Genomic DNA, 139992 nt, shown 5'->3' on the forward strand with positions numbered 1-139992 from the left:
AAGTAGTGTAGAACAGTGTTTGATTTTGCCATTAGAAATATGAATAGTCAAACCACTTTAAAAAAAACTAATAATGTATCTATCATACCTATGCACACAAATAAATAGAATTTACTTACATATGTAATCATTGATTGTCAATATATCTTAAGCAATGGAAAATAAAATACTAAAATATTTGAATCAGCATTATTTTCATGATTAGTTAGTATATTTAGATGTCTAGCTGGCTTAGTTAATGATATGTGTCCTGTCAATAAGTGAACTATTAATTTGGAAAATTTATCTAAAGTATATATATAATCATAGCTTCAAACAAAACCTAGGTAATAAATGCATGCATTTACACACATTCCATAAGAAAAGCAACATAAGCATATTTAATTTAGCATATGTATAATTTGGTTAAACTAATTTTGGTCCAAATTAACATGTACATATTTTCGTGTAATTATAAATTGTATTAAGCACCAATGGGATCTTAGTTCAATTATAATTGTAATTTCACAAGGAATGCATTTCGTGGAAAATAAAAGTACTTGGGTATTTCCAATTTTTTTTTTATACTTTCGGTTTCAGATAACTTTCGAAACGCCATTAATGGGGTAAGTTTGATCTTTATTACAAGTAGATTATACTAAAACAAAAGACTTGCTCGTTTATATATACTTGTTCATTCCTTTAGTGTCCATTACGCAGGACATATATAATCCATATATGATTTGGCAAATGCAAGAGGTTGAAAAAAACGTTTAATATTATGTGACGTGCCATTTTGTTTTCTTCGGTATTGGCACTGTTTTCATTCATGTTATGCTCTATTCTATCAACTGAAGCGACCTTCAGTTATGAAAATTATAATTTTTAAATGTATTACCGAAGCTTGCATGTGGCCTTCATCTTTAATTAAACTGGTACAAAACAATGTTATTTAGGGGCAAACACTTGATGCGGGTATTACTGTCAAATGACAGCATCTAGCTTCACACAAGTTTCAGCTTTCCTGGCTGATTAGTTTCTGAGAAGAAGATTTTTAAAGATTTGCTCTATATATTCATATGTTAAATTTCGATCCCCCATTGTAGCCCCACCCTACCCCCGGGTGTCATGATTTTCACAACGTTGTATCTACACTACCTGAAGATGCCTTCACACAAGTTTTAGATTTCCTGGCTGATTGGTTTCTTAGAAGAAGATTTTTAAAAATTTACTCTATATATTCCTATGTAAAACTTCGACCCCCCATTGTGGCCCCACCCTACCCGCGGGGGTCATGATTTTCACAACTTCGAATCTACACTACCTGAGAATGCTTCCACACAAGTTGTGAAAATCATGACCCCTGGGGGGTAGGGTGGTGCCAAAATGGGGGTCGAAATTTAACATATGAATATATAGAGCAAGTCTTTAAAAATCTTTTTCTCAGAAACTAATCAGCCAGCAAAGCTGAAACTTGTGTGAAGGCATCCTCAGGTAGTGTAGATACAACGTTGTGAAAATCATGACCCCCGGCGGCAGGGTAGGGATACAATGGGGGGTCGAAGTTTTACATAGGAATATATAGAGTAAATCTTTAAAAATCTTCTTCTCAGAAACTAATCAGCCAGCAAAGCTGAAACTTGTGTGAAAGCATCCTCAGGTAGTGTAGATTCAAAGTTGTGAAAATCATGACCTCCGCGGGTAGGGTGGGGCCACAATGGGGGGGGGGGGTCGAAGTTTTACATAGGAATATAAAGAGTAACCCTTTAAAAATCTTCTTATCAGAAACCAATCAGCCAGGAAATCTGAAACTTGTGTGAAGGCATCCTCAGGTAGTGTAGATACAACGTTGTGAAAATCATGACACCCGGGGGTAGGGTGGGGCTACAATGGGGGTCGAAATTTAACAAATGAATATATAGAGCAAGTCTTTAAAAATCTTCTTCTCAGAAACTCATCAGCCAGCAAAGCTGAAACTTGTGTGAAGGCATCCTCGGGTAGTGTAGATACAACGTTGTGAAAATCATAACCCCCGGGGGTAGGGTGGGGCTACAAGGGGGATAGAAGTTTTACATGTGAATATATAGAGCAAATCTTTAAAAATCTTTTTCTCAGAAACTTATCAGCCAGCAAAGCTGAAACTTGTGTGGAAGCATCCTCAGTTAGTGTAGATTCAAAGTTGTGAAAATCATGACCCACGCGGGTAGGCTGGGGCCACAATGGGGGATTCAAGTTTTACATAGGAATATATAGAGTAAATCTTTAAAAACCTTCTTCTTAGAAACTTATCAGCCAGGAGAGCTGAAACTTGTGTGAAAGCATCCTCAGGTAGTGTAGATTCAAAGTTGTGAAAATCATGACCCCCGCGGGTAGGGTGGGGCCACAATGGGGGATTCAAGTTTTACATAGGAATATATAGAGTAAATGTTTTAAAATCTTCTTCTCAGAAACCAATCAGCCAGGAAATCTAAAACTTGTGTGAAGGCATCTTCAGGTAGTGTATATACAACGTTGTGAAAATCATGACACCCGGGGGTAGGGTGGGGCTACAATGGTGGATCGAAATTTAACATATGAATATATAGAGCAAATCTTTAAAAATCTTCTTATCAGAAACTAATCAGCCAGGAAATCTGAAACTTGTGTGAAGGCATCCTCAGGTAGTGTTAATTCAAAGTTGTGAAAATCATGACCTCCGGGGGTAGGGTGGGGCCACAATGGGGGTCAAAATTTTACATATGAATATATACAGCAAGTCTTTAAAAATCTTCTTCTCAGAAACTAATCAGCCAGGAAATCTGAAACTTCTGTGAAGGCATCCTCAGGTAGTGTAGATACAACGTTGTGTAAATCATGACCCCCGGGGGTAGGGTGGGGCTACAATGGGGGATCGAAGTTTTACATAGGAATATATAGAGTAAATCTTTAAAAAAATCTTTTTCTCAGAAACTAATCAGCCAGCAAAGCTGAAACTTGTGTGGAAGCATCCTCAGGTAGTGTAGATTCAAAGTTGTGAAAATCATGACCCCCGCGGGTAGGGTGGGGCCACAATGAGGGATTCAATTTTTACATAGGAATATATAGAGTAAATCTTCTAAAATCTTCTTCTCAGAAACTAATCAGCCAGGAAAGCTGAAACTTGTGTGGAAACATCCTCAGATAGTGTTAATTCAAAGTTGTGCAATTAAAGTGATTGATTTACACTTTTCAGCTTAAGGAGCCTGTCAAATATGGAGTTCGCTTTGTTACTCTTGCTTTTCGTCATGAACGCTATTAACATGACAACAGAAAATCCTGTAAGTACGATGATTGAAAACTTATTTATTATATTGGTATTGTTTTTAAGTAAGTTTGTAATTACTAGTAAATCTAGCATAAAAAATCCATTCATCTTAGATTGGTGTACATTTAATGCAATTGTTAGATAACTATGTGTGTATTCTAATAAGTAAATAAGCTAAGAGAGTGGTTTAATTGAGTTGTTATATGTAGTTCTCTTCTGAACATTTTGTTTAGTTAAGATTAATGTTTTCTGTTAAATGTATAAGCATGATATAAAGCCAGCTATATTTGATTTATATCTGTTTCACTTTAATAAACTACGAATATATAGTGGTTTACAATTTATTCCCTGTCTACATCCTTCAGAACACACAAACCCCTATTTCTCCCGATCAATTTTGTCTTAAGAAGATATCATTAATAAATTTTTCTTCTGAAAATTTCAATGTAAATTGATTTAGTTCTTTAGAAAATATAAGAAGTCTTATTCTGTAAGAGATAATTTTTTGATCAAGTTAGTCTATTGTAAAATTTTCTGAAGCCATTTTGTGTCACGTAAGGAAATCATTTTATCTCGCAAGCGCCACATAATTAAAAAATATATATACATTGGTCGGCTGCATGATAAGTGTCAAGAGAGCGTCGGATAAAATTAGTGCAATCGATTGGTATGTGTAGACGCTTGATACTAAAGTTGATATTGAGAACTTTTATAATAGAAGGCATTTTCAATTATCATCTTTTAAGAAAGGGGAATTGAAAAGTCAAAACTCTTAATAACATTCAGAATTGAAAAAGGACCCATATGAGGTGTCCAGTATGAAATGTGGGTATTGAAAGGTTACATGCTCAATTGAATTCAAGCGTGTAACGTTTTATCAAATTGCTGTCAATTATAAGGTTAATATGAGACAATATAAGCACCCCGAAAAATGTTAAGAGGATAATCTACATTTAAACAAAAAGGGATTTCGAAAGGTCAAATTTGTAAACAGTGAGTTAGTAAGTTGTTACTCTTTTATTTTCCACCTTTTTGTGTTCATAGTTAAGAATAGAGGGTATGATTTTAAAAACAATGTTTATCACTGCAAATCTTGCAAGGGGTTCAAAGGCCTGAAATGTTTTTTAATTTATAAACAACAATCTAAATTATTGCTTTTGTTCCAAAAGGGATGATAATCATTTAAAAGTTAAGCCTCTATTATATTCAAATAATGTGTTCTTTCTGTTATTGAAATTTGTAATTTATCTCAAAGAAACTAAATATTATTTCTTAAAGTTATGTTTAAGCTGGTATCTAAAGTTTTTCAAGTTGTTTTATACAATTGGGTGCCAAAAGAATCTCAATTTTTGTTGTTGTATTTTTACTTTATACTTCATATAAGCCCAGCAATTTCTAAAAATGTTCAAAAACCATCTCTTGAGCGATTTAAAAGAATCTAGATTAATAATGTCTGAATTTATCATGCCTTGTTAAAAATAGTAGAATATTTCTGAAAATTCTTATTTCTGAGTCAACCTCTGCATTTTGCGATTTGATGTTAAGATTTGCTAGTTTGAACATTGCAAATGACATTATGTAGATCTTAATCAATCGTAATGTTTTGATTTAAATACTTATTATTTAAACTAAGTAGTCAAAAACCCCTACAAAAAGAAAATTACATACCAAGGCCAACAATCTGACACAAAGGACAGCAGAAACTTTTAAAAATTAGTTTTGCTATAAATGAAAAAAATGTACGTTGAGAAAAAAGAATGAGTTCATAAACATTTGGCCGGTGAATGTACCAAAGCGTTAAAGATTAAAATAATTCTCGGATACAATTTTTTTTGATGATTTATTTACCAATTGAAAATGAAGGGGAGTTGTAAATGAATAAATTACCCATTGGTAAGACAAAAAGGTCCCGTTTAACAATGATTTTTAAATCTAGTCATTGATATGAAGAATAGTAGGCTGACTTCGATCAAATTGCGGTTAACAGAAGTATTGTTATCTTAAAGTAGAAGATATCATTTCTTTTACAAGTAGCTTGTGATTCTTATTTCGTCCATATATAACTGGTCAATTGACATGCATATCCAGAGTCCAGATAGGCAAAATATGGTTTTTTTTCGGATTTTTTAGAAGATACATTACAATATTTACATGTACATTACCGAAATGGGTTTTGATTGGAAAAAGTCATAATTTTTGTTTTTAAATTTCATAATTTAATTTGGAAAAGTTACAATGATTGATCAATATACAATCATTTTATGCATATCATTTACATGTTTATACTATGGTTTAATTTGCAATATTAATAATATACTATTGGATTTGTATAAATGTTATGATATATTTGTATGCTGAGCTATGATAAATTGAAATGAAAGACTTAATGATATAGTGTGATAGTATATGCTATGCTATAAGATTTTAAGAAAACTGCCTCCACATACAGAAATATTCCAAATATTTCGAATTAAAATATAGAAAAGCTAAAGTTTACCACTAATCATTAAAATCGAGTTTAAATTATGGTTTATGATATGTTTTGGTATGCTATGACGAATGATAATCAAATAATGTGTCATGAGATTGTCTACAACGCTATGAGCTTTCAATGCTTATATGGGAGTTTAAATAATATCCTATGTAATAGTGTATAGTTTAAAAAATTATGGTTAAGGTGACTGTATGTAAATGGTCAATCAAGATTTGCTAACGTCAGATGACAAGTCAAAACCTAGATATAGAGCTCAAAATTCTTTTTATTGTAATTAAGCTGTTACCATGATTTTTGTTAACATCTTGCTTGCTAGAAAAACAATGCAAGGAAATAAAAGTGATTACACTATCAACTATAAAATTATGTACGTAACCTGTTTTGCAGACAGAAAAAATAAGGTAAATTGACACTTTTTAAAGTAAACACAACACATGTAACATAAACATTGCTCGACCTTTGTTTACAAAATATCTTTATTAAGTATTGTGAGATATGAATATTGTATTATCTTTACAACTGGCGTTAAAATGTTGACTGACTATTAAAAATATCTTAGATAAGTATGGTAAAAACCCTAACAAATACAGTCGTAACCTTGCCCCTGCATGTACTTTAAAGGATAAAATAAATTGCTCATGAAGAAGTATTGAAGACCTTAATTCCTTGATATTTGTATACTTTACTTATTTTTTATGATTTTTTTAAAAATAGATTTCACATTACCGATTTGACGTGAATCCGGTTGAAATATGTCCAAAAAACGCAACTGAGTTCGGAACAGCAGCGAGAACAAGAAACTGTAGTGGAAACGGCCGATACTTGTGTGCTCCAGATAGAAACCTTTCAAATCTGATTGAATTCTGCACGGACACAAAAAGATCCCTTTTTGAGAAAGGCATTAAACTATAAGTTTTTAAGATTTATTTCATTATTTCTATGATAGATGATTTATCTGTAAAGATGAATAAATGAAATAAGTAAAAGGATAACACGTTGTTTCCAAGATGTATAACATCTAACATTTTTCAAAAGGTCAACCAATCTTTGTTTCTTTAAATCAATTTTGAAAAGTGTGAATAGTATTAATTTCAAATACTTAATGATAATTTTATTCACACCTCACAGCCTTATTAGCATAATAGCAGCCTTATTGATTTTTATAGTAATGAAAAACTAAAACGCTTAAATACGTCATTCACGGGATTTTAACGAGACCAGTTCGAGACTCTTGCAAATCGAGAGAGGAGTTAAGATCGAAAAAGTAAGTAAAAGTTTATGTTTATTCTAACGGCAAGCTTTTTAAATTATTCAAAGTTGCAGAACAATTGTTTATTAATGTTAATTCGAAGTTTGGGCCGATTAGTCTTATCTCGTTAAATATTGTTCAACATGAAACCACATAAATATCAGTTTTCGATTCTGTCAACAATCTGAAACATGCTAGGGGTAGTCATGTATCGGTAAGAACATACTCACTTACAATGTTCAACTAGATAAATACCTTTTTAAAAACCTGCAGTGCAATAATTCCACTGCATGTGTTACCGAAATGGAAATAAATAATGGTCGTTGTGAAACGTGACTTGAAAGACATGTTTAGCATGAAATGTGTATGTAGGTGTATTATAGTCAGTTTTTACACATATTGGTGCGTAGCATACGTTAAGAAATATTATACAAATATTGACTAGGGAAGCGGAGGGCAATATTTTCGTCCCAAGGGGGCTAATATATAGACAATGTTGCCCGAAAACACAGTCAACATTTGTTTTGTTATATGAAGAAACAAACCAAAATTTAAGAAAGTAATTAAAAACAGATCGTCGTGATTTTCTCAGCTCAACAAAGAATTCACGAATTCAATTTTGTGCAAATTTCATCTCCAAAATATCCTCAGCATCAAACTGGTGATTTTCCGCCGCCCGTAAGAATTAACATACAGATGTTCTACCTGATTTTACTTCAAAGTTATTCGCAAATCCTTATATCCGTAATGATAGCAAACCGTCGCATTGCGCATCTGTTGTTTGCTTGCCTTGCCTGACTGTCTATTATGACAATTTGATATTATATAAATAGTGCCTGTTTGGGAGGGTAATAGTTGAAATTGACACCCCGAGAAAACCATTGTCAACCGACGCGAAGCGGAGGTTGACAATGGTTTTCGAGGGGTGTCAATTTCAACTGTTATCCTCCCAAACAGGCACTATTTATTTTATTATACTGAATGTCTTTTTTAAAATTTTTAAGAAAATTTTACTGCTTTTATATAGGAATAAAGTGAATACTACAGCGAACCGTACGCGCATAATTTTCGCGCATGTAACATTTTTTAATGTTACCCGCTGCCAAGTGCGTTGCTAACGCTGAGGGTAATAGTAAATATTATTAACTGCGTCTTAACCAATCAGATTTCAGTATTTAACATGAAAGTATAACAATTAAAAAATATTGACCGGTCAATATTTTTCGGACGAGCTAATGTTATAATTATTGACTATTCGTCTATATAGAGTTATATACTGAGAATTTACTACTGAATATAACAATGTATGTTATTCATAGAATATTGTGTTTGTGTCAGTCATGTCTTCACTGGCTTCTATCATTTCCATACAAAATTTCCTCGATACGTACATGTAGTTTTGATACATGTAACTCTTTTAAACTGTTAACTTTTAACGATGAGAGTGTTTATGAATCAAGGGTCTGCATTTGTTTAGTAAATATAACATTTTAAAATTGAGAGCATGAGAGATAGATAGAGAGATAGACTCAGAGAGAGAGAGAGAGAGAGAGAGAAAGAGAGAGAGAGAGAGAGAGAGAGAGAGAGAGAGAGACTGTAATTACAGTGTACATTATTGATTGCATTGCTTCCATGAACCATATATATATTTCAATAATGCCATAATGCATGCAATATCATTGCTGACAAAGATGTAGAGAGAGAGAGAGAGAGAGAGAGAGAGAGAGAGAGAGAGAGAGAGAGAGAGAGAGAGAGAGAGAGAGAGTATGAAAAGCCATGACAAATTTTATAGTTATATGTCATTTCCCACTCAATGAGTTGTTATGGCTGTTATCATAGTAATGCTTCGACCCATGTCTCAGATACTGCATGTGCCCATAAAAAAGTGTAATCTGGGACACACCGTTTGTTTTGATAATGACAGCATTTAGTTTTGTAATGATAGTATATCTATTTCCCTCGGCCTCCAGATGATCTGAAGATCAGGAATATAGGAGATATTGTCAATATAATATAGCTAATGATCCAGTCAAGTGTGCTGAAACCCAGACGGTACTTCTTTGTCATTTAATAAACTTACAACTTGTCCTCCATATGTAGATAAATGATTGAAAGCCAAGCAAGGTCATCTAAATAGCCACATTGTCCTGTGTAAAAGAGAAAGGTTTGTATGAGCATCTTGTTTCAACACTGCATGATAATCGGTATTTGAAGTGGTGGGAACCTCTGAAAGGAATACAATGAGTTTGAAAATGTTATAAACTTAAAGAAATATCTTTTACACTCTCTGAGAGAATGGGATTTGCAGAAATACAATGAATTTCTTATGATGTAAATATGTTTTACAGATAAGGTTTTGTTGTTGATGCAATCTTAGAAGCATTTTAACAAGGCCTTGGACTTTCAGTTGGACAAACGATCTATTTCTTGCGTCAAAACAAGTTAAAAATGACGCTGGTTTCAAATAAAATATACACCGACTGGGTAGTCTTAGCTCAAAAGCCAGACAAATCTTGTTGATTTCAAAAAGGAATGGCTAGTGGCCAAAAATGAAATAGACTTACCTTTGTCACATTGCTGTTTGACACAACTAACCAAAGTCCAAGCTCTTGTTAAAATGATTTTATTTTGATGGACATATAATGTTGATAGTTGCAACTCTGACATACAATCATTCATTTGTTAGACATTAAAGTGTTTATGACTTTGATCTTTGTTCAATATATTTAATATCTTTCTGTCCACTGGAAATCTAAATATCTTTGAAATTACACCAGTTGGTAGAAAAAGCAGATGGTTTCCGGTGATTCTGTTTTAACTACATGTATTTGATTCATTACATTTTTCACGTGTGTGCAGACTTGATTGACCCGGGTTTCCTGATTTTGCCGTATAAGTGATATTGCTTTAAAAAGTAAATCACTTGTGACTTTGATACTGGTATACAAGAACATATTTCATTTGTATAAGCATTTGTGTTAAAGTGTGTTGTAGGACTAAATTGTTTATTATGGCTTTTAAAATAACTGAAAGTACATGCACATGATGCAACTATTTTTTGACATTTTTTTATTGTATATATATATATATATATATATATATATATATATATATATATATATATATATATATATATATATAAATCCAAGAAAAACCTCAGTGGTCGGTGAAATATATATAAAACTTAAATAAATGAAAACACAAAGATCGAGTAAAACATTTTACTCGATCTTTGTGTTTTCATTTATTTAAGTTTTATATATATATATATATATATATATATATATATATATATATATATATATATATATATATATATATATATATATATATTCAAATTAGTGGCAAAATGATGTAATACATTATTCACAATATTACATTGTCTGTATCACTTTATAGCACATTCTTAAAATAACTTCATTGACTATATAAGTATTTGATGAGTGCACAATGTTTGCAAAAATGAATTCTCTTAACACTTTATGTTTTATTCTATTTAAGTTTCCATACCATGACATTAATGAATATTTCTAGAATGGAATGGATGAGAATTAGGATGGAACCTTATTCTGCCTTTTTACTAACTCAAGCCATCTTTTCAAGATTTATGGAGCCAACCACAGAAGAATTTGTTCTAATCACATCATTCATAACATTCTCATTTATGTTACATAAAAGAGACGTGGGCACTTTAAATGTTACTGAATAAATTGTTTCAACAATAAGTGTTCACATAATGAATACCGGCATACTTTGTATCGAGTGCACTTATTTTGTATCTTTCCTATCCATCTATAATTTGTTTTTATATAACATATTCATATATTGGAAACAGCTATCTTTATTTAATTGAAATTTAGCATTACTATTTTATATAAGTTTTTTAATATACTTTTTTGTATACAAATCGAACAAAAATACCCAGTTACAATGGGAAATGACATAATATATATAAAAGTGTCTGATAAATGTATAGGTCTTGTTCATGAACAGAAAAAATTGACAAACTTTTTTTCAGTTTTAGCCATCAAATAGAAATATTCATATTTTTCTTAGAATATTATTTAATCTAAGGCGAAAAAGGAATTAAAATATAAAAGTGTTTTCCCTTTAATCAAATGTTTGGAAACAAAGCCTTTGAAATTTGTACCGTTTATATCTAAAATTGCTGCACATTATATCCTATTGATCTCTGTAACATATCATTTTAGTTTCTTGAACAGCATGTCAATTCCCTTTTTTACCGAATGATGTATACAGGGTCATTAATTTATTTTCATTATATTAAACTAGATACAAATAGGCCTTCTGCAACCTTTTCATTGTTTAATTGTTTGTTGGTATGGAGTTTTTGAAACGAATATAGTGATTGATTTTTAATTACCTTTCATGTGAAAAATGACATCTAAATCTTAAATTGCTGTACAGTATATCCTATCCATTTATATATCACTTTATTTATGTTGAACTGCAAGTCTATTAGTTTTATGATTTTTTAAAGAATGACATATGCAATTTCATCTTTCATTTTAGGAGAATTCATTTAAAGAAGATCTCTTGCAACCTGTGTATTTTGTTTTTCAATTTACATAATACAGTGTATTAATTGTATGCAATTGTGTAGATTTATACATGTACCTACAGGCAATATACATCTAATATAATATTCACCAAGTATATGTACCAGCCTACTATATTTGATAGTGTACTTCTTTCATGCATTTTTCAGGCCTTATACTCATTGTGATACGAATTATGTATAATTAAAATACTTTGAAAACTTTTCTCAATTTATTTATTTTAATAAGATTAAGAAACAGAGTATAGTTAATGCACGTTTTCAAGAGTTGTATCCCTTGGGAACAATAATGAATGCTTCCCAGGGTTCATGACCCTGAATATTGAGTAGGCTGTAAGGTGTGTTACATTGTATTGTGTTATTGCGTAGTTGCGTTATTATGTTATTATGTTATTTATAAACATATATTTATGACCCATTTCTGTTAAATGTAAGACGAATGAGAAATTGAAAACAATGACAATTGTATTGGTGACTTTAAGATCACAATCAACATTGATAATTATCTTTTGACAGGTAATTGTGTACGACTAGAGGGTACAGGTGATCTGAACCATTATCCTTGTGTTGAGAGTTTTGTCAGCGGCTGTCCTACGGAGCCATACACCGACGATGAGATCTATAAATGTAGGTGTACTTCTTTTTCAAAAGGTTTTAAAAAAATACATTTTTTAGAATATGATAATGAAATACACATGAAATTAAATACAATTATTATGTTGTTAATCTTAATGATAATTTTTGACAATATAAACTTGAAATATATAAATAAAAAGATAAAATAAATACAACACTTGATTATTTATTTTCTATATGTAGTAAGAGCTATGCATACATGTAATCCGGACCGTGGCATCAGATGATGCAATGATCAGTAATCATGGCATTCGAGAACCCCCAAAATAATGAAAGCTCTTTCATGGAATTTAATATACAGTACCGATCAGACCCAATCTAACGCCAGAGTACACCCCAACTAAACCCCGGGTTTACTTTTTGGTTTACTTGTGGTTTACTCTGGATTTACCTATTGAAAATTTGGGTCCACTCGGGGTTTACTTTAGGTTTACTTTGAAATTGCTTTTGAGGTCAACTGTATGCACTGAAGTGTGAAGCAGACTTGTATTTTATCTTACTATCATACTGCCTGTAATTCCTACCCTTTGTATATTCCGAATACACAGTTAGCGTCTGCTTTCAGGGGTATACTTCTGACTGGGTTTACTCTCTGTGTCCACTCTGGGTTTACTTTGGGTTTACTCTGGGTCCACTCTTGTAAACCCGAAGTAAACCCAGAGTAAACCAAGAAAGTAAACCCAGGGTTTAGTTGGGGTTTACTTTCTGTTAGGTTGGGTCTGATCAGTACTGTATCAATACCCTTTTTAAATGCACAAGCGGAGATATGCAAATATCTATATTATAATATATAGAATAAAACGACGCCCAGAAAACACATAACATGAGATACCCTTACTGATTAATGAAACGCTGATCCAATAAGTATACATATGCACAAGTACATGTTTTATGTTTGTTTACATCAAAAACCATTATTAAGAAGATGATAATGTCACAAAACAAGAATTCCGAAAAAAAAACAGAAAAAAAACTAAAAAAAGAAACATGGCGCCCTTGTAAACACCGCAAGAGTAACGTAAAATTCAAGTTATTTCTAGCTGTGTTGGCTCGTTCATTTCAATATTGATTTCGTAAATTATTGTATTTACAATTTTTATCAGAAAGCATTCATTAAAATTTTGTATGTGACATATGTGAGTAATATAATATCGCAATTTCCCTTCAACGTATTGAAAAAAAAATTACTCTGCTAGTGAAAACCCTATCAAGACTCATGCATCAACGGCTCAAAGTCACTATTCAAACAATTTATTTGCTATTAAGGTCTTTTAAGGGAACATCCGTCAGTTTTGGCGGTTGTTAAACCTACACAATTTTATATTTATCGTTTATTTAATGATATGCTAAATAAATAATTAAATCCAATTAATATCTTTTGTTTGGTTTTCAGTTTCAAACAAAACGGGTTCATTTTACAAACGACCTTTAATGCAATCTTTATTTCTCTTGACAAATAAAATTATATTTATTGAAATGTATAAGTTACAAATATTGGGAAAAATTGAAATAAGCAATAACGCAAAGCAAAAGCAATGCATATTACAATACATTGGTGTTAAAAGATTGATGATGTGGAAAAATGGAGTTGACAAAAAATACATATTTCCTCGTTTCCAAAATATTTCCAACTATTCCAGAATATTTTCATTTTATGTCCTTTGTATATGTTAAACATTAATCATATCAACATAAACCCATAGTTTGGTGCATGTTAGTCATAGTTTAAAAAAGAAACTCGTTGCAACCAACACAGCAAAACCAACACAATTAAAAACATTGTTTGTAACGTTGTCAATGACGTCGTCATTGACAACGTTACAAACAACGTTTTTAATTTTGTATAACTGTCTGAAGAGCCGACATGGCTGAAAGCGCTAACAGTAAACAATTTATTTAATTTGGACTGTTGCATTCTGTTTTATTTATTTTATATATATATATATATATATATATATATATATATATATATATATATATATATATATATATATATATATATATATATATATATAATCGCAATTGGAGGAGGCAATCCGATCGTTAAAAAGTTATGTACAAGACACTACGGATTTTTTAAGAAAACTTTCTACCGTAAATCAACCATTATCCAATTCCTCAATATTATTTTGTATGGACGTGAAAGCGCTGTATCCCAGTATACCCAGACAAGAAGCGCGGAAAGTAATAGCAAAAGTTTTAAAACAACGACAGAAAAAAGAAGTTGACACAAATACCATTTTACAGATGATGGATGCTGGCCTGGAAAATAACAATTTTAGTTTTAACAACAAACAATATATTCAAACAGAAGGAACTGCTATTGGATCCAAACTTGGCAGAAACTATGCGTGTATATATATATTGGATTGGGACTGTATTCTTTTGGAACAGTGTAACGTACAACCTCTGTTTTATGTTAGATATATCGATGACATATTTGGAATCTGGTCAGGGACAGAAGCCGATCTCCTACACTTCCATAAAATGGCAAATGGTAAACATCCAAATATTCAGCTTGATCTACGCTTTTCTAAATCTAGCATAGAGTTCCTAGATGTAAATATTTCTATTGAAAAAGGATTTCTTTCTACCGACCTGTACAGTAAACCCACTGACAAACACATGTACCTAAATAAAAAATCCAACCATCCTGAATCTACAAAAAAATCTATACCATTTGGACTGGGTATCCGTGCGCGCCGAATCTGCTCAACAGATGAGGGATATTTCAAACAACGGGAGAAAATTAAAACTAATTTACGCAAATGTGGATATTCCAACAAGGAGGTCGAGGATCAGCTGGCGAAGGTAGATAAACTCAACCGCTCGGATTTATCGAACTACAGAAAAAATAACAAAAAGTGTAACCGTGTTCTGTTTGTGTTAAACTATTCCAGAGGACAACCAAATATTCATCAAATATTAAAGAAACGTCAAAAAATTCTCGAAAATTCCGACCGCCTTAAACTTGCGTTTCATAACACACCTATAGTGGCATTCAGGAGAGACAAAACTTGGAAGACATATTGGTCCATAAGAAATATAATAACCTCTTTTTTAAAAAACAAAACTTATGCGAACCGTGTGGTGCAAAAAAATGTGTTATGTGTAAATATATTATTTGTTCTGGCCAATTTCAAGATTCTAAGGGCAAAACGTTTCAAGTTAAAAATCATATCGATTGCAAGTCAAGTAATGTTGTTTATAGGGTGTTTTGTAAAAAGTGTAACAAAATTGTATATGTTGGGGAAACGATGGTGACTTTATATCAAAGACATGTTTTAAATTTGTCACTGATCAGGAGAGAAACTAACGACCCTGTAGCAATGCATTTTTATACTGACGAACACACAGTTGAGGATTATTCTGTAATAGGTATTGAAAAATTGTACAAAGATGAAACTTACAGAAAATTCAGAGAAAATTTGTGGAAGAAAAAATTAAATACTTATATGCCTTTTGGTATAAACAAAAGGGAACATTATTGTCTTTAGACTACATTATCACTAGTTTGTATAGACATTTCCTTTATTTTATGTCCCGTTATCTATACATTTTTCATATATTACTTGTTTATGTACTAATTACGGCTATCAATGTGCTTTCTATAGACTCTCACCTATATTTCATATGTTTTTGGCGCAATATTGTTGTATGACGTCACTTGCCAGGTTGTATTCATATTGTGACGTCAAAGTATATGTTCTACGTTGTGTTGCTATAGACAATAAACACCGACTGATGAAGACCGGTAACACGGTCGAAATATTTTGAAAGTGTTTTTAAAAGTTTTATATATATATATATATATATATATATATATATATATATATATATATATATATATATATATATATATATATATATATATATATATTGACCATGAATAATTCAAATGATACAATTAAACCGATTTAATGGAGAAAGGACTGTGTGCGGTAATATGCATTTTTTGCACCCAGAATTAAAGTTTTATAAAGGTTTTTTTAAAAAAAGATGTGTATAAGTTTTTCACCATGGTGACGTCAGAATGTAGGAATGACGTCATAAAGATTGCCTTTTTTGATAAATTGATTTTTTTTAGCAAAATATGGGTGTTTTCTGATGGTTTTCCGGCTGGGAAACATCGAGCGCAGGCTAGCTCAAGTACCATTTTTAGCATGACATGTATATTGATAGGAAAAAAACGTTAACATACGTTAAAATCGTACTTGAGCAGACATTCGCTCTATACTTCCGAATGCGAAATACAAGGAAAAATGACAATAGTTTGATTTTGTGCAAAATTGCGGGAATTAGGTCATTCAGGTGACGTCATGGATAAAAAGCGAATGAACAATGATGACACTTAAGTCAAGATTACAGTGATAGGCGTCTTCTGTACAATGATTTATGAAGATTTGAATTTTATACAATACTTTTCAAAAATTCGATAAAATTGGGTGTAGATATTTGACCATACCAAATTTAGTCCTTTTTTATTTTCTGAAAGTTTATAGATTTTTGAGCAGTACAAAATACTGAACCCGATCGGAATTTTGTTTCAAGTTGTTTTTTTTTTATAAGATGCACCGTACCGTCTGTTTAAGTACTATTTAGTTATTTATTTTGAAAATATTGAAGTGTGTAAAGCCAGGGTATGACATCAAATTTTACTACCTTGTAATGGTAACATAGGATTTAGTACATTAGCGTCTCAAATATTTAAAAAAAACTGACAGAGAATTTTAAACGAATGGTAAAGGCTTCACCAATATTACATCCGCCGAAATTAATGATATACCTTGTAGGCCCAAATCCGCCAATTTGTTTCTCGCCAAGAAAAAAAAAATACGGTAATCTCCTTCGAAAAAGTTCCAATAGATTTGCTCAAGCAGTAGAAGCCCTTCCTTTATTAGCCAGAAATTAAGGTTGTGTGAAATTGACCTCCTATCGATACCTTGCAGACCCTGACGTGTGTAAGGAAAAAGGGGGTGATTTTAATCAGACTGAAGCATCCCCATGTAGTGTTGATTCCAGGTTGTTCAAATCATGATCCCTGGGAGTAGGATGGGGCAACAACTGGAGGTTAACTTTGTACGGAATAGATGGAGGAATTTTTACGGAACGGATTACAAACTGCGTCTAAACCAATAAGATTTCATTATTTGTTATGAAAGTATAGTTATAACTTTAACTGATACCTCCCCAAACACGCACTATTTATATGATTAATATGCAGAGCAAATTTAAAATATCCTTTTTAAACATGAATTACAATACCAAACTGTCTAGATATTTTGTATTTGATTAGACAAAACTGATTTGATAAAAGTTATGGCTATTTTTGCTAAATTGAGCGATGTGGCCCTTTGGTCGCTGTTAGTATTACAATTTTTTTCAATTCATATATTTACTACTTTACATTTTAAAATTGTGAGGTAAAATAAATATAATATTTTTTATCTTTTTAAATAGATCCTGCATGCCTGCAACTCAACCTGGACTTTAATTGCTTTGTTGCTAATACGAATTGCCAAAAGAGGTGCATGTAAACATATTTTGTTCACTAATAATGGGATTTTATGATGTTAATCCAGCTTGTATATTTGCGTATTTTTTTGCAGACTTTTGACTACAACGGAAACTTATTTTAATGATTCTAAAGATGACGATGTCTTAAGAAATTCAGAACCAGAGACATTCGATGGATCTATCAAACTACAAATTGTCATTTTCATCGTGAATGGGTTCCTTTACGTAGCAGTTATAACAGGATTAGTTGCGATTTATCTTTACAAAAGAGAAAAATACAAAAAAGGTAAAAAAAAAAATGGTATTTAGAAAAGAGAAAAGAGAGGGACAATCATTAAAATAGAATCTGAGGAAAGAGTCATCCGTTTGTTATTGAAGATCAAGGACGTAATTTATGAAACAGCTTTTATTAATCCTCGTATTTTTCTCGGCTAAATTCGAAAAAAAAAATCCTTATAAGGGATTCATTTTTTTTCATTGAACCCCCCCCCCCCACTAGTTTTACTTAGGTCTGACAAAATCGTTAACGAGAATAATCAACTGTTTTTCCGAGGTCTGCCAAAAAGGCCCGATATCTGCAATTGATATCAATACAACAAATAATCATTATTCAAATAAAACTAATTTTATTGTAAATAAAAACATATTTTGGCAACAAATTTTGTGGTAACATACTTGTATGTGTTTTATTAATATCTCATTGTAAGTCAAACTTGTGAAATAATGATTGTACATGTGTGCATATGTAATAATTCCGGATATTTTAGGTTCGGCCCAGACCGGGTTTTTCTTTTAGTTTCTTTGTTTATGTCACGTGATACAAGGGAATAAATACGACAGTGAATCAGCTGTCGGCTGCTTACTTAGAAATCAGCTGAAGAGAGAAGAAGACAGTTAGATAATAAAAGGTATTGTGTCAATACAGAGCTTGCCCGTTCGTAACGGTGATAAGTGTTTTTGATAGGCCATAGAGAGGTTGTCCTCTTGGTACTGTAGGTTGCAGTCATTTTGGCTTGTCAGTGTGTCACAGTAGCCTCTCCTCGGAGAGGCTAGCCATTGTTTATTTCTCTAGTGGCTGATCAGACTGTCGTCCAGGCCGTTGTGTCCACTGTCCGTCCTGGATAAGGCAGCCTACAGTGTGCACAGTGGTTGAAGGGCTACCACATATACTGTCCGTCCTGAATAAGGCAGCCTACAGTATATGCGGTAATCTGAGGACGGTCAGTCATTTTAGCTGAGTGGTTGACCTCAGTGGATTGTCACTGTGGGTGTGTACTGTCCGACCTGAACAAGGCAGCACCAGTACATCACACACAGTGTCAATTATATATATTTTTTTATACCCCTTGTTTTGTTTGTAAATATTCTAGATTCCCTGAAATTCCTTGTTAATTATTAACCTAAGTAAGGTTAGGCTATACCAATCACTTTTGACAATCAATAGAAAATAATTATATTATAAGACTTTGTTAGTGTACACCCAAAACCCTGGAAAAGACCAGGCACGAACCCTTCCCCTGGCAGTACAAGTAGCTCGGTACGTTACAGAAATTTGGTGGCAGCGTCGGGATTTTGATTTAACAAATAGATACACTTGCATTGTTTAATTTGCTTTGTTTATATTTTGGTAGTTAGATTGTATCATTATATTGGGTGGCATATTTTGAAATGATGACAGACCTGCAAAATGAATTAATGGGGCTTGAAGATGAGTTTAATAGACTTCAGGAGAGCATAAATAAAAGTAGGAGTAAAGCCGCAAGAGATTCAGGTTTACCTGAAAGTATGCGGAATTCCACTGAAGATCAAGACTACTTAGAACAGGGTGCAATACCTAAAAACATTAGGACAGACACCATAGAAAATCAAAGGCCTGAAAGTCCCCTAGATCCTGATAGACGTGTTGATAGAATGACAGATAGACCCTCATTTACTAGTACACCCTATCATGCAGATCTACCCAGATATGATTACAATTTACCAAGGGAGAGTAATGTTACGACTCGCTGGGGCACTGGTACTGCTAGAACAGACAAGTCAAAAAATGGTTGTGTTAAGACAGACAAATATGATGGAAATTCCTCGTGGATTGACTTTAAGTCCCATTTTGATGTATGTGCTGAATTAAATGAGTGGACAACAGCAGAGAAAGGCATGTACCTAGCTGTTGCTCTGAGAGGTCAGGCACAGGGTGTTCTTGGAAATTTGTCAAGGGAAGATAAGTGCAACTATAGATACTTATGCAGGGCACTGGAAGAAAGGTTTGCACCTGCGAACCAGACAGAGTTATACAGAGCACAGTTGCGAGAGAGAAAACAACGAGCATCTGAGACACTACCAGAGCTTGGTCAGGACATGCGTCGCCTGACAAACTTGGCATAACCTACAGCCCCTACGGAGGTGAGAGAAACCCTTGCTAAGGAGCAGTTTATTGATGCCCTTAAGGATAGTGACATGCGATTAAGAGTAAAGCAGGCCAGACCATTGGACCTGAATGATGCTATCCGGCATGCAGTAGAGCTCGACGCTTTCAACTCAGCGGAACAGCGTTTACAAGAAAGTAAAGGCTATCTGAGAGAAGCCAAGAGTGCGGAGGACTCCAAGCAGGATGACTCTATAACTGCACTGATAAAAGCAGTACAGGATATAAAGGAGGAGATGAAGATACTGAAGCTAGAAATGACAAAACCAAAACCTGCTAAGTCATCTTCTGTGATCTGCAATTTTTGTAAGAGGAAAGTTCACATCAAGAGATATTGCTTCAAGTATCAAGAGTCTTTAGGTGCAAACCCTGTTGTTAAACAGCCAAAGACTGGACAGAGAGAAGAAAAGTCCAATGATAAAACAAAGGATGCGTCAAGCCGGACTGGTGTCAGCCGCAAGGCAGGTGAGGCTGGTATTTTTGTTGATGCCTCCCTCAATGGATATAAGGTGAAATTGTTGATTGACACTGGTGCAACACTTAGTATTATTTCGCCAGATATACTCAATACTGTGGTTGAGAGAGCTAACCAAAACCTTGCCAAAGTTACACAGCCTATCCTCACAGCAGATGGAACAGCCATGAAAGTTGAAGGCTCCCTCATAATACCCCTCACAATATCAAGTTTCTCTTTTAATCAGAAGTTTGCAGTAGCAGACATTGGTATTGATGGAATACTTGGACTTGATTTTATGACCAACAATGAATGTCTTGTTGATGTTTATAATGCATCAATGATTGTTAAAGGAAAGCAGATAAAACTTTCTTTTGAGGGAAAGTTGGGATGTTGCAGAATAACAGTAGCAGAAAATGTCACGATTCCTCCATGCAGTGAATTGATTACTATGTGCAATGTCAAGCCTCCTGTATTTGAGAAAGTTCCACTGTTCGGCATTGTTGAACCATCGGATCGTTTCTTAGAGTCAGATCGAGGGCTGGTGGCTAGAACGTTAATCAAAGGAAACAAAGTAGCTCCAGTCAGACTTATGAATCCATCTAAGGAGGCACAGAATATATACAAAGGTACATTTGTGGCAACACTGTCAGCTGTTGACAGTATCTATGAAAATGACGGTCAGTCTTGTCTTATTGAAGGATTTCCTAGTCACCTTAAAGATTTGTATAAAAGGTCTGTTGCTGGACTAACAGCAGATAATGCTAAGGCAGTTAAAGATTTACTTTTGCGGTATTCACACCTGTTTGCTGCCAATGACGCAGATTTAGGACGAACAAAAGTGATCGAACACACCATTGATACTGGACCAGCAACCCCAATTAAACAACATGCAAGGAGAATGCCAAACCATATGCAAGCTGAGGCAGATCAACATGTCGATGACATGTTGAAAAGAGGAGTCATTGAGGAATGTTCTAGTCCTTGGTCATCTCCAGTCGTCCTGGTTAAGAAAAAGTATGGAACAACCAGGTTTTGCGTAGATTATAGGAAATTGAACAATGTAACAATTAAATATGCTTACCCACTCCCAAGAATAGATGATTCTCTGGACCAGCTCTCGGGTACAAAGTATTTTTCAACTTTAGATTTAAATGCTGGATACTGGCAGGTAGAAATGGCTGATAAAGATAGAGCTAAGACTGCATTTGTGACTAGAAAGGGATTATACAGCTTCAAAGTCATGCCATTCGGGCTCTGCAATGCCCCCGCAACATTTGAAAGGCTGATGGAGTCAGTACTTAGAGGTTTACAATGGCAACACTGTTTGGTCTACCTTGACGACATTATTGTGGTTGGTAAGACTGTAGATTCTATGATTGAAAACCTTACACAAGTGTTTGACCGCTTATTGGCAGCTGGGCTCAAATTGAAAGCTAGAAAATGCAACCTATTTGCTACAGAAGTAGAATATCTGGGACGCATTGTGTCTGCAGAGGGGATAGCAACACACCCAGATAAAATCAAGGCTGTCAAAGAGTGGGAAGTTCCTTCAAATGTGTCAGAATTGAGGTCATTTTTAGGATTCTGTAGCTACTACAGACGTTTTGTAGAAAACTTTGCAGCAATAGCTAAACCTCTTCATGACCTAACCAAGAAAGGTAGTTTATTTAGGTGGACTGACGACTGTCAGACAGCATTTGACATACTGCGTAAGAAACTATCTACATCCCCCGTGCTAGCACTTCCAGATTTTAAGGAAAGATTCATTCTTGACACTGATGCTAGTAACTATGCAATTGGTGCAGTGTTGTCTCAGAAACAAAATAGCATAGAACGACCTATTGCATATGCAAGCAGATGCCTGCCAAATCTGAAAGGAAATATTGTGTTACCAGAAAGGAATTACTGGCTGTAGTTCATTTTGTAAAACACTTTAGGCACTATTTATATGGACAACAATTCACCATTCGCACTGATCACAGCTCTCTGCGATGGTTAATGAATTTCAAAGATCCTGAAGGGCAGCTTGCTAAATGGATGGATGTCCTTTCTACATATGATTTCACAATCGAGCATCGACCTGGAAAACTGCATGGCAATGCAGACGGCCTAAGCCGTGCGCCATGTAAGCAATGCAAAGGTAACCACTCTGTTGATGTTAATCAACATGTGAGTAGTGTCAAAATGGATGATAAAAGCCTTTTGGGTCACTCATTGAAAAGTTTACAAGATGAAGATCCAGACTTAAGGAAAATCAAAGGTTGGCTCGAGTCAAAATATCGCCCTAACAAAGATACGGTATCACCAGAGTCAATAACTTAAAATCCTTGTATGCTCTGTGGGATAGACTTGTCTTAAATGATGACATTTTGTACCGGCGATGGACAGATTTGGCAACACAGCAAGATATCTTACAGGCTGTTGTACCAAGCAGTGAACGTAGGAGTGTTCTTAAATTTTGTCATGATTGTAGAACAGCAGGTCATCTTGGTATTCATAAAACGCTAGGCCGAATTCGACAGTCATATTATTGGCCTTGGCTACAAAGAGATGTGCACTCTTACATATCTGGCTGCGAAGTATGTACAAGGCGGAAAGCAGCAACTCAGTCAAATAAAGCACCCATGCATCTGGTTTATTCCGGTTATCCACTAGAGAGAATTGCTACTGACATTTTGGGTGAGTTACCACAAACTGCAAATGGCAACAAGTATATCTTTGTGGTAGCAGACTATTTCACAAAGTGGACTGAGGCTTTTGCATTACCTAACATAGAGGCAAAAACAGTGGCTGCAAAAATTGTTGAAGAGTTTATAGTAAGGCTTGGAGTGCCAGAAGTGATGCACTCAGACCAAGGTCCTCAATATGAAAGTAGGCTCTTCCAAGAAATGTGCAAACTTTTGGACATCCAGAAAACACATACCACACCATACCATACTCAATCAGATGGCATGGTTGAGCGGTTCAATAGAACTCTAACAACCATGTTAAGTGGGTTTGTAAATGAACATCACACTGATTGGGATGTTCACTTGCCCTATGTTATGATGGCCTACCGAAGTGCACAACATGAAACAACGGGTATGACGCCAAACATGTTAATGCTTGGACGAGAAACTGCAACACCCCTTGATCTCATGTATGAGATGCCGCCACAGATAAAAGAAACACCAAATAATAAGTGGGTCTGGGAGCTGCAAGAGCGACTGGAAAGTGCACATACATTTGTAAGAAAGAAGATGAGCCAGTCAATGGTCAGACAGAAACATTATCATGACCGAAAGTTGAAGTGGAAGAAGTTTGAACCTAAGGAGAGAGTTTATGTCTACTTCCCAAGAAAGAAGGCAGGCACATCATCAAAGTTCACCAGTTTTTGGCAGGGTCCATTTGAAGTTATCAAAAGGATGACTGATCTAACATATTTAGTAAATTGTGGACCAAGAGGTTCTGAACAAGTCATTCATGTGGATCGAATGCGCAAAAAGCATTCTCAGCTTTTGTCAGGAGAAGTTGATGTGCATTTATCTGATAATGAGGAATCTAAAATTAAGTCTGGACCTGAGGAGAATGATGAGTTCCCAGAGCCAGAAGCTCCTAATGCAAGTCGACCTAGTAGGAAACGCAAACCACCTGCATGGCTACATGACTATGAGACTGACATGTAAATTTTGAAATAGGGTGGGACTTTTAGTTAGGCGTAATAACAATTTAGATGTTTATAGTTGTTTTCATTTTGTTTTGTTCCTAAAAGATGGCGAAGACAAAAGTTACACCTGGTCAACCCAGAAGATGTCCCATGTGCACCTATGTTGCAAAGACAGGAGAGGAATATAGGAACCATGTCTTGGAGTGTGCCATGAGAACATCCAACTGCACCTATTGTAGCTACTCCAGTAATAAAGAGATTAATGTCAAGAGACATGAAAAGAGAAGTCATCCAGGTTTGCTAGGAGAGCCAATCAAGTTGGACAGCAAATCAGCTGACAGACCCATGGAGGCAACAGTCAAGAAACAGTCAGCACCTCAAGAGCCTGTCTCCGATTCAGAAGACTGGTTGAAACAGGATTATGGAGACGTCATTGGCGAGGTTTCAGCTTCAGACCAATCAGATAGCAGCTCATCTTCTGATGATGAAAGTGAAGAGCCCAAAGAGAAACCTGAGTCAAAGAAAACAGTTGTTGCAGGGGATAAGGCATCTGAAACGCTTTTGGTGGGGAGAATCATCAGGAAACAAACAGTACCCACCAAACCACACACGCCAAAGTTGAAGAACCCCATTGCAGTCTCCTCTAGTAAGCCAGAGTGTGCCAGGCAGGATGAGCCAGTTCTCGGTAACAAACGAAAAGTGGAAACAGCGGATGCCAGCACTCAGACTGAAGCAAGTCAAAGGATTGTTACGACAAAGCGAACCAAGAGGTTTCGTCAAAATGAGATGGACATTGAGGAAATAGAAGAGGAACGATTTGTTTTGTTTGACATTTAAGTAAATGTTGTATGAAAGATTTTTTTTAATTGGTCAGCATGAACAGTTATCGATATTCTTATTATTTTGTGTGAATAAATGAATCTTAAAATTAGTTAAAAAAAAAATAAATCTTTGTATTTGGTCTCTTGCTGTACATGCGGGACGCATGTCATCGGAGGCGTGGGTAGTGTAATAATTCCGGATATTTTAGGTTCGGCCCTGACCGGGTTTTTCTTTTAGTTCCTTTGTTTATGTCACGTGATACAAGGGTATAAATACGACAGTGAATCAGCTGTCGGCTGCTTACTTAGAAATAAGCTGAAGAGAGAAGAAGACAGTGAGATAATAAAAGGTATTGTGTCAATACAGAGCTTGCCCGTTCGTAACGGTGTTATGTGTTTTTGATAGGCCATAGAGAGGTTGTCCTCTTGGTACTGTAGGTTGCAGTCATTTTGGCTTGTCAGTGTGTCACAGTAGCCTCTCCTTGGAGAGGCTAGCCATTGTTTATTTCTCTAGTGGCTGATCAGACTGTCGTCCAGGCCGTTGTGCCCACTGTCCGTCCTGGATAAGGCAGCCTACAGTGTGCACAGTGGTTGAAGGGCTACCACATATACTGTCCGTCCTGAATAAGGCAGCCTACAGTATATGCGGTAATCTGAGGACGGTCAGTCATTTTAGCTGAGTGGTTGACCTCAGTGGATTGTCACTGTGGGTGTGTACTGTCCGACCTGAACAAGGCAGCACCAGTACATCACACACAGTGTTTATTATATACTTTTTTTATACCCCTTGTTTTGTTTGTAAATATTCTAGATTCCCTGAAATTCCTTGTTAATTATTAACCTAAGTAAGGTTAGGCTATACCAATCACTTTTGACAATCAATAGAAAATAATTATATTATAAGACTTTGTTAGTGTACACCCAAAACCCTGGAAAAGACCAGGCACGAACCCTTCCCCTGGCAGTACAAGTAGCTCGGTACGTTACACATATAAGGGGGGTAATCATTAACAACCGTCGCCGAACGTGATATCTTGGATTGCAGGAGGAATTGCAATACGTAGAAGGTATAAACCACCCATATTATCTACCTAAATTACATTGATAACAATGGTTGGTTTATCGAGTACTAATTGTGGAACACTCTTTCATTCAACATTTAGAGTCAATTAAATTTCAAAATCGTAGGTCTGGTTGGTACAATATAGGTTTCGATGGTAAAGAAATTTGCATAAATCGCAAGAAATTAGGACTTTGTTTTGATGTAATACTAAGCTTCACTTCCTATATCTCTTTAAGGAGAAAAGGGTTACCAAAAGGATACAGTTATAAAGTATTGGAGAGAGAGAGAGAGAGAGAGAGAGAGAGAGAGAGAGAGAGAAGAGAGAGAGAGAGAGTATGTGTTCTGCTGGTATTATTATTTTGGGAAACATATTTTTGAAAATGTTTTATTTGAAAAAGTTTGTTCAAAGTTCAGCTTAGTTCAGGACTCTATTATTAGATCAAATGTGAAAACTAACTTAATAAAATGAAAGAAGCTAATTTTTAATACAAAGTGGGAATATGTTTTATAATTAGTTTTAAACGATTCAGCCATTTGTACCAATGCCACTGAAACTGAAAAGAAATCACTTTAGTATTAAAGTAGAGATCGAGGAAAAGGTTATACTGATAAAATGAATGTGACTGGAGATGTATTTTTGAACTCCAATTTATAGTAAACTCTCAAATCTAGACTTAAATGACCTAAGCAATTTGAATTACCAGTAATAAATAGAAACTGTAAAAAAAGCCGAGTATATCATTAGCCCATATATTTTATTAGGTTGTGTTTTGAGACTTTAACAAAAATTTAATCTAACAAACCAAAAACAAGGTCTGTACCCTTTGTACCCACTATAATCTTTATTCAGCTCCCTTTTCTACTTAGAAGAAATATAGACTTCTAAACCCCTGTATCACTTTCTAATAGTGTTGTAACCTTACTGTATCCAAGTGTACCCTTTGTACTCACTGTACCCTTTCCTTCAGCTCCCTGGTTAGATTTTTTAAATTTTGTTATGAAGTCAACTTTCGATTTCAGTGAGAATACATAGTGTACCATATTTGTAACTTTTTGCTTACTGTGGAATCATTAGATTTTGTGGTGGATCAATTTTCGTTGAATTCGTGGGTAGCTCTCATCCACAAATTAACCTCCTCCACGAATTAATAAAACACGGCAATAAAGTCATATATACGAGAATACACGAAATTACGTCCATAAATACATTATGTATTTTAAAGGAGTGTGCCCTAGGATACAAAAGTATTAGGCCTACCTAAAACGCAGTCCTAATTTCTTGCCATATCTATCAATTCATGGGTGTAGGTGGGGGAACACTATGCCCGGATCCACAATCCGTTCAATCAAAACGATTCAAGCACGGTTTTCATTCATATCAAACAGATAGTTTTCCTTCGGATTGATGGAAATGATTAATGTCGAGAAGAAAATCCAGAAAAAATCAGCGGCTGTTATATGCTTGTTTGCAGAATTCTTGATAGTTGCGCATAATGTTTCTCAGGATATAGTTGGTCAGTCACTGCCGAGGTATTCCAATGGTTGAAATCCACGTTACAAAGTCAAGGTCATAGATGTAAACAAACAATTGAAAGCAATGTTCAATGAGAGAAACAATTTCTCCTTCTGGAAGCGTCAAGGATTATGGAAAATATTCAATCTGAGTCCTTTTAACGGATAAAGCGCATCTTAATGATATTGATATGCGGATATATGCGAAAAGCGACCGTGCAACAGTCAGTTCGTTCAAAAGAAGGTAAAACGAATTCGGGTTAGAGTGTTTTGTCGACATCATTCAAGTTTCATCAAGATGTGCTAAATTTAATTTAATAGCCAATCAAATTAAGCGATACGGTCACGTGGTTTGATGCGGTCAGTATCTGACCAGTGAGAGTAGGGTCATTCTGTCTTCATCTATGAGAGTGTTAGCACGAGTAATGTTTTGATACAGTAAGTTTTGAAACGCAGTTTCTAGTTTTTTGCTGTATGCGATATCGCATGATTATTTCTGCTGGTTCCGGTTGGGGTACAATATGTAACGTTAAACAATGAGTATTTTAAATGTGTGCGTGATCTGACATTCTTACATCAGAAGAGTGAGAGATTATTGTATGCAGACAGAAACAGACAATCTGAATTTGGACCCTGAAGTGTTTAAAGTATCATTTAGAGGAAAAGGCGGTTTGAGATTAAGCAAGCGTGTCTTCAGGGCGGAGATTCTGCATTTTGACTCAATTCATGTTGTGGTGTTTTTACAGATTGGTGAAAATGATATCTGTGAAAGTACAAACAGTGAGAAATTAGCTAGGGTTATTATATATGTTGGACAGTATTTAAGAGATGGTGTTGGAGTAAAGGTAGTGATAATAGGCCAGTTAATTCGCCGAATGCAGTTTGCATCATGCCAAAATTTTAACGTCTTTGTGGTTCAGACTAATGAACATTTGAAACGTTTTGCTGAGCCCCTTGGTGGAATTTATTTCTGGGGACATCGGGGGTTTTGGAAGGACTTTCATTATTTAGGCCCGGATGGTGTCCATCTGCTGTGTACCCCTGCCGAGGACCAGCCCATGAGGAAGTTTCGCCGCAGCATTTGTAATGCGATGATCCTGCACTCAAAAGTTTTGAGGCCAGTATGATTTTAGATCTTATGTGCTACCACTCTAGAATAATGATATTCAAAATTTGGAACAATGAATTTGTTGACTTAAAAAATTTATTGCCGACCTCAGGAGATGAACCCCTTTCAATTGTGGTACAAGCGGGGAAAATTGAGATACAACAAGCGGCTTCACATAAAACACCTATTACAATCCACCAATGGACAGATGCTTTTCTGGTATTCAGTACAATTTACTTACAGAAATTTCCCCATGAGGCATGCAATCTGTTAAAATACATGTTTACAATTAGGGAGATTCACAAGTTTCATGGGGACCAACCCTGGAGAATGCATGATGAGTCATTTAGGAAAATAAGAGAGACATCCCTCCTGCCTTGGGAGAGAGTGGTAACAGAGTTGCGACTTAAGGTAGCCTCTATGGGTTTAAAGTCTCCTACCCAATTCCAAGCTTATAATGGTAAACAGCAGCCCTTTCGGGCAAAACAGTGCTACAATTATAACAATGGGAAAAAATGTAACTCCTTACCTTGTCGATTCGCCCATATATACTTGCCAAGCCTGTAGTGGACCCCACCCCCGATTTCAGTGTAGAAATATGTCATCCAACTCTATCACATCAAACAGGAATGGCGCTGGTTCTTCCAACTCCAGTAAACCAGTTAAGACTTCACAATGAACTATTAGGTTATGAGGCAGATAAATTGAAATTGTTAGTGAATGGCTTTACATTTGGGTTTAGATTAGGCTGTGTTAAGGCCCCTTCCATTCATCCTCCTCATAATCATAAGTCTACATATGAGCACCCAGAAGTTATTGAAGATTACATTCATACGGGTTTAGGTAAGCAGAGGATAGCTGGCCCAATCACAAGACCCCTTTTACCTCATTTTAAAACTTCTCCTCTGGGGGTTGTACCAAAATCCGAGCAAAACAAGTTTCGAATCATTCATGATTTATCCTTTCCTGCTCAGGACTCAGTTAATTCTAATATACCTAGGGAATACTCTCAGGTTCATTATGATTCAATTATACGGTACTCAGTTTGGTTCATCAATATGGGATGGGTTCTCTTATGGCTAAAACAGATATAAAGGATGCCTTCAGAATAATCCCTGTGAACCCAAAGGATTATCATTTTTTGGGTTTTACTTGGAAAGGTAAATTCTACTACGAACGCTGTTTGCCAATGGAGGCAAATAGCTCCTGTCAAATATTTGAGAAGTTAAGTACAGCTCTTCAATGGGTTATGTTAAACAAGCTAGAAGCAGGGGGTATGTCTCATATGTTGTTGACAATCAGTCATGGCACTGTCTGGACCCTATTGTTATAACTATACATGCATTTATGGTTTTACTGTTTATCTGGTAACAGTGTTTTTATATATCTACATACATGATTCATCACTGTAGTCTGTTTTCATTATTATGCATATGGTTTATTTATGCTTGACAACATATGAGCTTATCATACACATACAATTTTGTATTTCCATTTTATTCATTTATCAGGGGCATATATGTTGTCAACTATATACTTAATGTTCACGTTCATTAGTGTCTATTGCATTTACATATATGGTACAACATGTACATGTACCTCGATTGCGTCATTATGCATTTGTTTTATTTATGGTTAGCAACATAATAGCTTATAATACTAGTACACATTCAATTGTCTTTATCATTTCATTCATATATCAGGGGCATGTGTGTTGTCTTATATACTTGATGGATACACTCATTAGTCTGTTTTGTATTTACATTTATGGTACAACATGTACCTATTTTGCGTAATTTTGCATGTGTTTTATTTATGGCTGGCAACATATAAACCTATCATACATATTCTGTTGTGTATTTACATTTTATTCATTCATTAGGGGCATATATGTTGTCATCTATACTTAATGGTCATAATTATTAGTGTGTTTATATATCTACTTACATGGTTCATCATTTATTGGTTTGCATCATTATGCATATTGTTTGAGTATGGTTGATAACATATATGCCTATCATACGCATTCAGTTGTGTTTTTACATTTCATTCATTTATCACGCACATACAGTACCGATCAGACCCATCCTAACACCAGAGTAAACCCCAACTAAATCCCGGGTTTACTTTGGGTTTACTTTTTAAAAATTTGGGTCCACTCGGGGTTTACTTTGGGTTTACTCGAGACTTGTTTTTGGAGTCAACTATACGCACTGAAGTGTGAAGCAGACCTGTATTTTATCTTATCATTCTACTGCCTGTGATTCCTTCCAATTGTATATTCCGAATACACATGCAGCGTCTGCTTTCAGGGTATACTTTCTGTGTCCACTCTAGGTTTATTTGGAGTTTACTCTGGGTTTACTCTGGGTTCACTCTAGTAAACCCAGAGTAAACCCAGAAAGTAAACCCAGGGTTTAGTTTGGGTTTACTTTCTGTTAGGTATGGTCTGATCGGCACGGTACATGTTGTCTTATATGCCTTATGGTCAATTCTTAGCATAATGCTTTCTTATAAAAAGTATTTCAATATAGTTGTTGTTGCTCACATTTTGATTATGGTTCATCTTGCTACTTTCATATACGTTTCTTATGGCTAAGTTTTATCTAATAATCAAGGTCACAATGCTCTTAATAACATCTACTATTTTTAGTTTAATGGTTACTTATTTGAAAAAAGGGTTCATCGGTTCAGTTTTTCCATAAGACATCATTTTACACCATTCCATTTCATAGTAGAGTTATTTTTGTAGTTGACTGGCTCGAATGTCTCTTCTTTTTATACTGGTATATTTATTGTATGGCATACAAACACTTATTTTAAGGAACATCTTTTATTAATATATAAATTCAGAAATCTCAATTCACTCATGTTACATTTACTACATTTTACTCATAATAGACAAAAACCAGTCCTTAAGATGTCCTTTTTTCATTTAATATCCAATCAAATGATATAAGAAATATCTCCTTCCACATGATTTTATTTACAAAAAAGCGCGGAAAGTCCGTCCCAAAATCTAATCATGTTCATTGAGGTAGAAGTCTCAAAAACGATGTAAGAAAATCTCGCTTCTATATAAAAAAAAATAAAGTGCTAAAGAATTAGCCCAATTTGAAGTTTCCAAGAAATACATTAAGCTAAACACCACCAGCAAATGCCAATGACCTTAATGTTCTTCTTTAGGAATGTTCTGAAAATAGTGTGTCATCAATGCAAGCTATGTTTTTGCGGATTCGAAAAATATATACTTTGAAAAACATATGATTTGATAAGGATTCCTATTTCTATTTTCTATCTCTTAATTATTGTTTTCTACCGAAATGACAACTCAGTTTTTTCTATGATAAAATTTACCTCATAGTATATTTATAAAAACAACACAATGTACATTTGTATCACATCGTATATAACTCCAAATTTCGTTATAAATACCCTCTTTTGGAAATTAAATTATTTCTGCATTCAAAGAAAACGCAATCTAAGTAGAAAAATGCTTACTACTATACTTCAGATCCTGAAACGTACTACTACACCACACGCTCGCTGCACGCTCGCTACACGCTCGCTAAACGGTTCACATGGAACGCTGAACGGTTTACACAAAACGCTGCACGATTTACACGAAACGCTGAACGGTTTACACGAAACGATTCTCGCACGAAACGATTTGCTCGCTTTTCACACGCTTTGGACACGCTTTTATCCTGATCGATTCGGGTCCTCTCGGATTTTTACCCCGACTCTGTTAGTAAGAATTAATTTTAAGAAAACACGAAATAATAGAAATACTGATATTAGAAACATATATGTACATACGTATTGAATTGATAAATTAAATTAATTTGGTACATATATTTAATGCAAAAAATGATTTATTCACAGAATTAGCCAAAAACATTACTTCTATAAATATATTTATTGCTCAAAAGAAATATCCATGATTCTTATTAGTCCCGTAAATAATAAAAATTCCAGAGAAAAAAGTTACCGTAACACAACATTCAATACCAAAAATAAAATCCGTATGATTACAAACTGATATCGGTTTTTCAGTATTCGGCGGGATTTTTTTTTTCTTTTTACATTAATATTTTTATTAATTTCAGAGAATACGATGTTAAAATACTAACTGTAAATAAACCTGTAATTATTTACATTGATAATTTGGTTTTCCAGTATTCGGTGGGATTTGTTTTTTCTTCTCACATTAAGATTTTTATTGGTTTCAGAGAATACGATGTAAAAATACTAACTGTAAATAAACCTGTTATTATTTACATTGATAATTTTGAAAGTTATATAAAATAAAAATAGTCACATAAGTTAGAAAAATGCTATAAAACAACCTATTTATATTTTTTATGTCGAATCAATCGCGTAAATAAATGTTCCGTACATAATATCACATAGAAAAATCAATAGATTAAACAATAAAGAAAGTTGTCATTACTATTTTGGATTTCGGAAAGAACAAAAAATAAAAAATGATTTATATTTTTGTCTCAATATTCGTATACATAAGCGGCGCCCCGCATAACGGCGTACAATATATCTATCATAATCTATTTGAATTAAGTACCATGTATATAGATTCCCATAATAATTAATTGCATATGTACATTTTGGGAAAATTTCAGTGTGTTAATTACTTGTTGTTTTCCGTTATCAGTGTTTTAATAATTAAAATAATAACTTGTAGAAATATTTTTAATCGGGATTCAGAAGAATTTACTTCCCGCATTTCATAGAAATGAACAGTATATTTTCTTTCTATGTTTACATTTAATTTTGTTCAAATTAATGTTAAATAATCTATCATTGATTTTGTGTGCATCATCAAATACTGATTCCGACTACCTTGAAGTCATTAAATTTCCATTGGCTATTGACAAAAAAAGAGACGCGTGATCATCCAATGAAAACGAATACACAGAGTTTGATTGACAGGTTCAGCCAGGAGAAGGTCTTACCCGATGTCCGAGGTTATGTGTACTGGGTGTACACAGCCGAATAGTCTCAGTAACCAGTCTTCTTTCAATACGCGTACTTTTCTTTTGTTTGTTAAAAATTATTTCAATTTTGTAAAAAGATAAGTACATGTATATCACTTCTTATAGATTTTTTTCACGAGAATATCTCAAAGGAGGTTTGCCAATCAGTTTAAAGTAATGTTTAACACGAGCGCTATTTTGAAACAATTAAATTGTCAGAGAGTTCCGAATGAAATCTGATGAACGTTTCACACCGTTCTCGCACGCTTTGCCAGAAACGATTTTCACGCTTTGCCCGAAACGCTAAATGGTTTTCACGAAAAGCTTCAAGATTCACACGAAACGCGAAATGGTTTACACGAAACGCTAAACGGTTTACACGAAACGTTTCTCGCACGAAAGTCACACGCTTTTTTGTGTAGTAGTACGTTTCAGGGTCTGTAATAAATTCTTCAATAACATATCATCAGCTTTTATCTGCATTAGCAGCTTCCAGAAATTGCTCACTGACTATGTAACATTTTAAAAAGAAACACGAAAAACGTTCAATAGAGCTTTCATTCAAAATCTTCATAAGCTTTATAATGTATATATATTTTAAAAAAAAGAAAATATGTTTTAAGATTTACATTATTTTTTAACAATAATTCAGTGTCCAATTTAAGTCACTAAAGTTAAAGAAAAATGTTTTTTAATGGTCATTTGAGGTTGCGTATAGTAGCTCGTTGGTTTACAATTATATATCATTATATAGCTTTCGAAGATTTTAAAATGAAAGCGCTTAAGCTATATTGAACGTTTTTCGTTCTATAACTTACCGACCACTGTCGGAATGAAAGAAAAGGTCATTGAACTAGATAAACAAATGAAAGACCCAGTAAACTTAATATGACTTGATTTTTGAAAAATGTTAAAACTTTATTCAAGTTTCAAGAACTAGAGTTATTTAGCAGAGATGAGTTAGACAATATATTATTTGACACATAAATGCTACCACAGCACATTTAGAATTTGATGTCAATTTATATATATTAAAAGACGTTTGTATCAATAAGACTGATTTTAAAACGACTAAATTTGATATGGACAAATATCAGATCATCAAAAATTTGATACAGAGAATGGCTATCAAATAAATCCTGAATATTAGTCTTCCAATGATTTGTAGCTGCTTAATTATTGATAACATAGAGCGCCGGTCTGTTCAAGTACAATTTTAACATTTTTTTTTTTGTATAATGTATTATTCTGTTTTTTCGTTGAAGAAAAACTAAATGAATTGTTTTTCAAAATAAAATGAATGTCCATGATCTCCTCTTCCTGTCCATGATATCCTTTTCTTATAATGTGTATTTGTTACTTACATTACGGTACAGTATACATTCGTACATGTAAATGAATTAAATTCTTTACCCTTAACAACACGTTCATAGCTGAAGAGTGTTTAGAAATTTCAATCAATCGCTCAAGCTTTTACATCTAACCATCAAAGACCTGCAGGGTCCCTATTTTAAACCAAAAATTTAAAATTTTTGGACACTGGAACAAATATGGTATATATTGCAGTATATAATCAAATTTCATTTGTTTAACGCAATTTGTAATAAAATAGAACCAGTTGAATTAATATAATTGGTTGTCAGAAAATTTTATATTTTGACAATTTAAAAATCGCTATTTTGTACCTAGTAAACACAGAATAACAACACCTTAACGTTAAAGAAAATTTCTATCCTAACGTTCTAAAACAAAACATACCAAAGACTCAAAATGAGTCCACAGTTTACTTAAATAAGCTTTTATTTACCCCCCCCCCCTCCCCTTAAAAAATATGCTATAAATAATTTTTAAAACATTCATATATTGACTTAATAGCTGGTAAAACTTTATGAAAACATCGTTGATATCTCTAGATAGACTCCACTATAAAATCTATTGCTGCAAATATTTGTTTAGTTATATAAGCTTTTGCACTAATATGATATATGCAAAAATTGAAAAAAAATATTAAAAAAAAATAGGAGGGGGGGGGAGTAGAAAAACATAAACAAGATATTGGCTGATTCTGTTATTCATATTCAACAGATAGTTTTACAAATATAGTTGACTTTAAATATATATACTACAAGAGATTTGCTACAAACAACAATTAGGCGAAATTAAAATGCAGCATTTCAAAATAGGATTAAATTCTTGGTTACTTTCTAAATACCGACGCAGCTTCAAATAGTACACATTCTAATCATTCCATAAAATATATGCTTGCATAAAATTTTTAGATAACCATTGTCTTTGGATACTGTGTTTTATGTGTATTTACAGTTTTATGTATACATATTAAGTCAAAACCAATTCCAATAACCAAACGTTTATCAAAAGCACTTTCGTATTTTTGTGTCTTTTCAAGGGAATCGAGAAAACTGCGATGGAAAAAGGTAACTCGGAAGACATACATGTAGTAAATGGAAAAGCAATTATAGCTGACATTTATTCATGGCTGTACCTTTCATGCTAATTCTGTTGTGGAAATTAACATATGCTCGTACATGTATTATGAATAGAGCAAATATGGTAAATATTGCACAATGTAAACATATTTTGTTTGTTTAACGCTATTTGTAAACACTGAACAACAACTCAAAAGGAAAATTCATATCCTAAAGTATTGAAACAATATATGCGAAAGACTCAACTTAAAATTTATTTTTTGAGGATAACCAATAAAATTATTATGTTTTGAGATAAAATTTGTCAAACTATATCATTTCTTTTTTAATCGTTTTTTTATCTTTTTGATATCCATGATATTCTTAATGGTTCTGTCTTTAGTTGTAAAATGTTCAATTAATCGTGTCAGGTTGATAAATACGGCAAAAAATAAAACGTCAAAGAAGAAACGACATTTAAATACCTGACTTCCCTTTCCCTTACAAATATTGTTTCCGTTCTTGCCAATTTATCAGTAAAATGTATAGAGGACATTTAAATATATATACCACCGCCTTGGATTGACTTTTTTCTGATTTATTTTGTAGAATAGAACCAGGTGGCAGAGGAAATGACAGTCTTCCATCGGAAAATGAGAAAGAGGAATACATATTCTTTTCAAGGAAAGATTCAGTCTTCAGTCAGTGGTATCCTTGCACATTCGTGATTGATGACAAAGAATATAATTGTGCTGAGCAGTACATGATGTATACAAAAGCAGGTAGTCTTTATTATTTATGTCGAGTTATTTTTCTAAATCAGAATTGTCAATCTAAATCTTGTTCTGATTTTATCTAATTTTAAATTCTTATTTGGTTTGTTTAATATAAATATATTTATGTTGACCAGACTGTAATAAAAGTCTATGAATGATAACCGTGTTAAAAAATCCAGACATGTAAACCTGTAAATCCGGATATGCAATCGTGTTGGTGTGAGAGCCTGAGTATGAATATGTGTAATTCTAATCGTGTTACCTATAAAACTCGGGCATAAACACATGGAAGATTTGACTCAGTTCCTTCGCATGATGCACATTTTGCAGCTTTATTGTTTTCATTAGTTAATTAAACCTTCAACTTTGCACACTTTCAATCCATAGTTTCTGCATTTGTATCTTCAAAATCGGCAATAGTACATCTGACATGATACAATTTGACCACTGTAAAGTCTACAAGTTTGTCGAGTTTTGACATGACCTTACATGGCAACTGCCTTGCTGCAGGAAAAGGCAGGCTGTAATCGCCGGAATGAACAAAAAATGAACATGATATTCAGCTTAACTGTTGCAATAAGCTTTCAATTAATGAAATTTTTTCTATAGAAAATACCGGTATAAATTAAAAAAAAAATAGGTATGATTGAAACTCCAGGACCAAACAGGAATATGTTAATTTATGTAAAAACCGTTGCCGATGTGACAAAGGTACTAATTTCTGTAATATATTATTCATGGTATTATACAATAAGAGTTAAGAAGAAATGCCTAATATTTTATTTCTCTAAAATAATTTGACATGTAACTAAAACTGGAATATAAGTTAATGCGTACTTTTTTTTTGAAATTTCCTAACGGATTAAATATACTTTGAGCGGCATGGGGTTCGGAGACCGCCGTAAAGTCCCATATGTAGCTCAATTGCTTCTGAAATCTAAGAATATTGAGAGAGAATTTTAAACAGGTTTTCTGATTATTGAAATAGTGGAAATGGCGGGCTGGCTAGTCGCTGTCCAAAAGGTATCCTTGTTGTACCGATAACTCCTCGTACAGTTTTCAAGATAGGAGGTTGTTCTTTTGCAGATCATTTATATCAGGGGTATGCAAATTGCTTGGATTTTGATTTCTGATAATTTATGAAAAAATATCAGATATTGAACCAAGTCATTGTTTTGGCAAAAACATTGCATATAGAGTACCCCATTTCTTTGGATAGGTAGTATTTATCAATTCAGGATTGACAAATGGATTATTGATACTCTTCAGAAAAGAAAACCCGGTTTCTGTCACATTGACAGCTTTTCTCTTGTTATTTTCCCGAATTAGTTAGAATAAACGACCTGCAAAGATTTTGTAAATTTTCGCGGAAACACGATTGTAAATATACATGTATTTATACTTTTTTAAAATATCAAAATGATTTTGTTGTACAAGTAAAAGATGAATAATAAAACAATCTAAATCTGTTATTGATAAACAGAAGTTTTATAATTAATAATTAAAGCACCAAGTTTTGTAAAAAAAAAATGAAAGGTTTCAAAGAAACAGTAATTAAGGGTATACTAGTATGTTAATGTTTTTGTAGTTATGTTTTTTCTTCGGAAATTTGATTTTGATTAAGGAACGGGGTCGGTCAGATGAATTTGATCGTATATAAACTGGCAGAGTTTTAAAGGGGCAAGGTCACGATTTTTGTCAAAAATTATTTTTCCGATTTTAATATTAAAAATGCTTCAGAAAGGCAATTTTAATAGGCAGCCGAAGTTTGAGTCTCATTTGTTGAGTTATAAGCGAGTAAAAGAGATTGAAATTCTTCGCTCTGTAAACAAAGCGTTTGTTTACATTTTAACGCTGAAGTAACAATTTCAGTTTTAAACCAAAACGAATGTGTTAAACGTTAGGAATTATGTATCTATGCTTAAAATAAATAAAAAAATAGACAAATAAGCTGGAAAAAGATTTTTTACTGGTATATGGAACCTATATAAACAAAAAACAGTGCACGAGCCTTGTTTACATGACAAAGAATTGTGAGCCTTATATCTTGCTTATAACTCTACGAATAAATCTCAAATTTAATTTGATCATTAGAAATTCATTTCTAAAGCATTGTAAATAATAAAAACATAAAAGTAAAATTTGACCAAAATCGTGACCATGCGCCTTTAAATATAAAATATTAAAAATATATACTGTGTTGACGATAATTTTATAAAAGGAAGTAGCTTCTCTATGGTAAACAGTACATGTTCATAAGCTGCTGTAGAGCTGTATCATTATAGGTCTCCGGAAAACTTTTATCAATCAACTTCCCAAAGTGAGTCTATATTGAACCGACATTAAGGACGTCATACCCATATCCCGTAATAAGTGCTTGAAATAATAAAAAATGCCAGTTTTCACCTGCATGATAGGTCTTTTTCCCTATATATTGCCGACAATGCAAAATGAAACGTTTTTAAAAATAATGAATACACATTTAAATTTTACGACAGCCAACCTTATCTTTGGAATTTTTATTTATTAACTTTTAAAGGGGGTGTCGCTTCTTATGTCTCAAATCAATCAATATCTCAAAACCAATGTCTTTAAGTTGTTTGTTTTTCTTATCGATAACTTCAGTTTTTAATTGACCAGCTGGCCGACCCCGTGTAATTTTTCGTGGGGGAGGGTGGGGGTTCTTGTCCGAACTTTGTGGAAACGATAAGGAGGCTTTTGAAGACATTTTCTTAATTCAGCCGAGCTCTATACTTTAATAATTTGTTGCATGTACTCTATTAAAAACGCATTTATATCTATATACATGTATATTCAAACAAAGTCATTATATGTAATTTTGTCCAGTTCTAAGAAGATATCTGAAGCCGATCGAATTCTTCTTTTATACATCTTTCATACATTCTCTTGATAAAATGTACACCAATCTCATGATTTATTTATCCGAAAAATAATACTTTCTAAGAAATGTTGTTATCCAGAGATAATATAATTATAGGTCTACCTAATATTTTTTTTTATTTATTCCGTCTGTATTCTGGCGAGTACGACATGCCTTAACCTGTAGCAAGCATTTTCGATCGGTGACGTCAATGTTTCTATATATGGTCATATTAAAATTCAACAGACTTGTAGGCTTTACATTTGTCGATTTGTAAAATATCAGCCGTGATATTTCAGAAAATGGAAATACAAATGCAGAGACTATAGATGGAAAGTGTTATTTGGCAGGTTACATGTAAATAACAAACATCATTTTGCAATTAAGCATCTGTACAAAAAATTAGATTGAAGGCCTGCAGGGTCATTTCAAGTATTTATACCCGAGTTTTATAGGTTATACGACCAAAACTACACTCATTCATACTCAGCATCACACACCAACAAGATTGCATATTCGGATTTACAAGTTGTTTTTTGAACACGATTACCCTCAAGAATATTCTTATCAATGTTTTCATGTTTGTTGCATTAAACTGTGTAGCTAGATCATATGCTTTATTATCCAGCATCTTACACTTAACAAGACTTACTATATAAAAAGCACCCTTAGAGGAAGATAAGTTAAGCACATAAACTATAGTTACTTCTCTTGTCTTGCTTCATATTTTAAACTAAACTAACATCTGAAGTCCAAGGTATATAATATTTGTGAGGTTAATACTGAATTCTTGGGGGGAAATGTCAGCTTTTTCATGCACCGATGTTGAATAGTACCCTTTCTCCCTTGCCAACTTTCCTCCTTGAAAAAAATGTCTATATTACTGTTGTCCCCCCGGAATTGGTAGATTCTCTCCTAGGGGAAGGCTATTTAGCAGTAAATCCCCCTTTTCATTGTCATATTACCCCTCCGGAAAGCCTATTAATAGTAGAACTGTCCCCTTTCTACCATTCCGGTCATGTTTATGGTGGGCCTTTCATGGCAATACTTCGATGAGATGACATTGATAATTAACATATAATGAAGGGTAACAATTGCATAGCTCCTCTCAGTAACTACTTGACAAATGCTAAATTTTATGCCCAAAAGCCATCCATATGAGGTAAATTAGGGACTGGGTGTAATGATGGGATAAGGAAATGTATTTACCTTTATTTACCTTTCGTTTGCAATCTTCACCGCATGCTACTTTGAGCTTTCTTCTGCAAATTTTCTATTCGCAAAGTGATTTGGAAATACACTATTTTGTAATTATGCTTTAGCAAACAGAAATACAATTCGCATAGTGTAAAAATTTCTCAGCCTCTAAGGACTGTTTTTTGTGAAAGATCATAATTATATACTTTAAATTTCAAATTCTAAGGATTTGTAGTCATTGTGTCGTATGTCCCATAGACGGTCAAAACAAAGAAATTTAAAACGCCATTACTATGCTTTACTTCTTTTTTGATTATTTACATCACCAGAACGTACCTAACAACTTTTTTGAAATAGGAGTTTGTCCTAAAGTTAAGCTAAAAGTATGTGGTGTCTATTAATTCTAACCTCTATGATGCACATTTTTTTGGCATTACCCAAAAAAACAAAATTATATGAGAGAAGAGATAAATGAACAATGTATCGTATGTTTCTCTTTTAAAAACGGTTTAGTCTGTTGAAGTTTTTGTCTATAAGTCTGTCCTTTTTTTATTACATCAAAATGTTGCCTTTTTTATAGTTAGGTATATTACATGTATGATATTAATTTGGTTTGGTAAAAACTTTTGCTCGAATTTGCGTTCTTTGGTGACATAGACAACTCGCAATATTCAGAACACTTGAACTATTTCAATGATGTGACAATTTACCAAGAGAAGAGTGGTGGCTTTCGGATAAATATTATAATAAGAAATAAATGTGCAATTCCAATATACTTGTCTTTTTCATAAAAATGCATTGAGAATGAAAAGGAAATACTTTTAAAAATCTATATTATAAAGATGGCTAAGTCGGTAATGAATTGCAATATAGCAGTTTGTCTTTCACAGCGCATTCACAAAATATCTTCTTAATTTATACAAAATCCATCTACCTTTTTGTTATATATATATATATATATATATATATATATATATATATATATATATATATAAATATAAATATATATATATATATATATATATATATATATATATATATATATATATATATATATATATATATATATATATATAACCTTATAGCGTTAAATGTTCATGGTCATTCAATGACTTTTTCAAACTCTAGATAAGATAGCTTTAAATAAAAAAAATCAAATTACCAATTCTAATAGAAAAATGTGGATGTTTGTAAATTATATTCTAAGGAAAAAATAGCATAATCAGTATTCTTAGTTACGTCTAATTTAATGGGTTTTTTTTTTACTAATCGGTCTTTTTAATAAATTGTGTCGCGGTGTTGTAAAAAGGAATTTTATCCGATGGAGTAAAGCATATAAAAGTAGTTTAGTTTTTTAAATGTTAGAACTCAACCATGAGGCATGTATACATGTATATATCTATTAAACAGAAATAATGGGTGATGGGGAGACAGCAGATACCATCATGAAATTAAACGACCCCAGTTTTATAAACGCATTCGGAAAAAATGTGAAGAACTTTGAACCAGATGCCTGGAAAAACCGTCGTGAAACAATTGTCAAAAGTGGAAACATGGCAAAGGTATTGCTAAAATATACACAAGTATGCGTTATCAGTACATACACATCTACTATCTTATTGGACTTTAAATTTAAGGTAGTACAAAACAGATAAGCTAAATTTTTCCTATTATTCAATTTTTCTGAAATTTTTATATTTTTTTCTTCGGAATGAAATCTTTTAATACGTAAAATTTGAAAAAAATCCGACCTCACAATTTTTGCCCACATCGCCCCAAACCTACCATTGGAATCTTCATTCGGTGTAGTGTAAAATGAAATAGTCATTGTTATAATTTTCTATGCCAATAAGTTATTTTTCAAGATATTACAAATATTTGTGCTGCCATTTAAACAGGAGACCTTCTTGTTACTTAAAAATACTGAAATAAATTCTAACTGGTAACTTTAGATAATTTCTCATGCAATATAATGTAAATCTAGTGCTTGAGAACACTATTTTAAGACGAAAATTTGCAGCACTAAACGGTATCTAAAAAGAAAATGTATAATTCAAATTTGATTAAAATTTGAAATTATGATTAGCATAACCCTGTAATTAAAATATATCAAATTAAAGAAAATTTAGCCGTTAGTTTTAGATTAATTAAGGTTTAAGTATGTTTGACCGAGGTTTAAATTGATAAAAATTCTAGATGACGTCATCATATTTGACCTTTGACCTGTTGATATGACCTTGAAATTTGTTTGACATAAAGCTTAAATACTAATGGTGGTTGTGTCCAAATTTCAGGTCTTTACTTTTAAAAGAACACAAGTTACGCATTTTTAAATGATATAAGGATAAATTGCATAAAAATCATATGAACACCATCCAAATGTATGTTTCGAAATACGTTGTATCCTAAATTTATTTGGTCTTGAGTGATTGATGGGTATGATTTATATTTTTTTCTTAAGATAATGGACTGAAATTAATTTTTACACAATTATAGGTCATTATTTTGTGTATTTGAGAAAATATTTCATATAATTAATTTCAGAGGTGTTTCGTACTACCTTAATGTATTGCTTGGTATAGTAAATTGATGTACTTCTTACGTCCAAGTATTTAAAAAAAACACCGATAGATTATTTTGCCACGAAAAAACCACCTTTATGCAAGTTTAAGTGTGGCTAAAAGGAACTTAAAGGATATACGATCTTTAAGCAACTTTTAAGCTAAAGCTTATACAGGTCTTTAATTCTAAACTTCTTTATGCCACCTTTAAGCCAACATTAATCATCCCTAAATTACATTTATGCTCCTTTAAAATTGTCTTTAAACTGTCTTTAAGTTCCCGTTTAGTCAAGTTTGATCAAGCTGAACATATTATCTACAATATATTTTATGCAAAAAATGTTTTGTAGGGGGTGGGGGTGATCCTAGTGATGATATAGTTTCCAACGAGGGGGGGGGGTGTTTCAGGCGGTTTTAATTGTCAACACACACTATGCCGAAATAGGTATCAACGCCCAAGTATTATTCTTGCTTCTGTAAACATGTACACTCATAATTGATAAATTTAAAATGGGATGAAATAAATGACAGCGAGCAAGGGTGTTCAAGTAAAAGGGTTGTTCACCGTGCACGTGTGTAATCCTGATTTAAAAATAGATAAAGCAAAATAGTTGTACGATTGAAAGGGGGGTTCATAGCAACGAGTTGTTACAATTTACATATTGTATTTTGGGTACAATGTAAATAATTGGTGTTGGACTATCACCATTACCAAAGAATAATCAGTTTAGATTAAAACAAATACATATTCATAAAGCTGGAAAATTTACTAGAGAAACTAAATCGCCAAAGCGAGGTATATCTATGCATGACCAAATTTTCGATCAATTATGCTATATGATTCATTTAAAAGATGGTACATAACTCGCATGTCTTACTAATGTACATTAAACAATTACAACGCAAGTGTGTGTTTTAAATTGGTAGATTTCTTCCACATCATTCAATCCAAATCATGATATACATGTATGTAGTTATTACAAAACAAATGTCAAAAAATTCATTTGAACTCCCCCCCCCCCCCCCCCCCTTGGATCATTGCCAATGTATGCGATCGTTCATTCAAACCATTGGGTCGAGATTCCAGCTATTGCATTTATGGAAAAGCGAGACTTTGCGTCACTATGTGTCTCATTCATAGTTTTTGCGCGCTGATTAGCGAACAATACCAAATAGGAATTATGAGACCACGTAGAGTAAAGACTACAGTGTCTAGATAAAAACGTCTGTACACATCACAGGCACCTAGTACCAAGAGGAGAGGCTGCCCCTACCCCCCCCTCCCCCCGACTTTTTTGCAGCAGACATTTTTCTCAATTTGAAATACTAGTTTAAAAATGGAAATAACATAAAGTTGCACCCTTAACTTTTGTCGGAGCATGTAATGAATGAAATTAAAATAAGGAATTCCAAATGAATTGAATTGAATTTACAATTAGGATTTTTTTAATAATTTGGAAAATTCACCCTTTTCCTTTTCTTTAATTGCTTGTATAGATGTTTTAGATGAAGGTTCCCCCTCCTCACCGTCAAAAATTGATACGTGCTTGTATAGTCTTTACTAATTCCTATGGTAGGAAATAAAAAAAATACCTTTGAACCATCACCACCTGCATTACGTTTTTTTTTAAATGAGAAGTGAATTTATAGCAAATGATCTCGTCCATATCTATGAAACTAACTTTATTGAACAGCTAAACAATTATTTGCATTTGTTTCCAGTTTTTTCAAAACGAAGAATTAAAGCAAAAATTGCTTTCAACATATCCAAAAACCCTGGTAGAAGCTAGAAAAGATAGCGAGACATGGGGCATAGGATTAGACAAAACAGATCCAAGAGCGTGGAAAAAACAGACATGGCAGGGAAAAAATCTGCTCGGAAAGATCCTAACCGAAGTGAGAGACAGTTTGAGAAATGACATTGAAAACGTTAATCCTAATGGAAATCTAAGTGATATAAATAGTTTTGAAATGATTGGAATGAATTTGGAACCCGATCCTGTTAAGACTATATGAATATTTTTCTTAATCAATCATTCGTGAAAAAAATCATAATATTAATGTATATCATTGTTTATTATTCTTTGTAACCGTACTGTAACCGTAGATTTACTTCACACAACGCAATGATTATCTAGCTACTAATTAATGGTGGTGTGAAGAAATCAAACGATATAAAGTATTCGAGTACTGCTTTCTACCTTCAGAACCACTAAGAACTGACAAAGAAATCTAGTTTTATAGCCTTACTTTTCACTATCTTTTTAAAGCATTCACATACATTGATTAAAAGCATGGAATTTTGTTGTTCTCGTCAATCACTACGTAACACAAGAAATAGAAATAATATTAATCTAATTAAGTATCTAAGACTCTTCTTGGATGCCTGTCTGTTCCGTCGAAACATGCACCAATCAACGTAGCTGTACAGTAACGGTTAGTAATTTAACAAGGAAATTTATGCTCCTTTGTTGATCTGTGCTGCTATGGTGGTAAAAACATAGCATATGATATGTAAGCTCGTTACATGTACACTTGAGACATTTTTCAGATGGAAATTTTTACTATCTATTAGAATGTAAACATTCCTTGTTGCTTGTTTGTAAAGTTGTCATTGATTAACAAATAATTATATTTCGCACATAGAAAACTTCAAAAATATAAAAAAGGAGATAGCTAGCAACACATACATTAATTACAACAGACACTTAGATAACTGTTACTTTGTGATACGTTTAAAAGTCATTCAATAGGGCCTATTATTATTTGTAGTTAACGTAGCTATAGATAGCGATCACGTGAAAAAACATGTGAATTCTAAATAAAGAACTTCTCTGTCTGGAAATGCTGTAATCAATATGGCGGACTGTCAACATTAGCCGCTAAAAGTCAAAGGGAAATTTTGTAGTAGAGGTAAATATAAAAAGGCATCGCGTATGAAACAATTTAATGGCGTTCAAAAGAACGAAAACTCTAACATTGAACATTCATATGCAAACGACTCGGCGCCATATTTCCAGGCAGACGACACATATCTGTCAATCTCGACGATTACGATGTACTGGAAAACGTATGTGTTGAAAGTGTGGACGGTATTCAGTGGAATGAAGGCCGAAGGGTAGTGAAACTTAAGAACCTTAATTGCTGAACTGCATGTATGTGTTCACTGTAACAATCGGCTGCATTTATCGAATTTTGAAAGTGAAAAGCGTTACGGGCTCGGTACCTGCTATACCATTACTTGTGGATTTACTAACACAGTTTCCGCAGGAAAGAGAAACAGTAAAGGTGCCTTTGATAGCAATTCAAAAGTTACACTTGGTAAGTCAAACTTGACATGAATGCTCTCTCTCTCTCTCTCTCTCTCTCTCTCTCTCTCTCATATGTAGTATGTGTTTATACCAGGTTTATACCAGTGTGTATATATGTGTGTGTGTGCACATACAAAAACTCTGTTAATTTCTTAGCAATGATAAATGCTATCTTAAAAAGCTGAGCCTCTCTGCAAGCCATTTGATATTTTTTATGTGTTATAATGACCTGCTCTAATTCTATTTTAATTTTGAGCCTTGAAGTAAGTTGGATTGAAATACTTAATTCTTTTAAAGTTAAAGGTTCCTGATCTTCAGGCTCAAAGTATTTTTTTCATCAGAAATATGGTATTGGTATTTATCCTTCAAACTTCATAACTGAAATAAAATTAAAAATGTGTTATGGTATCCATGCAATTTACGAAGTTATTGCAATTTAGGCCACAATGGTAAAATGGAAAAAATAACATAATATAATTTATCAACTTCAACAGCATTTCTTTCACAGGTATGTGTATTTTTATTAAAAATACCAGGTAATCAAAAAGTGGTGGAGGAAGCAATAGCTTGGGACAGACTATAGAAAACATCCAATTATTATGGAGATTAAAATACATCATGCCCTAAGTGATAAATTCAAAATTATAGAAATGACAATAATCATATATATATATATATATATATATATATATATATATATATATATATATATATATATATATATATATATATATATATATCCAAATCAAAAAAGTATTTTCTCAGTGTCCGGTAAAAATATAATAAAAGAAAAAAAGCAACACTAACTGCAAAACATAAGCGCTTTCATTGTTAAAAATCTTCAGACGTTATATATATATATATATATATATATATATGTATATATATATATATATATATATATATATATATATATATATATATATATATATATATATATATATATATATATATATATATATATATATATAGGGTAGATATTTTGTTGAATATCTTTAATAAATAGGTGTGGATTCCAGTGCATGAACTAGTAAGCATGTGTTAGTTAAAACATGTTGTCTTATAAATCAACAGGCCATGCCAGTGTTAGAGGTGCTCAAAGTGGAAAGGTCCTTGAGTTTGATGTGGGGTTAAAGACATGTAAATATTGCCTGTATCATTTTGATAGAAATGAAACTAAGTACCAAATCACAACTGCAGCAGTAATTGGTCAGGTTTGTATGTCTTGAAATTGTTTATAATAATTATATCTTAATGTAGTGTACATATACCGGTATATGTTAGCAAAGAGCTACTATAAATGATATTTTTAATGTAAATAATGGAAAGTGTCACTGTGTCAAGACCCACATTAAACAAAAAGAAAATGAATGATTTTCTTGAGGTAAAGTCATAGGACTTTTAATTTATCGTATTAACATAATAAATATGAACTAATTTTTGTGTTGTATGTTCTAGTAAGGCCATGGAGCCAGATATTGCTTCAGCAATGTTATTTCGGATGAAGGAAGATGGATGTGAGGTTCAGACCATACATGCTGATAAAGATTCCACCACTGTGGCTCGACTATGGAATGACTTTCCATCCCTTCAAAAAAGCAGGACAAGAATCAACTGAAAAAGAACTTGACAAAACAGCTGTATAAACTAGCCAAAGATTATAAACAACTGAAACCAACTTTCATATGTGACCAGATGCTTTATATATGCAATCTCCTCAAAACATAATTCTGAAGAAGAGCTGACACCATAATTGGATGCAATCATAATTTCTACATTGTTGCTTTACCTTGCTTTATTTTCCTACCGTGTTGGGTGTTTTCATGTCAAAAAATACTCTGGTTGGAACATAATTGTACCTTTTGTAGTTATGTCGTATAAGACAGATATGGTCTTATGTCTAAGGTAAGGAACATACATGTATATGAAATAATCATTATGGTATATTTGAAACTGTATTTGATTTTTAAATCATCTATTTACCTTATCAAAGTGTATTCATGTCATATTTGTTCGATTGACATTCATGTTCATGTTCATTCTTCTTAGAAAATGTCTGAATATTGCTGTTTCATTTTATTGTTGTGGCCATGAAATACTGTGTGAGGAAATATATTGGTCAAATAATTCTTATTATAATATGAAATAAAAACTTTATTGAGCAGATAATTAATTTTTACAACCAAATAAGTGTCAACTTGTGTGTGTCAAGTTTGTCAATTTATTTTAAGTTGTTTTAAAAAGGGGTGGGGGTGGGGGGGTTGTTAATGACCATCTGCTGCCTTTATTTGCTCTCAGTGTGGCCATGAATTTTTTTTAGTGAGAAATACTATCGGTCAAATACTTCTCATTATAATAAAAAATAAATGACTGTTTTATTGAGCAGATGATTTTTTACAACTAAATTAGTGTCGATTTGTGTGTGTCAAGTTTGTCAATTTTTTTAATTTTAAAGGGGGGGGGGGTGTTGTTAATGACCCCCTTCTTTCTTTCTACTCTCAATGTGGCCATGGATTTTTTTTTAGTGAGAAATAGTATTGGTCAAATCTCATTATAATAATAAAACAAATATTCTAATAAGCAGATAATTTTTACAACTAAATTAGTTTCAATATGTGTGCATCAAGTTTTTCAATTTTTTTTTAATTCTTAAAGTGGGGGGGGGGGGGGGGGGGGCTGGGTGTTAATGACCATCTGCTGCCTTAATTTGCCCTCAATGTGGCCATGGTTTTTTTTAGTGAGAAATAGTATTGGTCAAATCTCATTATAATAAAAAAAAACAAATATTCTAATAAGCAGATAATTTTTACAACTAAATTAGTGTCAATATGTGTGCATCAAGTTTTTCAATTTTTTTTTAATTCTTGAAGTGTGTGTGGGGGCGGGGGGTTGTTAATGACCATCTGCTGCCTTAATTTGCCCTCAATGTGGCCATGATTTTATTAGTGAGAAATAGTATTGGTCAAATAATTCTTATTATAATAAAAAATAAAAATTTTATTTAACAGATAATTTTTTACAACCAAATAAGTGTCAATTTGTGTGTGTCAAGTTTGTCAATTTTTTGGAATTTTAAGACTTATTTGTGCTTTTTTTTTTCAAATTCTAATAATGCTGAAGTAATTAACTGTTAATATAAGTTTAAGCTAAGAACTTTGATGACAAATATCTTTGATATTGAATGCATGTTGCAAAATAAATTTTTTATTGGTAATTTTATACATTCCTTTATGATTTATAGAGTGCAAAGAAAGGGAGGTAACTCATCACATCACAGCTCAGTAACGAACCCTCAATGTCATGCTCATGTTTTCATATATTGCTCAGTACACACTACTATGTGAAATATGTAAATTAAAAAAAAAATCAATTGGATAGTTTTTTTGGGGTCAGGTGTCCTTGGCTACCTTAGATAAAATAGTGTGGAACAGTGTTTGATTTTGCCATTACAAATATGAATACAGTCAAATCACTGTAGATAAAAACTTATACTGTATCCATCATACATGTGCACACATATAAATAGAATTTACTTAAACATTTATTGTCAATGTATCCTATGCAATGGAAAATAAAATACTATAAAAACTTGAATCAGCATTGTTTTCATGATTAGTTAGTATATTTTGATTTCTAGCTGGCTTAGTTAATGATATGTTTTCTGTCAATAAGTGAACCATTAATTTGGAAAATTTATCCAAAGTATATAATCATAGCTTCAAACAAAACCTAGGTAATAAATGCATGCATTTACACACATACCATTAGAAAAAAAAACCTAAGCATATTAGCATATGTATAAATTGGTAAAACTAATTTTGGTCCAAATTAACATGTACATATTTTCGTGTAATTATAAATTTGTATTAAGCACCAATGGGATTTTGGTTCAATTATAATTGCAATTTCACAAAGAATGCATTTCGTGGAAAATGAAAGTACTTAGGTATTTCCGATATTTTTATACTTTCGGTTTGCAGAGAACGTATGAAATGCCATTAATGGGGTAAGTTTGATCTTTATTACAGGTAGATTATACTAAAACAAAAGACTTGCTCGTTGATATATACTTGTTCATTCCTTAAGTTTCCATTACGCAGGACATATATAATTCATCAATGATTTGGCAAATGCAAGAGGTTGAAGTAAACGTTTAATATTATGTGACGTGCCATTTTGTTTTCTTCGGTATTGGAACTGTTTTCATTCATGTTATGCTCTATTCTATCAACTGTAGAAAGATAAGGTACACGAAGATTGTTTTCGTTCAGTAATTTTTTTATGCATCCTCGTTCTCTCTCTCTCTCTCATATAAAATATCTTTAAGTGTAATCTTTGAATACATTTAAAGTTTTGACGTACAAATCAATTCAAGTGCATTTAAGCAAACCCAATGGCATTCAATAAATATTTATGGCAGAATCAAACTATACAGAGAATGGTTTGTTATTCTTTAAAAACTTTATTCCTCACTTCTTGCATGCGGTGAATAACAGTAGTCAGTATTTTTTTCATATTTAATTTTCACAATCAAATCATTTTTGAATTAAAGTTTAATTTTTTTTTGAAATTTCTTATTTATCTTTAGCACCAAGTAAGTACGGACGATTAGCATTGAAAAAGAAATGTCTGCACTACAACTTACAGTTTTTGCGAGTGTAACTCTTTTTGTAAGTATTGACTTATTGACCAGTGCTAAGCAATTTGAGCTTAAAGACGAAACGTAAAACCTTTGATTTGCCATTGTAGTCCTTAGCATTAAATATGTGCCCCGAGTCCATTTCAACAGTTTCCATTGTGTCCCGCTGTCCTTCCAATGCCATGGAATGGTCATCGGCTGCAAGAAGAAAAAGTTGCAATGATATAGGAAAGGTCCAAACGTGTACTACGAATTCTGATAATTTTGCATATCATTGTGTCCTCAATAAAGAAGCAACAATGCTATTTGAATTGTGTGCACCAGTTCATTTTATGAACGGTAAGTATGTCGAATTTTTAATATAGACCTTTTGTGTTTGGCTGAATTTAAGTTCCCACTCAAAGAAATTATAATGTAATTTCCTGGAAATGCTAGCCCTATATATATTGGCAGGTTTTATATCAACTTTAGCAAGATCATTCAAAAAAAAGAAAAGAAATTGATGCTCTTTGTTTAAATCAGAAAAATTAAGATAAACTAAACATATTCAAAGTTAAATCACTTGCTATAAAGATTTTATGTTAATATATATCTTGATATACATTTTTTTAAAAGATACAAATATACAAAAAGGAGCTACATGTTATAAAGTTTTAAGTTTTTGCTGTGAATAAAGCATAATTCAATATAGTTCAAATTAAATTAAAAAAAACTAAAATTATCATTTTCTAATTTATTTGTACAATTGTTAATGATTATTGCAGTTTTGACCTAGTTTGAGTCGAGTACAGAATGGTTTACAGATGTGATATTAAGCTGTTTCTCGTACATAATACCAAATGAATATATCAGTGGATTGTTCAAAACAAAATGAATAAATATTGTTGAATTGGATTCCTGTGCTTTTTTCAATTCATCCATATCTGTTTTAAGTTTTGAATGGTTCAATAAGCGACTCGAAACTAAAAGAGATTGATGAGAAATATTTTTTCCGTGCAAATTACTGGTACATGTAATCATTTTTACTGATTTAGAAGAAGTTTACTCAAAATACAATGTTTACCGATCTACTATTTCGAAGTATTTGACATGCACCATTTTATTCTACATTTATTTTGTTTTACATTTAGGGTACTGCGCCCGTTTCAGTGAAGTAGACAAACGAATCATTAACGATCCGCGCCTGGACTGTGCAAAGTTCGACCCTCCCTGTCCGTCAAGGTTTCCATCCAATGAATCTTACAAGTGTACGTAGTGAAGTTTTATCATTTGTGTGGAAGGAAGATTGTGCTTTGCTTGCCCACATAAAATAGAAAAAAAAGAATAAATGGCATGTTTTCTTTTAGACCAAATGTGCTACAAGACTGCGGGTGAAAATGTTGAAGCTCATTCAGGATTTGAACTACAAAAGTAGGAATTTTTGGCAAACACAATTTTTAAAAATATATTTTCAGTATACAATTACATTCGTTTGATTCATGCAAGGAACTCTATGCATGTTCTTTAAAAGCCAAATTATTTTTTCCATTTTTATAGAAATGAATCCACTCCAATTATTTCAATTGTTTTATTGGCAATTTTTGCGTGCATATCGATGATTTTGGTGATGATAGTTCTTCTGGGATACAAGATTGGTTGGATACATTTTAACTTTCCACAAAGAAACAAGAAAGACTCAAGAGGTAATGTTATTATTAAACATAATCAACTCATTGAAAGTTATCTTGAATCGCGATTTCATACTCAGTAGTTTAATTATTAAATTGTTATATTTTATAAAATATTTTAAATATTAAAATGAATAGTGTTTAAAATTATTGTTGAAACATTGACTTTGGTAGAAAAAAAATTGCCATTGGTACTGTTAGGAAATCGTAATTGATGATGCTATAACAAACAATGTTATCAAAGCGATAGGGTTCAATAATAGAATTTGATTATTACATTGTTATAGGATTATGATAATGATTTTGTTCTGCAAATAGTGTGTTATTGTTCTGCTTACAGCACAACGAAAATCAATTTATAATATAGATTTTCTTATTTCGATTTTTTGGCCATTTACATGTCAATCTATTTGTACATGTATTCATGCAAACCAATTCTACTTAGAGTTACAAATGTTCACTTAGTAAGATTCGGTGATTAGAAAAACAGAAATATATCAGGTATTTTTTTTTATTCAACAATATATAAAAAGCGAATGCAATGATAATGGCATGCATGATTTATTACATAAGAATAGTATTTTAGAAATCAGTGTTTTGTTAGCATATTGCAATTTCGAATAATTACAAGCCCTTATGTTTTTACCCCCCCCCCTAAAAAAAAACACCAACAAAAGCAAAGATTCAATCATTTACTATTCTAGTAACATTTACGATCTATATCCGAAAATGTCCGGTAAGATAACATTTTTTACTTATCAAGCTACTTATCAAGCTTATCCATTCACTATGCAGTTTTTGGTTTTCTGAGACATATTTGAAAATTATAAGAAAACGATTTCTAGCATGTCCTGTATTATATACTGTCTGCGGACTAAAATTTTTCCAATACCTGTATTCAACATTTTTCTCATCCTAGCAGCGGTTCTTCTTTCTTATTTTACGACGTCATATATGTGCATGGTGATCCTATATGTGGTTGGTAATCCAAGGCTGAAAAACGTCTTATGACGAGTTTTTTTTTATTTGCTGGAGAAAAGCTACAGAATTTGAATTTAAAAGTCTTTGCAAAATTTAGTTGTTTGCATCGATATCAAACTAACACTACAAATTCAATCTAACATCGCAATAACAATACTAACTCAATCTTCAACCCGTCTCATCTAGAATAAGCTTTACTAAGCAATATATTTTAAAAAATCCTTATTAAACAAAGAATTGGATTGAAACATTATCTTACTGTAATAAAACTCAAATTTGTCTTTCTTTTCATGGCAATTGTTATTTCATTTTTGATGATTTTAATTTTAGTTTCTGACATGGTGACCCTGCCTCTCAAAATCATATTTTATGCTTACATTCTAACAACAGAGTATAGAACGTCTAGAATATGTTATTTGTACGGAATTGTGATATTATTAGCATGTAATGTTTGTGGTTTGACTTTTATTTTCCCGATTTTCCCAAAAATGATGCTCTTTTTTTTTAATTTCTATAAAATCGACAAAGTATGAAATATCAAGTAGAGAGTTTGTTCCTAGATTGTAATATACAATGTCACTTTTTGTAATAGGCAGTGCATGCATAAACAAATCTAACTTTCAAAGACAATAAATGAATTTTTCTATTTTACAGCACAAGAGAATGAAAACAAAGACGAGGAAGAAAACGACGCAAATATATCATCTGCTGAACTGATTTGAGTCTACTGAGTCTACAAAAGCGATGAAGAGTGAAATAGAGAGTAATAATGCATAATATTGTATTCATGATATGCATTGTAACAAACTTATGCTCAAGAGGAAAGGCTTCTAAATTGTTAAAGCAACTTGGGGAATTCATCATTAGCATTAAAGTACTAGATAAGTAAATTGTTACACTGTACATTTTTATCTTATTCCATCCTTGAAAGTTTATCAATGCAAACAATTCTTATAACAGGTTGTAATGTTATTAATAAGACAATTCATATGTGGTAATTTCTATCTAAAAATAAAATTTTATATCACAAATGATCGTTTGTACTACAAAGAATTTGAGGTATGATTTTTTTATGTTAATATTTATCTATAGGAAGTTCATTACAGTCATGCAAGATGTCAGGGGTGCATTTTATAAAAGTACTTACGAAAAGTCGTAAATATTTACAGCCTCGTAAAATGATCTTGAAAGGTAAAAATTGACATAAAATCATTTGTTTACAAATATTTCAATTCCCATAATTGTATTTTCAAACCATAAGAATAAATCATTGTTTAGTTGGTGATTAATTAGCATTTATTAATTTGGTCGTAAGCCGGAAGTTCTTTTGTAAAACGCAACTCAGGTTCTGTGGGTAGCAATTCCCTTGTTCGTATATTGATTTAGTAAGTATACAATGTTTTAAAGAACGTTTTACGTAATCGTCGGCTCTTGTCGTCATAGAGACTCATAACTCTACAAATCTTGATACTTGTATACGTTAATGAACGATGAGAATGTAAATGTCAAAATACTACTGAACAGACTATTATGGAGCAAGTTTGCGGATTTAGCAATTTTTAGCGAACAAAATTCACATATCATGCAATAATGGGAATTGAAAAAAATTTAAGACTGAAAACCGCATTGTTTTACATTTTATGTGATATTCTGGTTAGCTCTTATTAACCTAAGTGAAAAATAATGAATGCATTAGATGTGTGATATAAAGTATCAATAATGAAAATGTGATTGGTAAATTTATTGATAAGAATTATTTAACATTCCCTGTCTATCGAAGAATTTGTTCAAATCATGCATGCATTGAATGAATTGTGTTTTTTTTTATATAAAAAGATGTCTGGAATTAATCTCTATATTTGAATATGAACGTTGTATCATTGGATAATAAATGTATTTAGATTATATCTTAGCAATTAATTTATGATAACAATTTTTCTACTACAACATTAAGGTTTTGTACTAAAATATCTATTTTTTAAAGTTCATTTTTAATGTAAAAATTAAAAACTATTCTATCTGTTTTCGTCCGTCGACGTGCGTCGCCCGTCGTGCCTAAACAATTTTTACATTTTTAACTTCTGCTTTAAAACGACAAGGCCAGTTGTTACCATTTTTGGTGTGAAGCATCTCTATGGTACTAGAGATGTAATTTTTGAAATTTATGGCTCTACCACATCAAGGCGCCACAGGTGGGGCCAATTATGAAAAAATGCAAAATTTTAGAAAATCTTCTTCTCTACTCCCACACGCGAGGAAAAAAAATGCATGGTTATGATGTCCATGACGCCCTCTACCAAAATTTTAGAATACATGGCGCCTAGATCAGGGGCTCATGCTTAAGAGTGGGACCAATATGACCATATGGTAATGTATTAAATCTTAGAAAATCTTCTTCTCTACTCCCAAATATATTTGTTATAAACTAAATATATGGTATGGTGTCCATTAAGTTTTCTACCCAAATTGTGATCTCCATGACCCCTGGGACAGGACTTTAGGCTCTTTGGCCGGGCCATAAAAAAATATAGCCATATTGTGAAAATGTATTAAATCTTTGAAAATATTCATCTCTACTCCCACATATGTGGGAATAAAACTGAATGCATGGTTATGATGTCCACTAACTCTTCCTATATTGTGACATTCATGGCTCCTGGATCAGGGCTTCGGGAAGGGGGGGAGGGCAATATGGCCATATAGTGTTAATGCATATGATGTTTAAAACATACTTACCTACTCTCACAAATATTTAAGATAACTGACTTCATATTTATGTTTACTAGGAAGTTCTTTACTAAAATTTTGAATTTCATATCCCCTGGAGTATGGGTTTTGAATCTAGGGAGGGGTCAAAATGGATGTATTGTGTTAATGCATAAAATGTTTAAAAATAATTTCTCTACTCCTACACACCTGTAAGGAAAACTGAATGCAAGATTTTGTAAACCAGGGAGCCCCCTACCAAAAATTTTAATTTCATGTCCCCCGATGTAGGGGTTCTGACTCTAGGGCGAAGCCAAAATCATATTTAGTAATTAATCATTGAATATAATGTAATTTTATAGAAGTAGTATGATCATTTGAAGCAAAAACAGTTTTTTTTAACATTCTAGATAATTAGATAGACTTCTTAATACATGTAGTAAAGTAATAATTGGCAAACTAAAATCGCTGATACATGTAAAATGATTTTAGTATATAAATGCCAGATGGTGATAAATCGCCAATGAAGGTTGAATGTTCAAAAGCTGGAACAGGAGAAGATAATTACTCATGATGGCTTTTAAAGCTATTTATTTGTCATTTGTCTATATGCCACAGGGAGAATTTCTGTCTGCCCCTGAGGATGGGGTATGGGAGGTTGTTTTAGATAAAACATGTCTAACAGCTACATTATTTTAGCTTATCCACGAAACATATGCACATAGAACCTACCATAAAAGTAAACAAATAAAGGGAAATCTTTTTTATTAGAGTTTTGCAACTTTTCCATATCCGGACATGCACTGTATTATGATCTTTAAGTTTTCCGCTAAAATTATAGGTTTTAAAGTCTTTTTTGAAAGTTTTCTGACAGGAAGGTGGTCTTCTTTACAAATCCATAATTTTTTTTACTCCAGAAAGAGACTTAATTAAATGCATATATTAGACTCCTCGACAAGGTTGTGTATGGGTTAAATGCTACTCAGGCGATCGTTAAAGCCTATTGGCCTCTTGTTTAGTTTTATTAAATGTGTTCTAAACACACTATTCATGAAATAGTCATTTGGCAGAACAAAGGAAAATGTGACATTAATTTCTTATTCTCTCCCCTCCCCCCACTCCCGGACCCAAAAATTAACAAAATTTGACATAAAGCTAAGTTTTAATCTGTTAGTCAAAATAAGTATATCTGAAAGTATTAATCATTGATCTCATGGAAATGTTAATGTCAGTAGAAAAAAGTCAAAATAAGTTTTTTTTTTACTATAAGTGTTTTAGTTGTATCAATTTTCAGATTGATGTTAAATTGAATAGAGAATTTGCTAGGTAGAATTTTTTTTAGAGGTAATTTGAGCTGAAATATTTTCTCCATAACTATATTTTTCTTTCTATTTAGCAACACTGTTTAAAAGAATTTATTTGCCAATATCTTTAACCAAAAACATTGCAATAATAATGTGAACAATTTTCGATTAAAACATCCACAAATATTCAATGAACTCTTACTCAAAATACCGGTTATTGACCCAGTTTATTGAAAGTGAAATATATCACAATAGTTAAAGTTCTGTAACATATACATGTACTACATTTTTTTATTATCATCAATTTTTTTGCATTCTGTGTCAACAGCATTCTAACGTACAAAAAAGAAAGGTTATGAAACATATGGTTTTCTTCTAAAAAAAAAAAAATCAGCATTATCTAAAAATTGAACTGATGTCCATTTTTGTAACAAAAGTAAATGTTTTAAGTCAGATATATGCCCAAATTGTTCATTCTGACCTATGATCAGTTCTTTCTCTCACAGAAAGGACAGTTTCCGGCTATTATCATATACTTAAACTTTTAAACTACAATCACATGTATAAATTAATTTCATATGTATCTAAAACATTATGAAAACTTAATTTAATTAGACATTTAAACCAACTTGTTATTCAAGTACGTTTAAACAGCAGGAAAAGGTTTAATACGGCGGACCAGGAAAAAATAAAGTAATTAAACATTCAGATATAAAAATGATTGTTTTCCTATCGATTCAAACGGCATTCAAGGGGTTACAGTTCAGATCGTATTTTACATATAGTTTTGCGGAAATTATAATTCGATCAATATTTCTGATGCTTCTTGCCCTTACAAAAAGGAAATACGAAGGTTCCTTAAACCTTGTATAATATCGAACCATAAATGGACATGTATGGTGGCTATCTTGCATTCTTCTGTTTTGTTTTAATAAATATTTGCTGTCAGAGGTAAGAATGTGCTTGTAGCATGAGTTATATTTTAAGATTATAAGATTATATTCAACAAAAATTATACAAATTCAAATCATAGTTCTCTTCTGATTAAATGTAAATGTGATTTTAAGAGTTTAGATAATGATAGGTAGGTTTATTTCTTAATAGGCACACACGATTTTATATATTTTATACAGGACTGAATGTTGCAGAATTTGGGACGAAAAACATTTGCACTGCAAAGGTAAAGGATGGTTTTAAATACCTATCTTTGCTTTTTTGAAAACTTTTGTATTTACCTTTGGTCTGAAAACCTTGTATAATGAACTATTTTATATATTTTTGGATAGTTTTATTTCAATCAAACTATTTTCCAAAAAAGAGTCTTGAAATGATTAAGATATTATTGAAAATGGTGATTTCTTTAAAAGTCTCCATATTAATAGACTTTATCAACAGATGAACTGTTTCTAGGTTTTTTTCTAATGCAAAATAAACTTTAAATTTATTTGTGTATTGATACATCTTTATTTATTTTTAGACGGATAACCGTATCAAAATATTCCTTTTTGGAACTGTTATACATATTTACTATTACATCGCTGACCCGTAAATGAAATTTTATTTTCTAAACATTTTTAGTTATTTTTAGACGGATATCCATAGAAAAATTTTCTTTTTGCGAACTGTTATATATTATTACATCGTTGACCCGTATATGAAATTTTATTTTCTAAATATATAAGGGTCTATTTGTTGTAAATTAAAAAACATCTTAGGGAAAGAGTCTTCTCGTTATGAAACATTCTTCTTATAATAAGAAATTCATTAAATATTGACACAGTAAAACAGATCATATAACCAAATAATATGAAAATATTTTGATTATTTTTTTTATGCTTCAAATATTAGAATATTTCTGATTTTTATGTATTATAAGGACTTTATAGAAAGATATAAATTGACAGAAAACCTAATATATTGCCAATCTTATAAGAGAAAAAACAGATTTTAGTGATTGTTTCACACAAATCAATGTATAGAATGAGCGCTTTAAAAAACTAATAAAAAAGTATTTTGATAGGGAAATCTTATTTTAAAAACAAATTCTAAAACCCAAGTATCATATCATTAGTTTGAATGAGTTAAAAAAATCAAACAATAATGTTATTGTTTTAAAAATGCTAGAACAGACTCTTTAATCTACAGCAATTCTGAATTGCGAAACATTTGATATTTTCCCACGTCAATACTCCGCTAAAAATATAGTCCTTCTTAGATTCTAAACATTATTTACTATTTCTATGCCAAGTTGTATGATAGTAAATAAGAAAGAAAAATATGTTATTTAATTTCCTTTCATCTTGATTTAATGGACAATTAATCAAATTTACGTTTGATAAGTCGAAAACCAGAAAAGACTCCTTCCTTTAATCCTTTGTAGCAAGTATCCAGTGTGTTTAATCATTCATGCCATAAAAAAGTCCACTAATTGAATTAATTTTTAATTTAGAACTTTCTTTTTTATATATGTGCTGTGAATGCATGGTTTTCACGTTGTGAGTGTATATGTTTATTACTGTAATTCATTAAGATGAATTAAAATCGACACTGGAAAAGTGGTCTTCAAGCTTCAAAGTTCAGTTCGAAGATATCTTTTTGAATGGACTGTCTCGCCAAAAGAAGTATTATTACCAGGAAGTCTTGTTTTAACATTAGTCAATAACTCTATATGCTTTAAATTAAATTATTTTACAAAAAATCGCGTTGAAAAGTCAAAATTGCAAGTCAAATTTTATTTTACGAATAAATTCTATTAATAAGAGAGAGAGAGAGAGGTAGAGAGAGAGAGAGAGAGAGCACCGCATTTTAAAAATGTGCTGTTTATTGTTTTCCTCATATTGCAGAATGCTATCCAGGATATCTGGGTTGGAATTGCTCAGAGCAATGTCGCTATCCTAATTACGGAAGATTTTGTCAGGAATTGTGCAAGTGCGAAGAGAAGTTCTGTGACATCGCCACTGGATGCATAGAACCAGACAGTACTCTTTAGTCTATTTTTGTAAAATTTAGACACGCACCAATAAATATTTTTTCAAGGATATTAAATTATCTTATGATTGGTGCAATTAACGAAAAAACCATCAACATACTTTTTTTAGGATAGCTGCTATAGAAAAATATATTTAGTTTAAAAAACTTTAAAAAAAAAAATATGGATACTTATATTCATGAAAAAATATATTTAAAACTAGACACTTGTTGCAAAAGCAACAAAAAGGTCTTCCGTTTTGATATACATGTATCAATTTAACTGTAAGACATTGCTTCTCTCACATAGAAAAAGAAGTGGATATGATAATTATTGTGAATGATATATCCAGACGTTACTTACATGTAAAACAACGAGAATGAAAAAAAAAAATCAATTTTTGAAGTACTTTCTGTGACGACCGGAAGCAACGCCGATCTAAACAAAAATGTTAACCATTTGTACAATCATAAGTTAATCCTTCCTCAGAGTTTGGTTGTTCACGTCTCTGCCAAATCTAAGATCTCTTTGAAACAATAGTTTTTGTCTCGGGACCGGAAACAGACAAACGGAAGTGTTTAATAAAAACAAAAGCTGGTATTTCTCGTACATTTGCTAAGCGTACATCACTGTTTATCAGGCTAGATGAAACACCCAATAAAATCAGTTAAACTTGTTAAAAACATGATTTGTTTGAACCCTTCCGGTAAGAACCGGTTCTTAAAGTTGACTGAATTAAACCCATTAAACACATCCCCAATCAAATTTCTATTAATCAAGAGAGCTTCGTGTCTGAATCACTTACAGTGACAAAAATCTCGCGGACATCAAATTTGTAAAGATGAAAGTTACACAGATATATTTGAGATTTCTCACCGGAAGTAAAATTTATTTGCTAATTTAACATTATATAGATGACATATGTAAGATTATATACTGATATTTTCTTTTTATGTAAAATGAATAATATTTGAAAAAAAACCCAAATTTTTTAAGTGCTTCCGGTGACGACCGGAAGTTACGCCGAACAATACATTATAGTGTAAACACATGTACATACATACTTCTATCACCCCACAAAGTTTGATTATTCAAGTCATCACCGTTTTTAAGATCTCTAGGAATCAAGGTTTTTTGTTTCGGGACAGGAAAACGGACAAACGGAAGTGTTTGATGAAAATGAAAATTAGTATTTCTTAACCATTACACAGCAGGACTTTATTGGCTATCAATTTGTCTTACATTGTCAAACAAAAACAGTTAAACTCTTAACCAAATTGAATTGTTTGAACTCTTCCGGTGTGGACCGGAAGTGACGGTTGACAAAATGAGAGCGGTTAAACACATCTTCTATCAAATGTCTACCAGCCATGTAAGTTTTGTGTCTTGGTCACTTACAGTTTATGAGATCTCGCTGTAATAATAGTTGTTTTAAAAAGAGTACCTGAGATATTTGAGATATCTCACCGGAAGTATTTTTTTTGGTTTATTAATCATCGGATAGATGACATATGAAAGCGCTTATACTTATATTTCAATTTTGTGTTAAAGAAATAAAATGTGTAAAAACATAATTTTTGAAGTGCTTCCGGTGTCGACCGGAAGTTACGACGAACAAAACAAAATAGTTTAAACACATCTACAACTATAGGTCTATCATCCCTCAAAGTTTGGATGTTCAAGTTCTTTATCGTTTCTGAGATCTCATTGTCCATAGCTATTTGTCGCGGGACAGGAAACGGACGACAGGAAGTGAATTTTGAAAAAATGAAAAAAAAACTCCTCTAGATTTTATTGTTTCCTATCAGTCCTAAAAATTTCAAGAAAATCCATCCATGCATCTCTGAGAAATCGGGTTAAACTTTTAAAAAACTTGATTTGTTTGAACTCTTCCTGTGTGGACCGGAAGTGACGGTCGACAAAATAAAAACGGTTAAACACATCTTCTATCAAATGTCTATCATCCCTGTAAGTTTCGTGTCTTGATCACTTACAGTTTCTGAGATCTCGGGGTTCAAACATTTATTTTAAAATAGGCTTCATGAGATATTTGAGATATCTCACCGGAAGTAGAATTTTTATGTTTATTAATCAACGGATAGATGACATATGTAAGCATGTATACTTATACTTCAATTCTCCGAGAAATACATTAAATGCGTAAAAGCATAATTTTTGAAGAGCTTCCAGTGACGACCGGAAGTTACGACGAACAAAACAAAATAGTTTAAACACATCTACAACTATAGGTCTATCATCCCTCAAAGTTTGGAGGTTCAAGTCTTTATCGTTTCTGAGATCTCATTGTCCAAAGCTTTTTGTCGCGGGACAGAAAACGGACGACAGGAAGTGAATTTTGACAAAATGAAAAAAACGCCTAGAGATATTATCATTTTCTAACAGTCCTGAAAATTTCAAGAAAATCTATCCAGCAATCTCTGAGAAATCTTGTGGACAAAAAACGGACAAAAAAAAAAAATAATAATAATAATAAGAAACATTACAATCACTATAAGGTCTTCCGTTGGAAACGGAAGACCTTAATAAAGACTCTTGTTGCAAAAGCAACAAAAAGGTCTTCCGTTTTGATATACATGTATCAATTTAACTGTAAGACATTGCTTCTCTCAGTATTTCATAACCATTAGACAACAGGACTTAATTGACTATCAATTTGTCTTACTTTGTCAAACAGAAGCAGTAAATCTCTTAAACAAAATGAATTGTTTGAACTCTTCCGGTGTGGACCGGAAGTGACAATTGACAAAATAAAAACGGTTAAACACATCTTCTATCAAATGTCTATCATCCGTGTAAGTTTTGTGTCTTGGTCACTTACAGTTTATGAGACTTCGTTGTCATAATATTTGTTTTAAAAAGACTACCTGAGATATTTGAGATATCTCACCGGAAGTAATTTTTTTTGTTTATTAATCATCGGATAGATGACATATGAAAGCGTTTATACCTTTATATCATTTCAGTGTTAAACAAATAAAATGCGTAAAAACATAATTTTTGAAGTGCTTCCGGTGACGACCGGAAGTTACGACGAACAAAACAAAATAGTTTAAACACATCTACAGCTATAGGTCTATCATCCCTCAAAGTTTGGATGTTCAAGTCTTTATCGTTTCTGAGATCTCATTGTCCATAGCTTTTTATCGCGGGACAGGAAACGGACGACAGGAAGTGAATTTTGAAAAAATGAAAAAAATGCCTAGAGATATTTTCGTTCTCTATCAGTCCTATAAATTTCAAGAAAATCCATCCAGCCATCTCTGAAAAATCGTGTTAAACTTTTAAAAAACCTGATTTGTTTGAACTCTTCCTGTGTGGACCGGAAGTGACGGTCAACCAAATAAAAACGGTTAAACACATCTTCTATCAAATGTCTATCATCCCTGTAAGTTTCGTGTTTTGATCACTTACAGTTTCTGAGATCTCGGGGTTCAAACATTTACTTTAAAAAAGGCTTCATGAGATATTTGAGATATCTCACCGGAAGTAGAATTTTTATGTTTATTAATCATCGGATAGATGACATATGTAAGCATTTATACTTATATTTCAATTCTCCGAGAAATATATTAAATGCGTAAAAGCATAATTTTTGAAGAGCTTCCGGTGACGACCGGAAGTTACGACGAACAAAACAAAATAGTTTAAACACATCTACAACTATAGGTCTATCATCCCTCAAAGTTTGGATGTTCAAGTCTTTATCGTTTCTGAGATCTCATTGTCCATAGCTTTTTGTCGCGGGACAGGAAACGGACGACAGGAAGTGAATTTTGAAAAAATGAAAAAAACGCCTGGAGATATTATAATTTTCTGTCAGTCCTGAAAATTTCAAGAAAATCCATCCAGCCATCTCTGAGAAATCTTGCGGACAAAAAACGGACAAAAAAAAATAATAATAATAATAATAATAATAATAAGAAACATTACAATCACTATAAGGTCTTCCGTTGGAAACGGAAGACCTTAAAAAAGAACGAACAAAAAAAAAACCCCAAAAAACAAAAACAAAACAACACTTAAACAAACGCAAAGCTCTTCTAAGTTTTTCGATACAATATTTTTATAAGTTTTAGTGTAATTAACTATCTAAGGTTAATCAAAATAATTGTTTCCTGGTTTTAGAGACAAATTGTCCCCAAGGATATCTTGGTCAAAACTGCCAGGAGAGATGTCGCTATCCTAACTACGGAATAGATTGTCAAGGACTGTGTGAGTGCGAGAAGAAATTGTGTGATGTCGCCACTGGATGCATTTCACCAGCTGACGGTACTCATGAGTTTATTTTTTAAAACTGTAAATCGGTATCAAGATCAATTTTGATAAATTTTTAGTTTGAATTGTGATTTGCGCAAAACACTTATCAAAAAGACTTGCTAATGAACTTTGGGATAAGTGCATTAACGCAGCGTTGAGAAAACACTTTTATGAAATTATATGAAAGTAATTATGAATAAAGTAAAGGTTTATTAAAAAATGTAAGAAAAAGTCCTTGGTAATCAATACAAAATCAAAATTTAGTTTAACTTTTGATTGTGGCTAATTAACGGATTATAAAAGAGGTTCATTAATTAAATTAATTGTTTCCTCTTTTTACGGACAGAGTGCCCTTCAGGATATCTAGGTCATAACTGTTCAAAACAATGCAACTATCCTAATTACGGAAACCATTGTCAGGGATTCTGCGAGTGTGAGGAGCGATTTTGTGATATCGCTAATGGGTGTTTTTCACAAGACGGTACCGTTTTCCTTTTTTGTAAAGTTGAAATCATTCATCAAAATAGAACATAACTTTAAAAATAAGATTTGATTTTTTTTAATTTATATTCAGCGTAATTTACCTCCATTGACAAGAACTTAAATGTTTCGTTCCCTCTTTAACCTGATTAACCATTACAATTCAACTTATTAATTTTTAAACTAACTGAACTACCACTTTTTTAACACCTTATGTAGAATGATTTGAAGTTTAAGTTATAGTACACGTTTTTTTAATGTAGTATTCCCTTGTTTAAAGGAAGTAAAGGGTGTCTAGTATCAATCACGAATTATAATGAAAGACAAAAACCAAAATTTATATATTAGTTTGTGTAAGTTGCCTTGTTAAAATATTCACTGAACGTTATAACGTCTTTGCTAACAAGAGCGTTATATATTGTAAATTTGATGAAGGGATTGAAGCCTTCCAACTATTCAATAAGAAAATAACCAATTCAGCAAAGTTTCGTTTCAAACATTCAGTACAACATAATGTTCTGACACAACACAAAACCTCACTTTATCAACTTAATTCTCTATGATTATTTACATCAAAATGCTCTAGTTTCGTATCTTTTTAAAAAGCAATAACTTGTTCCTAGGGATGCACAAATCCTGTCTTTTTATAAACGTCTTTCTAAAAACTGAACCAAAAACGTTAGGAAGAAGGCCATATGAGCGGGAAATAGTACTTTGTAGTAGTTTTCCTATGGGGGAAGGGGTATTATATATCCAGTTTTCCGGGAGTATATCCTACTGCCGGTATGAGGTACACCATCTGAAATTTTCATATCCTAGATAAGATACTATTTGATGATTTTTTGACAGTTTTCTTTTTTCTTAGTCAATATATTTTACATTGTAGTTGTAAAGCGTAGGAGGTATTCTTACACATTTTCTTAACGTAATTAACAGTGAACACCCTTAAATATGATCTAACTACATCCATACATTTGGTTTTATTTCATTTATGTTTGAAGTATCCTAGCAACGCAGAAATGCAACATAATTGTTCAAAAACTTCTTAGAATGAACAAGAATTTATTAGACAATTATCTGAGCTATGAACTAGATGTATTATAGAAACGAAAATGATAATCTGTAAATTGTCAGTTGTTTATAGGCAATACATTATATTAACCAAAAATTCTCAGGAAATGACTAATTTTACAAAATTATTCTTAAAAGATACTCAGCTTATTAGTTAAATAAAAAGATAAGTTTAACATATGCAAAGAAAAGAAAAACTTTTTACATGATTCCAATAATTCTGCAAGAAATATTTAAAAAAAACATAGCCATGTGGAATCGATTATTTTAATCATGGAGTTATATTACAAGAGAGTATTAGTGAATAAAGAAATTATTAATTGAATATGTGAAGACTAAACTAGGAAACATGTTCAAAATTTAATATGGAGTAAATCTTTTCATGAATATTTATACTAATTGAAAAGTTGAGGAGGGATTTTTGGTCTCTGTGTAAAGTGTTTCTCATAGACAAATGAACATATTTTCAGCAATTATATGAATTTGATATTTGACTCTTTTCTATTAAATTGGCAAATTTCGTATGGAAAATTAATATTTTTTCTATACGAATAAGGGTAGTTGTTCCTTAATACTTATATCAATGTATTTTTTCAGAAGGATGCATTGATGGATACATTGGCGAAGGATGCAGACAAAGCTGTCAATATCCGTCATATGGAAAAGATTGTCAAAAACTATGTGAATGTGCCGAATCTGTTTGCAATTTTACAACCGGATGTGACACTTTCAAACGTACGTATATCTTATTAACAAGACAAATAAACCCCAAATAGTCACTTTTCTTAAATGGCAAAGAAAAACATATTGTGAAGGTAATTCTTTAGTTAAAATTATCTTTATTTTAGATAATGTCTTGAAGTTGGACGAGTCCCATGAATCAATGGTGAAACAAATCACAGGAAACCCCTTAATGGCGATCATTGTTTCAGTATCTGTCGTGTTCTCTGTCTTAATGTCAGCTATCATCTCACTTGTCATCTGGCGACTAAAAAGACCAGATAGGACAATCATGAGAGCGTCTTCTCCAGTACAAGAACAACAGACAATGAACAAAGCAACGACGCTGGGAGCAGCAAACACTTACTGCTTCAATGACGATGCTAGACTCAGTCATTTCTATAGTTCGCCGATAGAAATCTCCACCAGCCTAAATAACCCAGAATGACATTTCAATGTGTTTCAACGGGAATGTGTCCCATGTAAAAATTCTGATGCCAATGTTTGTAATAGGCACTAATTGTATATACAGAAGGGAGGGTAAAAAAAAGTAACATTTTACACTTTTTAAAAAGTTGTTATGAGTATCAATCTTTGTAAGTCTCATTATTTTTCAAGAAAGAAAAAAAAATCCAATATTTTTTTATCAGTATCCTTTATACGTTTTACCAGTTCATGTATCAAGATATGCAAGAGTTTAATATTCTGATTTGAGAAGTAATTTTGTTAACAGAACAGTATATTTAAAGGACTAAAATGGCCCCTTAAAATGAACATCATCATTTTACTGTAATTCTTTGTTTTCTTTGTACAGATATATATGTGATGTTTTTACATTAGGTTCATTTTGATTCAAATGCCTAAAATTTAGAAATATGATATCATAAAGACAACCTTTTCCCGCCATTTTTGCATTTTTAGCATAAAACAGCTTGTTTTCATGCAGTTTTTCTTTCAGAAAACAGAGAGCGCATGCTTGATGTTTTATTCAGAGATGTAACTAGCCAAACCTAATAACTAACAAACAAATTTTCCTTGTTCAAGCATGCGCTCTATATTTTCAATTCGTTAAAAGATAAGAAAAATGTCAATTTTTGACTGATTTTGATTGAATTATAGAAATAACATCACTTCTGACGTCATATACTGCAAGTGAGTGCAAATAAATCAAATAAATAGGTGAAAAATAAATCTTATATCAACTCTTCTAAAAATTAACATAACATTTTATTGTTCCCGGAAACACTTTAAAAATGGCGAATTATGGGGGCCAAATTCAACTCATATCATATAAAGTTCTTTTTTGACATTTCACTCCAAGTTTCACAGATTGGAAATTATGCATCCTGACATTATTATCATTGAAAAAAAAATGTCAAACAATCAATAAGAAGTTTTTATTGAGAATGGCTATACCCTGCTATTTCACGCATATAATCATTGGGAAGAACGAAAACTCTCACATCGTTAAATCAAGAACTATAATTTTCACATTTTCAATCGTAGCATACGCGAGAATCTCTAACCTTCAGTTTCAACTGTTTCCTGAATCGGACAATAAAATTTCCCTCTCACATACACCTAATTACATAATCTTGCAACTGCCTTCATTGATCCAGTTATCCATACCTATTTTATATGATAAATTGATACAGTCTTAAATATGGTAATTAGATTTTAGATCTAAATAAAATCGCACAAATTCCTTGCTTTAATATTTATACAATACTATATTGTTATTTTGAACGGAGCTTGTTCTGATGCAGATGTTATTTTCTAGGATTGATAGATTCATAATTTTTATAAATATTGCTCAGATACCTTGTGTCCTCGGTTTTCAATAATGTATATACATGGTCTTTAAAATGTGCATCAAAATACATTTTTATTAAAACTACTTCACCATAATGGCAATGTTCACTAATGTAACGTATTCAGACACTGCTTGTACTTAATATGTCAGGTTCCAATTAATTGTATATTGGCTGATAATGGTCATAATTAAGTTTGTGTATTTGAAAATTCATGGCTATATTAGGCCCCCCCCCCCCCCCCCAAAAAAAAAGGATGTCATAAATACATAAATCACAATATGGACATGCATATCAAGTGTTTCTATTAAATTCTTATAGTCAAATCAAGATAGTTGTCGGAGACGTTTATAACTAATATAGCAAATTGTAGACAAGCAAAACATAATATCTTTAAATTATATATATATATATATATATATATATATATATATATATATATATATATATATATATATATATATATATATATATATATATATATATATATATATATATTACTTGAAAAGGCAACGTTTTTTTTTTCGGAAACGCCACGATTACTTAGTTATTATACATGAGTGAGGAATTTAAAAATTGCTGTAAATATGTACAAAGCCTTTAATACTTCCATATTAACTGTAGTGTTTTTATAATTGTATTTTAGAAATTCATTTATTTAATTTTCCAGTTTTTTAGAAGTTGTAAGTATTCTTATAAGGAAATTTAATTCTCGAATGCACAATTTTCCTGATTGTGCAGCATGTTGAATTGCATTTATTCATGTACAAACGGAAACCACTTCGTCGACTGAAGCCTGTTTGTAGCTAGTTTTATTGTGAAAATAAATGTGGTTTCCGTTTTTGGATTTAACTAATAAGATAGGAAACAAAGAGTATGTATCAAGATCAAAGTTTACTAATGTAATAAAAGTTTTACTCCGTAATAGTGTTAGATATTTTTGTTATCCAATACCTGTACTCTATCAATTTTGTAATTAAAACAAATTGAAAAGATTTCTGTTATCTTAAACTTGCATGTTATGTCATTCTATAAGCTATAGTCCTGTTTGTTTTTTACAAACTTGTACTTCAAGCTCTATACTTGTCCTCAATACCTTTATCATAATGATGTTAGGTGGAACAAATTACATTGCATTGTTCATTTAAATAAAACTCAGATATTATATAACTCAACGCTTTTCTTGAAGCCAATTAATGAGTTTTATAAAATTGATAAGTTTTATAACATGCAAAACATATTTTAGGTTAAAAAAGAAAAATCACAATTTATAAGGAATTGTGACTAGTTAAACAATTAGAAAATACCATAATCATACAACCAAAGTATATTAAATCAACTTCATAGCTGTGTGACTGGCTAGAATCATCCTGCAGTTCAAAATTCAGATACTTTGGCAAATTGTATTTACCAAGAAAATGACAAAGTTGTAGTGCTTTCCGCCACTAATTGAATTTGTGCGCCGTTTTTATTTATTTTTTATTTTAAAGTTTTGATATAACCCATCCGCTTTGTCTTATTGTGTCACAATAGAACATGATCTCAAAATTTAGTATTTATAATTAATAGATCCTTGTCGAATATCTCAAGGAACTTGACCGAAATATCTAAAACACCATTATTGACATTTAAATCCGAGTGAAAAATCAATGTTAGTAGCCCTTACGATTAGAATGTTCCTGGCAATCATTTTAGGGTTCAACCATTGCTCTAGTTAGAAATATCTTAGACAACCATGATTATCATTTTAAGTCAGAGTAAAAAATCAATGTTATTAGTCCGTACGATTAAAATGTCCCTGTAAATCATTCAAGGGTAAAACCAGTTATCTAGTTAGAAGCCAAACAATGTTCCATTTATGCACTAGCTAGGTCCATTTATGTGTACGATCAAACTTTGCCAACTAACCCGTTTAGTCGTCGTATATTTTGAATCGCTGAGTAGAGTAAGAGTTCTTTACTGATATACAGTACTAGTCGTACAAATATTGATGAATATCCCCTGTGAATAGTACTGTTGGTACATGCAAAACATTGTCAAACTTTACAAAAGTGTAACGGCCAAGATTCGTTTTAAAGTTTTCACACACCTTAATTGGATTAGGTCTACTTACAAATGTAACAAAGTTGGACCAACTAGCAACAGAATGGACTATGACATTTCGAGATGACTAAATTTTCCGGCTTGACATTGGTCAAATAATCATCGGGATTATTTAAGTTTTTTAGCTCACCTGAGCTGAAAGCTCAAGTGAGCTTTTCTGATCAAAATTTGTCCGTTGTCTGTCGTCGTTGGCGTTGTTGTTGGCGTTGTCGTTGGCGTTGTTGTAAATTTTTCACATCTTCATCTTCTTCTCCAGAACTACTTAGCAGATTTCAACCAAACTTGGCCCAAAACATCACTGGGTGAAAAGGATTAAAGTTTGTTCAAATGAAGGGCCACACCCTCTATAAAGGGGAGATAATGTAGAATTATTGAAAAATTGTTGGTATTTTTCAAAAATCTTTTTCTCAAAAACTGTTAGGCCAGAAAAGCAGTAACTTGTATGGAAGCATTATCAGGTAGTGTAGATTCAAATTTGTTCAAATCATGGTCCCTGGAAGTAGGGTGGGACGGCAATGGGCGGGATGGATTTTTACATAAGAATGTATATAGAAAATCTTTAAAAATCTTCCTCTCAAAAACTAATTGGCCAGAAAAGCTTTAACTTGTATGGAAGCATCATCAGGTAGTGTAGATTCAAGTTTATTTAAAACATGGTCTCCGGGGGTAGGGTGGGGGCACAATGGGGGGGGGGTGGATTTTTACAAAAGAATGTATAGAGAAAATCTTTAAAAATCTTTTTCTTAAAAACTATTAGACCAGAAAAGTTCAAATTGGAGTGGAAGCATCTTCAGCTAATGCAGATTCCAGTTTCTTCAAATCATGGTCCCTGGGGGTAGGGCGGGGCCATAATGGGGGCTGAATTTTTACGTAGGAATATATAAAGAAAATGTTTAAAAATATTCGGGGAAAGTTTTTAGTCCAAAAGGCAGTAACTTGTCTGAAAGCACGGGTTGTGCAGATTAAAGTTTAATCAAACCATGATTCTCTAGAGAAAAGTGGGGGCATAAATTGTGGGGGGGGGGGTATATAGGAATACAGAAAAATCTTCTTACAGGTACAACAACAAATGAGGCTTGATATTTACCATAAAATATATGGATAGAAATTGCTAAATTTTTTAAAGCAACATCTACTGTACTTAGTTGTCAAGATATTGTGATTTTTATACTGTAATGCTTATTTGATCAGAGTAAAGGCAATTGTTGCTCAGGTGGGCAATGAGGCCCCTGGGCCTCTTGTTTAATGAATTTCTAGCTAGCTAGCTCTCTGAAAAGTAAAACAAACCCCAACAAATGTTTGTTCTCAGTAGGTAGTCATTACGGCGACCAGAAATTGCAAGAGTATTTCTCTTCCTGATAAACTTCTGCTATAGGGAAATAGATAGAATGGTTTCCTTATACAAATTACTGTTAAACCCATTGGCAGCAGGTGTTGATTTTTAATTAGACAGTTTTTGAATGTGTGAATTAAAAGTTAGATAGATAGATAGATAGATAGATAGATAGATAGATAGATAGATAGATAGATAGATACATGGCAACATGCTGCTTTGATTGATAAAATAGTTGTGTTTACTTTTTTTGTTTGTAAGTACATGTACGTGACATAAGAATCACAAGGTAAAAACAAATAAGGGAAAATATACATTTAAATGTAGTCTTGCAAGAACCATATAAAGTAAAAAACAGGAACTTGAATTATTGCCAAACTCTGTTATTTGAGTTTCCGACGGATATAGGTGTGGGTCTGTATTCCTAAAAAAGGAAAAAAAACGACACCATAGCGTTAACAGATGATAGATATTCGTACAAAATGGATTCCACACATATTTTGTTGTTCTGTTTTCTTTTCATCTATTCTTGCTGCAAAAGGTAAGGCTGTTATATGTATTTTTGATTGTGATATATACATCAATAATTTTAAATCAACTCCTGAACATGTAATACATTTAAATGGCTAAATATGAAGTTGTGCGTTAAATTATGAATTCAGTATTAATATTTTAATTTTGCTGTTGAATCTAAAAATCATTTTCAATTCAAAAGGGAAAAGTCAAATAAAAGTATAAAAAAACATTTTACCATATCAAATGCATATTTTTATAAGTATACAAAAAAATAGTTTTCACAAGATACTTTTCTCCAACAGCTTTTTTGAGTTATAACGTTATAAAAATGGGCAGATGCCTTCTTTTTTACTGAACAGAATTAAAAACAGTTTTTTTTTTGTTTGACGTATTTGGCCTTTTGAATTCAAATTGACATGGCTACCCAAGTAAACAATTAACTGAAGATATTATTCCTGACCTCAAATTAACTTTATGATTTCTATATCGTATGAGTATTTAATTATCAAATTTTTAATATTATGATTATTTAGTATCTATAAGCATATATTTAAACTCTTTGTAGCTTTTGTGGGTAAATCTCCCATACCATATTCTGCCCCTTACAATGTAGTAGTTGTTTGTAAATCAATATTAGTTTGTTCTAATATATAGCCAAAATAAATATCACCGTGATTGTCAAAACTAGACAATAAAACAAAATGATACCGATTTTGATGCATTTTATTTGAACTAAAAATTCATTCATTTGAAAAAGGACTGGTTGCTTTAAAGTAATGGATGAAAAAAATCTTGAAAATGAAGGTAATGTTTCATTTTTATCAATAAATAATACACTTACTCAAAGAAATTTGATAAGATATTAGATTGAGACACAAAATTTTATATTGGATGAAATACGTAGTACATGGTTGCTTACAATTATTTATTTATATAAATTAAGAGTAATATGTAAACGTATACCTGTATTGAATTATATTTGAAAACATTTTTTACTGAAAAATAAAACATATAAAATTAATCGAGACCGAGATTATTAGATAACCTTTGGTTTAACTTCTGTTGAATTTAGATTGTTTACCCGGATATCATGGCCAAAATTGTTCAGAGCAATGTCGCTATCCTAACTACGGAAAATATTGTCAGGGGTTCTGTGAATGCAAAGAACAGTTTTGTGACATCTCCACGGGGTGTTTTTCACCAGACGGTATCTGAATGTTTTATTTAATTAATTTTAGTCCCGATTATCCAGACTGCATTGCACATTCCTGGACTGTGTTAAATGTTTCGCAGTGAAGATAAAATACATAATGCTAACAAAAACGATAAGGATAAGAACAGTAGTTATGGAAATGACAATTACACTGCATTAAAAATATATTCATATTGCTTGTGACGTATGTTATCATATTAAGTTGCGAAACGTCACAATAAACTTGCTGGATCAAGTTTAATGTGAACATACATGTATGCGTTAAAATAATCTGTAGGAAGGACAGAAAGAACTCAGACGTGTATATGCATATCAGCTGAAGTGAATTTTGAGATGATTCAATTGTATCAATGTTTAGTTTCAGTATCGAATGTTCTGAAAACAATTGTTGTTTTGGGGGGTATTTATAGAAAGAAAAATATTACGAAATAAACTAATGAAACAACTCAACAGTTGGTTGCAGAAATGGATATTTTGGTGACAGATGTGTAAACAGATGCCGATATCCGACCTACGGGAAAGACTGTCAGAAAGCGTGTCAGTGCATCGAACCAAACTGCAATTTCATGACTGGATGTTACGTTTCTACAGGTATGTAACCACAATTCAAACGGATAAACAAATAAACTGATTTACCAATATATGAATATATAAAAAAAAAAAATAAAAGTTTCTTATTTAACCATAAGATTTTAACACAGCGAGAAAAATAATCTCGTATTTATAATTTAAATTGTTCTAATTTTAGATATTAACCAGAGTTCTGGCTACTTATACACAACCACGACGCAACACAACACGATGCAACACAACGCCGAAAAAAGTTCTATGGCAGTTATTGTTGCTGTTTCTGTCTTGTCATCCATCTTTGTTTCAGCTTTTATCACGCTTGTCATCTGGCGACTAAAAAAAAGAGATGTTATAAAACGGAGAACATCTCAAAATAGTTCACCACTACGAGAGCAAAGACAAGTTTTCATAGATACGAAAAACGAGACCACAAAAAATTACTGTTCCGGTGATGATTCTAGACCTAGTCACAAATATACTTCTTCAACGGAGGTTTCCACAGATCTCTCGCATCCAGGCTTTGATCGTAATGTGTTGCAGCGGGAAAGTATCGCAAGCACTATAAAATTTGATATTAATTCATGTACGTATGAGCCTGTTTTGTACGCTTTTTAGGAAGACAAAATTGCAAAAGTTTGAAATGCTTTAGAAAAAGTATGGACATGATCATTTGAAAAACTGTTGTTTTTTTCTGTTTTTATAATGTAAAAACCCAAAATGAGGCAGTTGACTGTAAAAATGAGCATACCATCTAATACGAGAACTTTAAATGTACAAGCCCCCCCCCCCTTGAATTATTAAAAAGTAACACAACATCTGTTGGATTTATTTTACATACATCGTCCGCCTAAATATTGTTCGGTGATATAATGTAGATGGAAAAAATAATAATTGCTGAAAACATTGTAAATATTTACAATTTTATAAAATGGTTCTCAATATAAATAATTAATGTAGAACGAACCATTCACAGTGGTTTAAACTCATTAGGCAATTCACATTTGGTGCATATTTTATTTTTGAGGTGCCATCTTTTTGCTGGTTTCATATATATTGCATACAATTTTGACCAAAATAATGTTGTTCATATCTGTAATTTAAGAGGATTAGCATATTGGCACATTTTTTAACATCTTTTGTGAACAGATTTTTGTCTGATCCTCTACTTTTTTGTTTATAGTTTTCTTTTTACATTTTTCTTTATGACATATTTTAACTCTCACAAGTGTTGAGTTCATTTATCAGAGTGTTGAGTTCATTTATCAGACAGCAAAAACAGAGCTGCGGTGAGGATGTGCAGCATTAGAAAACATAAATTAATTTAATGCTATTAAATATAATCGACACATAAATTAGCTTTTTAAAAAAAAATCATTGATTTATTTGGATTTAAGTAATAAAATCTTGCTTAAAACAAACATGACCTTTGTGAATCATCTCATTCTACAAGTTTATACAAATTTATATAAGTTTGCTGTCAAAAGGGTATCATTCTATATATAAACATTCAATATTTTTGTTTAAAGCCATGAGAGAAACACAAGTCACCAAATTATATAATTATTTTTTGTCATTTATTGCATATAGAATATACAAATGTAAAATGTATTGTAGACTTGAAAATTTACCCGAATCAATTTTATTGATAAAAAACTCATTCAAAGAGTATATTACGACACACTGTGCAGTTCTGAAAATGCTAAAAAATACAAAAGAAAATGAGCTTTTTCAACTGTTGATATCTAAACTTTGATATTTGTTATTCTTTTCAAAACAATAATATACCCGATACACATAGGGACTGTCTATGTGTATTAGCGCTTTACCCGGGGACGTAGTGATGGACTGTATGCATATGTATGTGTTATGTCCACCGGGTAAGCCAGGGGTTCAACTTATTTTTACTACGTATACCAATGAATGTAACATTTCAATATATACATGTATGATTATGTTTTCGGACGATACATTGTATGTTAGTATGTATGTTTTATTATATTTATCACTGTGTGCATAATAATGAATAATGATTTCAATTGAAATTCATATCTATGTATAAGCCATCTTTGACCACAATCTTGTAAATTGTTTTATATAAAATCAATAAAAGAATTTGAATTAAAAAAAAAAAAGAAAAAAAAAAAGCCATGAGAGAGAGAGAGAGAGAAAGAGAGAGAGAGAGAGAGAAAGGAGTCTAAAATGAAAAGAGCTTCTGCAAACTATCAACATGAATTATTAAAAAGGAACAAATGTAATTATTCATTACATTTATTATTCAAAGTTTGTGAGAGTGTATTTTAGGTACACTTTAAAACACTTTGACTTGTAACTGTACAGTTTAAAAAAAAACAAATATAAGATGTATGGTAAATAAAAATGTTGATAAATTGCAATAGACTCTCACAAGTCGCAAAAGCTTGATTGTTTGAGTGTCTGTATTTAACACCACGTGATACACAAAGGGTGTAAACATGGAACATTGAAAGTGTACAGATATTAAAAACATCATTCAAAAAATGTTTTGTTGAAATAATGCTTTAAAATATTTCCTCATTTCGATTAACAGCGTCAAAGATTTAGCATTTGGGTTTTGGTTTTGCCAATTATTATGTAACATTTGAATTCAATACTATCATATATATTTGCAAAATATTGAAATTAACTAAATATATCAAAACCTGATTATAAGAGTTGCAGGTTTGTTTCATTGACCCCTTAAAGCCCCCTTTTATTCTTGGTATACATGTACTATAATGTTCTGGTATAAGTCATTATTCACAGCATATTTACAATGTTATTCGATAAAATATCCAGAAGTAAGAAGTTATGATAAGAATGGTCTCCAGGGTCTCTAAGACCTTAATATTGATTTCTAAAAGCTTCCATCTCAGGAAAGTGTGACTCATAGCTGTATCCGCTTTCAATTTTTGTGCAGATAAAAATATGACCAAATGTAAATTTGCAAACTTTGAATTTTGAGCCTTTTATTACTAAATGTGTACAATTAATCACCCATAGCACTGACGTTTTACCTCAGAATTAAACATAATTATGAGCTCTAATTATAATGAAAATTGCATGTACATATGTATGATATTAGGCATTTTGCAAATTAACTATTTGCACATACATTTGGCCTCGCACTACTTTTTAACCATGCAGATTTTGTTAATTGATTTTATATTTTGATGCATTTCTCTTGAAAGGTAAACTATTATACAGTGACATTATTATTCAACAACGTATTATATGAAGTCATTACATTGTTTTATCATGAAGCACACAAGCCTCGTCTACTAAAAGTATAGGTAAGCTCTTTCGGAAAACAACAACAACTCGCGATTTATGATATTTGATGCATGTTGTAGTTTGTGCATAACATTAACGTACTCCATAATGTTGTGTAACAACGCACTTTGAAAAGAATTTTACGCTTTAAAAAAATGTTCAAAGTCCGTTAAACGCTAGTAAATCTAATTTACCGGCTTTGAGAATGAGACTGGGGTTTGGATTAACTCAAGATACAGGTCGGTTAACTGATTACAGGAAGAAGGTCCATTAACCCTCAACTTTCATTCCAAACCATAAAATACTCATTAACTTGGAGTAAACATATAAGAAATGAAAACGAAATACACTTTGTTGTAATTAAAGTATAGTGATATCATAAAAACGACTAGCCAAACAACAATTTTTCCAATCGTATGTTAAGGAATATGTAAGTGTTTCAACATATGCCTTCTTTACGAAATCAAATAAAAAAAATCGCTTCTTTATAAAGAAAAGGTATATAGACAAACAATAAATTATTATAAACTTCAAAATAAACACTAAAGTGTGGTTTTTATTCTTTTGCACTGATGTTCACATAACTAAAGTATCCTTTTTCACATCATGTCTGTTTATAAGCACCTGCAATAGAAGCTGGTTGAAAAATGCTATGTATTAATACTCTCCATATCAATATATATGAATCATTTTCGATTCTGGCATAGCCCAATGTAAAAAATGAGAAGTAAGTTTGCTGCATACACAAAAATAGAAAAAGGCAGTTTCTATGCATTACATTTTATATCATATTTGGATAATTCCAATCTCCCGAAAAGTTCATTATATTTAAATTGTCTAACCACATAAGCTTATATTAAAAAAAATAATCTAATCGACAAACTATAATTATCAAGTTACATGTTACTGAAAATGCAATTGGTTCTTTTTTTTAACTATATCCCGTTGAGCTAAACAAGCTTAATCCAATTATTTATTGTATATAAAAGTGTCAATTATTTCTACCAAACCCTGATTTTTTTTTTTTTCAAAGGGCGTAAATAGCAACGAAATCAATGGACTTTGATTTTTTTTTTCAAAGTGGTTTGACTTGGTCCCAAATTTAACGCACTTTGAATTTTGTTTCAAAGTGTGTAATTTTTTTCAAGGTGTGTTGCTACACAACATTATGGAATATGTTAATGTTATACACAACCTACAAATATTTCAAACTGCGTTATACCAATGCTGTCAGTTTATTTCACATTATTTCTGTCCATTTAATTCTATGTTCATTATTTCTTTAAAAGGAATACTTTGTTTCTATACTCTTTACTGACAATTTTACAATTATAGTGCTTCTGAACATGTGCATATGACATGGAATCCCGATCCCGATTCATATAAAGGTGTGCTACCTTGGTTCTCTTAGTTACCCATGATATTGCACAAGAACCAGGTAAGCTAATGCCCAAACCTATTTTTTTCTCCCTAGCATCCGATTTTAACCTCTTTACTGCGTGGAATTTAAAGTCCAGGACACAATTGTATTTAAATAACTTATGCAAATGAATGAAATATTCATACAAAGACAATACATTATATAACAGAGATGACAAATTTTTTAAACATCCTTAACTATTTTTTGATATTTTTGAAAAAATAAGCAAATCATTTTCAATGATACAGAATGTTAAATACATTATATTAACTGTGAAATTAATTTTGTAAATAGTAATAATGAAGAACCCTTTGTCAAAATATGTGCCTTGTCTGCAGGTTGAACGAGTTTACAAATTTTTAAAGGAATTTTAATGGAAACCGAAAGTAAAACAATCTGGGTTTTTTAAAAGAGTTATGAAACTATTCGACGTTGAAAATTTATTCTCTATCAGACGTGCCTACCTGTGGTTTATTTCTGAAAGTATTGATGACGAGAAACCTGTAAAACCGTATTTTGATGAGCTTCCCTTTCTTGAGAAAATTATAATTTTTAAATTATTTCTCATACAAAACTATTAACTGAAGGAGATGTTGAATCCTTGATTATTTATAGATCTTGGATATTACACTTTGTCATCTGCATAATAAGGTATGTATTTTTACTTAAAAACTTGTTCAGAGCTGTTTACATTCTATTATTTTGAAACACGCGCATTTCAATATAACTTTTAACCGCCATTTAAGAATTGATTGTAAAGAAAAAAAATACAATGATAGACGTCCATAGCAGCCACTTCCCTATAAACGATGAATCTAACATGATTTTTGACAATTTTCAAAAAGACTGAATAAAATGAAGCATATTGAAAAGTGTTGAATTTTGAATGAATGACAACGAAAAGAATATAGATGGTCCTTTGTAGCATAGGTGATATTGTTTAAAATCTAGATTTCGAACGAATGAAAAAAAAAATAGACCTTCGTTAAATAGATTATACATTTCTGATGAATTTTTTTAAAAACAGACATGGCTCGTTTTTATATATTGTGCTTACTTGACGGGTAACATTGTCAAATAGAATAAAAAGTTAGGAACCGTCGTTTATACTAAAGATGAAAAAATAGACCAGATGAACAAACGAGGTTGAAGATTAGTCGACAAAGAAAAATAATACCTTTTACTCGGTATTTCAAGGGCTTTTAAAGATAGGCGGACACCATCTGTAGCTATGCGAAACTTGATTTCAACATATCAGTTATTTTTAGATGGTAGAACACGGTGTAAGGTTTTTAATGTTTTAGTTAAGAATCGTAAAGGTACACCTGTGGTTACACAAGTGTAATGTAAAGTTTTATGTGGTCTATTTTTAAAATTGTTGTTGGGTAATGTAAATTAAGAGTTTTCGTTGAAGATAAATGGATTTTAATTCACAAGCTTTAATCATTAATTATTGTACGCACAAATCCAGGTTACGTGTATACTTGCATTATTCAATGGTGTGCTATCATTGACCGTAAAGGAATATTGGGGCAATCGGAGGGGTAAACATTTAAATGCAAGAATATGCTTCAGTTTAAAAAAATTATTCAAGCGTCAAGATATTGCTTGTTTGAAGTCTTAACAGAAACAAAGATGGTACAGCATGACAGTAAATAGTACTTTAACCGGAAACATGACGTTGTAATGTAAAATTATTTGTCAATGAACTAATTTTGCTTATTGTTTAGCTCATTAACATGAAGAAGTCCTCTACAACATATTTTATTTTTGTGACCACTTTATTGTCTTGCAAGGGAGATATTTGATATGAATTACCACCCTTTTATGGCATTAGGATTTTTTTTCCCGACATTTTTAATATTTTGACACAATTAAATAATTTGATTTACTATATTTGGAAATTTATTCAATAATTTTAATTAAGAACAGATATAAATTCTATTATCATATACATCATTGGCGTTTTTTTTTTACAAAGCAATTATATTTCAATTTTACAGAAATAATGATAAATCAACAATTTGAATTCTAAAGTTTTTATTCTAAATTCAAACAGATGGCACATAAAGAACGCCGAATGAAATTGTCTTTAAAAAATTCATATCTCAACCTTAGCACGGGTGTATAACATATACACATTTCATTGCCATTTACTAAGCGTTTAACAGAGATACTACACCAAGAATCAAATCTACTCCTATTTTTGTAATTAAGTTTGTTTGTGACAAATTCTGTTTTGAAAAATGAAAAAGCGATACATTTTTCAACATTTTCTATCAATATTAACAGAATAATTATTTAAATTAAAATACATCTTTGATTCTATATTAACTAGTAATGATTATACAAGTCTACTTTTCTAAAATTAAAAGAGTTAAATTTCCGCTGCCATTTGTATATTTGATTAAGAAATTTTACATCATTCAACTTATCAGAATGTGTCTGCCGACTACAATAAAAAAAATAGGGTTTGAGGGACAGAAATCAGAATGAATATGTTATCTTTACATAACTATAAAATAAATATAGTCGATTCAAACAACCTGACATCTACAACGGTTATTACCTATTAATATCTATACTTATAAATTAAGACTTTTTGCAAATAAACTAAAAAATGCATGCCTTCATCAGAGTAATTGCTTACACCTTTGGTATTTCAACACATATAAGATGATGTCCGTAAGCTATAACTGAATTTTATCTGATAGATAACTTTTGTGAAATTATTTAAAAACCTACTTTCATTTTCGATAAACAAGCTCGAAATAGCAAAGATAAGAGTAAGGTGGTGGACACGCTTTGGTTGATCCAAGTTAGTGGGAGTTTATATGAAAATATATACTTGCAACGAAATAATTTTGAATTACTACGTAATGAATTAATATATTTATTTGTGACTTACCTAGAGCATACAGATAAGTTAAGTTTTGAGAAATGTTAAAAAAAGAAATAAGGCAATTCGTTTCTTCAATTCGCGAATTTAGTTCTGATGATTGACACTTCCTAAGCACGACTTCTGGTGAGAGAATTGGATAGAACTTTCCAGAACGGGGTACATGTAGAAAAGAACGCGGTTTGACTTATTAACGTCATGGCGGAAATTGTAGGACGAGTTCATCATACATCGCGGGTAGATACCTTGGCAATTTATGGTAAATTAAAATAACTTAAACAAAATGGATTCATTTATTGTCATTTTATTTTTGATAGAAAAAACTTTCCAGAACGGGGGGCCAAGGAACGCGGGTAGACTAATTAACGTCTTGGCAGAAAGTGTAGGGCGAGTTAACCATTTGGTAGATACTTTATATCTGACAACTCTGGTTTAAATAATGCAAATAAATATGCATACACTGGCGTTTTTTATATTAAATTATATATATTTTTATACCACGACATAGATTGGCAGTAAACCTTATGATATGTAAACATTGAAACGATTGTGTTCTAAAGTGTACCTCTAATAAATATTAATAAATGAAACGGAAAAGTTGGATAAGGGAGGGACCCCCCCCCAATTATTTTTTCAAAGCCGTCTTTTATTTGACAGTCTTGTTTGGAAAAGTGATAAAAATTATATTGAAAATTGACCTAAAGAACAAAATAAGAAGCGCACTTAATAAAAACTCACTGGTTTGAATTTTTTTAAAGTTTATAATATTTTCAGTCAACTACAAAAATCGTGATCAAGAAAAGTCACGTGATCGACGCCCTGTCTCCGTTAATATTCCAAACTGATGACAAGACTCTGGAATTGAATTACCAATAATGGAGATGAATTGCCTAATGCAAATCTACTTTAAATTTACTTTACAAGACGTCAGTATATTAGATCTGTATGGTTAATACATAGCAAATGGAAAACAATACTACAATGACAGTGGAAGCTAATAAAAGATTAAAATAAAAACTGGAAGGATGATATGGTGAAACACGTTGTATAAAAACCGTTCAGAAAAAAACCCTTTAAAAACTTGGGACTAAGTTGACGTAATATTTTGCTGGTTGAATTAAGTTTATTAATAATTAAAATTTGTAAATCTTACAAAGTTTAAGTGTGTGTGGTAGACTGAGATTTAAAAACAAAGGACAAACATTTTTGAAAAAAGGTGGCATATAACATAGTAACGTTGAAAATTTCAACTTGAAATGCAATCATCTATAGACATATAGGTGAGTTTTCTAATTCTAAATGAAATGAATAGTATAAATGTATATGTCTGTTTTGCTTTATAGACTAATGGGACTTCAGAATATCGTAACTTAAACAATGATGTCTGTGCTCTGTGCCATTATGTTTGCCAGTGGGGCATTCTTTGTAAGTAAGTGAACGAATTTCACTTTTATTTAACTGTGCTTAAACATTTGTACTTAATTATCTCTTTGATCGTCCTCTTAGTCTTTAGCATCATCAATGTGTCCTGAGTCAATACCCACCGTCTCCATTGTGTCTCGTTGTCCTTCCAACGCTATGGAGTGGAAATCGGCAGCGGAGAGGAAAAAGTGTGATTTCCTCGGAAAGATTCAGAATTGTACACAGGCTGAGAACTTCGTGTACCATTGTGTTCTTAATAAAGAGACAACAGAGTTGTTGGAACTTTGTGCACCTGTATGGTTTATGGCAGGTAAATACATGGGATTAAAGCTTTTCTTAGCTCGCTAAGACAACGACATTGGCAGCAGTTATTACTTTTGCATCGTTTTTAGAAATGCGTAATGAAATTCAATTATCAGCGTACAAATTATTCTTTGGTAAACGGCTGAAAAGTTTGTACATGGGAAAGAAATACCCTTCTTTGAAATCTTTGAATATTGTGACGTGATAATTTCGGTCGGGCGTGATCAAATCTTTTATAAGGCACTTCGGGCTTTATTGGATTTTAGCACGCAACGACCAAAGTTATCACCTCATAATATTTAAGTAATGACTCCTTATTCTTTAATACAATTATCATATGATAGACATGCGATTACTGGTGCTTCTCTTTAAACGGCCAAAGTAAGCATGCAGAACAAATTTCCTAATGATCGTTTTTCCTCAGTGAATTTATGAAGATTTTCATGAACTAAAATACGTTTAAATTGTTTGGTCCATTGAAATTACAATTAGCAGTTCCCAAGCAAAATGATGATGATGATGATGATGATGATGATGATGCATATAAACAATCAACAACAATAAACTGCCAATAAATAATAATATACATGTGCTAGAAATACATGTAATGTATTATATTGGAAGAACAGCGGTTGCATCTTAAATTACATTTAACCAATTTCGTAGACAAAATATTTGACTAATGTCATATGTTGATTGAAATTAGGCTTATTTAGTGTTCTTAGTTATCATGCATGTATATCGTTTATTCTTCTTTTCAGGATATTGTGCCCGTTTTAGTGAAGTAAACAAAAGAATCATTAATGACCCTGGTTTGGACTGTACAAAGTTTGATCCTCCCTGTCCATCAAGGTTCCCATCCAATGAGTCTTACAAGTGTAAGCAATGAAAACATATTATTTGACTTTATGTTTTTCCTTTAACATTAATTAATCTTTAAGTTACTAAAAATGTCATCTTTATCATGAATATACTTGTATCTTTTTTAGACCAGACATGTTACAGAAGCATAATTGAGAAAACATTTGTTTTCCAACAAAGAATGTACATGTAAGATATGTGTATTCGATGTTTTGAATTCATAAACTTTTAAGTATCTTTTGTAGCTAGCTTGAAATCAGAGAATTTTTAATAAAGAACATTTGACATAAGTTAAAGTTGATATGATTTCATAAATACGCATTATTTCCCTTTTATCTCCGACTACCGCCATATTAGTTGTCAATTTCTATTGTTCTGTTCATCTCTAAACACACTCTATATAAGGCCAAGAGCACTATTCATGCTTCACTGCATTCAGGTATTTCATACACCAGAACACGTTACTGTGGACGAACAGACTTGTAGAAACGCGCTTTGAACAAAAATGATATGACAACCACTGCACTGGCAAGGAAAATCAAATAAACGACGGAACAAGACAGACTGAAATCCAGGCACAGGTGCTTCAAAAATCCTCGATAATTGTGGACCGTTTCCTTGTGTACGTAATAACATCGTACATGCGCAAACCACACACTGTGGCAGATCGAGCAATGTCGCATAGATTTTAGAAACGAAGCGTTTTTGAAGAAACCGATAGAAACAATGTTACGTTGTTACTTTCTTGGATATACTATCATTTGTCTACTGTAATGAATGTAGTTCCGCTGGTGTCTTCAAAAAGATACAGCCACTAAGCACTCTGTATGAACGACACACGTGTTCGGTGTGCATGCAAAGAACCGGTAAGACAGCACTATCTGTGCAAAATAATATAGGTAGCTTGACATTTCTTCCTAAGAATAAATATGTTGTGTAATTTATTGATTGTTGTTTATTCTTTATAACAAACATTTTACTACAATGTATAATTCATGAATATAGTTCATGCAACCTCATTGCCTCGATTTAAAAGCAACCGACCGTAACTTTCTCAACCGGTATATATACCCCTGTAGTAGTAGAGAAGCTATTGAAACTAATATGGCGACCAAATGCTTTTTTGAATTCATGTCAGCTTAAAGGCTATTACATGTAACTCCAGAAGACATTAAGCGCATTCTCTTTTTAGGAGTGCAGATTTCAATACCTCTGTCCCATCTGCATTTGCTGTTAGTTTTGGAATAATATTGGTCTTGCTGATCTTGCTATTTGTCGTCGGATTCAAGTTGGAATGGATAAAGTTTACAATACCGTGTTTGAAAAAGGACGACATTGAAAGTAAGAACTTTATTGATAAAAAGTACTTTTTAGTCTGTCTTTAGCTTGATGTTTTATTTACTTTTTTAAAGTATGCGTTTACTAAGCTAACTCAGCTGAGAAATCTAAAATTGTATTGTTCATATTTGAATGTCTACGCAAAATGGTACGTTGAATCATGCATAAAGTAAGCTAAACATCACCTTTTAAGATAAAACTAATATACGGAGCTTGAAATTCTTGATTATTAAACAAGTTTCGTGTCATATTTTTGTTTGCATCGAGGTTTTTGAAACAAATTCTTTATTTAATTATACAATAATGGCATTTCCATCTCTAATCTAATGGCAATTATAAGCTAAAGGTCATGTCTCACCTAGTTGCGTTCCCCTAGTGTAATACTGGAATCGGCGAAGGATCGCAGGCAAAATTCACAAAAAATATGTACAATATTATTTGACCTTTTACATGTGTTACATGTACAACGCACTTTGAAAAATTACGCACGTTGACAAAATTTTCAAAGTGCGTTAATTTTTGGACCAAGTCAACGCACATTTAATAAAAAATCTTTTTTCAAAGTGTGTTGATATCGTCAATATTAACACACTTTGAAAAAAAAATAGTTCAGGGTTTAGGCGGGATAATATATAGTTTGAGATTTTGTAGAATTTTAGATACAATAAAAAAATGTTTTAACATTGTGTTGCTTAATGGGATATATTTTAGAAAGAACCCAATATATTCTCATCAAAATTGATAAACAGTTTGTCGATTAGATTTTTATCTGGGCTTTACTGAAAGCGTAAAAGTAAAAGCTTCCGCTCTACGAAATAGTTACACAGAGAGCCATGTTTTTGCGTTGAATTTGTTTTCCTTTCTTATTAATTACGTGTTTTTTAAACAAGACTGTGCGTTTTGGGCACATATATACAATGCACATGAATTTCCATAAACTATTTTTTAAAGCATTGGTATTTGGCTGCGTATAGAAGTAATGAGAGTAAGGGGATTCATTTTATAACGCTTGTTTCAAAATTCAACTCACTGTTGATTTATAAATAATAAATAATAATATTTTTCTTATTAGCCGCTTACAAAACAATGTAGTCGCTCTCTGGCACATTTCCGACATTGAAAACATGGTGAGAGAGAGAGAGAGAGAGAGAGAGAGAGAGAGAGAGAGAGAGAGAGAGAGAGAGAGATTGCCAGTTTTTACTACACAATATGCAAAAGACACAACAAAAGAGCCCGGCTTTCAGTACTTCAGTACTTTGATTTTTATATTTTTCATATTGAGCTTATGTAGTTTGATGACAATTTACATAAGGAACTACTCGGGAGATTTGAATAACCTGTATCCAAATATGACATAAACTGCCTCGCTTAGCAACTGCATTTCCCTTCTTTTTGTAAGAAGCAAACTTACTAGTTATCTGGTATATTGTGCTGTGCCAGAAACAAAAATTAATTTATTTATTGATAATGGAGATAACGTATAACATATTTCAATTGGCTTCAATTGCATGGGCCTATAACCTAACATGATGTAAAAAAATACGTTAGTTATGGTTATCAAAAACAATAGGATCTTTTAGAGGAACAATGCGAGATAAAAAAAAAAATCCACCACGCCCTAATGCCTATTTATAAGTTTATAATAATTTAATTTTTGTCGATGTTCATATAATTTTCGTTTTTATACTGAAGTGGTTTATCAGAATTTGAAAAGAGGGGTTATGTTGAAACACTCATAGATTCTTTAACATGCCATTGGAGAAAATATTTTGACCAGCTCATGTTTTTAATATCACTGTACTTAATTTACAGCAAAGCGTATTTCTTTTTCTGATTTAATACATTTACTCTAAGTTGCTGAATGACGTTTATGTTTTGAAAGGAAAAAAAGGGGTAGTGGACGATCTAACTGTAATCAATCAAATGATATCTTCGTAATTGACCTGTATTTATTGTTAACTTCCACCCCATCCCTATCCCTATACTATTGTTAACAAATCATCATACTATCAAGAAAATTAGTGATATATACATACTTTTTAAAGTGCTTTATGTGTCTCGATGCTAAAAATGTTGATGTACCTTCATAACGCACTTTAAACAATTTTTTTAAAGTGCAATGATTCTGTCCCAAATTTAACGCACTTAATTTTTTTTTCAAAGAGCTTAATTTTTCCAAAGTGTGTTGCCACATACGTGTTTTGTATGCATAAGACGTTCAATATAGTTGGAATTTAAGAAAAGATAACAAATGATTAAGGCATTGTTTTTTGTTTGATTTACTGACAAAAGTACAGTGTAATTGAAACGTAGCTTATAACTAAATAATTTGTTAAAGACAGAACAATTCGTAGACTAGTCTTAAAAACATTACCTTTATTAGTTGCCACAAATCACAGAAGGGCTTCAAGATAGAAGAAATGGCATAAATTTTATCTATGTCATGAAATCAAACTCGGAATTTTCGGAAATGCTACTTTTTACATATTCATCTACATTAAGTTTGAGAATACTCTATCGTTTGCTATTGTACACCATGCATTGTTCAATTATTTGTGGTCTGGATGACAACGCACTAGAAACACCGTAGAAGCGCTGTATAAACGCCAATATTAAAACTATATTTTTCACTATATAAGAGTAATTCGATAGAATTATTCGCTGATTCCCTGAAAATCGCCGTTCACAGACTGATACCCTGCAAACAAAACTGATTCCTTTAAAAAGGTGCGTCAGTTCGATGATTTGGTACACACCTATTCGGGACACTTAATATTTTTTTTAATTAAAGGAAAAGTTCCAAAATATTCCGAATAAAATCATGAATATCCATTACCACATGGGTTTATTCTAGTTGCAAACGTCCTTTTTGACTTACTATACTTATTCTTCTTGCATCATCACAAAACAGGTTTACGTCTCAATACAATGCTCGTGCAATTCTATATTTTTTCTCTTCGACATTACAACTTGTTGACGAAAAATATCGTATTTGCTTTGGGGAATAGACTTGCTCTCAGGAAACTGTAATCTAGCTGACTTCCTCAGTGGTATACTAAAACTGTATAAAGAAAGCAGAATATACGTAAAAAAGCGCGGTGATTGCAGCAACAGCTCTTTTGGGTACATCGTCCGGTCGCTGTGTGGACGCAGCAAAATGAAAAACACGTTAAAAAGCTGTGAATGTGCAGTAAGAGCGCGATATAGACTAATAATACACTGTCACATAAAAGATCTGAAGGTATTTCGATTGTCGCATGACGTCATTGGGAGCATTCTCTACTGCGTAAACCTTTCTGTTTTACATTATTTGAGGACGCAGCGGGATCGCTTTGAGGACGCAGTTCGGTGTGACAGGTTTTACATAACTATAGCTATACAATGTATTAAATACTAGAAACAAAAATGATCAGTACTGTTTGTATTTTTTAAACAAAAACATAAACTACGTTTTGTTTACATATAGAATTGTGAGCTCTGTATATTATTGCACATTCAAATTTTGGTTGACTTTTAGAAATGGAAAAATAAATGTTGAACAAAACCGTAACTATGCATATGCCTCATTCAAGTACAATGAATTAAATAGCCTTGGTCTTTTTAATAAAGCTAAATAACAATAATCGCATTTAAATCTGCCGTTGAAATGTTATGAAGAAAATAAATATGCATCTTTTATTATTTTATAGAACAAATTGAAGACCAGAATGAAACAGTAGAAATACCGTTGTTGGAAGGTTATTTTCATTAATGTTATTTATACATGTTACATAATGATTTTCTTTCTTAAAGTTATCACCACTCAAAGTACAAAAAATAAATTATTATTTACGATTTTTTTTAAGCGAAACATTATATATACATGAAATACTTTAAATTGTTCTTGTCAAAAATCATAAATTAAGTAATTAACGTAACTGTAAGGGAGAGTACTTATGGACAAATTTCATGACATTTCCGAGTTAAATGTTTTTTTAACGAAAGATAACTGTGGTATATTTTTTTTCGATTATAGCAAACAAAGAGAAGAATGAAGGAGGTGAAATAACGGCGAAAGCGAAAAACATGTACACGAATCTATTTCAGTTTCCCCCACACATTAATACATAATTACATGTTGTACTAATTCAAAACTTAAATACTCTAATTCATTCATTCAATTCAGATTGCAAATTTAAAAAAAAGAAAGAAGAGAATCATTTTTAATAAATCATACATATGTATGCAAAATATACAAAATGATAGCAAAAAATGTCCGCAAGAAAATCTGGTAACTGGTTTATTCAGAAAAATGCCTCTTTATAGTTTCATTGAACGTGATCCTAAGTTAAATTTAGTGAAAATTGTTTTTGGCTTCATTCGGGTTTTTCTAGCAACCAAACCAAACGTGTTCCCCTTTCCCCTTGGTTTGTAATACTGTGGTTTCATCAATAATCGCTAGATACCAATTTTCGTGGATTTCGTTGTTAAGTTGATCCACGAAATTAAATGTTCATTGAAATGCAATTTCTATTAACATTTTGTATTGATAGGGTCAATGGCCTAGAATTTACGTATCCTTGAAACTGTGATTTTCACTTCATCAACGAAAATTGATACCCTTGAATATTAATAAAACCACAGTATGGAACACACATTAGTGAAATACTCTTATGTTATCTCCTTGACCTTTTTGAACAGCAATCATTTGAATGTTTTGGCTTGAAGGAAAATTATATATTAGAAAACATATTAATGTTTGTTGATACTTTCCTAAATTATTCGAAACAAATTTTGTGCATATTAAGAGATGGGTTTTCTTTATTATCGTAATATAGGTGTCCCCAAAAAGTAGAGGATAGCAGACAATTTGGAATTCGTAGTTTGTCCGGGGATGTTGACGAGAATGGTTATCTTAGGGTAAATTTAATTTGGATAATTTATAAATCATTAAATTAGTTAAGTGAAAAAGAACGTGTTAAACTCATGTAAAGTAAAAAAAAAAACAACAATTTTTACATTCAAATATGGTTCACTATGTAAATTTTCACTTTATACAAGTTCAGATACAATTATACAAGTAAAATGATGAAATGTCAAAGTATCATGAAATTAATCAATGGAATGATTTGTGACTGGTGTAGTTGTCGGATTGATAAGAACCCTCTCTCGTCCTCCCATCAGGCCCAAGGTTTTGAATACAGGATTTGACATTTAATAAATATCAACCTGCAATTTCATACAAATTAAAGCTCTGTAAATGACACAAAAATCAGATTACCGATATCGGCGAATTATTGAAATCTTTTTATTACGTTTTTAATCCATGAAGGAATAGACAAAGCTCGCATATATACACTAGTCTGTATTTTGATCATAAAAATATTACAAAGTTAAAAATTCATAAAGCTAAATAAATATTGTTGAATGAAATATACATATTAAAAGCTGATTAGATAAAGAATGTAAAGAAATCGAATATAGTAAGATATTTCATTTTTACACAACGGTAACAAACTTAAATTAAATAAACTTATTACTAATAACAAATCATTAATAATCAATATGACATATTTATCAAAGTAATCAAGAAAACGCTAAAACGTCGTTAACCGTTTGATTTCTTTTTTTTTGAAAATTATGAAATGTTGATAGTTAGTATTTTAGCAAACACCTTTTATTTTAAGTAGTACTGAAATAAAACACTCTTGCATATTTTCTATTTGGACGTATCTTTGTTGTTTTTGTTTCTATGGTTGTTTTTGTTCATTTCTGTAGGACGTCAAAACTATCGGCGATTTACGAGACTTACTCTCTGCAAAGATTAAAAAACCAAGAGATATACTACTTATCGTCGATAGAGAAAAGGGGATAATTTTCAACGATGACACTGAAATTGAAACCCTTAACGCGACACCCAATGAAATGATGATAGGAAACGAAAACAGGATGACGGCGACAGGAGAGGATGACGAAACTCCGGTTGATGACGTTATATCCAACAAACGTTTAACTGTCGGAAAATGTAAAATGTGGTGTGGACATTGGACAGGTAGCTATACCGCATCTACAAAAAATGTAAACAATGTATCATATCATATATTCATAAGAATTTAAAACTACATGTTTTTTATGAAACATGACACCATTTATAAAGCAAAGTGGTCATATCGTTTTCGTTTAAAGTGCTTAAAGAAGTATTAGTTACAGATATGAAAAGCAAACTCTCAAACCATATATTTGCTTTTCATTAAATTGGTTTTCCTCATCTTAAAATGTGAATAATGATTATTTTATGCTATTAACAGAACACGTTTGACCTTATTTAACTCTCAATTCAGAATTGCAAACCTACACTTAAACAATTGTTTGCAAAGCAGGCAGGCCCTTCGGACTGCAATAGCACGATTTATTTCCATATGATTTTATATTATGTTTATACGTATATGATTATATCTGATAAATTATTTTTTTCACAAAAATATCTGCAAATTATGTATGAGACTGAAGAATCCAAAATATTTTTCTCAAAGGTAATTCCTGTTTTGAAAACCAGACGTCAATGTCTTCTTCTAGTTATTTTTCCAAACACAATTTTATGATCATTTTATACTTATTGTATTTTATGCATGACTTATATATTATTTTTTTTACGTACAGCTCCGAATTCACTTTTTGATTGGACAAAAGAGAAATTGCCTGGTGCCTTAACTGAAGGTCTCCCATGCCCAAAGTGTAGTCAGATTTGGAATATAGACGACCTGATAGAAAAATGCAAAATGTCTCCAGATGAACGACTTTTCTTTAAATCAGTTGAAACTATTATTAAACGTAATGTTGAACTTGCAAAGTAGAAAATATTGTACATTCTTGTTTAGCAATTTTGATATCATAGCGTTACATGTATATTGTATAAACATTGTTTGCCTATGCTTTTTAAAAAAAAAGATAAAACATGTACATATATGGATATGGGGGTTTTGTGTGTAATAAAACAAAATTAGTGATTTCGTATTTAGTATGAGCTATATGGGGGTATACATAATTTGATGTATATATGTATAAAAATGTTGATTTATATGCATTCTAACTTGAAAATATTTTGCAAGAATTTAACGACCAGATATTAAATAATTTTTATTTGAAATGCTACATTTAAATATATACACGAAAAACATTTTGAGGATGCAGAATATGTCCCCTACCGAATGCAAACTAGCCTTTCTTCGTTAAAAAAACTCATCTAAATTATAATGACCTAGTTAGTTCAACTTATTTATCCTACTCAAAATAATAATATATGCCCCTCCATGCATGTAAAACTTTTTCAAGTTTTTGATTTATCTTTATATTTTATTTATAGTGTACTACACTTTCGCTTTTTTATTTGACATTTTAAAATCTTTTTATCGTCATAAATTACCAGAAATATATGTATTTCAAATCAATTAGGACGTCAAAATGAATATAACATCTTAAAGGCACTCTAAAATTATTGACTAGATCTTGACCTTAAGGGGGATGTCTACACCAAATATGTGTAGGAGATTTTTGTTGCATGCATTTGTTACAACTAATAGGCACAGTATTCAACAATAATAGACCTCAAAGTATAATACTCTATTTTTTAGAGAATTTTTAAAATATCAGTCTGCTTCCAGATAACTCTTTATATGTCAAAGTTTTAAACATTTCTGTTATAAAACTCTTATGAAAGTGAAATGTTATAAAGTTTGAAAATGAAAAACAAAATAATAATGAATGAAGTTTGTATAATTTTTATTGGAATCCACATAAATATGAAACTAAAATATTTAAAAATTCTTTTAAGGCAAACTGCTGGATGAAATCCCACAAAAATCTGAAAATAGAAACAATATTTGTTGGTTAATAAGATGAAAAAAAGAAATTGAATAAAACTGAAAATTTAAAAGAAATACTGAACTATTGCAAAAATCTTGGTTTGAAAGATCCTGTTTAAGAGTTGTCTTTCTTGATTTAACTTGGTATCAAATATCTTGGGACCAATTTTTGAATTAAAAAAAAATCACGAAGACAAATTTTAAAAAGGTACAAGTATATGCTAAAATGTAGGAATAAGGTTAGGGGTGCTTATGATAATGTTTGAATCTGAAAAAAATCATATTTTTGATGAATTCATTATATTTATATTTTCCTCTTTAAAACAAAATGTTAGTAGTAACGTTGCCTTTTACTTTTTTTTTATATACAATACAAATTATAAACAGCCATATGCATATTTATACACACATTAGATGTCAATAGTGATACACATGTACGTGTGGTAATTGAAAACATGAACTTTTTCAAGATTCTGTCGTTCCCTCATTTGGCTTGCAAATCCGGGCTTCCACTGCTTTTGCTACCAAGCTATATCTATTTTACTAGTAATTAAAATACATTAGTTAAGTGTCAAACTTTCAATGCAAGTTTTATCCCGCAAATGTTTTAAATTCGGGAAGTTGGGATCAACTAATACAAGAGATGGTACTAGGGATATTTAGTTTTATATTAATCGTGCATATATATGGTTCAAGTGAATATTATATCTGCTCACCTTTATATAGCTCTTCCATTATACTCTTGACAGAAGCTGTTCACCTCGGGCAAGCCTTTGGGGGGATAGTTCCTGTTCGGGATTTGATAAGAGTGTTATTACATTTACAGTCATTGAATAAATGTATTTCAATTTCATACACCATAGGCTTAAAAAGATTGGATATTACCTAAACGATTGGTAATCATCATTCCTGTCGTTCAATGAATTTTCGCGTCTCTTGATGTGTTCGTTCATGACATTAACCTGACAATTAGCACCAAATAAAGATAATGTGTTTATCCTCGCTTAGTTACACTCATATTGATACATATGTTTCGATAAGTCACTAAATCATACGATGAAGTTTTCCGTCCAACATCATGATAAGGGTACCCTTCGATTCCAACGTATTGTTGTTCGGACAAGGTAAATGTTGTATTTCATGGTTGACTAAATCACTGTAGTGACCCAAAACAGCAACAATTTTATGAGATATATTTTGCCAAACCTCTGCACATTTTTGAAATATTTATTTAGATCTATGTATACATTTATGTTCCACACGTGATACATGTATGACACTTATTTTGATCATCATTAATTTCTTCATCGTCAACAGTCTCCAGATTGTCACTAGTCTCCAGATCGTCACCGGTCTTTAGATTGTCATCACTCTCTGAATAATCATCCTCACGTTCCTTTTGATCACCTGGTTTTTGAGAAGAGATCGGCGAATTTCCTGGTAGACTCATCTGGTTAACATAATTGTTTCGATTCAGAGCATGCGACATAAAACAAATTATATGCCGTGATGTTATATTTATTGCAAATACGATAAAATTGATATAGAACATCTTGTGATTTATCAATATTCACATGTAATAAAGAAATATTAACTTTCCTGTCAGTTTGTACACAAATGTGAAGTCAAAGTTATCATTGTAAGTCATAATTCGGCATCAGACTTTAAGGACGTTTGCTTTTAAGTCAAACTTAACTGTTAAGAACGTTGTTTCCTATTTTAATGATATTAATTAAAAATGATATTAGGTATATGGTATGCAAAAGTTTATAAAAATATATTCAAAGCATTTCATTCTGAAATAACATATAACGAATTATCAATAAGTAAAAAGGTTTTTGTTTTCATTTTGTTTGATTAAAGTTATTTACCAGGATATCATTGTCAGAATTGTTCAGAGCAATGTGGTTACCAGTACGCGCGGGATAAAGAAGGAGCTAAATGTACAGATTCATCAAGAAAATTTGTGTTTACATCCCATAATCCTCTCTAATATTTTCTCCCGTTGTGCTTTGCAAAAATGGCTTACATTTAATGCGTTGTTTACGGTGCCCTGAGGTTCGAAGACCTGTTTTGGGTACCGCACAAGCTTTATTGATACCCAAGATATTTTCTACATGCTTCCATTCCTTCGTATTGAGTTGAGATACGTAAACAAATCATATTAGATTTTAACATATGACGTCATAGTGATCTTGCGCTAAATTTTCCGCAATAAATTTACAGTTGGATCAAACATCTGAAATGTGTTTCCTAGCTATTTCAGTATAAACTCTGGTACCTGCCTCAGAGGATTTGTTTTTATAATTCTTCCTCTTCTTTCGGTATGGGGTTGATGTGCTGCCCCATGCCGGAATATTCCTGGAAATACAGGTTATTGGTTCTACTTTTACCTTGATCATTTTACGTATACTGTACGTTTTGTATACATGTGCTTCGATTCGTTCCAGCATGGAATAAGTGTTGTTTTGTCTTTTTTATTACATACAGTACTTGTATATCTTTCCGAACGTATATCTTAAATTGTTAATGTCAGGATTATGGTCTAAGTGATGTTTTAAGCTAATTTACTGCTTCCGAATTTCCTAGTCACATATAGTCTATATTAGTTTAGATTGTTTCTTAGCCAGATTATTTCACTTAACTAGTCAATAACTGTCTTATTTAGTATATTTACAATATTAGAGCTTCGTATATTACGGTTAATTATGTTCATAATTTCTGGACGTATATTTGTAAATTGTCATCCTGATTCTTGTTTCTACAATGTATTAAGTATCTGTTTTTGTATGTTTCAGGTTTTTACCATCATGCATCTAATAAATGGTTTAACTTACTGAATTGAGCATTCCGAGAGATCTGCAGCTATCTCCCAGTCCAGTTCGGTACTACTAGCCTGGAAGCGTGCTCAGGCAGAGGCTGCCCGTGTGAAATTGAAGTACACCGAAACAGAGGTTTTGTATTAAAAACAACAAAGTATTAAACAACAGCTATATTATTGAGGAAACTCGCAAGCTTAACCTAGCCAAGACAGAGCGCCAAAACAGTGAACTAGATGCTAATTTGAAGCTACTCAGTCAACAAAGTGAAGCAGCTGCAGCTGCTGCAGAGGTGGAAGCGTTGGGGTAAGAGGATGTAAGAAATAGTGTTCTCCACATTCCAGTAGCTGATAAAAAGAAACTTGTAGAACAGTATGTAGAAAATTTGAAAGAACAATGGCACAGAAACATTCAAGATCGCAATGAAATATCATCAATGTGTTCCGAAAACCCAAGAGTTAGCCGACAGTTTGCACCTCTATCCACACTTGCACCTACCGTACCTAATCCCTGTGCAGATTTAGACAATGTTTCGCAGGACTCTATGACACTAGTGACACCATTAAACCCTCAACCTAAAACGTATTTTGCCAAAGCTTGTACAAGCACTCCTGCAGTTACTGACAATAACAAAAACGTTATGGCAAATGACCTCACACGTTTTCTAATGAAGAAAGATTCGCTGCTTTCTCGCTTTATAGTGTTTAATGAGCAGCCCGAATCCTTCCCAGTCTGGAAGTCCTCCTTTCTAAATATATCTCGAGATATGGGCGTCAACCCAAGGGAAGAATTAGATCTACTATTAAATTGGCTCGGGCCAGATTCGACTAAGCATGCACAGAGTATTAGGATCGCGAATGCCAGTCACCCTGCAGAAGCCTTGAGGAAAGTGTTGGAGAGATTCGACGAAAGGTATGGCAGCCCAGAACTAATAGAATCTGCTTTGAAACGAAAACTGATGAACTTTCCTAAATTGACTTACAACGATACTGAAAAACTGTACACGTTGTCCGACCTGCTGTGTGAGATTGCGTCCATTTAAGAGAACCCTGCTTACTCCTCCTTGTTAGCATATTTTGATTCATTGCCGGGGGTCAATCAAGTCATTGCCAAGCTACCATACAACATGCAGACAAAGTTGATGGACATCAAAGTATAAGATTTCAGAAGCAGAAGGTTTCCTTTCCACCCTTTACGTTCTTCGTAAACTTCATAAAGGAAATAACGAGAATGATGAACCATCCCGAGTTTCCAGCCAACCCTACATTATCCACCAAAGAAGGAGGAACTTTTTCATGCCATACCACTCAGACAACCAATACAAGTGAGGAAAACGGATGTAAGTTCCGAAAGTGTGTGTCCCATTCACAAGACAAATCATTCGCTGAATCATTGCAAAACCTTTCATGCAAAGCCAATTCAAGTTCGCAGAAAATTCTTGAGTGACTATAAACTATGCTATGGATGTTGTAGCTCAGATAAACATATGAAACGTGATTGTCAAGAGAGAGCAAAATGTGATAACTGTGGTAGTGAGGATCATCCATCTGCTTTACATGTGACAAGTAAATACACTAGAGAGAAACAGGGAGAGGAAACTGATTCATCTCTCTTTGCCTCTCAACGGCACGGCGGGGAGGAACATAGTTCTCGTGGAACTCAACGAGAAAAACGAACCAATTGCACCGAGATTTATGAGAGTTCTTCATTCCCTGGAAAATCTTGTGCAAAAGTACTGTTGGTTAGGGTGTACTGTTCCAGTCACCCTGACAAGTCTGTATTAACTTACGCCCTCATTGATGATCAGAGCAACAGATCTCTAGCTACTACTCACCTTCTTAATCTTCTTGATGTGAACTCAGAAGAGGTGGAATATTCGCTCGCATCGTGTGCTGGTTCCTTTGTATTCTCAGGACGTTTGGCTGTAGACTGTGTTGTTGAATCTCTCGACGGAAGCACCAAAATGAATTTGCCAGCATTGAATGCAATAACATTCCAGATGTGAGAAAAGATATAGCGACACTGGAAATTGCGCGTCATTACACTCATCTAATGGACATCCAGGAATTCATTCCTCCGCTTTCAGAGGCACGCACACTCTTGCTGATTGGACGTGACTTGCCTGTCGCTCATCATGTTCTTGACCAGAGAGTTGGATCAGGAAATGAGCAATTCGCCCAAAGGCTAAGATTCGGATGGATAATTGTGGGTGAGACCTGCCTAGGAAAAGTTCACTGAACTCGAATATCAGTGAAAAAAACCTTTTTTTCTGGATAATGGACGCCCTACAGTATTTAGACCATGTGAAAACAGGATTCATGTTTCTGAGAAGTGGGAAAGCAAAGGCTCGTCAGTGTTCACAAGAAATAAAGACCACAACAAGGTTGGCCTCTCCATTGAAGACAAGCAGTTCATTCAAGTGAAGGAAAAGAGTTTACACAAGAATGCAGACGGAGATTGGGTAGCACCTCTACCGTTTCGGGAAGACTGTCCACCACTACCAAATAATAGACTACAGACACTCAGTCGTGCCAAGAAACTACAAGCTAGTCTGTCCAAGAATCCAGTGTAACTTCAGCACATGGTGATGTTTATGCAACGTGAATTCGATAGCAAGCATGCAGAAGTACCTCCCCCATTAGCAAGTAGTGAAAAGTGTCAGTACCTTCCAATATTCGGAGTGTACTACCCCAAAAAACCAAGTCAGACTCGTGCCGTTTTTTTAATTATCCGCACAGTTTCAAGGACTCTCCCTGAATAGCGTCCTCCTATCTGGACCTGACCTTACAAACAATTTGCTTCATATCTTTCTGAGATTTCGTATGGAACCAGTTGCTATCTCAGAAGACATTTAACAAATGTTCCACAGCTCCCTTGTTGAAGAAAAACACAGAAATTTCCTAAGATTATTTTGGTATCGAGACAACAATCCTAGCAACAGTCTCATAGAGTACCGCATGAAGGTACATGTATTCGGAAACCGGCCTTTTCCAGCTTTTGCAAACTACGGCCTCCACAAGACAGCAGAAATCAGTGTTGAGAAATATGGAAGTGGTGTAAAAGACTTTATTAAGAAAAAACTTTTATGTGGATGATGGATTGATATCCCTGCCATCATCATCCGAAGCAATTGACTTGATGACGCGTACTATGTCTGCCCTCAAGAATGAAGGAAACCTTCGCTTACATAAGGTCGCTTCAAATAAAGAAGAGGTGATGAGTGCATTCGCAAGTGATGACCTTGCAAAGGACCTTAAGGATCTGGACATTGGCAACGACCAGCTTCCTGTCCAGCGCAGCCTAGGATTGAACTGGGACTTGATGTCAGATACATTCACATTTAGAGTGACTGCTGCTAAGAAGCCTTACACACCTCGAGGCATCCTATCTGTTATCAACAGTCTATATGACCCCCTGGGCCTTGTCGCTCCTGTAACTATTCGGGGAAAGATGATATTGCGGAAGATTGTAACAGATAGTTCTGATTGGGACAGCCCTCTACCAGAACAGTACCGTTCCGAATGGGAGTCGCAGAACACTGAACTTCAGTACCTGGAAGAAGTTAACATCCGTCGCACTTACATGGAACATGACGCCTCACTTAGCAAAGCAGTAAGACGAGAAATTCACGTCTACTCTGACGCATCCGAGGATGCTATTGCAGTAGTGGCATATTTAAAGACCATTTGTCTGGAATGTGAAATACATGTAGGAATCATCAGGCAAGGCAAAAGTAGCGCCTAAACATGGAAACTCGATTCCTCGCCTGGAATTATGTGGAGCTCTCCTCACTGTAGAAATCTACGAAATTGCAGTGAGTGCATTATACATTGCAGTTGATTGTGTTCAGTTTCACATTGACAGTAAAGTGGTATAAGATTATATGAATAACCGTGTCCGACGCTTCTACATGTATATGAGCAATCGTATTGAACGGATACAGTGCTGCTATCGTGAAAGTTGACAAAACTATCCTATCCTATCCTATATCCTGTATCCTGCATCCTATCCTGCAAATAAGCTCTATCCTATCCTATCCTATCCCATACTTTCAAAATATAGGAATGCAAATAAAATGAAACGAAATTTAAGAATAAAATGATTTTATCAATTAATGTAGTACTCAAAATAAATAATTAAATCTTAAAACCGAATATTCATCCAGCGGGATAATTTACTTACCTGTGCTACGGTAAAATTAAATCGTACGCGGGATGGACACAATAACGTAAACAAACAGGTAAGCGATTCGATTTTTGATTTAATTATATTTATGCATAAAAAACAGAAAAATAACTTCGATGCACTTATTGAGGAACTTTTTAGTCACATATTTTTATCAAATTATTTTCTTATTACATATAACTGAGCGTATTTCTCGTTATTCGAGCGATTCGTTCGGCGATAAATGTAAACACGTTCTGGAAATAAATAATTTCTTGAGGGAATTTACATCGTTTATAGTTTAACCACTCGGAGTTATTTTTAAAGTATAAATTCTTAAACATTTATAGCTAGCTAACATTTATTAATTCGATATGTTCAGGTTAATATCGGACAGAAATATGCGTTCCTGTTACATGTATTGGGCATCGAAGAAATTATATGAAACGTCAAGCAATTGTATACATGTTTATCTTTTAAAATGCCAAAATTGGTCGTTTATAAATTCAAGCTTTTATTAATTTGCAGACTTTTAATGAAGTAAATACAGAAATCTATTTCTGACGTTGTCAAATGTTGCATCGAATTCTCGCAGTAACTCCGTACTTGCATACGAATTGACAAAGATGTAGCGCCGACATTTTAGCGCGCATTAATGTTATGCACCGCGTTCTTGATATAATAATTTTTCTTAAATGGTAAATGGTTTAACTTGTAAAACGTATTAAATTGACATTGAAATTATATTGTTTAGCCAATTTTCGTTTCGCAAAATAACTCTGAAATTTATACTCGAATCTGATTGGCTACAGGATGCAGGATAGGATAGGATAGGATAGGATAGAACTTAACTTTTATATTTCTATCATGTATCGTGCATCCTGCATCCTATCCTATCCTATCCTTGTCAACTTTCAGGATAGCAGCACTGTACTTAGGACTACAATAGACATATGTACCCACTCACATAAACCCCGCAGAATGTGCGACGCGCTCACTTCCAGCAAGTCAGATGCAAAACAGTCCATGGTTGCAAGGACCTGGTCAACTCTACAAGAAATTTCAGAGTGAAGTCATGCCAGGAAATGGTACTTTCTCTCTTGTTGACCCAGAGACTGATAAGGAAGTTAAACCCGTTCTGGCGGTTCATGTGATGAAGACATCTATTATGTATTTGGAACCCATGATTCAACAAGTTCTCATCCTGGCCTGCTCTTGTTAGAGCCTCTGCCTTTTAATGGAACAGAGTATGTGTCTTCAAACAGAAGAATGCTGACAACAGTTCCCATCTATGTATCAAGGCTGTTGAGACACTTCAGTTAGTTGAACAATGGGTTATTGAGACAGTGCAAAGAGAGACGTTCTCCGAGGAGTACTCATGTTTACTCGACAAGAGGCCTGTACCTCGGAACAGCTCATTACTTATCCTGGATCCGTTCCTCAATCAGTATGGTCTAGTTTGCGTTGGTGGACGTCTCAGAGATTCAGACTTTGGTAAACATGAGAAGTTTCCAGTGATTCTTTCACGTAAGCACCATGTAACTACCTTACTAGTACGACACTATCATGAACAAGAGAAACACCTAGCCGTTTCTTTATGAAAAGCATGATCCGATCCGCTGGTTTCTGAATTATAGGTGCCAAGCGCTTGATCTCTTCATGGAAAGTTAAAAACCCAGAGGATGGCTGATCTTCGGGTGGACCGTGTCAGCCCTGCTCCTCCTTTTACATACACAGGAGTTGATGTTTTTGGACCGTGGTCAGTAGTGACTAGACGCACAAGAGGGGGACAGGCCAGCAGTAAGAGATGGGGTGTGATATTCACGTGCCTTAGCATAAGGGCAATTCACATAGAAGTAGTAGAGGAATTGTCTTCTTCCTCCTTCATTAACGCATTGAGAAGATTCATAGCCGTCAGAGGTTATGTGAGGGAATTCAGATCCGATCGAGGTACGAATTTGGTTGGCATTATATACATTGTAGCAAACTTATGCTCAAGTAGAAAGCTGCTGAATTGTTAAAGCAACTTGGAGAGTTCATCGTTAGTATTATAGAAGATAATTTAATTGGTACAATGTAAATTTCATTTTATTTTATTCCATCCATAAATGTATATTGATGAAAACAATGGTTAAAACAGGTGTAATGATATCAATAAGACAGTTTATATCAGATATTTCTATCTGAGAATAAGAATTTATAGCAGAAATGATAGTTTGCACTACAAAGAATTCGAGATATGATATTCTTTTTAAAAATTAATATTTATCTATAGAAAGTTCATTACAGTCGTGCCAGGTTTCAGGTTCTTACTATGTGGGTGGCAATTCTTGTGTTCGTACATTAATTTAGTAAGTTTACACTGTTTCTAAGGAACGTTTGATGTAATCGTCGGCTTTTATTGTCATTGAGATTTATAACTTTACATATCTTGATACATTTTTACGTTAACGAACGATGAGAATGTAAATGTCAGACTACCATTGAACGTCAGACTACTGGGGAACATATTTACGGAATTCGCACTTTTTATAATTAGCACACAAAATGCATATAATAAAGATAGTTATGTATATAAAAAAACTGAAAACCGCATTGTTTTAAATTTCATGTGATAGTCCAGTTAGCTGTCATTTTCTTTTTTCTAAGTGAAACATATTGCATTTCATGTGTGATACAAAATGTCAATAATGAAAATGGGCTTTGTAAATTTATTGACAAGCATTTTTTAAAGATCCATGTCTATCGAAGAATTTGTTCAAAGCATGCATGTTAATGTCTGTATCTTTAAAATATTATTTGAATCAATTGTGTTTTGTTTAAAAAGATGTCTTGAATTAATCTCTATATTTTAATAAAAAAATTGTATCAATAGATAATAAATGTATTTAAATTTTATCTAAGCAAATAATATGTATAATAATTATACTTGTTTTACTGCAACATTAAGGTTTTGATTAAAATATCAGTATATTTTTTAATATCAAATTTCTAGTTTTATTAAATGTGTTCTAAACACACTATTTATAAAATGAAAAAGTCATTTGGCAGAACAAAGGAAAATTTGACATTATATTTCTTACTCTGCCCCCCCCCCCCCCCCCCCGAAAAAAGAGAATTATCAGAAATTTAATAACAAAGCTTAAAAAAAGTTTTTATCTATTAGTCTACATTAATGTATCTCAAAATATAAATCATTGATCTCATAAAAATGTAAATGGCAGTAGAAAAAGACAATATAAGTTGTTTTTGTTTTACTTTAAATGTTTTAGTTAAATCAATTTTCGTATTGCTGTAAAATTGAGTAAAAATTGGCTGGGTAAACTTTTTTAGAGGTATTTGAACTTAAAATTTTTCCATTGAAACTATATTTTTCTCTCTATTAAGCAACACTGTCCTTTAAATCTTGAAAAAAAGTAATTGTCAATAACTTCACAACAAAAACAATGCAATAATAGAGTTAACAAATCTCGTTTAAAAAATCCACAAATATTTAATGACCTCTTACTGTAAATACACGTTATTGACTTAGTTTTTTGAAAATAAAATATATCACCACGGTTTAAGTTCTGTAATATATACATGTACTAAATGTTTTTTCGTTATCATCAATACGTTTTTTGTATTCTGAGTAAACGTTATCCTCGGGGAATGAAAACAAACAATGTTTTGCAACATTCACTTTAATTATAAAAATTCAGCATTGTCTAAAGATTTAATTTATACTCTCCATTCTTATATCAAAAATAAATGTTGTAAGTTACATATATGCACAAAATTGTTAATTCTGAACAATGATCAATTCTTTTTTCACGGAATGGACAGTTTCAACTTAATATCATATACTTAAACTGTTAAAGTCTAATTCAATTTTAAATATATCTAAAACCATATAGAAACGTAATTTAATTAGACATTGACACCAACTTGTTACTCAAGTATGTTTAAACAGCAGGAAAAGGTTCAACAGGCGGACCAGGAAAAAATAAAATAATCAAACATTCAGATATACAAGTGATTGTTCTTCTATCAAATCATACATCATCGAAGAGGTCACTGTTTAGATCGTATTTTGTATATATATTGCGGAAATTATTATACGATCAATATTTCTGATGCTCCTTACCCTTACAAAATCAAAATACGAAGGTACCTAAACCTTGTATGATATCGAACCGAAAATTAACATGGATGGTGGTCATATTGTTTTCTTCTGCTTTCTTTTCATTTATATTTGCCGTCAGAGGTAAGATTTTGCATGTAACACAAGTTATTTTTTTAGATTATAAAATCACAAATCTAAATCATAGTTTTCTTCTGGTAAAATGTTAATGTATTTATGACAGTTTAGATAATGATAGACAGGTTAGTTTCTTAGTATACATACACAACATTCTATATAAATACAGGACTGAATGTTGCAGAACCTGGGACGAAAAACACCTGCAATGCAAAGGTAAAGGATGGTTTTAAAGAAAATTGCATCTCTTTTTTTAAAAATTGTGTTTATACCTTTGGTCTGAAAATTATGTATCATTCGCTAATGTCTAATATATAGTTGGATAATGCCATATCAATCAAACTCTTTTTCCAATAAGAGTCTTAGATTGGAATATTGTTGAAAAAGATTACCCGGTATTTTTAAAAGAGAATTTTCAGTCTAATTCAACATTTTTTTCTACAGATAAATTATTCGCATTTTTTTAAAAATCTGTATTAATACATCTTTTTTGAATCCACATTTACGTAAAAATAAATATTAAAATGACTTTCTTAATTTTTTAACGAAGACCCGTAGCAAAATTATGCTTTTGAAACTTGTATTTCATATTCACAATGTTGACCCGTGCTATTATTTTTATTTGTTAAGTATGTTAGAGCCGATACGTCGTAACTAGTTAACGTCTTAAGACATTGTAATAAGTATCATTTGTGTCTAATAAGTCATGCCTGAAAAAAATATGATGAGTGCAGGTTCCGCTAAATGATTTGATTTAATTTGTAATTTAGAACGTTTCTTAGTCATGTATGTACTGTAAATGCATGCATATTACATATTTTAAGCTTATCTGTTTGTTGCCGTTATTCATTTAGATAAAAAAAAAATGACAGAGAAGAGGTAAATAATCTTCAACTTAAAAATTTTAGTGCACAAATACTTGTTTTCCAATTTACCGTCCCGCGAAAAGAAACTTTGTAATCAGCTTGCTTTGTTTCAATATTAAGGAAATATATCGAAAATTGACATAATGGAATTCTACACCCCCCCCCCCCAAAAAAAAAGAGATTTGATTTTATAACTACAGGTTATAACGGCAATCTATTGTTTGCTGTTGTGTTCCTCATATTGCAGAATGCTATCCAGGATATCTGGGTTGGAATTGCTCAGAGCAATGTCGCTACCCTAATTACGGAAGGGATTGTCAGGAATTGTGCAAGTGCGAAGAGAAGCTCTGTGACATCGCCGATGGATGCATAGCACCAGACAGTACACTTTAATTTATTTTTGTGTTTGGACACGCACAAAATTGTGTGGTTGTTTTAAAAAGAATTTTAGATTTAATTTATAATTGGTGCAATAAACAAAAGAAACTTTCATATACCTTTTTGGGATATTTGTTATTTAGCAATATGTTTAAAAACACTATCATTAAAAGAAAATGTAAATGTTTTTTAACATATAACTACATTCAACTGAAAGAAAATAAGAATATGAAAAAAAAAACCCAGACAAAAAAAAAAACAAAGAAAAAAAAAAACAAAACAAAATTGAAACACTTTTTTGATTTTAGATATGATATAACTATAAGTTTTATTATAATTATTTTTGGTGTTTTTTTAAACGCAAGTAATTGTTTTGCTCGTTTTAGAAACAAATTGTCCTCCAGGATATCTCGGTCGAAACTGCTCAGAGAGATGTCCCTATCCTAACTACGGGATAGATTGTCAACACATGTGTGGGTGCGAAGAAAAATTGTGTGATGTCGCCACTGGATGCATTTCACCTGCTGACGGTACACTTGTTTTTTTTTAACTGTAAACCATCAACAAAACTTATGTTTTCCTTTCGATTGGTGTAAAACAAATATACATGTTTAAAAGTTTTGGGATAAGTTTTCGAACTAGCGTTCATAAAACACATTTTATGAACATAGTTATAATGAATTTTATGAATAAACAGAATAAATCAAACTAAAGATGCATAAAAAAGTAGGGAAAAAGGTATTGGCTATCAATACAAGATCAGTTTTTAGTTTTAAGTGTGTTTAATTATCGGATTATAAAGGAGGTTAATTAATTGATATTAATTGTTTCCTCTTTTTAGAGCCAGATTGTCCTTCAGGATATCAGGGTCATAACTGTTCCAAGCAATGTCATTATCCTAATTACGGAAAACATTGCCATGGATTCTGCAAGTGTGAAGAGAAGTCTTGTGATATCGCCAGTGGGTGTTTATCACCAAACGGTACAACTTTCCTTTCTTTTTAAAGTTTAAATCCTTCATCAAAATAAAACAAGACTCTAAAAATATGATTTAATTTGTTTGACTTTACGTTTAGCGTAATTTACTCCATTTGACTAGAAATTATACTTTGTGTCACCTATTTTACTTATTGAAAAGTGTAACCAAAGCCATACAAAATATATTACTTTAGGAACTAAGTGAACCATTATTTTGTAGCATGTCTCATAGAACGATTTAAGGTTAAATCTGTAAAACTCGCTAATTTTTTTTCAATGTAGCTTTTTTCCTTGTTAAAAGGAAGTGGAATTTCATCTAGTTTCAACCACTAACTATATAGTATGATTCATTTGTAGATACTAGTTTGTGCCAGCTGCCTTGTTATGAATATCCACTTTAAGTTTGTAACGTCTTTGCTATCAAGAACGTATCATTATAAATTTGATGTTGGGATCTAAGTCGCCAAATATCCAATAAAAAAAAAATTCAGCAAAGTTTCTTTTCAAACTTCCAGTACAACATAATGTTCTGAAAAAAGTGAAACAAATAATGACACTATCATACGATCATGCGAAAGCTTCAACTAACCTACAAGCCATAGAGACGCTATCATTTTTAATATGGAATACCATTATTTTCATTTAAGGTCAAGATGCCCAAAGGTTTATAAAATCCAAGTTATCAGTGTTTTTTTTCATTGATGCTTCATACATGTGTAACCACGTTCTTTTATTGGGTGTACCTGGGCTTAACCGTTTTGTAAACACAACGAAAGAGTTATGTTTTTATCTGTTAATTTCTATGTACTATGAAGAAAATGGTAACGAATCTCGGAGTTTTGTCCATTTTGACGTATGAGATATATCTAGAATGGCTGCAGTCTCTCCAAAAACAACATTAAACAAGATCTTAAACCCTATTTTCAATTGATGTCAAACCGAATATAGAGTATCGGGATTACTTTTTTATGTTTAATATAGAATGACAAAAAACTGTCACATTTTCTACATGAGTCCTTTAAACCTGTAAAGTACGGAAACATATTAAACAAATTTATTGTGTCATAATAATGGTTTAAGTACCAAAAATACACGCTGGAGTCATTTACTAGATCTTGACCTTAACGGGTTTAGTTTGTTTTGCTACAGCTAACAATGGCGTCATGATTCTTAAAAATTGGTTATGCTTATTAGTCAAATGAAAAGAAAATTTTAACCTATGCATATGAAAAAAAATAAATGATTTCAAATATTCTTCAAGAAATACTTAGTTAACAAAGAATATTGTCCTCTGGGATCATTAATCTGAAGTGAAGCTGTATTGCAGGAGAATGTGAGGGAATAAAGAAAACACTTGTTGAATGTGTGTAGACTACACTGACAAACATGTTCAAAGTTTTATCTGAAGTAAAACTTTTCATGAATATTTTTATGTAACTTCCATGCCTTGAAAGAGGGGGAAGAGAAGCATTGTCTCCGTGTGTAGTGTTTCTCAGAAACATATGAACATATTTGATACAAATATTTTAAAATGTATCGCGTGTAAATTTTTAGCGATGACTTGAATTTGATATTTTGACTTGTATTTTCCAAAATTAAGAAATTTCGTATGGAAAAATAATGTTTACGATTTTACAAAATTCTCTTGTACTTTATCGGGTAATAATATGCTACTGATTTTCATTTTTCATTCATTGTAGTTATTTTATTTAAAGGGGTATGGTCACAATTTTGAGCATATTTTATTTTTCTGTTTTATTATTTACAGTGGTTTACGAATGCATTTCTAGTAATCAAATGAAATTTGAGAGTCATTCATAGAGTAACAAGCAAGATACAGGGCTCACATTTCTTTTTCATGTAAACAAGGCATGTGCCCTGCTTTTTGTTTAAATCGGTTCTTTACACCAGTAAATAACCTTTTTAAAGCTGATTTGTCTATCTTCCAATTCATTTTATGCATAAATAAACATTTTCTAACGTTTGACACATTCTTTTTAGGTCTAAAACTGCAATTTTAACTTCAACATTCAAAATGTAAACAAAAGCCTTGTTTTCATAGCAAAGATTTTATAGCTATATGACTCAACGAATGACACTCGCATATTGGTTGCCTATTAAAAATGCCTTACTGAAGCATTGTAAACATGAAAATCTGAAAAATAATTTTTTACCAAAACGTGACCATGACCCTTTAAACAAACAACAACAAAAATGATATATATATTTTACCCACAACGGCAGTTGTTGTTTGATTTTTATATGGATAAGTTTTTATTTTAGAAGGATGCATTGATGGATATTTTGGCGAAGGGTGCAAAAAAAGCTGCCAATATCCATCATATGGAAAAGATTGTCAACAATTATGTGAATGTGTCGAATCTGTTTGCAATATTACCACCGGATGTGACACTTTCAATCGTATGCTATTAACAATACATTTATCAACATTATTAAAGTTCAACAAAACAATAAAAAAAGAAAAAAGACTGCAAAATCATTCTTAAAAAACATTCAAATTGTCTAAGATTTTTAAATTATAGAAAGCAAAGAAAATACACAGTAAATGTAATTTTAAAGTTAAAATTGTCGTTTGTTTAGATAATGACTTGAAGTCGGACGAATCCCATGAATCAACGGCGAAACAAATAACAGGACATACATTATTGGCGGTCATTGTTTCAGTATCTGTCCTGTCCTCTGTCTTGATGTCAGCTATCATCTCACATGTCATCTGGCGACTAAAAAGACCAAACAGAGCTATTACGAGATCATCATCTCCTGAACAACAACAACAAACATCGAACAAAGCAACGACACTGAGGGCAGCAAACACTTACTGCTTCAATGAGGATGCTAGACTCAGTCATTTGTATAGTTCGCCGATAGAGATCTCCGCTAGCCAAACTGATCCAGAATGACATTGCGAAGTGTTTAAACGGAAACGTGTGTCAAGAGAAAAATCTAATGTCAACATATGTGCGTATGAACAAAATTTATGTCTTTGCATATTTCTTGATTGTGTTGAGGTTAAGAAAGAAAAAAGTGTATTCGTTACATGGCCCGTTATACTACATTAATAGGTTTTATTGAGATTAAGATTAAAAGGGTATGCTCTTCGTATGAAAAATTTCTAAGGCGAGGCAAACTACCGACAAGCAAGTTGATAAAACAGGACTATTAACAGTCTCGTCTGAAGTCATCTTTTCGTAATGTCTATGGTCGATACAACGACCTCGTCAGCAAATACATTCTTCCACTAGATCGCATGCTGACAGACGTTTTTCATAATAATTGTTAGACCATAAATATTCATCTAATTGTCTACAGACTTCTATGCCCCCCCCCCTCCCCCCGATTACGACAAAAAAGCACACGGCGGATGTTACCGTTCAGCAGAGGATGCCCACTTCTCCATTGCACCTGATCCTACCTTTATCTTTTTAGAGGTCCGTCTTGCTTTTCTTTGGATTTGTATTTTGTTTTATGGATTTTTAAGATAGTTGACACTTTGTTATTGTCATGTTTTCATTGTATAAAGTCTGTTATTTTATGTATAAAATATAAGGGAAGAGCGAGAACTCTCATACCGATAAATGAAGAACTGAAATTACACATTCATAATCGTATTTTACGCGATAGTCTCTAACTTTCGGTTTCAACTGTTTCCTGAACTAGACTATAAATTTCTTCCCCTAAATACATGGAATTCAATAATTAAGCAATTCGTTGCACTGACCAAATTATCCGTATTTATTCTATAAGATAGCTTTGTATAGGTACATAATGTGTATCATCGCACGTACGCAAATGCTCACACACACAGCATGCTATTCAGTCTGAATATACGGTAATAAGATATTTTAACTAAACAAACTCGCACAAATATATTCCTTCCACATAATTTCTCGATTTAATATACATATACAATACCACATTGTAATTTGATTGGAGCCAAGGTGCCAGCCTTTTGTTCTAGATCTGATGCCAATAAAGATAGTACGAAGCATTGAGATTCCTAGTATTCCTAGTATTGATATCTTGCCTATTGAATCTGCAGCGATGCATTTAGATTCTGTATATTTTGAATTTCAATATAAATTCTGCCACAAACAGGAAGAATGGTACATGAATAATCATACAAATCACAATATTGACCTACATCTCAAGTGTTTCCATCAAAACAAGATACAAATGTAACTGTTCTAGGCTTAAATAGTCAGAACAGCAGCTAGTAGACCAGTTAAACAGTTTAAAAAAAAAATTCTTAAAATTTTCTGATATGAAAATTAACCTGGTAATCATTTCATATTTTCTTAGCCTGAAAAGTTTCTATAGTTACGCAACACTTACTTCGATATTTTACACGTATGAGATATTTTACAATTGCTGTAAATATGTACAAATGTCTGTATATTTTCAAAATTATTGTTGTTTTATTGTTAACAAATTCATTTATTTCGTCATTCAATTTTATAGAACATTTAAGTACTCTGACAGGAATATGCCATATAGTTCTCACATATAAAATCTTCCTGATTGTGCAGTATGTTGAAATACATTGATAACAAACGGAAACCACGTCCTCTGAAGTATGTTTATAGCTAACTATATTGAGAATATGAATGCCGAATGTGATTTCCGTTTTTGGATTTAGTTAAAATAGATAAATGGCAACAAAGAGAATTTGACAAAGCCAAAAAATACCGAAGTTTTATTCCGTTAAAATGTTACGTCTTTTCGTTATCAAATACTTTTACTTTACCAACTTTGTAAATTAAAAAAAAAATTTGAATAAATTCTGGTATTCTTAAAATTGCATGTTATGTTATTCTATTGGTTAAAATGGTCTTAACTCTGGAATAATAAATTTTAATCGAATCACAATCAAAAATATTATCTGTATGTTCCAGGACTGCAAATAATTTTACAAGGAACCCAAAGTACCCTTTGGATACTCGTATATCTGAAGAACTGAAATTCAACGAAATACTTTCAAGATCTCTAATCAAACCTCAGGATTTATGTGATAGTTTTCTGATTAAAGTTAACCAAAGCACATTTTATAAACATCTAAGCGCCGGGAAAATGAAATCCATGTAGCTATTTACTGTTATGTACGAAGTTGTACTTAAAACTTCGATACTAGTCCTCAAAAATTGTAATTGTGATTAAAGATACATGTACTTGGTGATTTGGGGGAGGGGAATGAAATTTGGAATGAACTCTATTTATTTGAATACAACTCAGAAATTTATTTGCTCATTAGTTTTATTTATGAAAAACTGATAGGATGATGTTCAGTATGACAAAATAAAATAATTCGCAACATAATGCTTTAGGAACTAAAGAAAGCATTTATCAAGCTAACTAATGACAAAGTATTATAGCAAATAATATACAAAAGTAAAATTAGCATAATTCTTAAACAGAAAAATAAAATTTTGGGATTTATTTTCATCTTACATCAATCATGTCTGAACACTCAGAGAACAAATGACAGAAATGTCATGAACAACAATGGTTGATATTTAAATCAGAGTAAAAACAAATATGTTAGTAGCCCTTACGATTAAAATGCTCCTGCCAATCATTTGAGAGTAGAACCAATGTTCTACTTAGAAGCCCCATACTTTTTGATGAACATTAATGTGTACGATCTAAACTTTGCGAAATAACCTGTCAGTTGTTTATAATGCATCGCTTATCAGAGTAAGAATTATTTACTGATAAAAAGTTTAATACAAAATAAAGATAATCTCATGTGAATAGTACTATCGGTACATGCACAGCGTTGTCAGATTCTACAAAAACTTACAGCAGATACTTGTGTCAAAGCATGAGCACACCTTAAGTCGGGGTTGGTCTAGCAAACTGACTGGACTGTGACATTCCGAGATGAATTAAATTTTCAGGGTGTTTTTTTAAATAAAAGATAAACATCGGTGTTCTTTTGGTTTGTTTTCTTTTTTTATCTCTATCTAGCTTTATCTAAGGGAAGATAACACAAACTGCTGTTCTCGGTAGTTAGTCTTCACAGCAACAAACAATTGCAAAAGTATTTCTCTTCTTACTGTTAAACTCAATGGCAGCAGGTTTGATTTGACAAATAGCAAGTTTTTTTTTAATGTTTTGAAGGATCATGTATGTACAGAAGAACGTGTTTTCTATTATAGCATGCAAGTACGTGGCAGTAGAATATGTTAAGAGGTAAAAATAAATAAAGGAATTTTAGTCTTTCGGGAACCATATGATTTTAAAAACGGATACTTGGATTATCGCAAATTGGGTTTTTTAATTTCTTACGGATGTATACGTGGTTCTACATTCCTAAAAAGGAAAAACACCCACATAACGTATACAATGTAGCTATTTCTTTTACAAAGATACTAGACATATTCTTTTTTTTATTTTTTATTCATGCATACCTGCTGCAAAAGGTAGGGTTGTATCATGTATTTTTGCTTATCATATATACCTAATTGTTAAATATCGACTGATGTCTTTAAGTCCCAAATAATAATGTATGCACTGATTCAATAATTCAGTATGAATATTCTAATTCTCCTGTTTAGAAATATATTGAATTTAAACATGTTCAGTTCAAAAGATAAAGAGTTAGATATGTATCATACCAAATGCACATCCTCATAATTAAACAAAAATGTTTTTTCACAAAAATCTTTGTCCAACAATTGTTTCTATTTATGACGTCATAAACATTGGCAGATGCTTTCTTATTCACATATATAAATATCAAAACAGTTTTTGTGCATGAAATACAATTTTAATCATATGCTATTAGATTTTTTTGCAATGCTATGAGATATTAAAATGAATGTGTCAATACTATGGTATGATACGGTATGATATTTGAACAAAACGGCCTCGGCATACAGAAGATTTTTAAAAATTTCGAAGTAAAATATTGAGGAATAAAAGTTTACCGCTATTTCGCAATATAAACTTTTGTCTTTAAAAAATCAGATTAAATCGCTATGCTTTGCTATGGAATGCTATGACGAATGAGAATCTAATGATATAGTATGAGATTCAAATACTATGGTATGAGATTTAAATGCTATGTTATGCTATGTTGTATGCTGTAAACTGCTTGAGTTGACTGTACAATAATCACATTAATGTTTACTAAATTAAATAAATTGCTAATAGTTAAAACAGAATATCATAGCAAACATGTGTGCAATGTTTGTCAAATATTAGACAATGAAAATCATCTGAAGATACTATTCATTACCTCATATCAACATTATAACTCCTACCTATGAAAATTCTAGTGTTTCTTTTTTTATTGAATTTAAAATTTAGAAAAAAATATGTTTACAGTCTTTAGGTTACTCCCAAGCTCTTTGTTATTTCAATTTTAAAGAGACAGTACGGCGCATCTTATCGAAAAACCGAAAACAATTCTGATCGGGTTCGGTATTTTTGTACTGCTCATGAATGTATAAACTTTCAGAAAATTACAAACTTCTCCATGCAATAAATCTAATTATTTCATTAAAATTATAAATTACGTATAACCTATCACATAAATAAATCGCAACATGTTCGAGGTTCAGCCTTCTATACTCTTACGCATGCGTATTTACTGTAAACAAAACACGTGCAGGGCTCGCGAAGAATCTTCTGGACAGGTTTGTTGATAAAATATGTCTTTTCTACTTCTCATAGGTAATAACTGTTCAAATGTTTTTAAAATAACCACAATTATTATTTTGTAAGCATGTATTTTTCGTGTTTATCATTGGAGTTGCTACAACCTAAATTTGTTTTGATAAATGAGGCCCCTTGAGGGGTTATTTGACATATTTATGTCTATTCATTTCAAATGAACCTAAATTGGTAAACCATTTATAAACTATCGAGTAAGTAAGGATGTGTTTCATTTAGAGAATCGCTTTAACCTCGTTTTCCATGATGATCGTAGTGGAACGAAGATCTTGTAGTTTTCAGCACGTGTCAATTACTGTCAATCATAGTCCACGTGGTACAAATAAACGATATAAGATTATTCCGGTTTGTACGACCCTTTAATTCCTGGAAGCTCATAATTACGTTAATTAAGTATGTAAAAGGGATTTTCATGTATTTCAACTATTACAGTAAACGTTATTTCTTATTTCCTTACTATACAATAGGTAAATCTGAAGTTATTCACACATGTGTTTTCAGCTGTACTGTCTCTTTAAGGGTAAAGCTTCACAATACCGTATTCTGTTTTGTACAATGTATTAATTGTTTGCATATCATTTTTAATACACAGCCACATCAAATATCACTGTGATTGTCATAACTAGACGATGCAAATATGATGCCAATAGTGAGACGTTGTATTTGAACTAAAACTTCATTTCTATGAACGAAAAAAATACGAGAAATAAAGGTAAGGTTTCTTTTTAAATCAACAAATAATACACTTACTTAAAAAAAATCAGGCTGGATATTACAGTCAAACAAAAAATGTTACATTGAATGAGTAATGTACGCTGTTGCAAATTTTGATTATAAGTTATGGAAAAGATTGTTAAAATATATTTGATTTTTTTTTCGTTTGAAACAATTTATATAAAATTAGTTAAGTGCAAGAATAAGTGAATTTTTGTTTTCACTTTGGTTGGATTCAGGTTGTTTACCAGGATATGATGGCGAAAATTGTTCAGAGCCATGTCGCTATCCTAACTACGGAAAATATTGTCAGGGGTACTGTGAATGCACAAAACCGTTTTGTGACATCGCTACGGGATGTTTTTCACCAGACGGTATCTAAATTTTTTTTCCTTATTTTAAGGCAAGAATTTCGACATCTCATTGCATATTTATAGGCTGTGTTATATTTATTTTTCGCAGTAAGGTTGAAAAACATTATGCTAACAAAAACGATAACAACAATAGATAAATAACAACAATAGATAGATAACAACAATAGATTTGGCACTGTATGGAAAATATAAGAATATTGTTTGCGACGTATGGCATTATATTTAGCTGCAAAACGTCACAATGAATTTGATGTGTCTAGTGACTGACTACGTTAATTCAAAGATTTAAATGGATGAATTAAGAAACAGGCAAAACCCTCTCTAAAATACAAAGTAATGTAAATAGATAGCCATGCCATGACCTTTAATTGCTAGTATTACATTCTGGTCACTATGATATTTATGTATACCTAGGTACTGCGCACTGAATGGTGGTAATGATAACTAACAGAATGAACTCTGTGACTCTTGTAGCACTGCGTAGTATTCCTAATTGATGTTATGAAACCTGGTGAATAATACGGGCATAATAATATACAAATTGAGGGTATATAAATAAGTGTCATATTTGGCGATTCTGTGTCTGCAACGATAGCTCTGGTACTCTCTATTGAGTCATGTATTGCATATTCTATATAATCTTTTAAACCATAAACTCATGTATATTTTTATACATGATATTTCAATCTTGCAGGCAAGCGATGCGTCATAATAAGGCGGGACACTCAAAGCAGGCATCCAAATAATCTAAGTCCTAAATGAGGTTAATTGATTATGGCACAGTAAATTCCAAACTGAAAATAAATAGACAAATTATCAACAAATTGTCATATTTGGCATCCTGTGTCCGTAATAAAGGCCCTGATATTGCATGTTAGTCCTGTAATGCTATTTAACCTTTGTAACCTTTATGCCATGTATGAATGAACGTATTATGAGTAAGTGATGCCTCATACCTAGGTGGGGGATTCCGAAACTCAGGACTCGGAGACTCAAATCCTGCATCCGTAATCTTTGATTGGCAGTTTTGACAGTTTTGTTTATTTATTTAGAAATAACATATAAATCTTAGTTTTGAACACTAAATGTTCACTCATGATCGTCATAAATGGGCCGAACTAGTCAGAACTGTCCATCATAAGTAAAATCTTATATATACACATCTGAAATGAGGTTGAGCAGACTCTTTGATTTGGACTGCTTTTATTTGTTGTAATTTTAACTGTACGATCACGATTGTTTATAAACTGTTGGTGAAAGAAGTACTGGGCTTCGTAGTTTGAGTAGCATCTCCAGGAGATAACAAAGTTTGAAGGCTTACAGTAATAGTAGTTTAATAAAATAGTCAATAGAATTTAGATATACAAGTTCACAAAGTGATACTGTGGTATCATTAATATTCAAGGGTATCAATTTTCGTTGATAAAGTGAAAATCACAGTTTCAAGGATATTTAAATTCATGGCCAATGACCCCATCAATACAAAATGTTAATAGAAATTTCATTTCAATGATCATTTAATTTCGTGGATCAACTTAAAAACGAAATCCACGAAAATTGGTATTCAACGAATATTGATGAAACCACAGTATATCATTGATATATTTTTGTAAACATGTGAATGGATAATTGAATTTTCAATAATAATATTGACTTTGGAACATTAATGTGTATACTAGTGCACAGGCAATGAATATATTTATATATAAAACTGAAATGAATTTTAAAGGAGTCAAGTTTATATATATATATATATATATATATAGAGAGAGAGAGAGAGAGAGAGAGAGAGAGAGAGAGAGAGAGAGACAGAGAGAGAGAGTAAAATGTACAAAGGAGTCTTATAAATTCAACTTATTTTTTATATGTAATGTATTTTTTGTCAGTTGGTTGCAGAACAGGGTATTTCGGTGACGGATGTGTACACAGATGTCGTTATCCAGCCTATGGGAAAGAATGTCAAAAAACTTGTCATTGTATTAAATCTGATTGCAATTTCATCACTGGATGTGACAATTCTTCATGTATGCAACCAAATATACACATAGATAAAACAAATAATAATTAAAACTTATCTACTACATGAATCTACTTAATACATATAAAAAGAAAATAAACAAGAGTTTAATATATAACAAATAGATGTTAACAGAGTGAGAAAAATACGTACTAGTACTAAAAGTTTTATTTATTCAATTTCAGATATTGTCCAGAAATCTGACTTAGTCTACTTATACCCAACCACGACGCCATACCCCGCCGAAAGAAGTTCTATGGCAGTAACTGTTGTAGTTTCTGTCTTGTCTTCATTCTTTGTTTTAGCTTTTATCACTCTTGTTATCTGGCAACTAAAAAACCGAAATGTAACAAACAGGAAAACGTCTCAACACATTTTATCACTAGGAGGGCAAAGAAATGTTCCCTTAGATACGAAGGAGACAACAAAAATTATCCGCCTCTGTGATGATTCAAGACCTAGTCACAAATATACACCATCACAGGACGTATCAACAGATCTCACACACCCAGGCTTCGATTGCAATGTGTTGCAGCGGGAAAGCACCGCAAGCACTATAATATTTGATATAAATTCATGTACTTATGAACCCGTCTTGTACGCTGTTGAGGAAGACAGAATTGCAAGAGTTTGAAATTCTTTAAATGAACTGTGTTCATGTATAATTTGAACAACCGTGATTATTGTTTTTTTATGATCTAAAACTCGATTGATTAAATTCACTGTAAAAATGTAAATGGCATCAATCTTTGCTAAATGAAAATAAAATACACTTTGCCTATTTAATGAATTTCTTTATCATTCACGGACTTATATTGTATTTAATCTGGACACAATGAATAAAGAACAAAGAATTGATATTAGTTTTACTAGATGATAGCCAGCGCAAGCGTGTGAAATGACACTTTAGACGTGCATTTTTTTTAACTTTGTATTATTGCTTTATCTGTTGTATTAAAAGTCAACCCATGGCACATTTATGCATATCAATGCATAACGATTTCTTTTTTTTAAAAAGGGGATATTGTGTATGGCGTCGTTTTTTCTTATCTATATTAAGTTTTTTCTTTATTTTTTTAATATTTCAACATTCACTTTAATGTTAACTTTACCAAATTACCAAACTATTCAAATGCAACAGAAGGGCGAAGAATACAAAACAAAATGTTTTTATTCGAAGCTTGTAAAGCTCAAATTCCAGAGTCCAGTTTCACAAGGAAAACTTGGTAGGGATTTCCAAATCTCAGATAAGGAAGTTTGGAAATCAATATATATCCTAACAAAATTAAAAATGTCAAAAAAAGTATAGCGGAATTGAATTTTGGATTGTGTAAATGTAAAACATGTTTGGCATATGGCAAGCCAATGCTTAAATTTTACTATTGTTTGGGAAAATGTCATTGTTGGTTTTTTTGTTGATGACAACGAAACAAGAAAAAATTATAATATCTTCCTCTCATTATTTGCATTCAGAATTTACAAATATTAAATGTTCTGTAGGGTAGAAAATTTAGAAGAAACAAGTCAATCGTTGAGAATGTCTATTACAGAGAATATTATATCAAATTGTTCAGTTCTATCGTTTTTACATCAAATGAGAGAAAAAAAACTGTTTCAAAATTTTGCATCTATGCTATGAATAAGTATTTATGCTTATAACTAAAATGTATATACGCGCAACCTCCGAGGGAGACAGTCCCTCAGTTGTATACCAAGGATTTCTAACATGGACACAGACTTTGATAGATGGTAGTGAAACCCTTTGATATGTGTGGGCATAAAAAAATCACATGAATTATATTTCTTTGTATCTACGATGATGTACTGTAAATTATCAATGGAAGGATTTTTTCAATTTTTTTTCTGATAAACACATACATGTATAAATGTACGTAAAAAAAGTGGAGCTAGTTATTTGTACATAACCTTATTTTTTTGGAAAAATTTTGTTACCACAAAAAAACTGTCAGGACAGTGTGTATGTTCATCTTTCAGTGGTCAAAAATGTATGTCATCTGAACACTTTATATCTTCTTTCCATCAAAACTAAGAAACGAAACGGCGCATTTTTAAAAATTTAATATTTGTTTTTCCCCTTTGTATATACGTTATATATATTCCCTTTTAACTTTATTATACAGCATTTTATCAAGGCAAGCAGTTATTTTGATACAAACTCTCACTGACTATATCCACTAAGCATGTCCATCGACTTTTATTTTTGCCATTTTGCAGTAGTTTACCGATAACGAAAGTATGTTTTAATTAATTTCACGGTAATTACTGATAAGGTAGAATTGAATTAAAGTTTAGAAACATCATCTAACATGTGCCACTATTGAAAATACTGACAAATGATTTCTTTCACAGAAACTGAATATAGTTAAATATTTTAAACAGCAGCAGTTTGGTTTAATAACTTAACTTCAGAGGTTTTCAACGATTCTTTGCTATATTTTAAGCATTCACACACCGCTGTAATATACTCGGAAACAACTGGTCTGGTGTCTTATAACATATTAAACGTTACTATTTGCATACATGTATATATTTTTAAAATAATTAATTTGTATAATTCTTCCTCATTTTCCCACGGTGACAATCACGAATATGTATTTCAGCATAGTCAGCAGCACCCCATTTTAACACGGAAATCTGGAAAGTCTCAACAGGAAAGTAATGACAAAAATTATCACCTTAAGTTATTTACAGTAGGTTAATCAAGATAGTCAGGATTCTCAGGATGTGTTCTAAATTTAGATTGCGTATATCTCATACTTATCTTCATTCTAAATTTAGTATGCAATGTTGGTATTATCAGTGTACAACACTTGATGTAATAAATACAAAAAATTAAGAAATATATGATACCGTTGCCTTATGTAAAATCAACCAAAAACCCCCCATTATTTTTCAAGTTTATATCGATGCATGATAAACATGTAAAAGGATATAAGTTTATTATTATAGACAATGAAGACAAGCGTAAAGTTCATCAATTGTTTTATTCTATATATTTTGGCAATTATGGCCACGACCTACATAATGTAATCTATATAAAATTCACATGTATTTTGTATACAATGTTGCAACATATATCCTTATCCTTATAACATATTGACCCTCATAATCCTTATCCTTATATCCTTATCCTAATATCCTTATAACCTTATAAACCTTATCCTTATAACCTTATAAACCTTATCCTTATAACCTTATCCTTATAGAAGTTTTATAATACTTATAAACTATGACAACATTCATACTGGTACTGGGTGAGCAGATACTCAGCAGAAGTTGTAAGCTATGTAAATTAGATAAAACGCGTCTCGAATAAGCGCTAGCTCATTATGACATGTAGGTCGTGACGAAATAAAAAAGAAAAAGGTCTTTGAACTATGGTTATTCAAAGATGAGCAGCAAGTCTCTTCAAAATGCCACTCACTAATCACTGCAAGTCTCTGCACAAAGTCACTCACTGATTACACACTTAAACTGCTGCTTTCATCGTCCTGGCTATCTGAAAATAGCATTAAAACTACGGCAGAAAATGAGCGCATGACATAATTGATACAGCTTATATGTAACATTAAATAACATTTTCAATATTATGAATCAATTCATATCAAGATATACATATAACTACTATTAAAAATGGGGTTAGGGAGGGTGGGATAAAATTGCACTCATCTCTCGAATTCAACAGCTAGGAGTGTGATGACCTCAAATATAAACAGAACGACGTCATGTATGGTATGCCATTACGCGCAAAAAATTATGGCGCTAATCATGAATCAAGCCAAAATATAATATTGCTATAATAATTTGATTTATTTTATATTCTAAATAAATCTTATTATTATAGACAATGAAGACAGGCGTAAAGTTCATCAATTGTTTTATTCTATATATTTTGGCGATTATGGCCACGACCTACATAATATAATCTATATAAAATTCACATGTGTTTTTGTATACAATGTTGCAACATATATCCTTATCCTTATAACATATTGACCCTTATAATCCTTATCCTTATATCCTTATCCTTATATCCTTATAACCTTATAAACCTTATCCTTATAACCTTATAAACCTTATCCTTAAAACCGTATCCTTATAGAAGTTTTATAATACTTATAAACTATGACAACATTTATACTGGTACTGGGTGAGCAGATACTCAGCAGAAGTTGTAAGCTATGTAAATTAGATAAAACGCGTCTCGAATAAGCGCCAAATGGTTGTCTATTGAAAAGACAACCACCGCCAACAAAGTTTGGTGGAATGAGAATCGCTCAACATATACATGACAATTTTATTTGTGACTTACCTAGAGCATACAGATAAGTTAAGTTTTGACAAATGTTAAAAAAAAGAAATAAGGCAATTCGTTTCTTGAATTCGCGAATTTAGTTTTGATGATTGACATTTCTTTAGCACGACGTCTGGTGAGAACGGGGTGGGTACATGTAAAAAAGAACGCGGGTTGATTATTAACGTCATGGCAGAAACTCTAAGACGAGTTCATCATGCATCGCGGGTAGATACCTTGGTTTGTCAATTTTTGGTTAATTAAAATAACTTAAATAAAATGGAATCATTTAATGTCATAGTATTTTTGATAGAAAGAACTTTCCAGATCGTGGTGCCGAGGAACGCGGGTAGACTAATTAACGTCTTGGCAGAAAGTGTTGGGCGATTTAACCATTTGGCAGATACTTTATATCTGATAACTCTGGTTTAAATAATGCAAATAAATATGCATACACAAGCGTTTTTTTATATTAAATTATATATATTTTTATACCACGACATAGATTGGCAGTAAACCTTATGATATGTAAACATTGAAACGATTGTGTTCTAAAGTGTACCTCTAATAAATATTAATAAATGAAACGGAAAAGTTGGATAAGGGAGGGACCCCCTCCCCCCCCCCAATTATTTTTTCAAAGCCGTCTTTTATTTGAAAGTCTTGTTTGGAAAAGTGATAAAAATTATATTGATATTTGACCTAAAGAACAAAATAAGAGGTGCACTTAATACAAACTCACTGGTTTGAAATTATTTTTAAGTTTATAATATTTTCAGTCAACTACAAAAAAAATGTGATCAAGAAAAGTCACGTAATCGACGCCCTGTCTCCGTTAATATTCCAAACTGATAACAAGACTCTGGAATTGAATTACCAATAATGGAGATGAATTGCCTAATGCAAATCTACTTTAAATTTACTTTACAAGACGTCAGTATATTAGATCTGTATGGTTAATACATAGCAAATGGAAAAGAATACTACAATGACGGGGAAGCTAATACATTGTAAAATTTAAAAAAAAACTGGAAGGATGATATGGTTAAACACGTTGTATAAAAAACGTTCAGAAAAAACCTTTAAAAACTTGGGACTAAGTTGACGTAATATTTTGCTGGTTGAGTTAAGTTTATTTATAATTAAAATTTGTAAATCTTACAAAGTTTAAGTGTGCGTGGTAGACTGAGATTTAAAAAAAAAAAGAAGACAAACATTTTTGAAAAAAGGTGGCATATAACATAGTTATGTTGAAAATTTCAACTTGAAATGCAATCATCTATAGACATATAGGTGATTTTTCTGATTCTAAATGAAATTAATAGTATCTTTGTTTGTTTTGCTTTATAGGCTAATGGGATTTCAGAATATCGTAACTTAAACAATGATGTCTGTGCTCTGGGCCATTCTGTCTGCCAGTGTGGCATTCTTTGTAAGTAAGGGAGCCAAATTCACTATTATTTAACTGTGCTTAAACATTTGTATTTAATTATCTCTTTGATCGTCCTCTTAGTCTTTAGCATCATCAATGTATCCTGAGTCAATACCCACCGTCTCCATTGTGTCTCGTTGTCCTTCCAACGCTATGGAGTGGAAATCGGCAGCGGAGAGGAAAAAGTGTGATTTCCTCGGAAAGATTCAGAATTGTACACAGGCTGAGAACTTCGTGTACCATTGTGTTCTCAATAGAGAGACAACAGAGTTGTTGGAACTTTGTGCACCTGTATGGTTTATGGCAGGTAAATACATGGGATTAAAGCTTTTCTTAGCTCGCTAAGACAACGACATTGGCAGCAGTTATTACGTTTGCATCGTTTTTAGAAATGCGTAATGAAATTCATTTATCAGCGTACAAATTATTCTTTGGTAAATGGCTGAAAAGTGTGCACATGTGAAAGAAATACCATTCTTGAATTCTTTGAATATTGTGACGTGATAATTTCGGTCGGGCGTGATCAAATCTTTTATAAGGCCCTTCGGGCTTTATTGGATTTTAGCACGCAACGACCAAAGTTATCACCTCATAATATTTAAGTAATGACTCCTTATTCTTTAATAAAATTTTCATATGATAGACATGCGAATACTGGTGCTTCTCTTTAAACGGCCATAGTAAGCATGCAGAACAAATTTCCTAATGATCGTTTTTCCTCAGTGAATTTAAAAAGATTTTCATGAACTAAAATACGTTTAAATTGTTTGGTCCATTGAAATTAAAATTAGCAGTTCCCAAGCAAAATGATGATGATGATGATGATGATGATGATGCATATAAACAATCAACAACAATAAACTGCCAATAAATCATAATATACATGTGCTATAAATACATGTAATGTATTATATTGGAAGAACAGCGGTTGCATCTTAAATTGAATTTTACCAATTTCGTAGACAAAATCCTTGACTAATGTCATATGTTGAATGAAATTCAGGCTTATATAGTGTTCTTAGTTATCATGCATGTATATCGTTTGTTCTTCTTTTCAGGATATTGTGCCCGTTTTAGTGAAGTAAACAAAAGAATCATCAATGACCCGGGTTTGGACTGTACAAAGTTTGATTCTCCCTGTCCATCAAGGTTCCCATCCAATGAGTCTTACAAGTGTAAGCAGTGAAAATATGTTACTAGACTATTAGACTGTATGTTATTCCTTTAATATCAACTAATTCTAAGGTAAATAAAATGGAATATTTTATCCTGAATATACTTGTATCTTTTTTAGACCAGACGTGTTACAGAAGAATAATTATTAAAACACCTGTTTTCCAACAAAGGATGTAAGATATGTGAATTTGATTTAACGTTTTGAATAAATAAACTGTTAAAGTATCTTGTGTATATAATGTCTAGCTAGCTTGAAATCAGAGAGTTTTTAATAAAAAAACTTTTAACACAACGTTTAGAATATAAACTCCAGAAGACATTAAGCGCATCCTCTTTTTATTGCAATACTTGTACCACATCCGCATTTGCTGTTAGTTTTGGAATATTGGCATTGCTGTTGTTGCTAATTTTAGTCGGAATCAAGTTGAAATGGATAAAGTTTACAAAACAGTGTTTGTAAAAAGAACGATATTGAAAGTAAGAACTTTATTGATAAAAAGTAAATTTAAGTCTGTCTTTAGCTTTATGTTTTATTTACTTTATTTATTGATGGATTTAGTAAGCTATCTCAGCAGAGAAATCTAAAATTGTATTGTTTATATTTAAATCTCTACGCATAATGGTATGATGAATCATGCAAACGAACCGCTAAAACTTTAACAACACCTTTCAAGATAAAACCGATATACGGAGCTTGCAATTATTAATTATTAAACAAGTTTCGTGTCATATTTTTGTTTGCATCGAGGTTTTGAAACAAATTCTTTATCTAATTATATAATAATGGCGTTTAAATTTATTTTTCAAAGTGAGTTGATATCGTCGATATTAACACATTTTTTGCAAAGTGCTTTAAACTTGGGACAAAGTCAACGCACTTTGAAAATACTTGGAAGAAAAATGATAAGTACTGTTTGTATTTTTAAACAAAAACATAACATAGGCTTTGTTTACATAAAAAAGAATTGCGAGCTCTGTATTTAATTGAACACTTGACAACTGACATTCAAATTTTGGTTGACTTTTAGAAATAGAAAAAAAATGTTGAACAAAACCGTAACTATGCCCCATTCAAGTACAATGCACTGAATAACCTTGGTCTTTTTAATATAGCTAAATAGCAATAAACGTATTTAAATATACCGTTGAAATGTTTATGAATAAAATAAATATGCATCTTTTTTTTATGAAACAAACTGAAGACCGGAATGAGGCAGTAGAATTACACTTGTTGGAAGGTTATTTACATTAATGCTATATATACATGTAACATAATGCTTTTCTTAAAGTTATCACCACCCAAAAGTAAAAAATAATTATTTACGATTTTGATATAAGTGCAACATTATATACACATGTAATTCTTTAAATTGTTCTTGTCGGAAATCATTAATTGAGTAATTAAAGAAACTGTAAGAAAAAGTACAAATGGACAAATACCTTGATTGCAGTTTTGCCCAATTCAGAGTTAAGTACATTGTATGAACGATAACAATGGCGTATTTTTCGATTTTAGGAAATAAAGAGAAGAATGAAGGCGGTGATATAACGGCGGAAGCGGAAAAAATGTACACGAATCTATTTCAGTTCCAACACACAATATTATATAATTACATGTTTTACAAATTCATAACTTATATTAAATACCGCAATTCATCCCTTCAACTCAGATGATATTAAAAAAGGATTTTTTTTAATAATACATATGTATATCAAAATACAACATGATGGCACATATGTTCGAAACAAAATCCAGTAACTTTTTGAATAATATTTTTTTTTCAATAAAGATCCTAGGATTAAACTAGTGAGCATTGTCTTTTTAACCTCTTTTCTCTCCTTCTCCATTTAATTTGTAATAAATGGGAAACTTGATAAGTAAAATAGTAGGATGTTAGCTAATCGAAATGTCATGTCAGTGTATTCAGGTTAAGGCAAAATTTTGTTTGAATTAAACCTTGATAATCAGAAATATAGGTCAGGATAAAATACTTTTGGTAGAGTTTAACTGTGTTTTATATCTTCAATATATGGTACACGTCTTTAATTTTAAGGAAATCGTATGTTATGACTTGGATTTAACTCTTCTATATATAATCTTTCCATTTTTCAAGTTTAAAGTCCTTCAGTCTTACAGTTTTATAGGAATATTTTGGACTTTTTCTTAATTTTACCTTGAAATACATGTAAGAAAAAGTCAAGATCGTCTTACTTTTTTTTTATTTTGCGTTAAAATTTTGATATTTTTAAAATACCAGTTTGATTTATTTGTAATATGAAACAAATGTGTTGTTTAAACAAAAGAAAAATAGACCAAAAAAAAAAAAGAATTCACGTTTAAAAGAACACACATTTGAATGTTAATGCTAGACGGAAATATGTAACAGAATAATGTTTGTTTATACCTTCATTGATTATTCAGAACAAATAGGGTGCATAGTAAGAGATAATTTCGCATTTTTTTACTTATTGTAATAAAGGTGTTCTGATATAGCAGAAGAAAGAAGACAATTCAGAATTCGTAGTTTGTCTGGGGATATCGAAGACTGTTGTTCTTTTAAGGTAAATTTAATTTAGAGTATTTATAAAAACACAGACATACAAGCCATGATCCAATTAAAACAAAAAACTATTCAAGTTGATACAATTTTGTAGAAATTGAAATTAATAAAGTCTCTTGAGGTATAAACATTGAAGGAAAGGTTTCCATTCAAACCATTTACCATTACGTTTATCATAAGAACTGTTTCTGATAGCAACAACTGTTTTAAAATTTTCATATTTAAGGTTTAAATTGCAATGTAAGAATATTAATACTTTTTGAGATGTAGTTGCTGATTGATAGGAACCCCTTAACTCACCTTCTTCGGGCCACGTCGCAAAAAAGTGATATATTGAAATAATAATTACTCACAATTTCATCAAAATTAAAGCTCTTTAAAAGACACAAAGGTCAGATTGCCGACGTTGGTACATTATTGAACACTTTTTTAATATGTTCCTACATGTAGTCTATGAAGGAATAAACAGGACTCGGAATTAGATAAACGGAGTTATATCGGACATATTCACTGTATTTATGAGGATAAAATTATTACAAAACGATATTTATTAAGGTTAATAATTATTGTTAAATGAAACATACACATTGAAATGTGTTTAAAAATCTTTTATTTTTAATTAATGTCTCGAAAATTTAGAAAAACACCGATTGGATAAGGCATGTAAAAAGATGCAGTATAAGAAATGTACATGTATTTATAAACGAGAGTTACCAAACTTAAATGCATTAAACTTATTTGACAAATTAACTAATGAGATAGATAAAATGGCAGATTTCTCAAAGTTTACCTGATATTGATTAAAAACATGTTAACCGTTTGATTATTTTTAAAATTTATGAAACTGTTTAATAGGGTAATGTTATATTTTACATTATGTAATTTAATTAGTAAACATCATTTTTTAGAGAACCGAAATTAAAGAGCTTTGCATATTTCCTGATTGGATATATCTTTGGATTTATTTCTATGATTGTTTCAGGTATATTGAAATCACATATGTTAATCTTTATAGGGCGTCAAAACTATCGGCGATTTACGAGACCTACTTTCTGGAAAGATTAAAAAACAAAAAGAGATACTACTAATCGTCGATAAAGAAAAGGGGATAATTTTCAACGATGAGACTGAAATCAAAACTTTTAAAGTGATACCCAGTGAATTGATGATAGGAAACAAAGACAGGGCGACAGAGACAGGAGATGACAAAGTTGTAGTTAATGATGTCATATCCAATAGACGTTTAACTGGCGGAAAATGTCAAATGAGCTGTGGACATTGGACAGGTAAATATACAACATATACATAATTATGAGCACAATGTATGATATCATATAATAGTAATAATTCAATATGATTTTATGAATAACGCCACAATTTATCTAGCGAAGAGTTTATATCGGTATTTTGTGACAAAGCATGAACAGTTTTGATGTTTATGATGTTGACTTTAGCATTTTAAATAATTAGTAGTTTCAGAAAAAAAAAACACTGTCACGCCATATATTTACATTTCAATAAACCATACAGTTGCTTTTCGTCTCTGAAAATGTGAATATAATAATTGTATGTTATTAATAGCATGTGTTTGTTCTTGATAAACTCATGCCAAAAAATTTCAAACCAACACTTAAACACATTTATTTACGGAGCAGACTGGCTCTTCGGACTGCAATAACACGATATATATATATATATATATATATATATATATATATATATATATATATATATATATATATATATATATATATATATATATATATATATATATATATATATAACGCACTTACAAACCAACAACACTCGTTATCTATAGTGTCGGATCAAAAGATACACGGTTATAAGATAAGATAAGAAAAACTTAATTATATATTAAAACTAAATAAAAACAATTAAACCACTCCAATCTCTGCATTTTTTTTCTGATTTATTTTGTGTTAACGTTGATGTTACCGATATTCACGGTGCAGTTACTGAAGCATATTGGTCTGAATGGTCGTTTCTCTTCAACTGGACTGATCAATTTGCCACCTGCTAAGATCGCATTCCACTATTTGAGTTTCACAAACCGTAGATGAAGATGATGAATTAGCCATAATAGCATACCTCTTTGTACTTGGTAACATTGGCAAGCTGGATGTTGGTGCAAGGTTTTCGCTGATAGATTCACCCATCTGAATTTTTTCTGCATCACTAACTCGCTTATAGACACTCAGGCTCTGTACGGACTTGTGTCCAGTGACAGACATTACTTGTGAGGGTCCATACATACACTTGGACAGAATAGATGCTCCAGTTGCTCTTATGGAATGGTTTGTATATACTTTTGACAAGTTAGTAGCCTTGCTCAAGGAGCTGAAAAAACTCCTCAATTTCTTTTCACCAACAGGGACATTACAGAACCACACTGCATCAGATTCGAGAAAACTCTCTTTTGGTCGCTGCCATAGCCTGTAAAAGGGAACATTTCTAACTTGGAACAAGATACACATAAATTTTCAGTCAAAAAAATCAATATATTTTGTGTCAATCAAAATTACCTGTCACATTCTGGATGGAGCTTTGATAAGTACATCTCGAAGGACAAAACTGGACAGTAGATTGATCCTACAAATAAAGATAACAAATACATATAAATATTGATAGATTTTTAAATTTCAAATAAGAATTTATAAGTATGATAAGATTTTGTCTATGACTCAATTCTTTTAAAAAATAGAGTAGACACAGTTAAAAGCAAAACAAACCTTTAATTTCTGGCCTAATTCAAGAAGAAGTTTCTTTGTCCAAACGATGGTTTTTAGTTAATTCAACAACGACTTTTTTCACGACTTTTCGACCTGTGTCCTCGTCAGTTTCAACTCGGAACATATTTTTGGTCATGTTATGCATGTTTTCATTCCCCCGCCTGCAGAAAAACATTCGGATGTCAAACTGCACTTTATTGAAGAGACCCTGTGGTGTATTGATAGACAGATGCATACTTGTATACAATGATTTCAAGTCGGTGTCTGAGATAATAGGATGGTGAACCACGTCTCCCTTCCCCATTCTTTTGGCTTCGGCTAAAACAGCCTTAAAACAAGTGTTGCTATCGGTAAACGAGGAATCCTTCACTTTATCCACTTTTCTGTTAAAGGGGGGTGACATCAAATATCTGTTTATGCCATGGCGAATTGTCTCCAGGGAATTTACTTTGTAATGTGACCCATCTTCTACGTAGATCCATGTAGAAATGGCCTAGCATCTCGTCTAATTTCACGTTGTCAAAGTCTTGAAAGTTCTCATTTTTGCCTTTTACTTTCAAGGATTCCTGAAAAACTTTAGAAGCTCCTTTGTTTACCTGTAAAGTTTTGCTACTGTTCAGTTTTAATCGCTTTTCCTGTTTTTCCTCTGCAGTGCTTAGCACAAATCTGGATGCCATTCTACACGAACGCAGCAGACACAACAATATGTGACGTCAATTCAAAGGGCAACTACTCTAATTTAAAAATAATTCCAAAGGGCAACAATACAAAATATATTAAAAACTTACGGAACACGGTTTTTGTATTAAATAATATGAAATTTCGAGAAGAGTTGGCGAAGCGGCGGCCAATGACGGCCATATTGCCTACTATTAATCCCCACGGAGCCTACATAGAGATATATGAGGCAATCACGTGCCATGTTTAAACCAATGAAAATGTGACATTTCAGTCCGAGGGAAACAAATAAATAAATAAATATATATATATATATATATATATATATATATATATATATATATATATATATATATATATATATATATATATATATATATATATATATATATATATATATAGTGTCAAATTTTTGAATTACATATCTGGGAATATGATTGAGATTTTTCAATTTTAAATATTTTCCACAAACTTAATTCTTATTATTGAAACCACGCGTCAACAGTTATTTTCAGAACACGAGGTCATGATCATTGTACATTCTTTGTATTATCTGCATGACTTAATATTAATGGGTTTTTTTTACGTACAGCTCCAAATACACTTTTTGATTGGACAAAAGAGAAATTGCCTGTTGCGTTAACGGAAGGTCTGCCATGTCCAAAGTGTGGTATGATTTGGGATATAGACGACCTGATAGAAAAATGCAAAATGTCTCCAGATGAACGACTTTTCTTTAAATCAGTTGAAATTATAATTAAACAAAATGCTGAACTTGTAAAGTAAAGATCATACTGCATTCCGGTTTAGAAACGTCTGAGAGCTTGAAGTGTATTAAAATGCCATCACATATTGACATCAAAACTTTATGTTGTATAAACATTGTTTTCATACGTTTGTTTCTGTATTAAACGGTGAAACATGCATGTACAGAGTATTTTTTTCCGGGGTTTTGCGTATGCAACCCACCCCAAAAAAAAATTAAGAAATTAAAATAATCTTAAGTAATTTTGTGTTTAATATGAGTGATTTAAACCTATTGTGTACACATTATTTGGTGAACATGTATAATAAACAATCTGTTGGTCTGTAGGCATTCTTACTTTCATAAATTTGACAACAATACGACGATTACTTATTGAATAATTATAAGAAATTGTAATATCCGGATCATACCATAAATGGTCATTTACATGTTTTACATTGTTTTCAAATATTTGCCTTATAAACCAGTATCCAACTTTGAAGGACATCCTTCCAGAATTTATTTCCTTCACTATCTTTTAGAATTTTGACAAAGTGCAGTCCAAAGTTAATATGTTCTGGTATAGTAACATTTAAATCAGATTCAAATAGGTTCTTCCATTTTGAATCCGTGCATAATTTGAATTTGAATGAGACAACAAAAATATGCTGTGTCAATGATGATTCAAGACCTAGTCACAAATATATTTCTTCACAAATAGCTCGCATAAAAAAATCAATCATGATGTGTTTCAGCGAAAGAGTTTACCACAGGAACTATATATCATTTGATTTAAAGGACTATATATGATAAGGGCCTAAAATGGCCCCCTAAAATGAACATCATCATTTTACTATCATTCTGTTTTCTTAGTACAGATACATGTATGTATGTGATGTGATTACATAATATTCATTTTGGTTCAAGTGCCCACAATTTAGAAATATGACATTGTTAAGACAACATTTTCCCGCCATTTTTGCATTTTTAGCGTAAAACAGCTTGTTTTCAAGCAGTTTTTCCTTCCGAAAACATAGAGCGCATTCTTGAACAAATAAAATATTTTAATCAGAGATGTATCTAGCCAACACTAATAAGTGACGAAAAAATTTTCCTTGTTCAAGCATGCGCTCTATATTTCCCATTCGTAAATAGATAAGAAAAATGTAAAGTTTTGCCTGATTTTGATTGAATTATAAAAATGGCGTCACTTCTGACGTCATATACTGCCAGTGAGTGCAAATAAATCAAATAAATAGATGAAAAATATATTTTATCTCAACTCTTTTAAAAAATTAGTTAACATTTTATTGTGCCCGAAACACTTAAAAAATGGCAAATTATGGGGGCCAAATTTAACTCTTATCATATATAGTTCCATTTTTGTACACTATTGAGGAAAGAGGAAAGCAAATTTGCAGGAGTTTGAAATGCTTCGAATAAATTAAATTGATGTGTCATTTAATCAGTCCTGGTTATTCTGTTTTCATGATGTAAAACTCAAAATGACAAAGTTCAATGTGACCACGAGAATGTCATACAATATAGAAACTTAAATCATACACACAAAACCTCAAATTCATTAGAAAGTAACATATTTTTGATTTCTTTTACATAAATGTACATCTTCTGGCTAATAATAATTTGTGATATAATCGTTTTAAAATATAAAAGAAATAACGACAGCATTGTAAATTCTAAATATTTAGACTTTGATTGAATGGTTTCCATTGATTTAAGTAGAACGAATTATTCACAAAGGATAGGATTCGAAGATTATTTTACTGCTATAATCAACACATTGATTCAAGATACGCGCATTGATGAAAACGTTCTCCGGTTAATTTTTTCTTTGATACGTCGATCAATAGAAATTTTATTATCTTCATTTCTTATCATTTAATAAAACATTTTCAAATCATAAAATTTGAAGTGTCATTGATCAATTCGTTTAAACTGGTTTTCATGCGAGATCGCTGGAATATGCAACTGGGCATAACCATCCAAGGAGAGGCGATCGTGGACGAAAATGGTTGATATGTCGACAAAGAATAGTCTGTATAAACGATTTTTGTATTTACGTTGTGGTAACTAGATAGCCAGTGATGTACTTAAATGGTATATCTGCCGCTTGGAATGCGCCGAATGTGTGCTTATCCTGAAGACCGATAATGTACGTGTGTAAATCATCGTTACCAAATTTGAACAGCAGTGTAACCTTGAAAGTGTATAGGCCTATATGTTCGTTATAATTATTCCTGGAAAAGGAACAGCTTGTCTCAGACGAAATCGTGAAAGGACGCTTAATTTTCTATTTCGTAAATTAAACAATGTTTTTAGATTATTTTTTAAGGTTAAACTTTCAATTCTTATGTTAATAAAGTTGTATTTTGTTTGCTGATAATTAAAAAGACACAACTTCACATTTTGTTGACGGTGTTTATTTTGGAAATTCCCGTTCTATAAATAGTGTTAGATCAGAACAGTTGAGAAAAGTAGATCCGGCCAAAATTTTATTGATGCAGGTATGAAAGAAATTTTTCGACCAATCAGAAGCGCCAGTATCTCATCAAACGAATAAATATTAAATGATTAGTTCATGAAAAATAAGCATTAATTTTTTTGGTCTTAGGTCGAACAATTTTGAGTAGAACAGGGCCCTTGTGATTTATCTGACAACTTTATACAAATGTATAAATTGATGTCAAAAAGGTTTCGTTTTATGTATTGATATTCTAGATTTTGGTGATAAAGAATGAGAAAGACTTGAAATGATAGTAGCATCCTTATACCATCAGCATTAACTGTAAAAGAGAATGAGCAAAGATGATAATTTATATTTATTATTAAAACTGTTTTCATTAGTTAATTGTAATAATATTTAAACAAATTTTGTATGCAAACAAGTTTTTTTGGGAACCATTGTACTACATGAATTTGAAAGGTACAGAATAAACAGAACGGATCCAAGATATTTGATAAATGTTTCTGAAATACTCTTTGTCTTTCAAATGAATTGTGTTGCATGGAGACACTTCAAACTTTCGAAAACACGGCATGGCTTAAAATCCAAAAATGACAGTTTTTGTATTTGTGTGTACATACTAAACACGTTTTCAAGGATAATGTATTCATTTCAAATAAACAGTGATAACTATTTGATTGATTTATGAAGATTTCTTTTGCAATTGATTTAAGGTCTGCATATTTAAAGACATTTTAGTGTACATGAATTTTCAATAACAAAGCAGATGGCAAACATTTTATCATTAAATTAGATCTTGCAATCATACCATGAGAGGTAATAAATATTACTACTTAAAATAATACACTTATTTAACAAAATGTATTGTGATAAAGACAGAAATACAGCATTCGTTTTTGAACGCTTTACCTGTTTTAAAAATGAAACTAGAGTCCTAGTCATCCTAATTTACGCTTCGTTAAATACGGATAATGAAATTGAATCTGAAACCGAAACAACATGTTCTCGACTCATTCATGTTTTGAAATAAACAGTCCCTTTGGAAGTATTTTCGTTTTGTGTACATGTTATATTTCGGTGATTTATCTTGAATCAAATCCACCAGATTTTGATTCATTTCTGTGAAACTGACATTTATGAGCAGATATTGTGAGTATATCGTAAAAATTTGTTTGTATCCGATTTATGCAATTTATCATTATGCATACTTTTTTGTAGTAGTTCTCTCTATTATATACATGTAATAATCAATGCCTCAAAATATTTGTTCTTCGTCTAACTATCTACACTCAATTGTGTCACAACTCATATATGACAAAATGAAAATTATCCATATCGTTCATGTCGGTATATTAAACATATAATTCGAACTTGAGAAAAATCTTTTTTTACCGGAAATTTAAACATTTAACTTTGGGTACTAAACAGAAAAATGTAACGTAGCCATGTGACCCAATTTGACTGTGTAAAAGAGATTATTTCTGAAATAAAGTAACACATAAAATAAAAAAAAATAAAAGGTATGATTTTAATGAAATAAAACACATGATATTTGACACAATGAAATATAAAATTGCAAATGACTGTAGTATTTAAACTAGTAAATCTAAACTGGAAATGTTCTCCAATACGAAATTTAACTATGAGACTATTAAATGTGACAGAAAAACAAAAGCATCACTTTCAAAAATGTATAGGATCCAATAAACACGTTTTTGGACGATATAATGTTACCCTCAAATTCTAGATGTAAGGTTTATAAAATGGGCAATTTTGTTTAAAATAAATTTTTGTATTTGCAATTTTCTATAATTTCATTTTTCACATGCATACATATACAAACACACAATAGAGCATAAGTAATTAAACTATGAAGTCAATACAATCAGAAAAAAACCCATCTATATTGTTTCTGCTCTTCTATATATTATATAATACAGAAAATATTTCTCCATTCAGACCATATTGTTACATGCATGTAAAAAGAAGAATTTCTAATTGCTAGACAACTTTCAATTTCATATCTAAAACGTTAATGGCACATCAGCCCAACAATGTTTAGGGGTTTTTTTTTCTTACAAAGTCATTGAAAGATATACTGTTTAGTTAATAAAATTAGAAAGTTAATGACTAAATCTGACTTTGAGAGAGGAGCCTCTTCAAATAATATATTGATTACATTAAATAAAAACTCTCTTTGAGACAGTATTGTAAATATGCATACTCAAGCTATTCGAGGTAGCAAGTACAGTAGGACACGATGTGAAGATATGTGCAATGGTTTCAACTCCACTCTTGCAAAAAGTACAAGTGTCATAATTAACTAATGTCAGCTTTTTCAAGTAAGGTTTAACTGGAAAAAGTCTATGTAATGTTCTATATTGTAACCACTGTAAAGAAGAGTGCTACAGCACTAATCATACTGTTGTATTGCATAAAACATATTTTAAAATTGAATTTCTTTTCAAAATCAGATTTCGATAGAAATGATCCATTTTCATATAAAAGGTATTTCGCAATTTTAACACTTCTTCTGTACCATTGTTCATAAAGCACAGGCTTTTCATCCACCTTAATTTTAGTATTAAACTAAACTAAAGATGTTATGTTATCATTTGAAATTAGACTCTTGGTTAAATGTGTATTCTATACAATAAGCCATGACTTCAGAACATCTCTCCAAAAAGTGTTGGTACAGTTGTTCAAAAAAGATTTTCAATAAAAGCGCCACCAATATCCAAAAATCCTGACACAATATCTCCAAACACTGCTTTAAAAATACTCAACCGAGATTCCCCTCCCCACCCCCCCCCCCCCCTGCATGAGTCTTTGTATCCAAGAACACTTCAAAGGAGTTATCAAATTATTCACATTCAGGATATTCAGACCTCCTGCAAAGAGGTTTTGTGTCACGATTAAGTGTTTAATTTTATCACACTTGGATTTCCAATAAATCTAAAAAATCATTGTTCGAAAAATTGTTTCTTTTCTTGGATTTGGTAATGAAAAGAGTAAATGGTTTATTTTTGGAATTATAAGACTTTTAAGTACAGTTAGTCTTCCTATGGGAGTAAGAATTCGCCTTTCCCATTGTTGAATGAGTGCGGATATTTTCGGAATTTGAATATTATAATCTAATTCTGGAATTTGTTCCAAGTCATCAGAAAAATGAATACCTGATAATACAAATTTAGTGGCTCCCCATTCTAATTTCCATCTAGAGTGATGAAAGACTTCAGGTGATTTTTTTTTAACCAACCATATAATTCTTGTTTTGAACTTTTAACTTTCAACCCCGATATTTTTGAAAATAATTGTGAAGTTTCAAGAGCATTAAATAAAGATGATGCAGTACCGTCAAGGATGAGGGATGTATTATCTGCATACTAGGATATTTTTTGTTCTCTATCATACACAAAAATAACTCAATTATCTTTATTTGCTTTTATTAGTATAGCCAATATTTCAGCACAAAGAAAAAAAAAATGGGCTACAGGATCACCCTGACGACATCCTCGCTGTATTTCAAACTGTGTTGACAGCAAGCCGCTTTGGAGAACAGCCGCTTTAAAATTTGTATTGAGAATATTTACTCATTTGATGACATGATTTCAAAATCCAAAAACGTAACACCTTAAAAATGAATGACCATGTAAAGAATTTTTTAGAGTCAATAAGCATGAGCAATCCAGGGATTATGTTGACTACGGTATAAGACATATGATCATAAATCGTGTATTTTTACCAATGGATCTACCCTGTATAAAACCAGACTGACCATAAGAAATAATTACATCCAGAGTATATTTTATTCTAAGACTGACACATCCAGATATTAATTTTAAAAAATTAACAACATTCAATAGTGTAATTGGTCGCCAGTTGTTTAGGAATTGCCCAGGTTTGTCATCTTTACGTAGGCATGATATCACTCCTAACCTCTGAGACACTGGCAATTCTCCATGTAAAAATGTTTGGTTAACTGCTTTTGTTGTAAAGTTTTTAAGATCAACTCAAAAGAACTTATAACATTACGCTGCAAAACCATCACTTCCAGGCGACTTGTTGTTTTTCATGCTTTTTAAAATTCTAAATATTTCACTTTCACTGACGTTTTTATCTGAAATTTTAGATGTTGATTTATCTAATTTTGGAATATTATGAGGCTGAATAGTTGATTCTATTTCTATATCAGAAAGCTCATAGTCTGCATTTTTAAAAAGCTTCTCATAAAAAGTTTTAACCTCGTCCATAATTTCTAACTGGTTATATATAGTCTTATCTTCTGGTACTACAACTTTTTTAATCATTCTATTAAAAAGAATTTTAGACTCTAAATGACAGAAATATTTAATAAGTTTTTTAAATATTTTTTTTCCTTGGACCAATCGCGGGTCGTGAATAATTTAGTCCTTTAAATATATTTGAGCATTGAATATTATTTTATGTCGCCGGTACTATAACACACCAGGGCGGTGCAAAAAAAAATGAATACCGCGCGTTAGCACGGTACATGTATAATGACTTGTCTCCACAGCATTGTAATGTTATAGAACCGACGACATCCAAAAATAAGCATTCATAGCCTATATTTATATTCACATTGATGTTAATTTGTATGAAGTATTTGTGTATTGTCGATTTAAAGCCTTTATATACGCTCTTGGCCAGGGATATGAAACATACCTGGAACTGCAATATTAACATGTTATTTAGTTTGCTTCCGCGACTAAAAATATAGTGCTAGAAACTTTGTAAAGAAAAGACTTTTTACATTAGCAATTAGATATGCTTTGATGATTATTTTTCATACGTACATACCAAATTGGTGATGTAAGTTTGAACATTTCATTTAATCGTACATTAATTAATATACCGAAAACGCTTGATGACGTCCATATTTGTGAGCATAAATAAGCTAAGTATGTTCACGGGAAGTTGAACGTTGCAGATTTCCAATT

General features: G+C 31.9%; 9 protein-coding genes and 4 pseudogenes across 20 annotated transcripts in view; all 13 read left to right on the forward strand.

Annotated features, from left to right (window-relative positions):
• The first annotated feature begins 600 nt into the window (after nucleotides 1–600).
• LOC128185227 (uncharacterized) lies at nucleotides 601–18075 on the forward strand (annotated as a pseudogene).
• Nucleotides 18076–24367: 6292 nt separating this feature from the next.
• On the forward strand, nucleotides 24368–25099 carry LOC128185228 (RE1-silencing transcription factor-like). Its single transcript, XM_052854878.1, has one exon. It carries the CDS (start codon nucleotides 24368–24370, stop codon nucleotides 25097–25099), a length of 732 nt encoding a protein of 243 aa, XP_052710838.1.
• Nucleotides 25100–28194: 3095 nt separating this feature from the next.
• Nucleotides 28195–28785, forward strand: LOC128185229 (uncharacterized; annotated as a pseudogene).
• Nucleotides 28786–28817: 32 nt separating this feature from the next.
• LOC128185231 (uncharacterized) lies at nucleotides 28818–30528 on the forward strand (annotated as a pseudogene).
• A 5363-nt stretch (nucleotides 30529–35891) lies between these two features.
• LOC128186285 (uncharacterized) lies at nucleotides 35892–46116 on the forward strand. Its single transcript, XM_052856078.1, has 4 exons — nucleotides 35892–36195; nucleotides 36796–36968; nucleotides 42451–42602; nucleotides 45324–46116. Exons 2-4 carry the CDS (start codon nucleotides 36950–36952, stop codon nucleotides 45615–45617), a joined length of 465 nt encoding a protein of 154 aa, XP_052712038.1. The 5' UTR covers nucleotides 35892–36195; nucleotides 36796–36949; the 3' UTR covers nucleotides 45618–46116.
• Nucleotides 46117–50902: 4786 nt separating this feature from the next.
• LOC128184101 (uncharacterized) lies at nucleotides 50903–56112 on the forward strand. 2 transcript variants are annotated; one of them, XM_052853438.1, is made up of 8 exons: nucleotides 50903–50918; nucleotides 51501–51582; nucleotides 51662–51890; nucleotides 52682–52798; nucleotides 52898–52961; nucleotides 53088–53233; nucleotides 53923–53954; nucleotides 54854–54916. In XM_052853438.1, the coding sequence occupies exons 2-8, from the start codon at nucleotides 51538–51540 to the stop codon at nucleotides 54914–54916; spliced, it is 696 nt and encodes a 231-aa protein (XP_052709398.1). In that variant the 5' UTR covers nucleotides 50903–50918; nucleotides 51501–51537. The 2 variants fall into 2 exon arrangements, with proteins under 2 accessions (XP_052709398.1, XP_052709397.1); XM_052853437.1 differs by lacking the exons at nucleotides 50903–50918; nucleotides 53923–53954 and having other exon boundaries at nucleotides 54854–56112.
• A 2805-nt stretch (nucleotides 56113–58917) lies between these two features.
• LOC128184099 (cell death abnormality protein 1-like) lies at nucleotides 58918–69778 on the forward strand. Of its 3 annotated transcripts, none has more exons than XM_052853434.1 (7): nucleotides 58921–59160; nucleotides 59343–59389; nucleotides 61053–61187; nucleotides 65324–65467; nucleotides 65802–65936; nucleotides 67607–67741; nucleotides 67855–69778. In XM_052853434.1, the coding sequence occupies exons 1-7, from the start codon at nucleotides 59096–59098 to the stop codon at nucleotides 68172–68174; spliced, it is 981 nt and encodes a 326-aa protein (XP_052709394.1). In that variant the 5' UTR covers nucleotides 58921–59095; the 3' UTR covers nucleotides 68175–69778. The 3 variants fall into 3 exon arrangements, with proteins under 3 accessions (XP_052709395.1, XP_052709394.1, XP_052709392.1); XM_052853432.1 differs by having other exon boundaries at nucleotides 58926–59160; nucleotides 67604–67741; XM_052853435.1 differs by lacking the exon at nucleotides 65802–65936 and having other exon boundaries at nucleotides 58918–59160; nucleotides 67604–67741.
• Nucleotides 69779–73413: 3635 nt separating this feature from the next.
• Nucleotides 73414–76802, forward strand: LOC128184100 (protein draper-like). Its single transcript, XM_052853436.1, has 5 exons — nucleotides 73414–73514; nucleotides 74247–74293; nucleotides 74562–74696; nucleotides 75156–75293; nucleotides 75451–76802. The coding sequence occupies exons 1-5, from the start codon at nucleotides 73456–73458 to the stop codon at nucleotides 75885–75887; spliced, it is 816 nt and encodes a 271-aa protein (XP_052709396.1). The 5' UTR covers nucleotides 73414–73455; the 3' UTR covers nucleotides 75888–76802.
• A 3130-nt stretch (nucleotides 76803–79932) lies between these two features.
• Nucleotides 79933–95039, forward strand: LOC128184098 (uncharacterized). Of its 8 annotated transcripts, none has more exons than XM_052853430.1 (11): nucleotides 79933–79998; nucleotides 84223–84304; nucleotides 84386–84611; nucleotides 85366–85482; nucleotides 85594–85648; nucleotides 86658–86806; nucleotides 90493–90540; nucleotides 90819–90870; nucleotides 91621–91702; nucleotides 92561–92834; nucleotides 93443–95036. In XM_052853430.1, exons 2-11 carry the CDS (start codon nucleotides 84257–84259, stop codon nucleotides 93634–93636), a joined length of 1245 nt encoding a protein of 414 aa, XP_052709390.1. In that variant the 5' UTR covers nucleotides 79933–79998; nucleotides 84223–84256; the 3' UTR covers nucleotides 93637–95036. The 8 variants fall into 8 exon arrangements, with proteins under 8 accessions (XP_052709390.1, XP_052709384.1, XP_052709389.1 ...); XM_052853424.1 differs by having other exon boundaries at nucleotides 85594–85654; nucleotides 93443–95035; XM_052853429.1 differs by having other exon boundaries at nucleotides 79954–79998; nucleotides 84223–84308; nucleotides 84393–84611; nucleotides 85594–85654; nucleotides 93443–95039.
• Nucleotides 95040–105673: 10634 nt separating this feature from the next.
• LOC128182660 (multiple epidermal growth factor-like domains protein 10) lies at nucleotides 105674–113315 on the forward strand. 2 transcript variants are annotated; one of them, XM_052851344.1, is made up of 7 exons: nucleotides 105674–105873; nucleotides 106037–106083; nucleotides 106981–107115; nucleotides 107498–107641; nucleotides 107953–108093; nucleotides 110373–110510; nucleotides 110691–113315. In XM_052851344.1, exons 1-7 carry the CDS (start codon nucleotides 105815–105817, stop codon nucleotides 111008–111010), a joined length of 984 nt encoding a protein of 327 aa, XP_052707304.1. In that variant the 5' UTR covers nucleotides 105674–105814; the 3' UTR covers nucleotides 111011–113315. The 2 variants fall into 2 exon arrangements, with proteins under 2 accessions (XP_052707304.1, XP_052707306.1); XM_052851346.1 differs by having other exon boundaries at nucleotides 110376–110510.
• A 3061-nt stretch (nucleotides 113316–116376) lies between these two features.
• LOC128182661 (multiple epidermal growth factor-like domains protein 10) lies at nucleotides 116377–119911 on the forward strand. Its single transcript, XM_052851347.1, has 4 exons — nucleotides 116377–116496; nucleotides 116738–116872; nucleotides 118759–118896; nucleotides 119075–119911. The coding sequence occupies exons 1-4, from the start codon at nucleotides 116469–116471 to the stop codon at nucleotides 119521–119523; spliced, it is 750 nt and encodes a 249-aa protein (XP_052707307.1). The 5' UTR covers nucleotides 116377–116468; the 3' UTR covers nucleotides 119524–119911.
• A 4551-nt stretch (nucleotides 119912–124462) lies between these two features.
• LOC128183014 (uncharacterized) lies at nucleotides 124463–132767 on the forward strand (annotated as a pseudogene).
• A 3281-nt stretch (nucleotides 132768–136048) lies between these two features.
• Nucleotides 136049–139992, forward strand: part of LOC128184683 (uncharacterized) — a 14454-nt gene continuing 10510 nt past the window's right edge. Inside the window, exon 1 of the mRNA XM_052854252.1 lies at nucleotides 136049–136180. The gene's annotated coding sequence lies outside the window, so the exon portion shown is untranslated. The remainder of the gene's footprint in view (nucleotides 136181–139992) is intronic.

The sequence above is a fragment of the Crassostrea angulata genome, chromosome 5 (genome assembly GCF_025612915.1).
Source record: "Crassostrea angulata isolate pt1a10 chromosome 5, ASM2561291v2, whole genome shotgun sequence".
Taxonomy (NCBI): Eukaryota; Metazoa; Mollusca; class Bivalvia; order Ostreida; family Ostreidae; genus Magallana; species Magallana angulata.

Coding starts and splice junctions, on each gene's coding strand:
- LOC128182660 (XM_052851344.1), top strand. CDS start 105,815: ATGGATGGTGGTCATATTGTTTTCTTCTGCTTTCTTTTCATTTATATT. Junction 107,116..107,497: donor TGGATGCATAGCACCAGACA/GTACACTTTAAT, acceptor TGCTCGTTTTAG/AAACAAATTGTCCTCCAGGA. Junction 108,094..110,372: donor TGGGTGTTTATCACCAAACG/GTACAACTTTCC, acceptor TTTTTATTTTAG/AAGGATGCATTGATGGATAT.
- LOC128186285 (XM_052856078.1), top strand. Junction 42,603..45,323: donor AAAGTGGAAACATGGCAAAG/GTATTGCTAAAA, acceptor ATTTGTTTCCAG/TTTTTTCAAAACGAAGAATT.
- LOC128185228 (XM_052854878.1), top strand. CDS start 24,368: ATGGCGAAGACAAAAGTTACACCTGGTCAACCCAGAAGATGTCCCATG.
- LOC128182661 (XM_052851347.1), top strand. CDS start 116,469: ATGAACGAAAAAAATACGAGAAATAAAG. Junction 116,873..118,758: donor GGGATGTTTTTCACCAGACG/GTATCTAAATTT, acceptor ATTTTTTGTCAG/TTGGTTGCAGAACAGGGTAT. Junction 118,897..119,074: donor TGGATGTGACAATTCTTCAT/GTATGCAACCAA, acceptor ATTCAATTTCAG/ATATTGTCCAGAAATCTGAC.
- LOC128184098 (XM_052853424.1), top strand. CDS start 84,257: ATGATGTCTGTGCTCTGTGCCATTATGTTTGCCAGTGGGGCATTCTTT. Junction 86,807..90,492: donor GAAAAAGGACGACATTGAAA/GTAAGAACTTTA, acceptor ATTATTTTATAG/AACAAATTGAAGACCAGAAT. Junction 90,541..90,818: donor AGAAATACCGTTGTTGGAAG/GTTATTTTCATT, acceptor TTTCGATTATAG/CAAACAAAGAGAAGAATGAA.
- LOC128184100 (XM_052853436.1), top strand. CDS start 73,456: ATGGATTCCACACATATTTTGTTGTTCTGTTTTCTTTTCATCTATTCT. Junction 74,697..75,155: donor GGGGTGTTTTTCACCAGACG/GTATCTGAATGT, acceptor ACAACTCAACAG/TTGGTTGCAGAAATGGATAT. Junction 75,294..75,450: donor TGGATGTTACGTTTCTACAG/GTATGTAACCAC, acceptor TTCTAATTTTAG/ATATTAACCAGAGTTCTGGC.
- LOC128184099 (XM_052853432.1), top strand. CDS start 59,096: ATGGACATGTATGGTGGCTATCTTGCATTCTTCTGTTTTGTTTTAATA. Junction 65,468..65,801: donor ATGCATTTCACCAGCTGACG/GTACTCATGAGT, acceptor TTTTACGGACAG/AGTGCCCTTCAGGATATCTA. Junction 67,742..67,854: donor CGGATGTGACACTTTCAAAC/GTACGTATATCT, acceptor TCTTTATTTTAG/ATAATGTCTTGAAGTTGGAC.
- LOC128184101 (XM_052853438.1), top strand. CDS start 51,538: ATGTCTGCACTACAACTTACAGTTTTTGCGAGTGTAACTCTTTTT. Junction 51,891..52,681: donor ACCAGTTCATTTTATGAACG/GTAAGTATGTCG, acceptor TTTTACATTTAG/GGTACTGCGCCCGTTTCAGT. Junction 53,234..53,922: donor AAACAAGAAAGACTCAAGAG/GTAATGTTATTA, acceptor TTACTATTCTAG/TAACATTTACGATCTATATC.